Raw genomic sequence first — 144,179 nt, forward strand, 5'->3', positions numbered from 1 at the left:
ACCAGCCTAAGAGCCACGCGTGGGGCTCCAGCGACTTAGATACGTTGCAATGGTGACTCTGTTGAGAGCCTGTGAAGTTGGGTGAAAATTTCGAAAGTTACATGTTTAAAGTACCTAAAAAGTGACTAAGAGAGCACTGAATCCAATCCTTCACCTCTTCCATGACCTTGAGACCTAGTGAAGGTCAGTGACTGGATCACCAAAGTCAAAGGCGAGACTAGAACCCAGATCTCCAATTCTCATCACAGGCTCCTGGGATTTTAGAATTGAGAAGAAACCGGGCAGTACACAGTCCAATCTTCTATTTTTACCGATGAGAGCACTAAGGCTCGGTGGTTGAAAGACAGTTCATTGCTGGCCCTACTTCTCAGGTCCACTGAATTGAACTGACATTCTTTTTTATTAAGTCGTACTTGGGAAGGTGGAGACCAATTATAGGAAAAATAAAGTTCCTAAGAATGGGCCGAGTGCATAAAGGATGTTTTCCCACTTTAATTTTCTTTATAGGGAGAAAAAGGTTCATACTGGTAGCTGTTACTGCAAATGAACACAGGGTGTCACCATGGTCATGCCTTATTCTGAAATTAGTTCAGTCTTCTGGTCTTTGAAAGCCTTCCTACAGACTCTCAAGACTGTTAGCATCTAGTCCTCAAGTCCGGCAAGGAGAGACAAGGGCATTTACTGCTCCGAGAGCTTCATTTTACCAGAAATCAAACTCTAAACTAACATGCAGGCTCTCATTTTGCCTGGAGATGTAGATTTGATGCAAGAGGACTAGCTAGGCAAATGTCCAATGGTTACAAAATGGGAAATGAAATGAGAAATGGGGAACATTCCCAATAACCACATCCAAGAAAAATAATTTTCTGTGTTGCATAGAGGGGCTCAGGTAAGCGAATACCTCCACTGCCAAGGCCCGAGATAGGTGATGTCATTTAAAAAGGGATTCAGAGAGGGGAGAGGGGGTTGTGGAAAAAGCATTCTGTTCATGATTCTTTAATTGTGGGGCCAGTAAGATGTGGGTGCCATTTTGCACAGAAGGCTAAAAGCAGTTCTTTTTTTTTTAATTTAATAAATCTTTATTGTTCAGATTATTACAGTTGTTCCTCTTTTTTACCCCCATAGCTCCCCTCCACCCGGTTCCCACCCCACCCTCTGCCCTTACCTCCCCCACATTGTCCTCATCCATAGGTGTACGATTTTTGTCCAGTCTCTTCCCACACTCCCTACACCCCTTTCCCCTGAGAATTGTCAGTCCACTTCCTTTCTATGCCCCTGTTTCTATTATATTCACCAGTTTATTCTGTTCATTAGATTTTTAATGCACTTGATTTTTAGATTCACTTGTTGATAGATATGTATTTGTTGTTCATAATTTTTATCTTTACCTTTTTCTTTAAAAGCAGTTCTTTAAAAAAAAAAAAAAAATCCCAGGTTTTTAGCAGAGCCCACAAAGCCTGCCTCACTTGGGACGAGATCTTGGATTGTTCTGCTCCCTCCTGTGCTCCAGCCCCACCTGCCTTCCTTAGTGCCTCCAAGCACTCACCCGTCCTCTCCCATCCCCTTCACCTGGCTGCTTTCCTTTCAGCCTTCGGGTTAGGTGTCCCTTCCTCAGAGTTTCGCCCTTTATTCCCCTTTGGTATAAGCTTCCCATTGTTCTCTATCACTGATCCCTGGTTCAGCTGTCATAGAACTCATCACAATTTCCAAGTATACTGGTTTTGTTGATGTACTGACCTACTGTACACTAAATTACCGTATTTTCTGGCATATAAGACGACTGGGCGTATAGAAGATTTTCCTGGGTTAAAAAGTCGTCTTATACGTCGGAAAATACGGTATACACTCACGTAGGGCAGGGTACTATGCACCCAGAACAGTGCCCAGCACATAGTAGGTACTTAATACAGAATTGCCAAATACATGGTACTTGTGAATAAGAAGTGTCTCTGGAGTCTTCATAAACTGTGGGTTCTCCAGTCATTTATGTTAAAAACCGGGGGATAGGTGCCCTAGCTTTGGGGTTCTCTAGCTAAGTAGCCCTGAGGGGGAGCTTCTTAGTAGGCAGCTTTGGGACCGAACCAAATTGAAAATTAACTGACTTTGGGGCCTGTGGAGAGTGCGTGGTTGCCAGGGGCAGAGAGGGAGAACTCAGAACTTGAACTCTTCTACTTTTCTTGAGGAGGACGCTGTCCGAACAAGAGCTTTGATTTGTAGCAGTATAGGAAATATTCGCTCACCCATCCAAGAAAGAGGCTCACAAACTGTAGTATCAAAGGATGGTTGACCTCTATTAAGAGCATACTATGTACCAGGAACCATGTGAAACACTTTGCAGGTATTACGATTGTGGTTAATTCTCACACAGAAAAACTACGAATTGCATAGTAATATTATCTCCACTTAAAAATGAGGAAACTGAGGCACAGAGTCATTACACAATCAGTCCCAGGTTGCAGAGCTAAGCAGTGGCGAGGCCAGGACTAAATTGAAGCCTTGTGGGAGAATCTGAGCACACAGCTACCTCGCTATCAGCATTTCTCTGGGCAGGGCTGGGCTCAGTATCTTGAGCCTGTTCCCTCCGGGATTCTGTGCACACCAAAGTCTGAAGTCCACTGGCTCCAGTGAGAGGGGCCAGAGTTCTCATGGCCTCCTATGGCCTCAGCAGGACTCTCCTCACGATGTTTGAGTTCTCCCATCAATCAGTGGGGCCCTGACTGTGTCCAGGGTAGTGACTCATCAGGCTAGCGCTGGAAGTATGAATGCTGAGTGCAAGACAAGGAACCTGTCAGACTCTTGCTCACAATGTTGAAAGGCTTGGCTAGAATAATACAGCCAAGTGCTTTGGGAATGAAGAGGACAAGAATAAAGGAAAGCTCAAAGTCTGGGTAAAGCATGCTGGTGGCTGAAAGATAACTGTAGTGAAAAGATAATGGACTTCGGAGCCAAGGTCGCCCAAACCTGAATCCCAGCTCTGCATTTTACTGACAAGTTGTTTAACTATTCTGAGTCTCAGTTTCCTCATCTATAACAGAAGAATGGTAACTTACAAGAACATCTGGAGCAATCTCAGTGCTTTCTCAAAGGTGGGAGTGGGGAGAAAACAAGTGTGAAACAAGCGTGGCAGGAGAGGAAACAAGTGACTAGAGAGGAAAAGACGATGGTTTAAGAAAATAGTCAATTGTAATCACTATGCGTGGTGTCAGATATGTACTAGACTTATTGGGGCAATCACTTCGGAAGGTATATAAATATCTAATCACTATGTTGTTTGTACACCTGAAACTAATATAATATTGTATGTCAACTGTAACTGAAAATTTAAAAATTACAAAAATATATACTAAACCACATAATTATAGGGAAAAAGAAAAAGAAAAGAAAGTAGACAAAAGAAAGGAGGATGAGCCTACACAGAAAACTTCTACTGCTACATGAATTCCTGGCAATTTAAAAGATCAGAATGTGTGTTTTAAAGTTAAGATTAGCAGCCAGTATTTATTACCTTAACACTTTTTAGAAAAAAGCCAGCATGTAACAGGGTATTTATGATGGCGTAATGTCATAAGGTCATAAAGTATAAGGCAAAGGATCTGTTCTCCTTCAACAGAAGAAGGGGAAATATTTGCTCACATAAATCTCTCTGTGTAGGCGACTGATTGCTGACATTTCCTCAGATGACAATAAATCTATGTGTGCAGATTACTATGCCATATATATATTCTCTCTCTCTCTCTCTCTCTCTCTCTCTCTCTCTCTCTCTCTCTCTCTCTCTCTCTCTCTCTCTCTCTCGGCCTGGTGCACGGATTTGTGCACATTAAAAGGAAATTAATTGGAAGATGGCCAGCGGGGCGGGACTGGGCGAGAGGGGTCGGACATGCCCTAGAGCCAACCTCCCGCTGCCCCTCCCCGGTCAGCCACACCTGGGGCAATGCCGGGACTGGAAGGGCACCTGCGGAGTGAGGGAGTGAGTGGGGTCGCTCCAGCAGGTGGGGTCCTTCGGCCTGGCCTGCGGGGATCCAGCTGAAACCGGCAGTCCGACAACCCCTGAGGGGTCCTGGAGTGCGAGAGGGCACTCTGCAAAGTTGCAGTCACTCCGCAGCTCCTGTATTGAGCATCTGCCCCCTGGTGGTCAGTGTGTGTCATACCTACTGTCCTGTAGGCTAGTTGGCTGGTTGACCGGTGGCTTAGCTTTTTATATATAGAGATATATTTTTATTGATTTCAGAGAGGGAGAGAGAGATGGAAACATCAATGATGAGAGAGAATCATTGATTGGCTGCCTCCTGCACATCCGGATCAAGCCCACAACCCAGGCATGTGCCCTGACTGGGAATTGAACCAGGTTCACAGGTTGATGCCCAACTGCTGAGCCATGCCAGCCAGGCAATCTCCTTGTTTCTTGAGCTTCGTGTGCAGCTTGCGTTGCTGGAGAATAGCTTGCTGGAGCCATGAAGGAACCATGCCAACCTGCTCAGCTCTCTCCATTGCTTTGAAACAATGCAGGACTTTTAAGAGGCACATTTTAACATGTTTTGGAAAAGGTATTTTGGTCAGTGAGTATACAAGGCGGCTTTTTAAAAATTATTATTCATTCAAATATTTATTGAGCAGCTAAGGAGATACAAAGGTGATTAAAACATGGCCCAAGAACAGTAAAGCATCAAACAGACTGTCAAATTACAGGGGGAAAGTTAGGGAGAAGTGGGGGAGATAAGAGATCAATCAAAGAACTTGTATGCATGCATATAAGCATAACCAACGGATGCAAAACTCTGGGGGGTGAGGGCATATATGGGAGTGGGGAGGGGGGTGGCAATGGTAAGATATGTACACATATAATACCTTAATAAAAAAAATTGGAAAAAAAAAAAAAAACATGGCCCAAGAAATGAGGCAAACACACGGGGAAGTAGAAAACAAAGTATCGGTTCTCTGAATCACAGCGTAAAAAGAAAGTGCTGTAAGCTTTTTTAAAAAGTGAATACAAATTAAAATTTATTACTAGTAGTAATAACAGCAACAATTAGTGAATACTGACTTTTTAATCCTGCCAGTGTCTTTAGGACATGTGGATAAAAAAGAGGTTCTCAGGAGAGCAGCCTCACAGGATGATCTGATCATAAATTCCTAACTGGGCACGTCAGGGTGGGTAGTCACGCCCCAGGCCTATAACTTTTTAGTGGAAGGTTTATATTTGCCTTAAGTAAGCTCTGTCCATTGTTTCTGTGCATCTAGGTTAGCAAACTTCTGAAATGCCTCTTTTTCAGACCCCTCCTCTAAAGCATGACCACCCTTAAGAGAACACAGAATCTTAATCCTATCTCTGCCTTGCTCTCTCCCACCTTCACATAATCATTTTTAGGTTCCTCCCTCATTCCAAATGCTTAAAGAAGCTGTAAACTGTCACATTTATCTACTGAGATAAACACCTCTCCTTCTGTAAGACAATCCCAGCACTCAGCACGGGTCCATGGAGCCACATTACCAGGGCAGGGGTTAGCTCTCAACCCTTCCCCTGCCTCAACTCACTGGAGGGCTAGATGGTTCTGATTGTTCTCCATCGCCCTCCCCACTCCCTGCCCAGATTTTTTATCACTGGTCTTGAGGTTCAGTCCCTTCCCCAACACATACATTTATCAATTGACTCTACACTTATACTCAGCCTATACATGGCCATGGGATTACATGAGGAGTGCAATGGAGAACTACAAAACTAAAGGTGGATGCTTATCAGGAGCACCAAGGCTAATGATTCTCTAGCTGATGTTGAAATTTAAAAAACAACCGAGGAGTTTCATAGAGAACTAACAGTGTTTGATACCAACGTGGCATCCAGCTTCGGACCAAACTGAAGGCCTCTCATGTAGGAAGTTGTCTCTTTCTCCCCAGCTAGAAGTCTGGCCCCCAAACATCACATCTACGTCTTGGGAGATTCATCCGCATCCCCACTGACCATGTTGAGTAGCCACAAGACCTTCCTGGAGTGTGGCGATAGTCTGAGCACTCAGCATTCCAAAGTTCAGTGGACGTAAGGAGTGAGGAAGTGGTAGCAAAAGTCAGACAAAAGTGGGATGCACTTTCGTTTTTTTATTTTATGCTAGGACCATGCTGTTTTGATTACTGTGGCCTGTAATGCAGTTTGATATCAGTGGGATGCACTTTTAAAAGGAATGATGCCAATCCTTGAAAACCAAGACCCAGAGTGGGGAAGGCAAGTCTCCAAACACTGACTGGAGGATCAAGTCAAGGGCCGGTCCTCATATGTGAAAATGTTTTGATTGTTTCAAAGTCTCTCAATCTTTATTTAAAATGGAAAAAATCATTAAATTTATTATTTTTGGTTTAAGTATAGTTTCTGTAAAATATAATATTAGTTATATTAGTTCCAGGTGTACAATATAGTGATTGGGCTTTTGTATAACTTACAATGCGATCAGCCCACCAATTCCAGTAACCACCTGTTATTGTATAAACTTATCACAGTAGGGCAACCATCCCTTTGGTCTCTGTTTCTATGAGTCTGTTTTTATTTTGTTTTGTTTGTTTGATTACACAGCAGTAAAAAAAAAAAAAAAAAAAAGTGAAATCTTGCCATTTGCAACAATATAGATGGACCCAGCGGGTATTATGCTGAGACATAAGTCAGACAGAGAAAGACAAATACTGCATGGTTTCACTTATACATGGAATCTAAAAACCAAAGACTTTCAGTTTTACTCAACACCCATTACACTGACATCTACTGCATTTTTAGTGGTGATTGTAGCTGCCAGACGAACAAGGTGTATCTGCATTCTATTGTCTTTATTTCTTATTGGTACAGCGGTGATAACCATCAGCCCACTTTGCTGACGTGTCTTGTATTTAACAAGACTAACAAAATGAGAAACCCAGGAGTTCCTCCTCCCCGTTCCATTTATCTTTAGTTTAGTTAACATTTAACCAGATTACCATTATGATTGGAAAGAAAGACTTCCTGACAAACCTTCTTTTCTTCCTTTATTGTTTTAAACTCACAGCTTGATCTCTCTTAATTTCTAGAAAATTAACATTTTCTAGAATGGCATCATTTTACTGTTATCATGTGCCTAATTTCTTCTTCTCCCAGTGGACTCCAGGGTGGCCTTTACTGCATGCTCTATATCTTCTGTTACCATGCAACTACGGAGTGATTTGAGAGGTGAAACTCATAAATCAAGTTGACCTATAATACCAGGGCATTGTGTTGTGAGTCAGCACACACACACAAGAATTGCGTGCACCGGCTCAGGGATGACCTAATCCGAAACACGCAACACACTGTGCACCTTGGCTTCTGCCAATTGTGAGAAGTAACATAAATGGAGCCACTTTAAAATCAAAGCTGCCATCCCCCAGGAGCTGCCTTGCACATCTTACTCCTCAAACCTTTGGAATATTAAAACTGGGCAAAGCCACCTTTGGACTGGGCCTAAGCAGCACTGTATCCCAAACAACTGTTAGTTATAACTAGAACTGAACATTAAAGACATTCTTTAGAACGAGCGTCACTATTTAGCTTATCTGCACCTTCTATTTCTTCCTCCTATTCATGTAATTGTTCCCCTTTCCTTTCTCATAACTATTCCTTGCATTCACTTCCTTAACGGGGACACTATTTGGGTTTCTACCTGAATCAGTGCTTCCTGCAAAGCTATTGTTTTGGATCGCAAATAAATGCTTATTGCCTTTCACTTTGGTCTTGTAGTTGTAGGCTAACACTAAGACAGCAGATTTTGAATCTAAAGGCCCTGTCAGGCTTAGGCCAGGGAAGCCCTCTTCACAGTGAAACATCTTGAGTTATAGGGCCTCTGGGGCCTGGATGGGTTTGGCCTCCTTGCTGACCTCATGTAGAGCCTGGAGTTTGAAAGGGAGCAAAGATGAGATAGGGAAGTCAAGTCTCAAAAATTCAAGTTATCCCACTGAGACAGTGAATGTTCCGAATAAACATTGCTGACACCACTGCTGCATTCTGAGCGGGTCTGCCAGGAGTGAGGCTCCGGAGGGAATTGGCTTGAGCCTGGGTCCCTCAATGCCAGGCTCAGCCCTGCCTCTGGTTGCTGTCTGTGCCTGCTTTGGCCTCACTGCCTCTGAGTCTCAGGCTCTGAGCTGTACAATGTTGAAAACATTAACAAAATAAAAAGGCAACCTATAAAATGGGAGAACGTATCTGCAAAACCATGTATTGAATTACAGGTTGTCTTGAAGGCCAGGTAAGATAACCTATGTGAAGTGTCCAGCCTGAGAGCGATTTGGGGTGTGTTTTGAGAATCTGGAGGTAAGAACATTTGGGGGAGAAGCCCAGGATAGCATCCATGGCCTATCTCAGCAAGGTCATGAGGGAAGGCAAGGAATGGCAATAGTTTTTAAGTTAAATTCCCCTCATCCTCTAATCAAATTTTCCCTAACATGAACCACAAAGGGAACTCTGTCCTGCTTTAATCTTTTACTCAATTATCAGAGATTTTACCAGCTTTAAGACTCACCTTTAGTCTTCCCATCTCTTTCCACTAGGCAAGAAACCCTTAAAGGGAAGACTGTAGGTGTTTTCCATAGATCAGTCAGCAAGGTGTGTGCAATAGGGCTGAGCCCTGCTTTGAAATCAGATAGAAAGAGAAGATCCAGGCAACAGGTCCAAGATGGAGAGAAAACGGACGCTGGCCTGAGAATTAGAAGTTTGGAAAGCAGCTCTCCTGAAATCACAGTAACTCTGGACCATCTGTCAGGAGGCAAACTCATTGCATCACCTGGGGTTTAATTGTTAAATAATCCTCTTTCAGAGCCCTCTGGCAGATGCAGGAGTGGAAGCCATCAGGCATGTAGCAACAGAAAGCCTGGATATGGAGGCACTGAGATTTTTGAGGACTTTGAGGTTGGAGGCTGTTGCTGTCTTGCGGGCTTTTAGTGTAAATGATGCCCTAATGTAGGAAAGACCCATTGCCTTCTGGCTCCTGCTCACCTCTTGAACCTCCTCTCTCTTAGCTCCAACCACAGAGGCCTTGTTTGGGGTCTATTGAAAAAGACAGCTAACTCTTTTTTTTTTTTCTGCCCGGCTGCATTGGAGGCGCGCAGGTGAATTGTCACCTGAGGCCGCCAGCGCGGCGCTGGGCGGGGCGAGGGGCGGGGGAGGAGGAAGAGGAGGGGAGGAGGGGTGACTGGGGGAGCGGCAGGGGAGCCGGCGGGGAGGAGGAGTCTGCAAACTTTCAGTTCGAGGGCATTGTGGGAAGCAGCCATGGTCTGAGGCAGATGCCTCACCTGTCAGCCGCGCGGGCTCCTGCACTTGGCTCTCGCCACTCGGCACTCGTCAGGCTGGGGCGGAGGCGGCCGGGTCACCATGGTGAGTGCCCGAGATCGGGGCGGCGCTGACCCGCGAGTGAGCGCTCTGGCTCTTGAGAGGCACCTGCGGAGCCTGTCCCGGCGCGCGCTCCGTGAGGGCGGCTGCCGGGTCCCGCCGGCGTCCCCCGGCCCGTCGGTGCCTGTGGCCCAGCCGCCGGGGCGCCCGGGACACCAGCCCGGGACTCTCGCGGCCACCTGGCGCCGCTGCTTCATTCATTCAACCAACGTTTGCTGAGCGCGTAGGCTCTGCCAGGCGCGGTGCCAGGCGCTGGGGATATCGCGGAGGATCGGTGGAGACCTCGCTCTCCGGGGCTCAAGTTCTAAGAGGGAGGTGTGGCTGGAGGGAGACTTGTAATACACGAGTAACATAAAGAGAGTGAGTGCTCTGTCTTCTCAAACACAAGGAGACGGAGGGGTGGAGAGGCAAGTCTGCAGGGAGGGCGTGCGGGAAAGGCCGCTTGGAGGAGGTGGTGACGTCTGAGGTCCTGGAGGAGCCCTGCCGTGGTGGGAGCAGGCAGAGGAAAGGCCATGGAGAAGAAACCTGGCCACATGAGGTCGGGCCTTATAAGCCAAGTTAAGGAGTTTGGTTTTCACTCCATCTGAGTGGGGGATCCTTGGGAGCATGTTAGCAGGAAAACTGACCTTATCTCTTCTATATATATTTATTTTATTGATTGATTAAGGTATTCCATATGTGTCCTTATCTCCCCTTGCCCCCACCCCCACACCCCAACCCGGCTCATGCCCTCACCCCCCTGGTGTCTGTGTCCATTGGTTAGGCTTATATGCATGCATACAGGTCCTTTGGTTGATCTCTCCCCGGTACCCCCACCCTCCCCTACTTTCCCTCTGAGGAGGTTTGATGGTCTGATCGGTGCTTCTCTGTCTCTGGATCTGTTTTTGTTCATCAGTTTATGTTGTTCATCATATTCATATTTCTAAAAGATCTTTTTGGCGGCTGGTGGAGGTTAGACGTGTATGTGTGTGTGTAGGAGTATCACAGTGAGAACAGGGAGACCAGTTGCAGTGCTGCAGGGGACAGGTGGATGGATGCACTTGGGTGGAAGCGACAGCTTCAGGCACCTCTTGCTCTTGCCTTCTGTCCACGTAGCATTTTGAGAGCGCAGTGGCCTGAGCTGCACCAGACCCACTTCATCAGGTGACCTCACTCCCCAAATCCCGGGAAAAGTGACCTGCAAGCCCCGGGTGCTCTCTGCTCAGGTGGCCCACTGCAGGCAGGTCAGGAGGACATGTGGGTTCAGACAGTTGATGGACGAGGAGAGCAGCGGAGAGCCGAGCTCCTGGACAGGAAGGCCCAGGTGCCAGTTCCTAGGAGGGCTTTGGCTGCACAGACTAGAGCAGTGGTCGGCAAACTCATTAGTCAACAGAGCCAAATAACAACAGTACAACGATTGAAATTTCTTTTGAGAGCCAATTTTTTAAACTTCTTCTAACGCCACTTCTTCAAAATAGACTCGCCCAGGCCGTGGTATTTTGTAGAAGAGCCACACCCAAGGGGCCAAAGAGCCGCGTGTGGCTCGCGAGCCGCGGTTTGCCGACCACGGGAGTAGAGGCATGTGGAGGCACCGTTGCTTGCTTGCTGAGGGTTCCTGGTAAATACAGTGTGATGCAAAAAGGAGGCTGTAAATAATGGAGCAGCTCTCTTGGCTTGCTCAGGTTTCCAAAGGAACAAGGTGACGGTGAGCAGCGCAGCCCGCCTGCATCATTCGCCTGATGGAGGGTGGAATGAGGCCGTGGAGTTCCTGAGCAGCTGAAGACAGCTCCCAGCCCAGGGGCTGCGGCAGGGTCCATGCTCTAGCACCTGCTGTGGAGATTTAATTTTCTTGCTGGTGAAATTTGTGGCCAGTTGATCAGAAATGTGCAAAGTTTCCCTGGTTTTCCACTAGATCTTGCCCAACAGGAAATATTAATGTCTTGGGCACCTGTGACAGGACAAGTGGCATGCACAACCCTTGCATGTATGATCTCCTTGCAACAACCAGATGAGAGGAACTGCTATGCTCTTTGCCTTTTACCTGTTCTAGCAGCGCGTCCTTGGATAAGCATTTGACCTCTCTATGCTAGTTTGCTCATGGAAATAATATTTGTTCTTAATTTGTAAGGCAGGGGTCCTTAGGAGTCCCTAAGACTTTTCAGAGGGCCACAAGGCCTAACTGTTTTCATGATAACACATGATATTATCTGCCCTGTTCATGTTCATTCCCATGTGACTGCACATAGAATTCTATTGAGGAGAATGTAACAGTATGACCTGGGGTAGTGCACCAATTGAATGCAGAAGCAGGAGAGTCCAACTGCCTTCTATTGAGCCAGAAATTATGGAGACTTGCCGAAATGTAACAGTGCCACCCTTCTCACTTTTTTTTTGCTTTGGAAAATATTGTTATTCTTCATAAAAAAGTTATCTCTGTTAGTGTGTAATAGCTTTATTGTTTATTTTAAATGAGCCTGGCAGGGCTGCGGTGGCTCAGTGGTTGAGTATTGACCTATGAACCAGGAGGTCACAGTTTGATTCCTGGTCAAGGCATATGCCGGAATTGCAGGCTCGATCCATGATTGTGCAGGAGGCAGTTGATCAATGATTCTCTCTCATCTTTGATGTTTCTATCTCTCCCTCTCCCTCTCCCTTCCTCTCTGAAATCAATAAAAATATATTTAAAAAAATAAATGAATCAGTGAATTTCTAAACGTTTTCTCCATTTAAATGTATAATATATGGCTACAACCTACATAAACAACAATTTGGGCCCTAGCTGGTTTGGCTCAGTGGATAGAGCCTTGGCCTGCAGACCAAAGGGTCCTGGGGTTGATTCCAGTCAAGGGCACATACCTTGGTTGTAGGCTCCTCTCCAGCCCAGGCCCTGGTCAGAGAGATGTGTTTCTCTTACATTGATGTTCCTCTCTGTCTTTCCCTCTCTCTTCCACTCTCCCTAAAAATCAATGGAAAAATATCCTCGGTTTAGAATTAACAAAACAAAACAACAAAACAAAAAAAACACAACAATTTGGGGGCTGTCTATTTTTAAGAGTGTAAAGGCATCAGAGACAGATTGTGTGGGTTAATGCAGATGAAAATGCATAGAGCAGCTTTGCCTACTATAAGTGCTCAGTGACCATGATGCCTCATCTATTTTTTTCTGTCAAATGGTAGGGAATAATCACTGGTCCTCTCTATTGCCCTGCAACACTAGGTGTTTTTTGCGAGGGCCGTTTTGTAACCCCAGTCTTTGTCCCGCTCCGTTCCTGACTCTTGCCAATTCTTACTCTAGGAAACTGGCCAGTGCTTAGAGCATCCCACCTGGAATGTGCACACAGGAAAAGGTTCTGGATTCCACTGTGCGGGTGACCCAGGTTTCCAGCACAGAGATTTCACACCTCACGCATCTTGGAGCCGTGTTTGTACTTGAATCATACTGTATGAATCAGCTTTGTACTTCTGCACCCTGCCTTTGTTTTAGAAATCTCTACCTTGGAAAACAATGCTACGGTTATTGTATTTCAGGGGCCGGGAGCCCAGTGCACGTAAACATCTTACTGGGAAGAATTTGCTACTGAATGGTTAAAATGTTGATGGAAGGATTTTATCTTTAAACTAGAGGCCCAGTGCACGAAATCGTGCAAGGGGCTCAGCCCTCGATGCCTTAGCCATCCCTCACAGCCCCCGCCTCGTCCGGAAGGTCATCGACAGTCTCTTCTGCTGTTCAGTCTAATTAGCATATTAGCTCTTTATTATATAGGATATATTTTTATTGATTTCAGAGAGGAAGGGAGTGGGAGAGAGAGATAGAAACATCAATGATGAGAGAGAATCATTGATCAGCTGCCTTCTGCACGTCCCACACTGGGAACTGAGCCTGCAACTTGGGCATGTGCCCTGACCAGGAATCGAACCGTGACCTCTTGTGGTGATCACATCATAAGGTATATAAATGCTCCACCACTGAGCCACACCGGCGGGATGATGGAAGGATTTTTTAATTTGTTTCTTTATTTTTCTCCCCCGTATGAAGATAGCAGTGAAGATTTATAGGGTGAATTTTAAAAGGCTTTGGGGACACCGTAAATAAAAATGCAAGCAGACTTTGCTTTATGCAGGCCACGTGCTTCTGAAGAGTTGAAGTGACTTTTAAAACCATGTTGTGAACAAAACAGGGGAATTGCCCATTGAAAGAAACTCAAATGGAAAGCCCTTTTGAAATATGAGTAATCATCTGCTTGTGTTGCAGATTCAGTTCTCATAATGTATGTTATTTATCTAAACTGTGATAGACCGATGTTGAAACGTCAACAATTTCTTGCTGCGATTTTGTCTTCTTTAGAGAGACCTTCCCAAGCTGAACTGTGCCGCCATTTCTTTCCCAGAATTCATGTTAGTTTGAAGCAGCATGAGTGCACCCTTCTTCTAAATCAGATAATTCCGTTTTCCGTGTTCATTGCAGTCTCTTTACATTACGTAGACATAGGAAAGGTGAAAAGGAATTGGGGAGGGGGAGGGAGGAGAACCCCAACTATGCGCCTGTAAATCCTGTCATGTGCCCCCTCCCCACCCAGTATATTAATTTGATTGTCTGTGGCATAAGTGAATTGTAATCAGGATGGAGTCATTTGGGCAGTTTAAATTCCAGTCTGAGGGTGAAGCAGTCTATTGCTGTAATGAGCACTTTCCTCCCCTTGAGGCCCGGTCTGGGCTGCTGGCCAGCGGTTGGTGTGGGGGACGGGGGCTTTGGAATAGGGAGGGAAATGACCCTTTGTGGTGTTCAGTTGTCCCAAGAGGGTTCACCCACTTCCCTTCCCACAGATCTCCCAACAGCACCAGGGAAACTTGTATTTGCCTCTCGCCAGGGCTGTTACTTCTGGGTTCCTATTACTCGTTTTTATGACAAATACTGACAAGAGCTTATGATTTTTATGTGGCGTTTTGCTAGCAGCAGCTGGAAGGGAACGGTCAGCAGACTGCGTGTTTGCCACACTGTATCGTCAATGCTTGTCCCGTTGGGTCCCATGAATTATTTCATTATGGACAGACAGAGGATAATAAAGTTATCCTTTCCCTTCTCACACAAATAAAGTCCCTTTAAGAGTCATGCATTGCTTGACTTCTCTGTGAATCCTTCATTTAAAAACATCATTATAGTTCATTATAGTTGGCATACAATATTATACTAGTTTGAGGTGCACAACATAGAGATTTGACATTTATATACCTTATGATGTGATCACCACAGTAGGTCTAGTAACCATGGGTCCCCATACAAAGTTACGATGTGATTGGCTATATTTCCTATGCTGTACATTGCATCCCCATGGCTTATTTATTTTATAACTGGAAGTTTGTACCTCTTATTCCCCTTCACCTTTTTCACCCACTCCCCACCCTCCTCTTCTCTGGCAAGCACCTAATTTTTCTCTGTATCTATGAGTTTCAAACAAAACAGAACAGAAACAAACTCCTTCCCCTTTTTTGTTGTTACTACATCTTCCCAGAGATCTGAGACCTCTCTGAGGTTACTCCTTCCCTGGGGCCTCTCCTTTGCCCTCACAGAGTCTCTTTTCCTGGTATATCTCAGTCTTCTCTGATGGAATTCTTTGTTTCCCCTGAAGTGTCCTAGTCATGTATTTACCCAGGAGAAACTCCCTAATCACCATTCGAAGCCCCCAGATCCCAGATGTGATAGAATGTAAGCATAAATCAGAGGCAAATGCCCCTCAAATGCTCTGTGTTGTACCAACCTGTCTTGCCAGCATCCTGACTGGGAAAATACTTGTTGCATGGCTGCCAATAGCAGAATACAGTAATTTATACGGCACGTTGTTTATTTAAGTTAAAGATGAAATGCCATTGACCCTTATGAGGAAGGTGGGCTTCAAAAAACTCTCCCATAAAGCCCCAAGCCTGAAAACTTTCCCACAGATAGATCTGGTTGTGAGATAGCTCTCTCTAAATCGTTTTTTTAAAACTGCCTGGGGAGGAATAATACTATCACTCACTAGTTTCTCAGTGCGATGGGGCATAGACCTAAAGTACATTCAGTGAAGAATAAGGGCATTCAGGATTCTATTTTGAATGCCCTTTTTGCAGCTTGTCCAGCAGGACTTTGGGGTGGTAAGAATTTATGGGTATGTGGTGAGGTCCACTGGACACTAAAATACTCCTGGAGCCTTCCTTTCATCTGGGTCTATGAGGAGGAGGAACTGAGGTCATAGTTTGCAAACTGAGGCGCTCATGCCCTTTTTATACTCATCCTTGCAGAGGGGGGCCTCAGAGGATGAACACTACTCATCCAGATGATTTTTAGATGAAAAAATATTATTTTTTTGCATTAAAACGTGAATATATTTGGGTCCAAGATGTAAAATTCACATAAGCATTAAAGATAAAAGCCTAACAAATAGCATGCTTATGGCTAGTTGCTCAAGGCTAACCCTCTACATCTCCCAAGGCTACTTGCCTTTGCTGCTGTTACGACTATTTGGGTAGAAAAATTTAAGAGAGCGTTCTAAGGCAGAGTCAGAAAATTTTTTCTGTCGAGGGCTGGATTGTAAATGTTTTAGGTTTTGTGGGCTCTGTAGTTTCTGTCACTGTTAACTCTTCTACTGTAGAGTGAAAGAAACCAGGGACAAGGTGTGAATGAGTGTGGATACATTTTAATAAAACTTTATTTACCAAAACAAGGGAGGGCCAGAATTGGCCTATAGGCTGTCGTTGGTTGCCCCATGTTCTAAGGCAACTTCCATGTATTCACTCGTAAGTATATTAGACAAATGCATCAGACACACTGGCAGTGTTCCAGGCACGATTGGCTGCGTGACTGGTGGGACCCAGTGCAAAATGAAAATGTAGGGGCCCTTGTTTGGAGTTTACTGAGCATTTTCAGATGATGACAGCAGTAATCTGAAAAAAAAAAAATCATTATAGTTCATTATAGCTGGCATGCAGTATTATACTAGTTTGAGGTACACAACAAGTGTGGTGCCCTTCGAACCCAGGCATCCGGGTGTCCACAGAAACCAGCCCTGCGTCTGGGCCCCAGAGATTGTGCTGGGTAAGCCAGAAGTTTCCTACTCTCCTGGAACCCCCATTCCTGGTGGGAAGTTCTGTAAACTTTCTAAATAATTTTGCATCAAGCACACAGCAAAGGATTATACTAAACAGCTTGGCTAAGTCCTCATCTTTCGGGAAATTGCTGCCATTTCTGAGATGGGCGGTGTGGGGACCTAGTTGAGGCATGTGGATCGGGGAGCAATGCTGGCCTTGTGGGCTAACTCAGGTCCTGACACCTCCAACCCTTCTTGGCCTGAGGAGGGGGTGCCATTGCTCAGCTGGAGCCTTTGCAGGGTCATTTCCTGGACCAGTTCCGATTGAACACAGCGTTCAGGAGCATCTGCCGCATTTAGTTTCAGATGATTGCTTCTGCCACAGGCATGCCTTTCTCCATCTCCCCACACAGCCCCGGGCGCAGGACACCATGGCTTCCCAGCCCCTCTCATGTCTGCTCTGTTCATCCAGGTATGGCGTAACGTGTCAGCTTAGATCCTGCACATTCTTCCCCCATTTGTGTAAAATAAACATACAGATACCCCTATATATAAACTGAAAGCTTCCAGAAGGAATATGCAAGAGACCGCGATTGTCTCTGGAAAGGGCTCTAAGCATCCGGTGTGGCAAGATTTTTATTGTCTGTTCTATTATTAGATGCTTCAGTGTTTTCTATTTTAATGTAATACCTTTTTTAAAATTTATTTTTTATTGTTGACAGTATTAAAGATGTCCCCCAATACCCGCCCCCCCTTTTGACCCTCTCCACCCAGCCCCCCACCATGCCTCACCCCAGGCCTTCACCATCCTGTTTGAGTCCATGGGCTATGCATAGATGCATATAAATTCTTTGATGAATCTCTTCCCACCCACGCCACTTCCCTTCCCCTGAGATCTGTCAGTCTGTTCCATGAATCCATGTCTCTGGACTTATTTATTTTATTTTGTTCCTCAGTTTATTTTACCTTTTAAATGATATAAAAATGACTTCATAAATATGTTGTTTTTATTGCTTCTCCAGCAAAACTCTGTTTTGTTTTTCTCTGTTTTATAACTTCTTAAGCTTGGATGTGTTTGGAATTGGGATGGTAGCAGGAGGAGTCCCCTTAAAACACACACACACACACACACACACACACACATTTCTCTTTCTTTCTCACTAACTTGGGCTTGGGCTCTTGGCTAGAGTTCAGAACTTCTAATTGTATTTTACTTTCATATGAGAACTGAGAATAGCTGGGGAGAAAAATGTGAGCCAACTTACTCACTTCAGTGACTCTGAAACTTTTGGTCACAGGTAAAATAACATTTCTAGTTGCTTCACAGGACTGAACCATTCAAGTACAGATGTGTTTGTCAGGTCATCCGGGGTAGGCCTCTCTACATTTAGTGGACAGCTGAACATTCCAGCAAAAGGGAGAAGTCACATACTAAAAAAGTCGGGAAGGACCCGTCAAATCTGGTATCAGATCCAGATTATCACTGAATTGTTCTGCCCCCAGTTTCAGTGTCTGCTGCTTTTCCTCGTTTTCCGTGAAAAAAGAAAAAAATCGGGTTTCATCCTGCAGCTGAAGCTATAAGAGGACTGAAAAAAAATAATGTGTCTTCAACGAGAAGTGTGAGAATTTCATCAGGTGACAGAACATTCTGTCAGAAGAGGCAACTCTGTTGTGTGACACACGGAGCATTTCACACAGGTTTTCACGAAGCCTTTGCTTGCTCGCATCTAGAAGAAGGTGTGGGACCAGGTGTGATGTGGCAGGGAGTGGGGAGGTGGCGAGGTGGACACCCCTGGCCCTGCGTGTAAGCTGCGCGACTTGGACACGTGGCTCCTTCTCCTAGTCAGGCCCACTTCCTTGGGTTACCTGAGGATTGAATGAGAGAATCCAGTTCAAGCCTTTTGCACGGGGGCCCTGGAATTCATTCCATAATGTTAGCTAGGCTATATTTTAAAGAAATAGGAAAAAGCTAATAAACCACTTAAAAATTGGTTCATAAGACTTACCGTATTTTTCCCCCCTGAGGAATTCATTTGAACAGATAAAATAAAGAAACAAAATGTCATAGACTGCCAATATTGGGGAGGTGGGAGAAGGTAAGGGTTATCCTAAGATCCCATTTTTTCTGAATGTGATTCAAAAAACTCCATGTATGCATAGAACGTTTTTCTTTTATTCCTTAAACAGGCACGTGCCCTCGGTTTCTTTACTAAGGAGTCAATTCCTCAATTCTAAGTGTGCTGTGTATGAATTCTACCTTTCAGAGTCCATTTGGCCTCATGGTTTTAAAACCTTAAGAATTCAGATGATGTAGTCTACATCAGCAAGCTTTGGGAGGCTTGACTCTATACCAAGGCAGGTCAGATTGAACCTGAACTTAGAAAGAGTACATGGGTGTGCCACCTCCCACCTCTTAATATAGTTTGCTCATAGCTGTAGGTATCGTTATCAAGGCATGAAGGCCCTGGCATCTGATTTTTCATGAGTGCTGGATTGGCTGCAGTCGGAAGAAAATGAAAGTTCTTAATAAACATTTCAGTGGTCATTACCATGCAGGGTGCTGAGTTCAGCAAATTTAAGCATATTTAGCCTACTTAAGCACAGCCTCTTGAACAATTTTTCCTGATCACACACACACAAAAATTTACATTGAGATCAAATAAGCATCACTGTGAAATATGAATAGGGTCCCAAGTTATTAATGTTTCATTCAACTTCAAAGTCATATTGAAAATTGCCTGGAACTTTTGCCTCCTTTTCCGGTATCTTTAATTTCCTTGAAAGATTTGAAACAGAACCAAAGGCCAGTCTGCCTCTCAAAAGACTCCAGGAGGAAAATGTAATTAGAGGCATATTTTCTATTAGGCAAAATTAACCAACTAAGAAGTATCCTTGATGTAATCTAAGTTGATTATTCTGTCCAGAGGAAATGATAAATGGAGGAATAGTATGTGAATCACTTTTCAGGTTGTTGTTGTTTTTCCCCACTTGTTAATCCTTATGTTCTTAACTGTGGAGGTTATCAGAAAAGAAAACCCCACAAGCCTGAGGTCTGTTTCCTGATTACAAGACATGGTGCTGTTGGGAAGAAATTTCTCACATGCATAGCAAACCTAGCCAGGTGCGGGGGTGGGTAATTAAACTCTGAAGCGTGTTGTTTGGATTGTAGAATTGCTGCAGGGACTCTGTGGAGGAGGCCTTGGGAGGGCTCTGGAGGGACAGGAGTGAGGCTGAGCCCAGAAGGGCAGGCCGCCCTGCCTTCAGCTTTTCAGAAAAGCGTGTGGGTATGCATGTATGGATATGTGTCTGAGGGGGAAGGATTGATGCGTAGACTATAAAGAAAGGTGATTTTAAGGAAATGTAGGTCCCGGAGAAGAGAGCCTGCTGAGTCTACCACGAGGAGCAGGTCACCCTCTCCTCTTACCCTGCCTTCCTGTCAATCCCATTGAGGGATGATTTCTCCAGAATATTCGGGCAATGGCATTTCTCACAGGTGGACTCGAGGAACTAAAAAGAAAAACTTTTCAAAATTTTAGAGTTACAAAATAAATATTAGTACCATCCTTAAGCATTTGGGGAAATGAGTCAAAAGTAGTTGGAGCATTGTCCAAAGTCAGGAGGAGCCTCCCTCCCCTCCAGCTGAAGCTGCCAGTGTACGTGTGTGTGTGTGTGTGTGTGTGTGTGTGTGTGTGTGTGTATACGTGTGTGTGTGTGTGTGTGTGTGTGTGTGTGTGTATTTTGTCTCTGAGTGGGTTAGTTCCCTTGTGCTTTTCTAAAAAACCATCTGCTACCCTGTATGTCTGTTTGCCCCCGAGCTTTCTTCCTCCAACACTAACGTCTGTTCTGAGAGGGGAAGCTTCTTTGAATAGCAGCATAAGGCAGACGTCACTAGGAAGACAGACGAGCATGGTGCTTGGAAGGACTGCTGGACTGAAAGGTGAGGGGATCCAGGTCCTTCACCCAGTGATGCTCATAGCTGTGACCTTCACAGGGTCACTCAACATCCTAGGACATGCTCTCAGCTGTCACACTAGGAGAGCTTGGGCCTATGATATAATCTTGAAAATTCTTTCTGGCTCTCATACCCTGTTATCAGCAATAAGAAAATCACATGCCTCTTCGATCCTATTATACATTAGTAGCAAAATGAGAAGCAGGGCTGGCCTGGGGCTAAATGGTTGATCTGCGTGTCCTCGTGTTACTGTTGATCAGGAGCTGGGCTCGTCCTAGATGTAGCTTGCAGGTGGGGCTCTTGTGTCCGAAGCTGGCATGAAGGGACAACGGCCACACCAGCAGAGAGCGCATGGAACTATGTATGGAGCCTGGCATTGCTCACCCACCTATTTGTGTGTCTAGGCTCTGACTGGATTGAGTGAAGTTTTGGCTTCAATCAGGTTCAGTGCCGAAGCAGCACAGCATTATAATTTTGCTGTGGGTACACATTTACTAAATGCCTACTGTGCTCTGCGCCCGGAACTGGAGATTATCAAGAGACGCAGAGGAAATAGAAATGCTTATGCTTCTGATCCCACAGGGAGGAAAACTTATATAAATGGAGCAGCTGGTATTCTACCCTCCCTTGTGGGTTTCTTTCACGAATGTTGAAAACAGAAATGTGGTCAAGAAGGGTTAGGGTACATGGGGAGTGTGAATTTTGAGAGAGGTTCTCAAAATATTACTGACTTGGTTTGGTGAGGAGCCTGTTTCACACATGGGGGAGGAAGAAGGGGCTGGGTGGTGAGATGGGTCTGCAAGTGGATTATGTGGCTGCATATGGGACCGGATTTGGAAAACTCTCTCTCTCTCTCTCTCTCTCTCTCTCTCTCTCTCTCTCTCTCTCTCTCTCTCTCTCTCTCTTTCTTCTCTCTCTTTAACACGCACACACAATCCCCATCAATTTAGTTCCTAGAAAAAGGAGTCGTTTTGGTGGAGAATGTTGAATGACAGAGAGGATTGTCTCCCTGCCATTTGTGGGGAGGACAGGCCAAGAAAGTCTGGTATTTTTGTTTTCTGTTCAGAGTCATCATTTCATAGATACGGACTATGAGCATTGTGACAGACCTACTGGCACAAACAGCGAAAATAAAACTCTATTTTGTTGCTTTTTTTCCCCCCAGATAATAGGAGCACATGCATATGTATAGATTGGATTGACTTGAAGTTTCAAAGTGAAATGTACAGTTTTATGTTAATTTTTTATTATATCAGATAAGTTGAACAATCACATCCATATCTCAGAAAAACTTGAACCTATCATTTTTTTACACCTTTCAAATTTTTAATTGAGATGAGCCTACTGATCCTGAGCTTAGAAGCTGGGCCAATATCAAATTGCTGTAAAATGTTCTATTTTTTTTTTTGGAGATGTAATTGACATATAACAATATATTAGTTTCAGGTATACAGCATAATGATTCAATATATGTGTATATATAGTGACATGAGCACCACAGTAAGTCTAGTTAACATTCATGGTTATTTTCTAAGAAAAGTCAGACAATAAATATTTTTTTGTTAAGCAGCTTAATATCATTGCCTATGTTAACGCAAAAAAAAAAAGAAAATTCAAACGTGTAAAGATTTTTTTGGAGTTTATATAAGCCAAACTGTCCACAATTATCTCAACATATTGGGATAATGCTCCAGAGAATGGCAGTTTTTTACCTTGTTTTATACATTACAATCAAAAGAGGAGACATAAGTGGGTTACATGAAATCTACTGGTGATAGATTAGGAAGGTGGGAGAAATCAAAGTGGGGAATCCTCTGGGATTGGATAAAAATTAAAATGATTGATACATATTTCTTTTACTTAGGTGGGTACAGGGGAGTTAGCAGTCAACAATTAAACATAATAATAACAATGGTCTCCATAGAGTGGTGCCTCTTTGAGGGGTCCAGAAAAAGGGAAATTAGACATTTTAATGATATGTTATCGTAGATGCAAAAAGACAATAGGCTCAGTTAAGGTAAAGACTGACCTTTGTCAGGGAAGATGCCTGCTTAGGAGTGACTACTCACCATAAACTGCTTTTAGTTAAATTTAATTTAATTTCAGACCATCTTTTGTGGTTACTTTAGGTCTCTGAGTTTGCAAAACTGCGATGCAGGCCTTCCCTGAGCTATTCAGGTTAAGATATGGTCTTTTTTTCTGTCCACAGCTATTAAAATTCAAACTATTAAACGTATTTAAGAATCAAACATTTTAAAACTTAATGGACCGAATGCAAAAACTTCAACCAAGACTTCTATGTAAAGCATTAGGGAAAAGGCATTTATCCTGTCTCAATTGCAAGACAAGTAATTTTCAATATGAGAAAAAACAACAACCACCTTTCTAAAAGTGACTTTCTTTGAAATCATGGGCTTGTCTGATTAACTGATGTTTATCCATATTTATTAGCAAAATCAATATCAAAAGTGCCTCAAATCATAACTGAAAGTAAATTTTGGAGCAACTAGCTTAGCAAACATTGTGCTGATAAAATTTGCATTGTTGCAATCTCTGCTCCCCATAAGTCAGCAGCAGGGCCAACACATCATTACTTTAAAGACCACACTAAGTCTTTCTAACAAGAGTTACGTTAAGACTTTAAAAAAAAAAACAAACCAACATTTCTAAACCCCATTTTCCTGAGGTCCTTTTTAGCAGTAGTGAATATAATTGTATTTTATCAGTAAGAGTTCAAAGGACAGAATATTTAAGATAACTACCTTTGCATAATAATTATATTTTTAGCAAGTATTTACAACATGAGTGCTCTATGATATACTTCTAATTTACAGTTACAGTTACATTCTGTTCTAGAATCTTGACTATGGAAGCTAAAAATTTTGGACTTTGATCAAAAGTGATAAAAAAAAAAAAGACACAACATTCTTTTGTTGTTGTTGTTGACTGTGAAATAAGATAATCACAGAGTAGGACTTCCTTTTCTTTACAAAGCATCTTTTTTTATTTCCTAATTTTGTTGAGAAATCATTAACCGGAACATCTTGGGGTGGTATTTTTTTGTAGCATCCTCGAAAGATATTTAATTAAATATCAGCATTACTGCCAACTGCCATAAGTGTTTATGGATGCCATAAACACTTAGTTTATTCTGTAGCTACACATTGCTACAATTAGGTTAGATTTCTGAATTTTTAAAATAACAATTTAAAATGTTGGGCATGGAAAGAGGTGAGAAAATAGAGTGTGCTTTTCTTACATGGCCTGTTTCTCTGTGGGGTGATGTAAGAATGGTTATTTCCAGCAAAAGTGACCCCAGACTGTCTGTTCCATTCTCCCTTAAAAAAAAAAAATGAATACTATTTTCCAGATCTAATGAAAGAAGAAACAAATGTTCAAAATTGAAGACATTAAGTTCATCTTCAGCCCTGTCTGCACATGGCTGATTGCTCTGTACTGGGCGTGGTCTGGGACTGGCTCCCTGTGTGACTTCTGTATAGGGAGCTGGGGGCCACCAGGTAGAGAACAGATGCCCTCTTGCCAATGCATGTTTATTTCACTGCCCACCCTTAATCCCATCACATTTTTTACAGTAGAAAAAGGCACTTAAAGGAATCACATAATGAGATTTGCAGGAGGCCAGGTTCCCTATCAAGTATTTAGCCCTGGAGTTACTTTAATGGCAATTAGATTAATATTAAACTATATTTCCATAACTGAAGTTTAAATCCATGACAGTTGAATAATGTCACCTCCAAAGAAGCTGATGATTCTTACAGTTTTCTGGGATATAAAACCTTTTTGGGAATCTGCTAAATTTTCTGGATCTTCTTCTTAAAGCAATGCACATGAATCCAAATTTTGGCATATACTTTCTTGGAAGTCTACTGACATCCCCTTTCCCTACAATATTATCCTAGACTTGAGCATTTCTTGTAAAGCTGTAGAATCCTACCTGAATTCAATACCTATCCTTGCCACCTATAGTTTGCTAACACTGGAAAAGTCTTCTAAATGCCAACAACATAATTTTTTTTTGTCTTCAGTATTGGTACATCACCTAGGTATGTGGAGTAAACAATAAAATGCATGTAAATGTGCTCAGCATGTGCCTGCCATGCAGAAGGTAATTTTTATTGATAGATATAATTGTCATGTGGAATACCATGTTCAGATTAGTTGAGCAGCAGATTTGAGTCTTCCTGGAGGAAAGTCTCCCTGAGAGGTTAGGTGATGATCAGAAGATTTCTTGGGAGAGCTTAGGACCAGAGGTAGAGTTAGTGGGCCAACGATAGTGCCTTTACAGTTTGCTAACTCATTGCTGTTGCATCTACATCTATGTCAGGTAAACAGTTAACAGTACATACTCTTAGAAGGCAGATAAGACACCTTTTTCCCCTAGAGATGTGTTCACAAATTCTTTCAAATTATCTTTTATTTTCAAGGACCCTACACAACCATTTTTGTTAATAGCAATTTCCTCAGACAGGCCACTGTAGGGTAGATCCTGGAGCCATTTTCTGGTTGTCATTGTAGCCATATCATACTGTGACCATGCCCTGGTTATGTTGATTGGACCATGCCTTCTACAGAGGGCTAATGTCACTGCCTATGGGCTTTTTAAATTTCCAAGTTTTAAATTACCTGTAGTTTTTTTATGAACAATCTATAGTATTTTTGACTCTATGTGTCTATTTATCACATATTTAAAAGGCTCAAGTAGTGTAACGAGCAGTCCTGTCTACACTGTATGCATATGAAGACTGCCTTTGATTGGTGGGAAGGACTGATACGTGGATGTTGGGAAGACCTCAGGCTGTAGAGTCAGACAGATCTGTGTTGGAATCCCTCTTGGCCATTTCCTAGCCTTTGAACTCAGTCACTGTCATGGGTGTTCTGGGACATCTTCATGGCCTCATATGAACGTCCACTATCTCTTCCTTGCCGGTGGTTATTATGATCATGATGCTTCTCTTAGCAATATTGTGTCTTCATGACCTGGAACACTGGCTTTGCTCAAAAAGGGCCCTCTGATCTCTGGATTTGTTTTTGACAAGTGACCAGTTGAAGCAGTTTTTTTTCAAATGTGTGGGAATGGAAGGAAATATCACCCGCTATTTTTCATAGATGTTTATCATTGAATATATTACATTGCATTCCTAATTTAACCAGTGAACCTAACTGATGACAAAATTCATTCTGGTAGTTCTATGTGTTCTATGGAATGTGGAGTAATGTATACAGAAGAATGATTTATGTGCTTGGATTATGCTGTGGAATTTAAAGAATTAGTTTTCTTAGGAAACTAGGACCCATTGCCTTAGTTCTTCTTACAAGGTTCACATGTTAGGTTGGTTTTAAACATTACGCATTGTGCATTTTAGGTTGGTTAGTACCACAGTCCACAGGCATCTAAGGTTGGTTTATACACTTAGGAGGGACAATGATTATTATCTGAGAGTTGGGTCAGACCCTAAGCAATCATTACTTGGGTCTGTAAAGAATTAATTAACACAGTCTCTCTGCTTTCCTTGGATTGCATCCAAAATCAACCCTGGATGGTAACTCTCAGAATTGGCTCCTCCAAACTCTTCCTCCCAAAGGAAATGTGTCACAAACACTGAGCCCATGACTAAAACTTACCAAGCAAGAAGAACCAATGGCAGTCCTTAGTTTCATAGTTAAAGATATTCTAATGTTTTCCAGTGAGGTTTATAGAACATTGATATTTACTTTTAGAATCAATAGTATTGTCTTACTAACTCTATCCACCCTAAAACTAAAGTAAAAAACTAAATCTCATTTATTTAAAGTAAAGATTGGGTTTTTGTTATTATCGTCAGCCTGAGACCTCCTGTACAGTCTTGGAATGCTTGCATTTGCTTTGGTCAAAAGACAATCATATTTGAGATCCAGATCTCCTCTTGACTCAGCAGCTTACCAGCCATGCATCTGTGGGCAGTGCCTTTTCCTCTAGAACTGAATTTTCATTAAATCATATCATATCCACAATTCTCTTCAGCTTTAGCATTCTGCAAAGTGTCTTGTCTATTATATTGGTAACTAGAGGCCCAGTGCAGAAAATTTGTGCACGGGGGTGTGTGTCCCTCAGCCCAGCCTGCACCCTCTCCAATCTGGGACCCCTCAAGGGATGTCCGACTGCCCGTTTAGACTTGATCCCAGTAGGGATCCAGGACTGCTGGCTCCCAACGGCTTATCTGCCTGCCTTCCTGATTGCCCCTAACCTCTTCTGCCTGCCAGCCTGATCACCCCCGAACCACTCCCCTGCCAGCCTGATTGATGCCTAACTGCTCCCCTGCCAGCCTGTTTTCCCCTAACTGCCCTCCCCTGCAGGCTTGGTCACACCTAACTGCTCTCCCCTGCAGGCCTGGGCCCCCCGCAACTGCCCTTCCCTGCAGGCCCAGTCACCCCCAACTTCCCTCCTCTGCCAGCCTGGTTGCCCCTAACTGCCCTCCCCTGCAGGCCTGGTCACCCCTAACTGCCCTTTCCTGCAGGCCCAGTCACCCCCAACTTCCCTCCTCTGCCAGCCTGGTTGCCCCTAACTGCCCTCCCCTGCAGGCCTGGTCACCCCTAACTGCCCTTCCCTGCAGGCCTAGTCACCCCCAAATTCCCTCCTCTGCCAGCCTGGTCACCCATAACTGCCTTCCCCTGCAGGCTTAATCGCCCCCAACTGCCCTCCCTTGCAGACCTGGTCCCTCCCAACTGCCCTCCCCTGCTGGCCATTTTGTGGTGGCCATCTTGTGTCCACATGGGGGCAGCCATCTTTGACCACATGGGGGAAGCCATCTTGTGTGTTGGAGTGACGGTCAATTTACATATTACTCTTTTATTAGATAGGATTTCAATGTGCACAAATATTTAAAACATCGCACTCCACTTTAGATCCATATAGCTCTTTTCTAAACCAAAAAACACCCCATGACTGATTTTCAGAGATAGACAGGAAACCCAGGGGACTAGTTAATAGCCCAGACTTGGGAAGAGTCCTGGTCAAAGATGTAAAGGCATCTTGATGTTAGAAGGTGTTCTATTACATCATTCTCAGTATTGTTTAGGGAAGCATTATTGTGAAAAGTTCTGTTAAGCCCTTGGCGCTGATGGGATCAGTTATTAACTCATTTTGGAGTTTTGCAGCTGGTGGACACTGCCGCTGTCCTGCCACTTGAATGGCACCTGGAAAAATCATAAAGACAACATCAAGAGATGGATGATGATAAAGGCTTGGGTTCTCCTTCTGAACCTATTGGTTTAAAAATGAAAACAAGTTTTTCCAGGGAAAAAATAGTGACATGGCTAACCCTAATGGATGGCATTAAGGAAACTCTTAAATTTTGTACTTACCTAAAGTTTCAGGTGTCCTTAGAAACTTGTTTTCTGCTTATTATGCCATAGTAATTCTCCTAATTTAGCTGCATGCTAGACCTACAGCCCAGTCTCCTTGGTTGTCAAAATTATTCCCTTAGATTGTTATATTATTTATTGTCTCTATCTCATTTTCTGGGAGGGGGTAATGTTGAATGCATTGGAAAAACAGATATTTGGTAGTCAGTTGAAAAGTTAAATGTTTAGTACTTGTGGCAATTACGTCATGATTGTTAGTCTTATCAGTAAATGGCTCAGGGAGATTTTCATTGACTATGCTATGATGATGGATCATTGCATTTCTTTTACTATAACATTTATAGAAAAAAAATTCATTGTGCTCTCATGTTGCTTTTAGTGTGTTGTTTTAGACTTATCCACCAAAAATTGACACCAAATATACTTGTATGCTGAGAGTATATCAACAATTCTCAGAAGAGATTAATTTATCTTCTCTTCTGCAAGCAAAGTTCTGCCATTAAAATGTAAGGCAATGATGGATTTAGACATAATTTGACACCATAACATTATTCTAAACATTAATCTTCTCGATTCTCACAGTTCTATTGTAAGTTAACTAAATAATTACATTTTACACATTACATTTTCTTTTTTGTATTATGAAACTGCCATGGAGTAAATGACTGCTTCATCTTCTTCACACAAGAGATGATTTGCCATAGTAATTCATTCACTCATTTGCCATGAATTGAGTGAGGGCCTACTATATGTCAGACAGTGTTCTGGAAGCTTGGGATACATCAATGAACAGAAGGGAAAATCATTGCCCTAGGAAGCATACATTGTAGAATGTGGAATAATGACAATAAGATAAAAAAGTCATAAAACAGTAAGTCATAAATACTGTGAAAAATAATAGAGTGGGTCAGAGGATGAGGAGTGTTGGGGAAGGGTGGTAAAGGTGGTACATGTTATATATGGTGGTCAGGGTAGGCTTTACTGGGAAGTAGATTTGTGAACAGACTTGATGGAGGTGAGGGAGTAAACCATGCAGATATCTGGGGAAGAAAGTGTTGAGTGGAGGGCACAGCTGGTGCAAAGGCCCTGGGGTAGGGTGTGCCAGTGGGGCTGGGATAGGGTGAGTGAGGGGAAGAATAGATGATGATGTCAGAGTTAGGGAGGAGTACTTTTGAGTGGGGCCTTGTAGGTCATGGTAAGGACTTGACTCTTCCTTGGGGAGAAGGTTTTGAGCAGGGAATGACCTGCTCTGACATACGGTAAATCTGGTTGTCTTATTAAGAACAATGCTAACAGAGCAATGGATGAAGTAATTGTTATGGTCTTCCTAATGAGTTCTCCTAAAACTTCACCAACTTGTCAAAAAAATTTTTTAAATATATTTTTATTGATTTCAGAGAGGAAGCGAGAGGGAGAGAGAGATAGAAACATCAATGATGAGATAGAATTATTGATCAGCTGCTTCCTGCATGCCCCCTATTAGTAATGGGGCATGTGCCCTTGACCGAAATCAAACCCGGGACCCTTAAGTCTGCAGGCTGATGATCTATCCACTGGTCCAAACCAGCTAGGGCCAACCTGTCAAAATGTAAGGAAAATGAAATGAAATTTCTAAGGAGACTTATTTGCATTGTTTTCTAGTGCACTAGTCTAGTATGTTCAGGTTGATTTGCCATCATAGTATCAGAATGTAGGAGTCTGTTTAGGTTTAATGAAAAGATGAATCATTTAAAATTAGAAATTCTACCTCTTTCAGCTTTTTGATGTAAAATGACTGAAAAGAGCCCTTCCTTCTTTGGTGTTTATAGTGGCCCATGGGTTGACAAATAATAATAATAATAATAATAATAATAATCCTACCTAATAATAGAGTAATATGCAAATTGACCATACCTTCGCTACACCCACCAGCCACGCCCACCAAGAAACCGTCGCAGGGACGCTGGGGTGCGGCCGAGCCCAAGGCCGGGAAAGCCTCAGGTGGAGGCTTTCCTGGCCTTGGGCACCAGCAGGGAGCCTGCACGGATCACAGGCAACCACTGGGGGTCGGCTCCTGCGATCCGTAGCAGGGAGGCTGGGGTGCAGCCGAGCCCAAGGCCGCCGCCTGGGGCCAAGCCCCGACCCTGAAAGAAGGTAGAAGGCGGTGGCCACAGCCAAGGCCTGGGTCTCCGGTGCCGGCAGAAAACTGGTGCAGGCAGCCAGGAGAATGAAGGTCTATTGCACGAATCTTCGTGCAAACGGGCTGCTAGTAATAATAATAATAATAATAATAATCCCCCCTTCTGTGTAGCATTAGATTAAATTCCTATTACTTAGGAGGGGGCTACACAGGGCAGAGCAGATGCAGTACTTCCAGCCAGGCTCCCGGACCCTCAGGGGTAGTGCTGGCTCCCAGCTGCCAGTGACACCATCAGAGCAAGCTGGGTTCTCAGAATCCTTCCTGTTCAGTCCAGCTGTGTCTCCTCCTGTGTTCTGGGGTCTCACTTTGCCATTGGGAAGAATTTATGTTAACTATTTTTCACTTCTGATTAAGAAAATGCTTACAAATACTGGGCTATTTCTTGAACTAATCCTAATATCAATAAAGCTGCATTTTCTTGGGCGGGGTGCATTGGGATATGGGGAGGGGGTGTTTGCCAGAGTCTCTGTTCCAGTGTCCCTAGTACTGGCTCTGCCTCCAGCTGTCCAGCAAAAGTTCTGAAAAACATTATAACTCAATCATGTATATTAGCTGGGTAGCCAGAAAGCCCAGCTTTTCCCTTCCTGTATTCTCTATTTCCTTAGCAATCTTTACAATTTATAAAATTAGGATAATACATAATTATTATAGAAAATTTGGGGAAAAAAAGCAGAAATGTAAATAAAGAGAAAAATAAAAGTCTCCTGAAACCATGCCTTGAGAGAACCATTGCAGTGTTGTTTGTACTATTACTTTTTTCTTCTAATATTATAAAAAGTGAACATGAGCAATATCTCAAATGACTGGGGCTCAAAAAAGAATGTTTACACTCTTAATCACATACATATAAAGAATTTGCATATATTCCTGCTTTGGCTGGTGTGTTCAGTGGTTAGAGCATAGGCCCAAGCACTGAAGGTCATAGGTACATATCTGGGTTTCTGTTTGCTCCCCACAACCAGTCGATGTCTATTTCTCACCTCTCTCTCTCTCTCTCTCTCTCTCTCTCTCTCTCTCTCTCTCTCGTCTTTCTCTCTCTCTCTCTGTCCCTGTCTCCCCCCTTCCACTCTCTCTGAAAAAATATCCTCAGGTGAGGATTAACACACAAAAAGAATTTACATATATTCTAAATATAAATTCTTAAAGTATAAAGTTACCTTCTAAAAGTAAGAAGAATAAAAGGGAGAATCTAAAATTATATAAAATAGTATATAGCAAAAATGATATAAAGCAGAGCTAAATGACATAAAATAATTTCAAAATAATATAAAAAATATAACTAAAATGATGTAAAAATAATATTTTCTTTATATCAAACACTGAGATGTGGTCATGAATTTCACAAGGCCTGCATTTCACATTTACTGGCGTGACTACCAGGAGGGGTTTGGCAGTATCAATAATGAAAGCTTGTGGTCATTTGCTCAGTTGGAACCTGTCTGGTTTCTTTTTAACTTGGCAGGCATGCTGCTACAGAGTTATGCAGTTTTTCTAATGTTTGTGTTTAAGTCTGTCCTTATTTTTATTTTTCTAGAAGTTGAAAACTTCACATTCTCTCTCTCTCTCTCTCTCTCTCTCTCTCTCTCTCTCTCTCTCTCTCTCTCTGTGTGTGTGTGTGTAATTTGGGAAACCTTTACTTAGTACAGTCCCAACTTTTCTGTAACATTTGTGATTCTCTGTCCTTGAGCAATAAATGTTAGAAATAGAGGTTCCTGGTATACTTAGGCTAGTTAAGGCCCAGAGAGTATTCAAGTTTAACCCCAGAATCATTATTTGCAAAAGCCCTGAAAAAAAATTATAACTAAATTTTACTACTTGGGTAAAATGAATAAAACAGAAGGGAGAGTGTGGGGTGTGAAACCTCAACTCACTGAAACCTCAAAGCAAAACTGTTGCAGATCAGCCTGTGGGAAACCAAAATACATTTTTGCAGAAGTCTAAGAAGTTAGATATAGCTCTGAACCACAATGAGGCATTAGCATATAGTTGTTCATTTGGAGTGGTATTGGATACACATCTGAAGTATCTGATTAATCATTTACCTTGCAGAATACATTCTGAGACTAAATTATTTTGTTTTGGCATCAGAAGTTTAGCACGGTAAAGACTTTCTGCTACAATCCTCAGAAATATCTCTGGAAGTTGTCCATAAATACATATTAAAGAAGTAGCAGTCGCTATTTCCTTCCTAAACCCACGGACACATTTCCAAGGCCCCTATTCCACGCTGGCCTTTCTTTGTTGAGCCATACAGGGGCAGGTTCTTTCTGAAGTTGTTTCTCTCTGAATGTTTTCTCACTGGTTCTTTCCACTTGACTAAAAGTATTTACATACGAGTTTCAAGCACATATAATTTCAGCAGATGGTTTAAGGTGGATTTCAACTAATTAGAACCGGGCTGCTCATTTCATACAGCACTGTTGCGAAGTTAAATCTTTTCTCAAGATTTCGTATTCAAGATGGGCATACCCAGACAATATGCAGATTCACCATTAATATCCTTACTTTCAAAACTCCCCTTCCTCTCATTTGATTCAGGAGATCTTGTTCTTTTTTACTCTCTCATAGTCAGTGACCTGGAAAACTGGAAGACAGAAAATGATGGCCTTGGCAGAGCAGGCATGTCCCCTTGAGTGTGCATTGTGAGGTTAATTAGCTGTTGCACCGCCGCCTTGGCAGCGTGGCTCTGCAGGAGGGTCTGTGATGTGTTTCCAGCCACTGCTGATGGCTGTCCTGTCACGTCGGAGCCATAGGAGGGACCTAAATTTAAGAGTGTGAACCCAGGCATCAATAGGGAGGTTCTCCATGTTTAGCTCTACCTGGCTGTGATCACAACTTATTATTATTATTATTATTATTATTATTATTATTATTATTAAAGGACTGTTGTTCATCCTCTGGGAAAGAGACGCAGTGTAGGGTGGATCACAATTCAATGTTCTACTGAAGTTCGAATAGAGACATCCTTGCATCCCACATTTGTGCTCTTCATTCCACCTTTCACAGGTCAGGGAAATTGTCATTCTCTTTTGGAGCCGATGCTTCCATCTTCCTGGTTCTTCTCTCTTGTAGTTACCTCAGATTTCCCACATGTTCTTCTGGAGTCAGACATGCAGAGGGAGCAAGTGACCTGCCATCCTGGGACTTTTAAAAACACTTCTCTTTGAGAACACACTGTGGCCCTACCCTGGTGCTGGGTGCCATGCTATTAGGGTAAGACCACTTAATTGTTGCAGGAAGTGAAAAGCACTTACATATGGAATCCTGAGCACTAACATTGACAAACACTGAAATTGTGCAATTGGGGCATTATAAACCTTGCTCACTGCATCCAGGTTTCCCTTTCCATTTTGGCTCCTTTTGGATATAAATTTAAAAGGTAACTGGCTGCATTTGATTTTCAGTAAAGCTTTAACTTTTAGAAAGAGGAAGACCTGTAAATGAACTTATCCCCAATGTGAGGATATATCTTGGAGTTCGGGTGAATTGTCTTCACTGAGTACTGATGATTTACAAGAAGAAAAATAAATATTTGCACTTGATTGATAAATGTGTTTGCTCACATTTGATAACACTGCAGTTTAAAGTGCTTTAAACAGGGTTCACGCAGTCAAGAAAAGGGTTGGTCTCAACCAGTACAGAAATTCTGATTGATGGACATGTTCATATTTAACGCAGTTACATAGATGGTAGTAATGGAAAACCATCCTACTGTGGCTCTAGCACATTCTGGTTTATATGCCCAAGCATGTACATGCTTATTTACTGCACTTTCTCTCTCTCTTTTTTTTAATCCTCACCCGAGGATATTTTTCCATTGATTTTAAAGAGAGAGAGAAACACATCAATTCGTTTCCTCTTGCATGTACCCTGACTAGGACCCGGGCTGGGGAGGACCCTACAACTGAGGTATGTGCCCTTGACTGGAATCGAACCCAGGACCTGTTGGTCCGCAGGCCAACACTCTATCCACTGAGTCAAGCCTGCTAGGGTTTTACTGCACTTTCATCACATATTGGTTGTTCAAGAATATTCCTGAACTATAGGTTTAAAGAAAGATAATTTTTTGAGGGGAAGGGGAGAAATGTGGATAGTGGAGTGGAATCAAAACTTCAGGAAAAATGGTCCTTATTGAAACCATTGATGAAACTCTTAATAATTTACTTCACACTGAGGTTGAACACATCTCAAAGTTAATGCAGGAAAAATGCCCCATTAAAATGGTATGCCTTTGCTCATTTGGGATTTGTGAGGTTATTTGTTAAAGTTGCTTAAGAACAACTATGTCTTAAATACAATCCACATATTGCCCAAGAATATAATTTCTAATTATGGCAATTATTTTTTAAAGATAGGATTCATTACTAGGAATAAAAAAGGCAACAGACTATTAATAATTTTACATTACATTCTATGAGAAAGTAGTTTTAGATATCCTTATGTTGAAAAACTGTCAAGTGTTTAAAACAACCTAGCAAATAATCACTATTAATTTTTTTACACTGTTAAAATAACATTAACTGGGACCTTTTATATAAGCATTGCTGATTACAAGGGTCATCATTGGAAAATGGTTCATTATTGGAAAATATTGAGATTCCCCCCAATCTACACAGTATTATATATTTTTCCTGGGATATTTTCAAATGCTCTCTTTTAATTAATTCAGAACTTAAAAAGAATTGACAAGAAACTAGGATGTAACTAACCTTTCTCACCAAGTTGGACAAATTTGCTTTAGGGAGGTAATGGGGAGGGGTAAAATGTTTGACTCTTCTTCATGAGAAGCACTATAGGACCTGGATTCTACACCCAATTTTACTCACGTTCTTTGTGGTCTTAATGAGTCTTTTCTTTTCTTGGTGCCTCAGTGTTCCCATTTAAGAATATGGGATTGGAACCAACAATTTAAGAGTGTTCCTCCAGCTTCACTCTATTCTAAGCCTTTCTTGGAGGACACACTCTACATTTCAGAGGACTCTAAACTTGACCTGATAAAGTATTCAAGCCTGTTGCCACTACCATGACTGCTCCCTTTCCTTTCATTTATCTCCTAGTCCTCCTGGGTTCCTTGGCTCAGAAAATTTGCCACCACACTTGGGCTTTATTCTTGACTCTTTCCTTCTCACACCCACAGCTTACCAAGTCCTATTGGTTCTACTGGAATAGCTTAGAATCCCTCCACTTCTCTCTGTCCTCACTGCTACATGCTGATGAAAGCCCCCTGTGGCCATCACTTACAGGTATCACCCCCTTCTTATGCTTCTTCATTCCCATCACCCTTAGCTGAAAGTCCATACTCCTTGCTATAGCTTATAAGACCATCCTTATATTTGCGCCTGCCATTTCTCCTCACTCTTCCTCTCCAGTCAACCAGCCATATGTACTATTCTCATTTCTTTGAAGACACTGTATCCTTTCTCTCCTGACTTTCTTACCTACAGTTTCCTTGGCCTGATCATTCTTTTTTCTTTAAATACCAATTTTTATTTTATTTTATTATTATTTTTTATATTTTTATTGATTTCATAGGGGAAGGAAGAGGGAAAGAGAGATAGAAACATCAATGATGAGAGAGAATCATTGGTCAGCTTCCTCCTGCACGCCCCCACTGGGGATTGTGCCCTTGACTGGAATTGAACCCAGGACCTTTCAGTTTGCAGGCCTATGCTCCATTCACTGAGCCAAACTGGCCAGAGCTGGCCTGATCATTCTTATTTAATCCTACCCTCTCTTTTCTCTACTCATTTCCATTTGGCTAATCCTCTTGATCTTTCAGGTCTTATCTTGAAAGTTACTTCCTTGATATGTTTAGACAAGGTTATTTAATTTTCCCATAGCTGCTTGTGCTACTTCTGCTTTAACACATCATACTTGGATGTAATTCTACGTTTAATTGTCCTTCTCCCCTCTGCTAGGATGTATGTTCCATGAGGATAGGAACTTGTCTGTCCTGTTCTTGGTGGTATTCTCATCTCTTGGCACAGTGCCTGGTACATGGTAGACATTCAAATACTGGCTAAATGAATACATGAAATAAATAAGGAAAGAAAGGTAAAACTGAATACATTTTCAATAAGAAAGAAAGCCTAGCAGGCAACAATATATCTTCATCCGCTCCTTTCCTGCCATACTTCTCTTTACCTCCCACCCCAGGGACTCTCCTACCAATACAGGGCCTGTTGAAGTTATTTTATAATTTCAAAGGAAGTAATGGCTCTTCTTCTCTATAGCATTATACACCCTTGGTAGAGATATCCAATCCATTCCCTCCCCCTCCTAAGTTCAAGTTCCTCATTGCACTTATTTGTACAAGAAGAAACAAGGGCCCACGTTTGATCTAATTCAACTGCATAGATGACTTCAGATTATTTTTTTACTGCTTAGCAAAAAATTGCCAGTGCAGTAAACTTTGTTTAAAGCTTTTTTCATCCGTCTTGTTGTCACTGCTGTGATATATTTAATAGTAGTGACCCAGACTGATTCAGTGCTAATGTCATCATTACCTTTAGTTGAATATTTCTTCTATCTTAATCTCTATAAGCACAGGCCTTTTGTTCCTTTTTGCTCATTTAAAAATTTGGCACAGAAAATCTTAGTATTGGATAGGGTGGGGAGATCTTCAAGAAATACTCTTTAGCCACTATGGAAAACAGTATGGTGGCTCCTCACAGAATTAAGAATAGAGTCATCATATGATCCAGCAACCCCTCTTCTGGATATCTAGCCGAGTAATTTGAAAACATGTATTCACAAAGATGTATGCACCCCTATGTTCATTGCAGCATTATTCACAGTGGGCAAAACTTGGAGACAACCAAAGGGTCCTTTGCTAGATGATTGGATAAAGATGTCACACACACACACACACACACACACAGACACACACACACACACACACACACACACACACTGGAATACTACTCAGCCATAAGAAAAGATGAAATACTGCCATTTGTGACAACATGGATGGATCCACTGAATAAATCTCATACTAATAAGTCAGATGGAAAAAGTCAAGAACCATATGATTTCACTCACATGTGGGATATAAGATTGAAAGCAGTAAATGAAAAAACAAGAAAAACTAAAACTCAGGCACAGACAGCAGAATGGTGATTACTAGAGGGAAGAGGGGTGGAGGGTTAGTAAAGGATAAAGGGCATCAAATATATGGTGACAGAAGATTTGATTTCAGGCAGTGGACCCACAATGCAATACACAGATGATGTATCACAGAAGTGTGCACTTGAAATTTATATAATCTTATTAACCAATGTCACTCCAATGAATTTAACCAGTTAACTGCCATGATATTTTTAATTTAATTAAAAAAGGTCCGCCACTTGCGTCTATAGACGCTTACGGCAGTTAACTGGTTAAATAAAAAATAATACCTTCTAGTTGTAAAGATGGTTCAATATCATATTGACTTTAAAGGTGGGTGAAGCCAGCCTAGTTGGTGCCCCAGTCTGTCTTTGCTCCTCCTTAAGGAGACAAAGTAGCATAGTCAGTTAAAGAGCGGGCTCTAGAACCAAAGCCCGTATCTGGAACCTTCTAGCTGATTGACCGACCCGGAGCAAGGTACTTAACTGTCTTTGGCTCCAGTTTTCTTATCAATCAAATGGGGGGTAATAGTATTACCTACCTCTTACCCATTTTAATGAAGATTAAATGGGGTGCCTGTAAAGTGGAACACTCTCAACACATGTCAACCATTATATAAGTACGTCTCTGATGTTAGCATAAGACTTGCCTGGTTATAATTATTTGCATACATGGGGAAAAAATGAATAAAAGTGGTAGTTTTAGCTTTGCCAGAAAACAAAAAAGTGGCTTAAGGTGCCAAGTACAAAGAGCCTTGGGCTGGGAGCCAGGAGATCATGTTAAGTCTGCTGCTTGCTCACTACACGACCAAGGGTCCAGCCACCAGCTCTCTGAGTCTGCATGTCCTTATCTTAAGAGGAGGCAGTTTGCACCCAATCAGCTCTGTTGTCCTTTCTAATGTTAGCATTTTATAAGTCCAGGTATGAGGGATTATTTCATTTCATTTTTCAATTTTAAATATATTTTTTATTGATTTCAGAGAGGAAGGGAGAGGGAGAGAGAGATAGAAACATCAATGATGAGAGAGAATCATTGATCAGATGCCTCTTGCACAACTGCCACTGGGAGTCGAGCCAGCAACCCAGGCACGTGCCTTGACTGGGAATCGAATTGTGACTCCTGGTTCATAGATCGATGCTTGACCACTGAGCAACACAGGCCGGTGGATTATTTCATTTTAAATACCTCCCTGTGCTAGACACTGAATAAATATTTGCTAACTTGAGTGGAATCTACTGACTTTATCTCTGGAATGTGGAGGACTTGGTTTTATGATTTTGAATTGTAAACATAGAAAACAATGATGACGATGTTTGCAATTAAAAAAAAAAAAAGACATAAAATTCAGTGCCAGAGACCAGTTGTGCATTAGGGCTGCCGTAATAAAATGCCAGGAACTGAGTGACTTAAACAACAGAAGTTTATCCTTTCACAGGCTGGAAGTCCAACATCAAGGTTTCAGCAGAGCTGAGTCCTTCCCGGGCCTCTGGGAATCTGCCCCATGCTTTTCTCCCAGCTTCTGGGGCATTCCTTGGCTGTGCCCTCATCTTCACAGGGTGTTGTCGATGTGAGCCTATCTGTGTTCAAATTCCCCCTTTTTTATGATACCTGCCATATTGGATTAGGGGCCTAGCCTACTCTAGTTTGACTTCATATTAACCTGTAATGACCAAGGTCACAGTCTGAGATAGAGGGGTGGGGCAGGAGTTGGTTAGGACTTCAACACATAAATTTTAGATGATGCAGTTCACCCCACAATAAGCTGCTGATCCATTTTATCAGTATAACTACCTATCTATCCATCCTTCCTTCCAGTAACCCTGTAGTGCCTACAGGTGGAAGGATAACAGACGATCTTATGCGGAATTTTCTTTTTTTTTTTTTTTTTTTTTTTTTTTAATTTCTTTATTGATTAAGGTGTCACATATTTGTCCTCATCCCCCCATTCCCATCCCACCCCTCTCCCCACGCATGCCCCAATCCCCTGTTGAACTTAACCGTTGGATAGGCTTATATGCATGCATACAGGTCCTTTGGTTGAACTCTCCCCCTCCCCCACCCTCCCCCTACCCTCTTCTATCCTCCCTCTGAGGCCCGATAGTCCGATCGATGCCTCCTTGCTTCTGGTTCTGTTCTTGTTCCTCAGTCTATGTTGTTCATCATTTCCTCTAGATGAACGAGATCATATGTCACTAGATATATACTAATAAGAACTGAATGTGAGACGAGCAATAATATTTATGCTGACAGGCAAATGAATCAATCTGTAGCGAGCTTCCCCCTGGACCAACAGTTCTTTTGAGACCCAATTTCGATGTCCAGTAGTTCCTTATGTGTACATGTCAGCACTGACCCCTCAGCTCTGGATGGTGGACAAATGGTGGTAACGGAGGTCCGACTCCCTCTGGTTTGGTCTCGGCCGAACCCAGGGGCACGGCGTCACCCGGACTAAGGGGCACGTGGCCTCACCCATACCCAAGGGGCGCGTGTTCTCACCCGGGCCTGGGACCCAGCCTCACCCGGATGGATCCAGGGGCGCACGGCCTCACCCGGACCCAGGATCTGGCTTCGCCCGTACCCAGGGACGCTTGGCCTCTCCCAGACCCAGGGCCACTTGGGCTCACCCGGGCCTAGGTGCACGAGGCCTCACCCAGATCCAGGGACACATGGTCTCACCCGGACCCAGGGACGCTTAGCCTCTCCCAGACCCAGGGGCACGTGGCCTCACCCGGGCCTAGGTGCACGAGGCCTCATCAGGATCCAGGGACACATGGTCTCACCCGGACCCAGGGACGCTTGGCCTCTCCCAGACCCAGGGCCACTTGGGCTCACCCGGGCCTAGGTGCACGAGGTCTCACCCGGACCCAGGGATGCTTGGCCTCTCCCAGACCCAGGGCCACTTGGGCTCACCCGGGCCTAGGTGCACAAGGCCTCATCCGGATCCAGGGACGCATGGTCTCACCCGGACCCAGGGACGCTTGGCCACTCCCAGACCCAGGGCCACTTGGGCTCACCCGGGCCTAGGTGCACGAGGCCTCACCCAGATCCAGGGACACATGGTCTCACCCGGACCCAGGGACGCTTAGCCTCTCCCAGACCCAGGGGCACGTGGCCTCACCCGGGCCTAGGTGCACGAGGCCTCACCCGGATCCAGGGACACATGGTCTCACCCGGACCCAGGGACGCTTGGCCTCTCCCAGACCCAGGGCCACTTGGGCTCACCCGGGCCTAGGTGCACGAGGCCTCATCCGGATCCAGGGACACATGGTCTCACCCGGACCCAGGGACGCTTGGCCTCCCCCAGACCCAGGGCCACTTGGGCTCACCCGGGCCTAGGTGCACGAGGCCTCACCCGGATCCTGGGACACATGGTCTCACCCGGACCCAGGGATGCTTGGCCTCTCCCAGACCCAGGGCCACTTGGGCTCACCCGGGCCTAGGTGCACGAGGCCTCACCCAGATCCAGGGACACATGGTCTCACCCGGACCCAGGGACGCTTAGCCTCTCCCAGACCCAGGGGCACGTGGCCTCACCCGGGCCTAGGTGCACGAGGCCTCATCCGGATCCAGGGACGCATGGTCTCACCCGGACCCAGGGACGCTTGGCCTCTCCCAGACCCAGGGCCACTTGGGCTCACCCGGGCCTAGGTGCACGAGGCCTCACCCGGATCCAGGGACGCATGGTCTCACCCGGACCCAGGGACGCTTGGCCTCTCCCCGACCCAGGGCCACTTGGGCTCACCCGGGCCTAGGTGCACGAGGCCTCACCCGGATCCAGGGACACACGGTCTTACCCAGACCCAGGAACGTTTGGCCACTCCCAGACCCAGGGCCACTTGGGCTCACCCGGGCCTAGGTGCACGAGGCCTCACCCAGATCCAGGGACACATGGTCTCACCCGGACCCAGGGACGCGTGGCCTCTCCCAGACCCAGGGCCACTTGGGCTCACCCGGGCCTAGGTGCACGAGGCCTCATCCGGATCCAGGGACGCATGGTCTCACCCGGACCCAGGGGCGCTTGGCCTCCCCCAGACCCAGGGCCACTTGGGCTCACCCGGGCCTAGGTGCACGAGGCCTCACCCAGATCCAGGGACACATGGTCTCACCCGGACCCAGGGGCGCTTGGCCTCCCCCAGACCCAGGGCCACTTGGGCTCACCCGGGCCTAGGTGCACTAGGCCTCACCCAGATCCAGGGACCCATGGTCTCACCCGGACCCAGGGACGCTTAGCCTCTCCCAGACCCAGGGCCACTTGGGCTCACCCGGGCCTAGGTGCACGCGGCCTCACCCGGATCCAGGGACACATGGTCTCGCCTGGACCCAGGGGTGTGTGGGCTCTCCCAGACCCAGGGGCGCTTGGCCTCGCCCGGGCACGGGATCCAGCGTCATCCGGATCCAGGGGCACTTGGCCTCACCCGGACCCGGAGTCCGGCCTCACCTGGACCCAGGGGCATGTGGCCTCACCTAGACCCAGGGACGTGAGGCCTCACTTATACCCAGAGGCGTGTGACCACACCCGAGCCCAGAGGCGTGCAACCCCGCCCGCACCCGGGTCTCAGCGGGGCCCCGTCTTCCCGATCCCAATTCCTGCCGGTCAATCCCCCCTCAGCAATTCCCCTGGCCATCCTTCCAGAGCTCCAGTATGGCTGCTGCAGAACTCGTCGGGCGGCGGCTCGGCGAAGCTCCGGTGCACCCGGTGCATGGCGGTGGGCCAGTCTGGCGTCGCTGCGTCGGCCCTTGGGTCTGCATCGGTGGCTGGTCGCCGAGCATGCGCACCTGGCCGCTTCCGGGGCGTTGAGATTCTTGACGGACTCAGAGGTCAGCAAGCGCGGAGTCTCCCACCCCATGTCTCATAGGGGTTCGTCTGTCCGTGCTTGGCTGCCAGTGGAGCCGTCCCCTCAGCCGGAGACCGCCGGGGGATCTGCGCCGAGCACGTTCCAGGCCGCTGTTGTATCGCCTGAGCCTTAGTTCTTTTGTGTCGCCTGAGCCGTAGTTCTTAAAGTGTGGTCTTTGGGTCACCGGCATCAGCATCATCCCACATACCCCTCTTTTATTCTAGTTGTAGAGCATCTACTCAGCCAGCCCTATGGTGGTCTTGGATGGTGTCTGCTCTGCTCTCTTGTCGTAGTCTCAAAGTTGTTGTGGTAGGCAACAATCAGGCTTCCGCCCTATGCCTCCATCTTGGTCCTCCTTTGTATAGTTAAGTCTTGATTGTTGTTGGTGTCACTGGGGGGGCTCTCTTTGTCTATAAAGGAAGAGTTGCTGTGCAGGAGACACGTTTATGGGCCGGGTCTTGGTGCAGCAAAGCTTTGGCGCTCACTGAATATTCCCGTTGAATGTGTCCCTTATGCACGTGGTTGAAATCTGGTGTCATCTCCCACAGACCACCAGATGCCCTCGTTTCTGGGTCTCCAATGGGGTGTAGATCAGCTACTGCCTTAGGCACTCAGCAAGGATTACAGCAAAAACTGTAGTTTCTTCCTCCTGTCTGAGTGGCCCTGGAGCAGTCCGACTAGAACAGCAGATCATCTGGTCCGCTGCCAGAGGGCAGGCCACCCACATGCATAAGCCGTTGCTTGGGGCGCAGGTGTGCCTGCAAGATTTGCGGGGCAGGTCTTCAAAACGTGCGGGGCGGGTCCCAGGGCGGGGCGGGGTCTCAGGGCGTCCACAGGCCATGGTGCGGCGAGCCAAGATGGCTGTGAGTCTGGTCCTTCTGCCTTCCACGTATCTAAGTCCCCTCGTTCCGCACTCCAGCGCAGCAAACACTGATTGCTGGGCGCACCTCCGCAAGAGTCCCGCCTCTCCCCGCAGGCATCTGGGTCTCCCGGGGTACGCCAGAAGATGGGTTTCAGGGTGATGGAGAGCCAATCTCCCCTAGGTTTGGAACAAAAGCCCCTCTCCCCCGCCACCAGCCAGACCCACGCACCTCCACACCTCATCCCCTCCGATTTCGCTGGGTGCGAGGCAACAGAACAGCCCCTAACCTCCGCCACCATCTTTTTCATACTTGCCAATCTGTACCTCTTAATCCCTTCATTTCAGTCAACTCTACTGAAGTCTAGCGCCGCTGGGAGGTGCACGGAAAGGGCGCCCGGGCCTCCATCCAGTGCGCGGTGCGCGCGTCCCGCGGAACCAGGCGTGCGAGGGCCACGCGGCTGGGACGGGCGCTGGGCGGCCGCCGAGCTCCAGGCACCGCCATTGCCGCGTTCCGGACGTCGCCGCCGTGGCATCCCCCCAATTTATACTTCTTAATCCCTTGAATTCAGTCAACTCTACTGAAGTCTAGCGCCGCAGGGAGGTGCACGGAGAGGGCGCCCGGGCTTCCGTCCGGTGCGCGGTGCGCGCGTCCCGCGGAACCAGGCGCGCGAGGGTCGCGCGGCTGGGACGGGCGCTGGGCGGCCGCTGAGCTCCAGGCACCGCCATCGCCGCGTTCCGGACGTCGCCGCCGCGGCGTCCCCCCAATTTATACTTCTTAATCCCTTGAATTCAGTCAATTCTACTGAAGTCTAGCGCCGCCGGGAGGTGCACGGAGAGGGCGCCCGGGCCTCCGTCCGGTGTGCGGGGCGCGCGGCCCGCGGCACCAGGCGCGCGGGGGCTGCGCGGCGGGGACGGGTGCTGGGAGGCCGCCGGGCTCCGGGCGCCGCCGCTGCGGCGGCGTCCCCAGCGTCCCGGGCCGGGTGGCCTGCGGGGGCGGCGGAGTTGCGAAAGTGAGTGAGTTTCCCAGGGTTTCGCCCGGAATGGGGTTCAGTGCAATCGGAGCCGGTGCTCAGCGCACTCCGGAGCCTTTATCTCCTTCCTGCCAGTGAACTCCGGCCAGGTCATCAGCCGCCCCCTCCTCTCCGGTTCCATCCTCCCCGCAGGCGCGTGTGCTCGTGTCTCCGCCCGTTTCTCCATACCTCAGGTTTTTACGGCTTCCCCGACTGTCCCCGTGGCCTTCTCCTTCCCCCCAGCTGTGGGTATTTCAGTCCGCCAGCTCTCCTGTGGTTCTGGACGATGTCCGTTCTGACCTCTAGTTGTATTTTTGAAATTGTTGTGCCCGGCTGCAGGTTAGGTGTTTAACCTATGCCGCCATCTTGGTTTCTCCCCGGAATTTTCTTTACAAGAGGCTCTTTAATGTTTTACATAAATGGCCACTAGCTAACTCTCACCAGTTAACCTTTTGATTTGTGAATTGTTCATAACTTCCGCTTCCACCTCATTCCTCTTTTTCACCTTACTGTCCCTCTTTTTCTACTCTTCCGAACTCTTCCCTCATCACCCAATTCACCTGATTTTCCTTCTTCACTGAGCATTTCGCTTGTTATAAGCAGATAGTTCTGCCACCAGATGGTGTGCAAGGATTGGCAAAAGAATTGAAATACGTTCGCCAATGTGTCTGCTTTTCAACATCTTATTTCAGGAAAAAGCTTGATATAACAAGCCAGACAGGAGAGTCTGGGATTGTCTAGATTTTAATTATCCCTATAAATGTCCTCTCCCTTTATTGTGGAAACAGAAACCTGAGCTGGAAATTTTGAGGAAAAAAGAAACCTATAAAGTTTGATGAATAAGAGTTACTAGGAAATTCTGATCTCAACATTAGGCTGAGAGGTGGGAGCAATATTCTTGAGCCAGAGGGCCACTTCCTCAAACAGAAACAACAGAAAGGGGAAAGCCATGGAGTGCAATAAAGCTGTAGAATGACGTTTGTGAAATAGGGACTTTGGCTGTCATCTAACTCAGGAGTTTCCAATGAGACCTGAGCCCAAAAACAGCACGCAGACCACCACCACTTACCATTGGCTTTGTTAGCTTGAACATTGTTGTGTTATTATTACTGTTACTAGAGGCCCGGTGCATGAATTTGTGCATGGGTGGGGTCCCTCAGCCTGGCAGGCGATCCGGGCCAATCGGGCCATCTCACCCAGTCCCAATTGGGGTTTATGGGGGCTGGCCAGCCAGGGAGGGGTTCCAGGAGGGCTCCAGGGTGTGTCTGGCCCTCTCACCCAGTCCCGATCACCAGACCCCAGCAGCAAGCTAACCTACCAGTCAGAGAGTCTGCCCCCTGGTGGTCAGTGCATCATAGCGACTGGTGGAGCAGTCAACTGATAGATCCGACACTTAGCATATTACGCTTTTATTATATAGGATTATTGATTCCCAGCATTTAAACAATCCCATTGTTTTACATAACCATCTACATTTCAGGCTTCTTTTTGGGAATAAAAAATTGCAAGACCTGGCCATACTGGCTGATATTTTTCTCTTGGCAACACCGTATTATGGCTGAATTGTGGCTGTTTCTTCAGTTGGAACTTGTGATTTACAGTTTGACTCTGTCTCTTCCAACCCTATTGTATTACACCAAAATTTTACCCTCATTTAAAATGTTACCTGTCTCTGCCTCACCCATGAAAAGTATTTGATATGTGACCTTGCTGTCTCATTTCACAGATACAAAACCCAGAGAGGGAAGCAGACAGCAGGTTCAGTGCCACACCCTCCCTATAACTCCCACTGGGCAACCTGCTTATGAATAGAACCTGGTGGGGGAAGAGAGAGAAAGGTCCCCATGGAGGAGTGATGCAGTTCAAGCAGAGTCCAGAGGGAAGGTGAACAGTAAAAATGAAAACAGTAACTGCTGGCACCCAATTATAGATAAACTAGAGGCCCGGTGCATGAAATTCGTGCACAGGGGTGTGTGTCCCTCAGCCCAGCCTGCACCCTCTCCAATCTGGGACCCCTTGAGGGATGTCCGACTGCCCTTTTAGGCCCAATCTAGGATCGGGCCTAAACAGGCAGTCAGACAGCCCTCTCACAATCCAGGACTGCTGGCTCCCAACTGCTCACCTGCCTGCCTTCCTGATTGCCCCTAACTGCTTCTGCCTGCCAACCTGATCACTCCCTAACCACTCCCCTGCCAGCCTGATTGATGCCTAACTGCTCCCCTGCCAGCCTGATTGCCCCTAACTGCCCTTCCCTGCAGGCCTGGTCACCCCTAACTGCCCTCCCCTGCAGGCCTGGTTCCCCCCACCCCCAACTGTTCTCCCCTGCAGGCCTGGGTCCCCCCCAACTGCCCTTTCCTGCAGGCCTGGTCACCTCCAACTTCCCTCCTCTGCCAGCCTGGTCACCCCTAACTGCCCTCCCCTGCAGGCTTGATTGCTCCCAACTGCTCTCCCTTGCAGGCCTGGTCCCTCCCAACTGCCCTCCCCTGTTGGCCTGATCCCTCCCAACTGCCCTCCCCTGCTGGCCATCTTGTGGTGGCCATCTTGTGTCCACATGGGGGCAGCCACCTTTGACCACATGGGGGAAGCCATCTTGTGTTTTGGAGTGATGGTCAATTTGCATATTACTTTTTTATTAGATAGGAGGATAGAGGCCTGGTGCATATTACTCTTTTATTAGATAGGGTAGCAGCCAGCTGGTTTGCCCTGAAGGGTGTCCTGGATCAGGTTTGGGGTTCCCTTGGGGCGTGGGGCGGCCTGGGTGAGGGGCCTGTGGTGATTGTCAGGCCAGCCATGCCCCCTGGCGACCCAAGCAGAGGCCCTGGTATCTGGGATTTATTTATCTTCTATAATTGAAACTTTGTAGCCTTGGCGGAGGCCAGGGCAGGCCAGGAACTTGGCTTCCTCCATTGCTGGGGAAACCCAAGCCTCCTGATCACTCTGTGGCCACAGCCATTTTTGTTGGGATTTATTTATCTTCTATAATTGAAACATTGTAGTCTTGAGCAGAAGCCTGGGCCAGCCAGGGTGTGCAGGAAGCTTGGCTTCCTCCATTCCCGGGGAAACCCAAGCCTCCTGCTCTCTCCGTGGCTGCAGCCATCTTGGTTGGGTTAATTTGCATACTTGCTCCTGATTTGCTGGTGGGCGTGCCTTGTGGATGTAGTGGAGGTATGGTCGATTTGCATATTACTCTTTTATTAGATAGGATTAGAACCATGCATGTCCATGAATGAAAAATGAGGAACCCTAAAGTAAACACCTTACAGGGAACTTAGAGAGAATGAATAAATACTTGATTAGAAGACCCATTGGTTAGCAGTTAAAAGAAAGAAAGGAACTTCTTCAATGACTTTCCTGCAAGTTTGGGTTGTCTGTAAACTCATTCTTTAAGAATTGGAAAGGTGATTGATGAAGCCAGGTGATTAAGGAGACAATGTAGCAAGTCAGCTAGAAATTGAATCGTTTATTACCCAAAGAAATCAGCAAAATGCCTTTCTGGGTACCTATGAAATGGCTGTCAGGGACTCTTCCTATCAGAACATGGAACCATTTGGTGAAAGGTGATGGAGGAGGAGTGGAGTGATTCACAAGGAGGAAGCAATGTGTTTTTTTTCTTATCCCTATGAAGATAAATGGGAGTATAAATGGGTGGGACAGTCTTCTGGATGATTTATTAATGATAGCAAGCATTTATTTTGAGCTCACTCTGTGTTGGGTACTGCACTAAGAAGTTGACATGCACATTACATCCTTCAGCATTACTGACATCATTACTATTGTCATCCCCATTTTACAGGTGGGGAGACTGAAGTCCAGAAAGATCAGGTAATTTTCCAGGTTTATTTAGCTCATAAACGACAGAGCCAGGATTCAAATGCAAGCTCTCAAACTGCTTGTTAGCACAGTCTTCCCACTTAACCACCAAGTTGCTCCACTGCCCTCCACCCCCAGACCCAGATGTGGCTTGGCCTCATGATGGATGCCTGGCATGCCTTGGACTTAATCTGAAACAGGGATTGAGATACACCATTTTGGCTGGATGGCATGTAAGACATTTGAAATAGCTGAAATTTTAATTTCTGGTAGGTTAACAAGCTTGTTTCAGAGTCACTAAACTTGAGGACTGGCAGATTGTCAATGAACCTTCATGCTAAGAACATATATAAATGACATCAGGGATACTTGTAGTCTGGCAAATCAGATTTCCACTATGGGAATGCTGGTAATGTCTGTAATAGGATAAATCCTTGAAGGCTTAAGCAAATGACCTTCTCCTCTTCTCCCTCACCCTCTTCCTCCTTTCCTCCTCCTCTTCCTGTTCCTCTTCTGCCTCCTCCTCCTTTTTTTTCTTCTCCTCCTCCTCCTTTTAGCCACAACAAGTCACAAAAAAATGCATTTTACACCACTATGCAGTAGAAGTACGTGCAATTGAAACAGAAGTTTCTTGAAACACATATCCTTAATATATGTGATTGTTCTGAAATTAGAGATTGTTTGGAAATTAGAGAAAAATGATTGCTAGGGCTCCCCTATCCAAACACAGCAGCCATGATAATTTTTATCATTCCTTACCTGCTCTCTATGCTTCCGCCCACCTCCATAGTCATGAGGCCAGGAGACTGGCTGTGAACCAGTCTGTCTGGTTACAGAACCACAGGATCTCCTGAGTAGAGAGCAGTTTCCTTGAGGTATAAATTTATTTGTTCAAAGCACTTTGACATTTACGTAGTACTTGGCCTTCAGATAGAATGTTGACTGATTTTTATTGAACTTGCTAATATTTTCATTAAGCATTTTTCCTCATTAAAGAATCACACATGTGAATTTTGGAAAATCCAGGCAAGTACAAAGAAAATAACATTTATAATTCAACTATTCCAAGATAAACATAATGAACAATTCAGTGTATTTCCTTTATATAATTTCTATGCAAGTATAGTTTTACAATGTTGCTATAATATTCTGTGTGCTATTTTATTTATTTATTTTAATGTATGTATTTTTATTGATTTCAGAGAGAAGGAAGAGGGAGAGATAGAAACATCCAATGATGAAAGAGAATCATTGCTTGGCTACCTCCTGCACGCCCCCCACTGGGGATGGAGCCCTCAACTCGGGCATGTGCCCTGACTGGGAATCAAACTGTGACCTCCTGGTTCATAGGTCGACGCTCAACCACTGAGCCACACTGGCCAGGCCTGTGTACTATTTTATATTGTTTTTTATTTAAAGTTAACATTATACCATAAGCATTATCACTTATTAAAATCCTTTAACAAATACCATTTAAATTTCTTTTGTTATTGGCAATTTAGGCAGTTTCAGTTTTATATATTTATTTTGGTGTGTGTTACTATAAAGACCTGCAGTAAACAACTAATGCTCGAATATGTACCTACATATTAAGGCACATCCTTAAGAAATATTTTAAAAGTAGACTTACTGGGTGTACAGGCATGGGCACATTTGGACACGTGACACTGACCGCTGAGTCGCCTTTGGGGAAGGTTGGAATTCTAGAGAAGGCCATTGATTTTAAGATGAGAGGGGGTTAGTTATGCAACATCTACATGTGAGGAGTCTCCAAAGAGAGGGGCCGAGACTGGCAGTGTCAGACTGAGAACCTATGTTCCCGAAGAGGTAGGTGAGAGTTGAAAGCCAGGGCAGGAGATGATATGTTCCCTGACAGAGGAAGAAAATAAACCAGCTGAGGGTGGGTGTGACCCAGTTTGTGCATATAGGTGTCCAGGTGTGGGAGGAGCTGGGAAATCCCACAGAATGGTGTTTGTCTTCTTGGCTTTTTTTTTCTGAGAGTTAGGGAGTGAGGATGGAAATGGGGACGATGAGAGATTTTGGTGGTGACCTGCAATAACCTGTGTAGGAAATAAAAGGGGGTTTTGCTTAGTGAAGAGGTATCCTTTACATGAAGAGGTATCTGGAAAGTTTCTAAGTAACACAGGTGATTCAGCTGAGCTGGACCAGCATAGATTTATGGCTGTACCAATCTGCAAAGTGCCTGCTGTCTCAGTAGAGAAGCAAAGACCAGAGTGGAGGGGCTTGTCTGGGCTGTGTATTTGCAGTGGTGGCAGAAGTTGGAAAAGGGGCAAAGTTGGTAAAGACCCTAGCAATAGGATTGTTTAAGTGAAGTATCATGAGATCTGACCACTAGAGGAAGGGCCTGTCAGGTTGATGGCATTGGAGGAAAGGGACATAGTCTGTGTATTTATATTTGCAGCTCGGATCCTGAAATAAGGAATATTCATGGTGTGACAGTATTAGGACAGGAAAAAGTCCTGGATACCCCTCTTCTTGGAAGCTGGTTGTGGGTCCACTACATGGATTCAGGTCGGGAACAAGGAGATTTTCAAACATTAAGAACCAAAGCTGCTATTGGAAGCGTTCATTGTTTATCTTCAACTGGAAGGAAGATGCTAGTTGGTGGGAGTGCAGATTGGTGCAGCCACTACGAAAAACAGCATGGAGTTTACCCACAAAATTAAAAATGGATCTGCCTTATGACCCAGTGATTTCACTTTTGGGGATTTACCCAAAGATATCCAAAATACTAATTTGAAAAGATATAGGCCTCCCTATGTTCATTGCAGTGTTATTTACAATAGCCAAAATACAGAAGCAACCTAAGTGCCCATCAACAGATGAGTGGATAAAAATGCTGTGGTACATTTATACAATGGAATATTACTCGGCCATAAAAAAGAATGAAATCTTACCATTTGTGACAGCATGAATAGACCTAGAGGGTATTATGCTCAGTCAAATAAGTGAGTCAGAGAAAGACGAATACCATGATTTTATTTATATATGGAATCCAAAGAACAAAATAAATGAACAAACAGAATGGCAACAGACTCATAGATACAGAGAGCAAACTGATGGTTGCCAGAGGGAAAGGGGTTAAGAGGTGTGTGAAAAAGGTGAAGGGATTAAGAAGTACAAATTGGCCGAAACCGGTTTGGCTCAGTGGATAGAGCGTCGGCCTGCGGACTGAAAGGTCCCAGGTTCGATTCCGGTCAAGGGCATGTACAATGGTTGCGGGCACATCCCCAGTAGGGGGTGTGCAGGAGGCAGCTAGTCGATGTTTCTCTCTCATCGATGTTTCTAGCTCTCTATCCCTCTCCCTTCCTCTCTGTAAGAAATAAATAAAATATATTAAAAAAAAAAAAGAAGTACTAATTGATAATTACAGAGTAGTCACAGGGTTGTAGAGTATAGAGAATATGGTCAATAATATTGTAATAACTATGTATGGTGCCAGGTGGGGTACTGGAAATATCTAGGGAACACTATGTAAAATTTATGATTGTCTAACCACAAGGTGTACACCTGAAACCAATACAAAATAAAATGGAGAGAAAAAATAAATTTAAAAAATAGAAGGAAGATGCTAATACTGGCTCAGAGCAGCAGCCCAAATACATTGGTACTGGTCTGCTTTGTGCTCCCTTCAAAGGCTTAATGGCACCTCCCTAGACATGCTTCAGAAATATATGATGAAGAAAGCAGCCAGTTTCTGCTCTAGATCAAGGTGATAATTTTGGACTGTCCTCAGTAAGGTCAACCATTGTTGTAGGGGATACTCTGAGGACAAGGAGCGCTTGGATTAACTTTACATGTTTGGATTTGAGGGATCATGTGGGGCAGAATCAGACCCCTCAAAAGGGCTGCTAACATGTGTTTCCTTCTGGGACAGTGATGGGAGCTGTTGGTGCAACAGGGTGTCCACTTGAGGCCAGAGCATTTTGGTCAAATGTAAGCAGTCAAGCCAGCTCAGTCAACTTCATTGGATTTTCTGGTTATTTCTGGAGTTGGTGTTTGCAGGTATTACCAGTCTCTCCATTACCCCTTTGTTCTCAGCAACATTATTGAAAGGAAATGTCCGGTGGTTGTTTTCTGAAGTCAGATGAAGTTTGTTGAGGATGTCAACTCGAATTTAACTTGGCTCTTTGTAATTATTGAAGAAAACCACCCAATTGCCTTTTTTTCCTGCTCTCAAGCTAATGCTAATCAAAAATGGTATTTTATTAACCTCTTGAAACATCTGCCTTGAAGGACTAAATTGATAAGTTGGATGAAATCAGTTGCTGGAGGTGATGACTCTTGTGAATCACTGGGATTCATTCTGTCGAGTCTCTCGAGCTGTTAAATCTGGGGGAGATGTAACAGACACCAGGTACCAGTGCAGGATCTGAGAGACCCAACTCTTTCAGCACTGTCTTATGCAGTGCAATTACTGAATAAACTTGAACCTATTTGTTGCTTCTTTTGAATTTGGAATGCATTTTTATATTTTGTATGGGCTCATGGATATGTGTGTTATGTCCCTGATTATCCTTTCCCTTTGAATTTGTTGTTAGAATGAAAAAAATGCTCCTTGTTTATTGTTCTCCATTGTTGATCCATGTGTAAAAAGATAGGCACCTGTTCTTGAGTGAAAGTTGCAACATAGAGGAACTAGAAAGTTTTCTACAATTAAACTCAGCAATAGTTATAGCCTCTTGCTGGGACTTGGGCATTGATCTGAGTGCCCCAAATTAAAAGAACATAGAGCCTATGGAGAAATATGGAAGAATTGCAACCATGACGACTTTGGCATCTGAAAACAGGACCAAGAAGGAAAAGACGTGAAACCAGGGTTATTTCTTCTGGAAGGAAAAGATTCAGGCACAACTTAAAGGCTGTCTTCAAATTTGTGAAGTTAGCTGTTATTCCGAGGATAGTGATGTCTTTTTATGCACTCTGTGGATAAAATCAGGGAAAATCCATTTAATTTGAACTGATTTAGATTAAACTGATTTTGAAGAGATTAGATTAAATGGGGAGAAGAAAACTTTCTGTCAGGAAATGCAAAGTGAACATTAAGAAAAAATGTGTGGATTTCATTTCTCTAACAAAAATCTGCTTATTCATGAAACATCAGACGGAATACTCTTATCCATTGGTGATCATCCAAAAAAGGGCTTGTTCTCAAGATTCTAAGGTTTTATTCTATCACCATTCAACTTTGTACTTTTAGAATGCCACTTTTATGATTATTCTAGAGCACGAATTGGTGCACGAATTGGCTGGCGATCAGGGCTGATCGGGGCCATCTAGCCCAGTCCTGATCGGCCAGCCTGCCGGGGCAGGGAGGGACCACAGGATTTGGCTGGCAGCGGAAGGTTGGCTGTGGGAGCACACTGACCACCAGGGGGCAGCTCCTGCATTGAGCGTCTTCCCCCTGGTGGTCAGTGCATGTCATAGCGACTGGCCGGTTGTCCAGGTGTCCAGTCGTAATGGTCACTTAGGTTTTTATATATATAGATAGCCTTAGAAGCAAAAACACCTTTCTTGATATGATTCTTAGAAAATAGTAACTGTGGTGCGTTATTGGGTTACCTATACTTGCTCTGATAGTGAAATGGGTATTTAAGAAAATGCTGTGTCTTAAAATTCCAGACTGAGGGTAATTTTCTTTAAAGATAGTAGGCGTGTAGGGCTCTGTAACTTGCTTTCTCTTTATTTACCATGTCTTGGTCTTCAAGGCCTTGTTAAAACATATGTTTCCTTTCTAAGGCAGAGATAGTTTATTAAGAAGACCTCAAATTCTATAGGTTGGGGGTAGGGAAAGTGCTGAGGAAAGCCTGGTTTCTTTTGGCCCTCAGACATTGCCACCTATTGAGTTTGTATGACTTAGGCCATGATGTTCAGAGCCAAACCTTTTCAATAAAAGGAGTTAAATATTGTATTTGTAAAAAGTTTTAAAAATTAATTATTTTAGTTCTCAGAATACAGGGTGTCCCCCCAAAAATGTATACACTATTAAAATCTGATAGCTCAGTTGATATTTCTTTCTTTTCGGATTTAACCTATTGGAATTAGTAATTATTCAAAGTGTATATACATTTTTTGGGACACCCTGTATTGAATACTGGAAATTTGCTAAGAGAGTACATTTCAGTGCTTTCATCACACACGCAAAAATGGTAACTATGTGAGTTGATACCTTAATTAGCTTGACTGTAGTAATCACTTTGCTATGCACATGTATTAATCATGATGTACACCTTAAGTATGTACAACTTTTATTAAAAATGACAGTATATGGCCCAGTCAGTGTAGCTCAGCGGTTGAACATCGACTCAGGAATCAAGAGGCCACCAGTTCGATTCCTGGTCAGGGCATATGCCTGGGTTGTGGGCTTGATCCCCTTGTGGGGGTCATGCAGGAGGCAGCCAATCAATGATGTTTCTCTCTCATTAATGTTTCTATATCTCTCTATCCCTCTCCCTTCCTCTCTGTCTAAAAAATCAATTAAAAAACATTTTTAATGACAAAATATGGTCCCCTTCTCACTTTCCCCTCTTGCTTCATCCTCATTTCTTTCCCTTACTTCTCTCCTTTATTTCTCTATTATTGTGTGTCTATAGTAGTGATATGGAACTAGGATATAACTTTTAAAGTAAACTCTTCCACTGTTCTTAACATTTTCTTTTTACTTGTGAAGGACGAATTTAATGTGTTCTTAAAAGAATTATGTACTTCCTTGACATATATTTCTCCCTATCCTGCATTTGTGACTCATAAGAGGAATTTTAAAAAGAACTTATCTTTCCCCTATAATATAAATAAACTTGGTGGTGTCCACATTTCTTTGTTTCTCTGATGGGCTAAAGATAATTTCAGAGAGGGGATTGTTTTCAGGCTGGGAAGTCTTTTTTCATCGGTTCAGAATTATAATCCTTTGTACACCTGGCCACTGAACATTAGTGTCTACATAGAATGATTTGGTTGACCAGGTTCTGTTTTTTTCTCTGTCCCCCCTTTGTTATAGATACATTTCATATTGCTCTTCAGTCGACAAGGGAAATTACGGCTGCAGAAATGGTACACAACTCTCCCTGACAAGGAAAGGAAGAAGATCACCCGGGAGATTGTTCAGATTGTGCTCTCTCGTGGTCAGAGGATGAGCAGTTTTATTGACTGGAAGGAGCTAAAACTTGTTTATAAAAGGTGTGAGTAACTTTATGAGAACTGAATTTATTTCTTGTTACTGATTTGGTTTGTTTAATCTGGAGCATTTTAGGTTGCAACACCAATTTCATCATTTACTGAAATCTTTAAAGACTGGAGCCCAAATAACTATACCCATAGACTAACTAGGAAAGAACTCTCATTTATTGAAAGGCCTTTGATGTGCCAGGATGGAGTCTAGATACTTAATCTACAGGTTGATAATGCACTCTGGCATCCTTATGAGTACCTACTGTATTCCCACTGTCCTAGTGGCTGTGGATACACTAGTGAACAGGACACAGGACATTCCTGCTCTCATGGCACTTACTCATTTGTTAAGTAAACAAATTTTTTTTCATTTAGTAATAAGTACTATGGGGAAAATGCAGATTAGTGTGCTGCAGAAATGAAAAACTCTCTTTATTGTTATTATTACTCATATTTGCAGATGAAGAAACTAATGCCACAGAGAGTTTATATAATTAGTCCCCATTCACAGTAACTGAGTGGTAATTGGCAGAGCCAGAATTCAAATTCAGATCTTTCTGGCTTTAAATCCTATCTATTCTCTCTTTATTGTACCTGCTTGCATGGAAAGATCATACTGGGAAGAAACCTAAATTTATAGATGAGAAAACTGAGACCCCAAGAGATAGAGTAATTTTGCCCATTAAGACCTAGATAACTGGTACCCAAGCCAGGATCAGAACACAGAAAACATGACCCTGCATCCAGCATCTTCATGCAACTTCCAGAAGGAAAACACGTTAGAAAAACTCTTGCAAGGAGTTTTTATAAGGAGTGTTTGAAGGAGAAAGACAGAGTGACCTCTACAGACTACATTTAATGTATTAAATGACTAGAAAGTGGGATCCAAGGTCAACATTTTTAGTATTTGCTGACAAGAAGTTTGCCTGTATTCTCCACCTGCTAGTTTTCTAAAACATTGGGTTCAATTGTATTTTAAATCATTATATAAAGAACTAGAGGCCCGGTGCATGGATTCATGCACTGGTGGGAAGCATGGCCTGTGGGGATCGGCCCGCTGTGGGAGCGCCGCTCATCCCGGTCAGCCAACCGGCTGTGGACCCGCCCTCTGAGCGGCTGCTCCCACTGTGGGAGCACACGGACCACCAAGGGGCAGCTCCTGTGTTGAGTGTCTGCCCCATGGTGGTCAGTGGGTGTCATAGCGACTGGTCGACCAGTCATTCTGGTCGTTCTGCCATTTGGCTGCTGAGCTTTTATATATATAGATAGGCTTCAGTGGTTCTCTCGACTGATATTACAGGTACTGGGTGTACAACAGTGAATAAGGCAGACTCTGTGCCTGCCTTTGGGAAACCACTGATACGGTGGGGGAGAAAGGCCATGAAATGGACAATGAAGAAACCTGATGCTCTGAAGGTGGAGGCACAGGGATGCATAACAGGGGTGTCCAATCCAGTCAGAGAGGATAGACATTTCTTGGCAGAAATGACATCCAAGCTCAGAGCAACAGGACAAGTAAGAGCCATACGAATGGGGTAGGGAAGTATTTTGGGTAGAAGATACACACAGAAGAAATCCATAGAAGAAACACACAGGACTATGATTTTGAGATATGGAATGTGATGAATAATGATTTCATTCTTGGATGGGAAGCAGGAGGTAACTGCATCTTCATTGGGGAAAATCTACCTTCAGGTAGTTTTTTTGTGTTTTTTTTCAGGTCGTTTAATGGGTCATCATATTTACTTTTTTTTCTTTTCAAGGTATGCTAGCTTATACTTTTGCTGTGCAGTAGAAAGTCAGGACAATGAGCTCTTGACACTAGAGATTGTGCATCGTTATGTGGAGTTGCTGGACAAGTACTTTGGAAATGTAAGTTGTTCTGGTCTAGTAGAATCAGTAGGTCTCCATCTCAGCTCTTATTTCAGTCTGTCTTCCATCACATTCCTTCTCTCTCTCAAGTGTAAAATATGAATTGCATTTGTACCAAGGATCAGAGCACAAGGCTTTCCCCACTTTCTGTAATTCTTAAATGACAGATTTCAAGGCAAATGGTGTCCCTGTCTTCAGACCACAATGCTTGAGACCTTTTTTAATGCACTAGAGTGCAATTGTGAAAAATTCCTTCTTTGTCATGGACTGTCATCTCTCTTCTAGTTTATTCTTTTAGCCCCTCTCTGGCTTCTTCTACTAAGTTACACGTTCTTTAATATTATTTATGCATGAGAATAAAAACAACAAAAATAATACCCTTTCCTTTTACGTTGCTGTTTTCTCTCCTTGCCCCCCAGTAATGTCTTACAGGAGGTGGCCCAACCCGCTGAACTCATTCACTCAGCAGCAGCTCACAGCTTGGGTTCCACCTCTGCGGCTCCAAGGAAATCAGTTACCACCCGCCTCTCCCTAGTGGCCGACACCAGTGACTCTTCTTAAATCTTTACTTGCTTAATCTCCTGCAGCACTGGACCCTGGCTCACCACAATTCTTTCTTTAAATTTGCTCCTTTTTATTTTGCCAGGACACTGAATTCTGCTAATGGCCCCTCCTGGCTTCTTCCCCTGAGCTCCCTCCCTCCTCCTGCTCCCTAAATGCCCTGCTGCTCTTCCTACTCTAGTGTGTCTACCTGATTTTCTCTCCTGGAAACCTGTTACCAGGCGACTGTTCCTCACTTTGCTGAAGATGCTCTTCGCTGGGCTTCTCAATAATCTTAGTCTTCAATGCAACAAGAACCAAACTCACCTTCTGTTCTGTCTTGTGATTGAATTTATTGTGTCTCAGGATCCTTTCAGCTTTCTTCAACCTTTGCTACAATCTGCCTCTGTCTATTAAAACTAGGCTAAAATTCCTCTCCTTCGTTCCTGTCACTAGTCTAGGTTATTTTTGGATCATATTTTTGCTTCTCTTTGAAGCCTCATCTCTGGCCCTCACCTGGCCTATTGGTTACCATCTTCCTTACAAACCATAGATACAGGGTGACATTCCTCCTCAGTCACGCTCCATCTAAAATTCAAACTTCTTAGCCTGCTATTGAAGCTTTCTAAACCTTGGTCCCAGGCCACTTCTCCCACTCTCTCACTTTTCTCTCTTTACATCCTGACACACCCAGTGCTCCAGCCACATGGGCCAGCGCGGTACTATCCTTCACTCACACGGGATTTGCTTGGCCATTGAACTGCTAGTCTCTCATGATCATGACCTAGGACTGACTTTGTTTTTTCAACACTTGTAACCAGCTCTGGACCATATTTTAGCAACCGTTCCAGAAACAATTAAAGTAGTTCACACTCCAAGTAAATAAACATTGGATTTGGAAAATGATTTCTTGCTCACTGAAGATTTTTATTTTGTGTTATTAGGAGCACTTACTTCCACAAGAGTTTTCTGTATTCCATTTAATGGAATGGGCAGCATTTACAGTATTGGTTGGGTTTTTATCAGATTTGTTGCAACTTTTTTTATAGGCTGAGTACTTGAAAGGTCTCTGAAAGAATTTTCCTGCTGTCTCTCCTTCTCTCCCTATTCTCCCCCCCTTTTTTCTTTGTGAATTATGATAAGACCGAAGTGTTGCTTCAGGGACATCAGGTTGTTGGTCTGTATAGCGGTAATGAGACAGCTAGATCACTCTTCTTTCTCCTGGTCCCCTAAGATTTTTTTTTTTCATTTTTGAAAGAGAGATTTGCAAAAACATAATAGCATATTTTTATATTTGAGATTATTTGATGTTATGCTTTCTGTCATTCAGATGAATTCTGACATTTTGGTACTTCCTTTTCAAATAACCTCCAGGCTCTGCCTTTTGCAAAGGCCTGTAGGAGTTCCACAGGATTCGCCTTGTCCCCCTCATTTCTGCACTCTGGTCTGACCTGTTGTGTTTTTCTGGATTAATCCAGCTATGACAATGTGAACTGGGGCTGAATGTTGATCTGGATCTTATCTGGATCAAATTGAGGGTACTTCACAACACGTGGCTTTCTCAAGAGAATTAGACTCCCCTTCACTAACCCGAGGCTCATTTAAAGTACAGGGAGAGTTAGAATGAATTCCTGTTTCTCTAACATCAATCTTTCATCCTGTTTGGGCAGACCTTTAGGAGGATCCAAAATTTAATTCACTAAAAAATTCAATGAATCTTTCATTAAGCTAAGAGCAGCTAAGAGCAGTTCAAGGCTATTTGCCCAGTAGGTGTTCAATCCTTATTAATTAACAGTGATGAGCAAAGCATACTGATTCTCATTGACATCTCTCAGGAACATTGCCTTTGGTTCACTTTCTCTCTTGTGTTATTACTGAAGGTTTCCTTGAATTCTGTCCTTCTGTTATCTAAGAGAAAACTTTGTACTGAGCTCCTCTTATATATAGCACTGGAAAAATATTACCTTCTGATGACAGATAAATCAAAATCTCTGGCTACTGATTTAAGTTATGTATTTTTTTAGCACTTTTCAATTCCAAGGAGATTTACAAGGATTAACCAGTTAATCTTTCGATTTGCAGTAAGTAGCATTAACCCCAGTTTATAGAGGCTATAAATGCTCCGGGTCTCATGGTAGATAAGGGTCTGCTCCGGGATTTCCAGACCTGCCTATTTCCCCATCTTAGACTTTTGGCCAGTTTTCTCTGATGTCCTCAGAAGGTGTGGCTATTGCTGTCTTGGAGCGCTTGGATCTCCATGGAGGGGATTTTCTTATAGGAAGAGGTTAATAGAAATATTTACTTTGCTAACCCCATAGGGCTATTGTGAGGATCAAAGGAACAGTGCAGTTAACAATACTTTCTAAATTGTCCATTGCTATTTAGCTATACCTTGCATTAGGGTTATTTTATATATAGTTTTATACATTTATTATATATTACTTGCTATTTTTTGTATTTACTTTAGAAGATAGTTCAGTAAGGGAAGGTCCTTCTTAGATTCTATGCAAAAGGATTTAGTTATTGAAATACCAGAAATATTCTTGCTACATCACATATTCTGCTCTAAGAGAAGACCCTTACTCCAAATTATAGTAAAGCATAAGGCTTGAAGATCAAATATAAAGTGTACTGTGGCAGGGTGGTTAAGGTGGAATTAGAAGTATCTGAAAGAAAGAAAAAAAGGAAGTATTTGAGTAATCAGGCAGTAGCTGAAGAACCTGCATTTAGACTAAGGTTCCCCTGAAATGTTTTCTCTTCTTACTCTGTGATACATAGCCCTTGGGGTTAGACTCAAGAAATAGCCACAAAGCAGAATTTTGGAGTTGCTGTATATGAAATAGCTGCTCATGGGTAATGTTCTCTATCATTCCAATAGAACTTGTGCATCCATTTCCCTTATGACCTAGAGATAGTAACTGTATATCCAAGTTGTGTGTGCATGTGCATGCCTAGTGTGTCTGTGTTTTGTGTGTATTTGGCTTTGCACACCACTTCACGTTACCCCTATCCCTTGAACTGAGGTGCAGTCAATTAATTGCCCCATGGCTGCTGGGGAGCCCTACAGGCATGGGAGGGGCAGCTGCTCTGAGAGTGGGGTGTGAGAAGTTCTCAGAGAACTTGCATTAGTTTCAGGTTCACTTTGCAGAGTTATGGCTCCTGGTTTCTCCTAATGAAGTCCCTGCCTGTCTTGGATTCCTGGTCTACGCCTGCCTTGAACTCTGAGGTTCCTCAGCTCTTGCTACTGTAACTCCCGATTTCCTGCTTCTTCCAACTTCTGGTAACTGCTTACTTCTCCTATTTTCTTTCATGTGCATGGTGTCTGATCTGCTGTGCTTTCTCTTTATCTAGATTGCTTAAAATTGAAAAGTGCTGCATATTTTTACCTATCCTTCTAGACATAAACTTTTAAAAATAAAATGGAATTACATTATGCACATTATTTTGCAACTTTCTTTTTCCTCTTACAACGTTCTTTTTCCTCTTGCCTGATATGTCCCAAGCACTCTATACTTCTTTTTAAAAAAATTCATTTATTTTCCAGTTACAGTTGACATACACTATGATAGTAGTTTCAGGTGTACAACATAGTGATTAGGCATTTATATCCCTTATGAGGTCATCCCCCCGATAAGTCTAGTACCTATGTGAAATACTTCTTAAACAAATGTAGGTGGATGGGGGCAGGCGAGATAAACCATTCAAGGAGCTTGAAAAGGAATCATCAGAGATGGAGGAAGAGGACAGGTCTTAAATGGGATTTCTACAGTCAGGGAGCAGGAGAGAGGAAATTTTCAGGGACGAGATTGGTGAAGAGCTTCCAAAGCTCCAGTCTGCTGAGAGGTAGGGGTCAGGGAGGACTGAAATCTTGCCATTCGCAGACCTTCAGGAGGCTGTGGGAATGGAGAGTTAGGTGTCAGTGAGTTGAAGGAAATAGCAAGGAGAGTGCCTGAGTGGCTGTTGGGTTAAATAATTAGAAATGAGCTTTATTTGGATATTGGGAGTAGTCTTACAACTGCTTCACTTGACCAAATCTATCAGACTGTTCTGGTCTGTGGCAGTGTCATTGGTTCGCCACATGTCCAGCATCATTAGCATCACCTGGGACCCTGTTAGAAGTTCAAACTCTCAGGCTTAGCCCGGCACACTGAACTAGAAACTCCAGCAGTGATGTTTTCACGTGGCTTCTGGGTGATTTAGACATATTCTGAAGGTTGAGAGCCACTGGCCTGTGACATAATTTTGAGAAAAATCAGCACAATTGAGGTCTGAAGTGTGACCCTCTGAGGGTCCTAAAGCTAGGAGCCCAGACTCACGAGTAGAGAGCAGGAGAATGGAAGCACTGCCCGCGAGCCTGAAATGTAGTGGGGCTCAGCTTTCATCTGTGCAGATCGAAATATGAGCTGGACGGCCTCATTCCTCCACTGAGTCTCAAATCTTTTGTTGTGACATTAAACATTACCTAAGGACATGCTCTGCTTTAATGGAATGTGATTTTACTACTTTTATTAAAGGCCTACAATTCACTAGTTCGATTTTTCTGTCCTTCACATGCTATCTGATATTTTTATCTTTGGTATGCCACATGGGTGTTACTTGAAAAGCTCGAGACACTGGTATATGTTTCCCTTGATATCACTGCAGGTTTATAAAAATATTTGTTGTTGTTTTTTGTCCTACCAGGTCTGTGAACTGGATATTATCTTTAATTTTGAAAAGGCTTATTTTATCCTGGATGAATTTATAATAGGTGGAGAAATTCAGGAAACGTCCAAGAAATCTGCTGTCAAAGCCATTGAAGATTCTGATATGTTACAGGAGGTCAGTACTCAGTTTCTCATGCAATGGGAAAAGATGATGATGATGATTATAATGGTGGTGGTGGTGATGGTGATGATGGCAGTGATGTTGATGGTGGTGGTAGTGGCAGTGGTGGTGATGATGGTAGTGGTGGTGGTGGTAGTTATGGTGGTGGTTATGATGGTGATGGTGGTAGTGATGGTAGTAGTGGTTGTGGTAGTGGTAGTGGTTGTGGTGGTGGTAGTGATGGTGGTAGTGATGGTAGTAGTGGTTGTGGTGGTGGTAGTGGTGGTAATTCAATATTAGCCAACACTTATTAAGTGCTTACTCTGTGTTGAGTACAGTTTCCAAGCAACTTACATGTATTAATTTATTTAATTATCGCAGCAACTCTAAGAGGTAGGTAGTATTGTTACCCTCATTTGAAAGATGAGTAAACTGGGGCACAGAGAGGTTAAGTGACCTGCTGAACGTCACACAGCTACTAAGTGTGGAATAGACATTTGAATCTAGGCACTTGGGCTCCAGAGTCTTCGCTCTTCATGTTGGAGCTTTTCAGTGAGGATACCTCCCTATCAAAAAGCTATCAAACACTTGGTGATATTCCTTATAAGAATAATTTTATGAGGGGTATAAAAACTTTCATTAAAGTATCTGTGCTGCCCCAGAAAGGAGAATAGCAGCACATCGTTATTTCACTTGCCAGGGCTATTAGAGCTTTATTCTTGAAGAGGGCATTTATCATTTTAATTAAAATTTCTTACACCTCCTCAGGAGGCTGTGTGTGGGCTCCGATTTGCATAAATTAATTGGGAATACTGAGACTTGCTTGCCAAGGTATAAAAGGGCCCTGAAGCATCCATTTGTTTGTGCTCCTGACTCTGTGATGCTCATGTAAAGTAGTGTGGGGCTTTGCTTTTAGATGTAGTCCAGATTGGGATAAAGCAACTTACCTCCATGAGTCCCTTCAGTTTTCCCAGGAACACTGTGAAAAATAGCACATCACCCCACTGGCCTTTGACCTCGTAAATGAGATAATCCAACCCTGCTCTGCTGCTTCTGGGTACTTCTTCCCACAGCATCCCTGGGTCTTGCCATCTTTCTATTTTCATAACAGCAGGTCAAGAGATTCCAGAATGTTACAAAGTACTAGTATCTTTGAAAAATTGGCATTAAAGCCATTCTTCCTACTGTTTTAAAGGAATAAACTGATTAAGTTAATAAAACAACGTGAGGAATGATTTCCCAGCAACTGTGTTTGCACGTCTTTGAGCTGATTACTTGTTCCTGCCCATCTAGGGCACCAGTCCTTGAATACTGAGAAAGACGTCTGTTTGAGTTTGCCTGTGCCAGGTAGGAGGCCGATGTATTTATTGCTAGAGGTGTTCTCACCTCAAAAAATGCACATAAACTTTCTGCTGTTTACTTGACTCTCTCCAAATGCTATGGAAAGGGAATTTTACAAGATACTTGAGAAATCAGTGGTTTGGAAATTCCACAGAACAACCTTTCTTTCACTATGCCAGGAGGTTGTTTATAATTCTATCCCTGGGCTCTTACTGTGGAGTCTCCCTGTAGGAGAAACAGACTTGCCTGGCCAGTGTGGCTCAGTGGAGGTCAGGGTTTGATTCCGTCAGGGCTCATGCCTGGGTTGTGGGCTCGATCTCCAGTAGGGGGTGTGCAGGAGGCAGCTGATCAGTGATTCTCTCTCATCATGGATATTTCTCTCTCCTCCTCTCCCTTCCTTTCTCTGAAATCAATAAAAATATATATATATTTTTTAAATATAGGAGAAACAGACTTTAAACAGGGTCTTTGGGCACTTAGGTAATTAAAATTTCTTGAATTGGTGCCAAGACACACCTAGGGTGTTTTGAACACCCCTGTTCCCCCACCCCCTAGGAAAATGTTTTAAAGAGATTGCAGTGTATCTAGTATTTCTAGTTCCATTTAAATCTGGAAGCAAGTATTTCAAGAGAGAGCCCTTTCACAATTTTAAACACGAATTGGTAGTTCATGTCCCCTGTGATTGAGTGGAAGGTCCTGATGAGTAGGTCTCGGGGGGCCCTGTGTCCCCATAGTGAGCTGGCAGTGCCACGACTGCCCTATAAATCTCGTTGATTTAACAGCACCTGCCAAATCGAAACAGCATTATCGGTATTCTGATTCAGGCTAAGTCAATGAACATTTGGGGAGCTGGTTAAAAAATTGACTTTGTATATCTGGTTTGCTTTGTAAGTTCAGAGAAGTTTAAATGAATTCACACAAGTAATATAATCACATAAAGAAAAAAAAAATTACTGCTTTCTTTTTTTTTCTTCTGTCCTTGGGACCTAAACACACATATTTGTAGTTACTAAAGGTTAAGGGAATAACCTTAAGATTAAAGTAATAACAATGCTTTCACTTTAACCCAATTGAAAACCTGCATGTAGCCCCTGGGACTTTCTCTGGACCCCTTAAGAAAAGGCTGTCTCCCCATATATACAGTCTTAAATCTCCAAATGCTGAAAGCTTATTCTGAGTATACTAGGGCAAGATGTTGATAATGTGCAAGTGAATGAACAGTTGAATTGGTCGGGGATGGCTTTAGGCAGTATCTTATTTTGAAGGTAACAACTAAGAATTGCGGATGACAGGTGCAAAGTGATTAGAAGGAAAAAGAAACCCGGAAAGAAGATAGTGATCTTGAATTGTTAGAGGTTGCAGTTCCTGAGATTACCAATGCGGGACAAACAGATGTTTTGACCACAGAATAAGAAAGCAAGTTTAGAAGGGAGTCTGTTCCTACAAGCTCGAGACAATACCAACCTCATGCATTATTGGTTCATGTAACTTGAGTAGCAGCATGGCTCAGGAAGGGCAGCCACGCAGTCTTAGCAGACTGAATTCCCCAGTGCCTGTAAGTAGGGGCCAATGAATTGTGGAGTCAGCAAGGTGACAACTCCAGGGTATCTTAACTGCAAAGAAGAAGTAGCCAGACAATAAATACATTATAGAAGGTGTCAGGCACTTAATGACTGGAAACCATACGCTCCTGCTCTGGATTTTGCGATAGTTGTCATCTTTTAAAAATAAGCCAGTCAGTGAAAGAAAAATATCACATGATCTCACTCATTTGTGGAATATAAAGAACATTATAACCTGATGAACAAAAGTAAATACAGAGGCAAAGAAGCATCAAACAGACTGTCAAACTACAGGGGGAAGGCTGGGGAGGGTTAGTGGGGGGAGGTAAGAGATCAACCTAAGGACTTGTATGCATGCATATAAGCATAACTAATGAATGCAAGACACTGGGGGGGGGTGAGGGCATGTGCCGGGGGGGGGGGGGGCGGGGGGGGAGGGGAGGCTGGGGGAAAGTCAATGGGGAAAAATAGGAAACGTACTACTATTTGTAATACTTTAAACAATAAAATAAAATTTAAAAAAATTTGCAATCTCCTGTCATTATTCCCCCCGCCCCCCATTTTCAAAAACTTTATGCTCAATTTTGTATTTGTAGTAGCTTTGCATTCCTTTTTAAGTGGTGCCACAAAACAAGCATGGGCCCCTGGCCAATGCGACACCCTTGCTAACTGTGAAGACATGGGCAGCATCTGTAAAAGGAGGTAGAGGGCAGAGGTCTTGGGGTGTCAGCTCTTATTGGTCAATGTTCATCTTTAAGGTGTAACAGCCTGAGACCACAGAGTTTTCAGCAGAGGAACACTGGCGTTCTAAATAGAGCTGGTGAAAACCAGTTAGAACACACCTAATTTGTAACCCTAGTGTCCTCTGAAAAATCTGGCCTGGCCTTGGCCTTCATCTGTTTGGCCCATGCTGGTTGATTGTCTTCCTGGCAGGGGCAAGTGAACCACGTGTCCTGGGGTTCAGGCTTAAGAATGCGTTGAGCGTCACAGATTGAGCTGTCAAAGGCAGGGTGTTACCTAAGTCTCCCCTCTTGATCTATCTTGTTGATTTAACCCAGACCCCACTGTGTTGCACACACAGATGTTATAGGAAAGAGTGCAAGAGAAAAGTCCATCCATCGTGCATGGTAAGGGCTTGCATCATCACTGTAATTTGGAACTCTGCCTGTCATTGTGAAACCACTCAAACATTTAAAAAGTCTGGACAAAAATCATGGCCTTGTGGCATGTCACAAACCTGGTAAATGTTGAGGAAGATGAAGAAACATAATTGTATACTTTGGAGGAAAGCCTCCTCAAGATACAAGGCAGGAAATCTTAAGACTTATGGTTGTTTATTTGTTATATCTTGGCAATAAGTGTAAGGAAGATGTTCTGTACAATATCTGTAACGCTAAATATATTCCACAAATAGAATTTGATTTCTCTCATACATGTGCCTGGCATAGTCCTCATGATCATTTTAGCAGGCGCACTCCTCTGAAGTCAGCAGTGATATCTTGCAGCTGGTGCTTTAGCGTTGCTCTTGCCGGACATTCATTCTGTGATCCAGCTTAGTTTCTCCTCAGTTGATCTTTAGTGAGTTCAAGCCCTATGGGTGCATATACAAATAGTACTCCAACTTCGAACCATCCTTCTTGATCAGAATGCAGAGATTTAAGTCCACACGAACTTTTCAACACTACCTTTCAGTAATGGCAAAGGAATATGGAAAAGATTTCACAGTCTGCTAAAGGATGTGGCTTAAGGGAAGCTGTTCTAACTCGCTGTTCTCTTGCAGACCCTGGAAGAGTACATGAACAAGCCGACGTTTTGACTGTGCACCTTCTTGAAGTCTCTGAGTGCTGCATGCTCTGGCCTTACAAAGAAGCAACGCCCCGCCTCCAGTCATTGGACAGAGCCTCCAGCACCATGCCAAAAATAACTTAAAAGGGATTTTTTGTTAACTAGCAAAATTTAAAGTTGTTTAACATATTTATCATTATTACACTGCCTGTATTATACTGTATATGACTACTTATTGTAGCTCTGGATGTTCACACAACAGCCTCATGACTCAGTAGACTGAACATTTGTTTGCAATGTGTTAACTCCATGTAATTTTTCTAAGCTAATTTAAATACATTTATTGTGGTACTTTTTTTTGCTCCATTTGGTCCTCTACTGACAGGCTGAGAACTGTATTGTAATAATCCGTGCTTTAGCATGTAAAGTAGCAATACTTTTTCTAAAGATTTAGCTTTTAAAACTGTCTGATTGGTAATTCAAAATTATGTTAATGGTTCAGAGTTCATATGTAATGCTAGACATTTTTTTAAAAAATATATATGATTTTATTGATTTTAGAGAGAGAAGAAGGGAGAGGGGAGAGAGAGTGAGAAACATGGATTGACTGCCTCCTGCACGGCCCCCATAGGGGATCGAGTCCCCAACCTGGACATTGAGCCTCCAACTGGGGCAGGTGATGTGACTGGGAATAAAAATGGCAACCTTTTGGAGCACGGGACAATGCCCAACAAACTGAGCCATACCGGCCAGGGCAGTGCTGGACATTTTAAATACACTTGATAATAATGAAATTTCAGCCCAGATACAATGTATCTGCTTTTAATGTCCTGAACTTATTTATTTTTCAGGGTTGGAATGAAGGAAAAGAACCAAAGATAGTATAAGAACCAAAGATAGTTGTGTTTTTGAGGCCTTGGAAGCTGCTCTCTTGGCTGAGGTTTTAATTTCACCTTTTAATTTAATATAAGGGATAGTATAATGAGGTCATGTTTTCTACAAACTCTATATATTGATTAAGGTTTTTAGACATCTGGAGATACAGTGTCTATGACTTACTTCCCTTATTATAAAAATAGTATAATAGAGGAAAATAACAATAGTAATAATTGTTATTATTATTACTATTTTAATGATCTTTATGTTACAAAGCACTCTTAGTTGCTGGAGAGATTTTGTTTTAACTATGTTTTAAGGTATTTTTAAGATATTTGAAGACTTACTGTTTATTAGGCTTACTTAAAGCATTTGATACAGGGTGGGAAAAGTACGTTTACCGTTGTTCATATGGAAAGTGATATAATTATCTATAATAATAAAAGCATAATATGTTAATTAGACCTGACGGCCAAACAGCAGGACGACCTTCCAGGCGAAGCCGGGGCTACCACAGCCGAGGCAGCCACCTGGGTTGCAAGGGCCAAGCCCCTCTAGTTAATAAATGATAATAAAGTAATAAACTCTGTTTCTCATATTCACAACTGTAACTCCTACTTTTGCCCCACCCTGTATTGTTGCTGTATGGTAGATGCCTTTTCTCCTCTTTTCTTTCCTCACCCCCGAAGAAAATATTTGCTGCTGACCATCATTATTGTGAATATGTCACATTCATGCTTTCTGGAATGAAAGTTCTATATAACCAGGTAGTGAATGTGATCAGACCTTGTATGGAAATAGCTTGCAATGCTTTTATCCTAGTGCCCACTTCTGATGTCTTACCTGTGCATTTTCAATGTTAGTGCTGAGGTCTGATATCATTCACACTGCAGTGGGTAGGGAGTGCTTTTTCTAAGAGTGTGCCTGCTATTGGATCCTCTAGATCCCATAGGGTAGACCTTTAGAGACCATGAGGGAAAAATGTTCTCATTGAGTAATCTTGGCAGAGATGTTTAGGAAAGAATGGCAAGACAGCAGTACAGAAGCAAAAATGGACCAGTTCCTCAATATAACTATCATTAAATGGAAATAACTCAGATTAGCGTATGAAGTAATTATTGGGCTTTCAATATCTAACATTTCCTCAGTTAATCATGTAATTACAATGATGGCATCAGATTGAAGTTTATAATTTCTGATCACTTTGTTTACCTAAGTTCTTCAGTTTGTGATTTTGCTTTCATTGTTATTATATGGTGGAATCCTATTTTTTTAAAACAGTTTTGTAAAGATGGACTTTGAACCTCATTTTTAAATACATGGACAAAGTAGGGCCACTGCCCAGAATTTCTGTTTCATATTAAAATACAGATTAGAGACTACCTAGCTATAGATGGGGCTCCTTAGGCTTTATGTCAGCATCACACATAGAAAATGAACATAACAATATGGCACGCTGGGGTAAATTTGAGGGATTTTGGAGACATCTTACATGAGCCTTGGTGAAAATAATCCTTATGTTTTCTTTGTAATGTATAATTATAATAAAACTACCAAGTGAAAAAATATATAATAAATATTAAATTTTATAAAACTTCCAAATAAAATGTGTTTTTTTTTTATTTTTTTATTTTAAGTGAGGAACATGAATGTGCTTTCAGGAATAAATTTTTAAAAAATCAGATTTCATGCTTGATATGGAAATTCCTGGTCAAGTCCCTTTAATAGGACCTCTTCATTTTCTTGGTGCTTATCATCAAGGAGAAACTCCACAAGTAGGTGACAGCAAATGAGGGAAGAGTATTTACTGCTTTGTTCCTGTTGACTTCTTTCTTACCATTACCTACATTTTGATAATCTAATCTCTTTACCCATAGTTAATAAAGCAGATCATTCTTTAAAACTAGTAACCCCTTTTATTTCATTAACTTATGTAAGGTTAAAATTTATTGAGATAAGCAAATTAACTTTTAATTTATTCAAACTATTGTTTTTTCTATACCAAATTTCCTGAAATAATGCTAAAGCTTTTCTTCAAACATACATAGATGTTCTTCTGAACCTATAATTCTTCTTTAGAATTCACATGATAATTCCCATGAAACATCACTGGTGAACTGTGTTTAACTTTACTTTTTGGGAAATGTTAATACATTTTTTTCACATAGTTCCCACAATTTTGGATTAAATTCAATCAGATGCTCTGAAATGTAAGTAAAGCAAGCCAATGACTACCAATAACTTGCAAAAGGAGGGTCATTAAAATTTTTTTCAATTTTTATTGAAATCTTAACCAACTTGAAAAACTCTATCCATAGACAATGTACTTTGGTATTAATCTATTTTGTCAAGTAAAGCAAAAAACAGGACTGTAACAGTAGGGCTGTATTAGATTCACCTTTTGGTAGTACTACTGTTATCAGTGCAAGTGGAATTCTTGGGGTGCCGTGAGGGAAAGAATTTCCTGAGGCCCCCACAGAAGAATGGGGTTTTGTGGAAAGCTTTATTGATGTTGTAATATTAAGGGGACTTCCAAGGTCCCATCTCTGTCCATCTCGCCATGGACAAAGTCCAAACTTGTCTTGTCTTCAGTAGGGCCAGAATGAAGGCCATTGCCCAGAATTTCTGTTCCATATGAGAATACAGTCCAGTCCAGTCCAGCATCCTGTGTGTGGAGTCAGCATGGCCATGGGTAATGTGGCTAATAAGGCCACATGGCCATGGAGAGAGAACCGGCGCGTACATGGGTGAGTATGGGTCATGGAGCAAGAGAGAGCAAGAGCAAACAAGAGGAACGAGAGCATGAAAACTCATTTGTCTGGGGATTTTAACCAGGAAATTTCTTCAAACTAACCAATTAACTCAAGATTTTGCATGCTTTTGATGGGGTCCACCCCCTAGCCAACCCATTGTTCCCTAGGCTAAACAGACAGGCAAGCACCTTCCCTGTGTCACCCGGACTTCACCCATCTCCCCCTTTGTTCAATCCCTCCCCACAGTGGTCTGCAGGGAATGGACCCATGGTTCCTTAAGGAGTGTGCAGCTGTGCTTCCTGGTGAAGCTGCCCAGATGACCATGCTTATGTCTGGTCTCTCCTTTGCTCTCTTTCCTTTATTAATATTAACTAGCTAATTTCAAGGAAACATTATTTTATGTAGAATTTAGGTCTACAGATGAACTTTTTATTTTTGTTAAATTCTTTGTGAGTAAACTCAGATATTCACTAAATCTCAAGGTTTCCACCTTGCATTTGTGCTATCAGTACTAACTTATGTAGTGTTTCCATCATAACTTAATCATTTCAAAGTGTTAATTTACTATTTTGTCAACTAGCTTGTTTTGCTACTTTACAGAATAGATAAGGTTTTAAAGATTTCTCCTTAGGCTAGTTCCTAACCAGAATAGATTAATCAGAAATGATACACTTATGATTTAATTGTTCCCTAGATTAGAATTATCTTCATGTTGTTGACATGACCCCTATCTGTTTATTAATAATATTATTCAAAAGTGGCGCCTTTTCTCTTTCCTTTGGAAATGTTGAGAGTGTCCATGGAGGCTGGTAAAATGAGCAACTGCAATTGTGTGACTTATGGGGCCTTTGCTTTGTTAGCAGGACCTCAGAAGCTACATCTACGAGGTTTATGACCTATACCCGACCTTGTTGTATAACTTATAAGAGAATTTTGATTCATATTTTATACTTGCAGTTGTTTGAAATGTTCATTAATCCTGTGCGTAAAATGGATGTTTAGTAAAAAGATGTCAGCATAATTTACAGGATAATATTTTGAAGTAAATAAAACATTTAGGCTGGAGGAAAGAAAGAATTATGAGAACACTTGGTTCCAAATATGAGATAACCCTCATACTGTTTCAATGGTGTCTTAAAGTTTAAGAAAAATATTTTTTTGGAGGGGAAGAAATCTTTTGAATTTTTGAAGCCTCCAGTTTTAATAAAATGTTTCTAATGGTGGTAAAATATCTGTAAAATTTAGGATTACATAAATGTGAAGAATAAAGAACTAATGTGGTTGTAGAAAGGGGTTTGTGGTTAGAAATTGTTTCAAAAATAATTTGGGTCATTTGAAATTTTTAGGATGTTACAAAAATAAATTTAAAAATTAAGTATAGTGAAGAATAACTTTGAAAATAATACAGTCAAAATTTGAAAGTATTAAAATACATATTTTATTACTAAAATAAACTTTTAAAAAGTCAAACTATAAGTATTAATTTCACTTATGTAGAATTAAATAACTTTGGGGAATCTAATGAACTGGTTAAATTATATTTTTCTGTTTTTATAAATAAGTATCTTTTAAATTCTAGAAACAAATTTTTATAATATTTTATCAAGAGTTTGACTTTGGCTAATTGTAACATTAAAGGCTAAACTGAAATGGTGGGTGGATGAATAAATAAATCAAGGCACATAAATTTTTAAAAAGTGAATAAAATTAATTATGTTCTACTTGCAATACCTAACCTCATCCTATCTAATAAAAGAGTAATATGCAAATTGACCATCACTCCAAGGCACAAGATGGCCACCTCCTTGTGGTCAAAGATGGCTGCACCCATGTGGACACAAGATGGCCACCACAAGATGGCCTGCAGGGGAGGGCAGTTGTGGCCAGTTAGGGGTGAGCAGGCCAGCAGAGGAGGGCAATTGGGGGTGACCAGGCAGGCAGAGGAGGACAGTTGGGGGTGACCAGGCCAGCAGAGGAGGGCAGTTGGGGATGACCAGGCCAGCAGAGGACAGTTGAGGGAGACCAGGCCAGCAAGGGAGGTGAGGTGGGGGGGAACCCAGGCCTGCAGGGGAGGGCAGTTGTGGGGGGACCAGACCTGCAGGGGAGGGCAGTTGTGGGTGATCAGGCAAGCAGGGAGGGCAATTAGGGGTGACCGGGCTGGCAGAGGAGGGCAGTTGGGGGAGACCAGGTCAGAAGGGTTGTGGCAGTTGGGGGAGGGACCAGGACTGCAGGGGAGGGCAGTTGGGGGCAACCAAACTAGTAGGGGAGGGCAGTTATGGGTGACTAGGCCAGCAGGGGAGGGCAGTTAGGGCAATCGGGCCGTCTGGGGAGCAGTTAGGCGTCAATCAGGCTGGCAGGGGAGGGGGTGATCAGGCTGGCAGGCAGAAGCGGTTAGGAGCAATCAGGCAGAGGCAGGCGAGCGGCTGGGAGCCAGCAGTCCTAGATTGTGGGAGGGATGTCCAACTGCCCTGTGGGATTGGGCCTAAACGGGCGGTTGGACATTCCTCAAGGGGTCCCAGATTGGAGAGGCTGCAGGCTGGGCTGAGGGACACACACACCCGGTGCATGAATTTCGTGCACCAGGCCTCTAGTATGATATAATAGTAATAGTTGTAAAGAAAATTATTTGTACATACTTTCTTTATTAGTTGAAAACTTTAAGATATAAAAGAATAGAGCAAGTTAATATGAAAGAAAATTTAAATCTTATGCATACTATAAAGAATGTCAAGAATGATGAATCATAAAGCAAAAATCAGAATAACTCATTATTTTAGGAAGTGTTACATTTGTAGATATTTTTATTCCAAGTCCTCTTTGCTCTGTGCATTCTATATTCAAAATATTATGAGATAAAATAATCAATACATTTAGGTACTTTTCTAAGGCAGCCATCCAAATACTATTCAAATATAAATTGAACTCATGAACTTTTGAGTCGATGGGAAATAGTGGCTTAATTTTCTTTTTCTAAATATATATGATTTTTAGCCATTAGTCTCTCAGAGCAAGCAAGTGGGCCATAACTTGCTGTTTGGGATATTCTGAGCCAAAAGACTAAATATCATATTTATATTTAGAGCATCAAAGTGAACTAGGAATTGGGGGCCTTCATGCTGGTCCTGGATGTCCCACCAACAAGGCTCATGAACTTGCTCTTTGGAATGAATGGAATGTCAAAGTCAGATGGGAACATGGAAGTGAGCTAGTCTGAACCACTTCTTAAACACGAGAGGGAAGAATAATCAGCACATTAACATTTATGCTTTGATCGGGTCCCAGTGCTAACCATTTGTTTAATTAAACCTTGTCTTGATCAAAGTGTTCCCTCATGAAAGTATTTGATGAGCCTGTATACTGGTATAAAATACAAGCCGAATGACATTCAAGCCTGTTTTTCACCCTTTTAAATGATCAAGTGAAGTACATTGAGTGCACTTTAAATGAAGGGTACCATTTAGGAGGAGAAAGAAGTGCTACTCCTGGAATGTAGATAAAGGGTGAATTACCAAGTCTGTGTTTAATTTTGGAGGTGGAATTTCTTACAAGTTTCATATTTTCCAGTGTTGAATAAAAGGGACTGATAATCTTGGGGGGAAAAAATCATTGATTCTGTGACTATTTTCTGCATTTGGCTAAGGCTTACCATTTTGACCTTGTTTGAATCTACCTATGAACTAGCACCTTCACATTTGAGCCAGGGAGCCAGTGCTGAATGAAAAATGAGGCAAATACCAGCTGTTTATTTATCCAATCATTTGCTGTTTCCTCCAGGGCATAGAGCTAGACTTCATTTCCCAGACTCGTTTGAAGTTTGGTTTCTCTATGGTGGAATTATGGCCAGTGGAGTGTGGGTTGAAATAACATATGCCCATCAGCAGGCCTGACTCAGACATCCTCCCACATATCACCCTCCATTCTTTCTCTTTTCCTGTTTGCAGCTGAAGGAAAATACTCCAGGATCCAGAAAAGGCAGAGCCATGAGATGGCAGAAACCTAAAAAAGGTCATCAAGAAAGCCAACCAAGTAGGAATAGCCACAGTGGATTTAAATGTGTGTCAGAAATAAGCTTATGTTGTGTTAAGCCACTGAATTCCTGGGGTTGTTTGTTACAGCAGTGAACCTGCCCTAATACATGAAACAATTATGGGCTACTATCAACAGGATCCAGATGCATGTAATGAAGTTTATTTTCAGAGAATGAAAAAAATATAGCATCTTCTAGAGTTAATACAAGCAACTAATATCAGTGTCAGACACACAGTAAAATATCAATAGATATTTGTTGAATGTAAGCTGGATAATGAAAGACTAAATTCAACATGGTAATTAATTGGCTGCAGGTGCTCCTATGACATCAGTAATGTGATCAAAATTAAAACTGAGTACCATAAAGATATGTGTTGTTTCTTGTGAAAAAAGAAACTAGAAAACAAGTGGGTTGGGACATTTCCAGGCCAGCCTGAATTTAATATATTTATGTGAGTGACACTAAGATTTTATGTCAAAGCCATTCATCTGGGTGGCAACTAATATTGTTGGTAGAGACATTTGAGGAGATATGTCATTTTCTCTGATTAAAATGTGTACAGGAAAGTGTTAACTCATCAGGTCTGGTTGCTCAAACCCTGCATATTCCAAATAAAATCTGCCTCCAGTGCTGACTGCCTCTAGGGAGATAAACTCTAAGCCCTTGGAATGATTTGCCAGATAAGAGTGTTTCTGCATGCCTGAGGGCTTGGGCCAGGCTGTACAATTATTATCCTAACAATGTGATTTATGGTTTTTGCTCTGGGTCGGGGGCTGGAGACTGAGTAGCTGAGGTCAGTCACATGAACCCCACATGCCTACATGACTAACCCCCTGCCCCCCAAAATCCCCTGGATACCAAGGCTTGACGAGCTTCCCTGACTGGCAGCACTTTGTATGCATTGCACTTGGCTGCTGAGAGAATTCAGCATATCCCTGTGCTTCCTGGACCTGTCCCATGTGCCTTCTCCCTTTGCTTATTCTGTTCCATATCCTTTTACTGAAATAAACAATACTTATAACTATAGCAGCTTCTGAGCCCTGTGAATCCTAATGAATCATCAAGCCTGAAGGTGGTCTTAGGGACCCCCTCCCTCCATTCAGATGCTATGATCAGTTGTATGGTATGTGAAAAACAATAATTACGGAGATTAGGAAAGGGAGAATCTGGGAAGGTGTTTTGGGGGTGAAGTGCAATGGGTTCTTTGAGAAAGTTGGGTCTTTCCACTTTATTAGGATTGTGTGGTTAGAGCCAGAACTGACATGGCTGGGGGCAGAAAGCCTTGCTTCTTCTGATACAAAAGGGAAGGGGGTGAAGTAAACAAAGAATAAATATATATAACTGGCAACTTTGCAGATTTGGGGCTCTAACTTTGCTCAGGGCAGCTTGCCCATCAGCCTTGCTAGGTTGGTCCCTCTGGGCAGCAGGAAAGGTAGACCTGCATGGAAGCAAGTGGAGAGGTGGCCTTTGTTAACCTTGCTGGCTGTCCCCCCTCTAAGACCAGGAGAATCTCTTTACATATCCCATTTGATGAAACTCTTGCAGTCGGCACTTAGAATCTCTGAGTTGATTAATAAGGTGGGTTTTGGACCTGGAATTTCAGGGTTCATATCCTGAGGCTGCTACTTGCCTGAGGTGACTTTGGGCAGGTAACTTCTGTCTGCCTCAGTTTCCTCATCTGTATCTGGACAGGGTCTGGAACTTAATACGTGCTCAATAAATGCCAGCTGCTGGTGTTGCTTTCTATTCTGGGTCCATCGATAAGCAGCAGAAGAGCTATCCTAACTGTATTGTTGGGAAGAAGAGTTATGTTGCCAAAAATAGCTTCATGGAGCTAAAACAAAGAAAAAGGATGGAACTGGGTCAGCATTTTATAAGTGGACGACAGAAATTGCACTTAAATACCATTTCTTACCTTTCTATTCAAGGAAGAGGATTTCTTTATAGCTAATAGGTTGGGGTGTGTCCCCTGGAGGTTTTTCCTCTCCCCCTTCCTAACTCCCCTTGCACTCCTCTCCTGACTCCTGCCAGGGCTGGGATGAGCTGGCTAGGACGAATTTCTTGCTTCACTGGGCAAAGCAAGCGTGAGGCTAATATCTCCCCTGAGGCCAAGAGGGCAAATCTGACAAAATAGAAACTTTAATCGTGGGCAAACGCTAGTTTTAAAATAGTTTCTTCCTTTGACATATTCAGGATAATCCCCAAATAATAAAGCTTATTGTCACACAGATTTGAAAGGCCATGGGCAGGTCATGTTCCCCAGAAACTTAATGTCTTCAGTGCACTGAGGGGCCTTATATGACACAATGATGTTGCCCCTCCACAGTGCAGAAATAAAAAAAGAAGTATGAATGAGGCATTGCATTTTTCTGGGGTAATGGGTTCTATTTCTAACCTCAACCATTTTAGCAAGATTGATATGTTTTTAAAAAATGAATAAGGATTCTTAGCAAAATTTCTTTGTCTGTAACAAAAATTCAAATTATATTTAACAAAAAAACGAAAGCTAAAAAATAACACCCAATATTGGATGACACAGGTAAACAGCATACCTTTTGTTAGTGGGTATAAATGACATTACAGTGCTCATAGCCTTTGACCCAGGAATTCTGAGACTGGCCCATGGGCCGAGTCCAACCTGTGGCTTGTTTTTGTATGGCCCTCAAGGTAAGGAAGGTCTGTACAGTTTTAAAGGGTTTGTTACAAGAGGAAAAGGAAGAGGAGGAGGAGGTGAGGAGGGCAGAGGAAGAGCACAGGAAGGGGGAGGAACGAAAGGAAGAGACACACTGCTCTCTCTACAAAGCCTAAACTTTTACTATCTGACCCCTTCCACAAGTTTGCCTACTCTTGATCTTATCTAAGAATAATCCAAAACATGAAAAGTCTACTTGAATAAGGACGATCTTCACAGTAGTTTTCTAGTAGTTCAAAAGATTGGGAACAATCTAAGTGCCCAGGATAGAAGAGTGGTTAGGTAACTATTTAGTAACTCATAGAAAAGGATATTTTACCACCAGTCAAAGGATGGCTAGTGAGGGTCATGGGTCTATGACCATGAGTTTTGCCCACCTTATGGACACTTTACTGACTACCATGGCTCACAGACATTTTCTTACTTTTTAGTGTTCAATGCAGCTGCTGGATAAGGTGCACATTTAAAAATTTGATGATATTCTGCCTTAAACATGAAGATACAGTAAGGCACGTTACATATATCTCCCTACATGGGACTTTTGTCATCCTATATAATAAAAGGCTAATATGCAAATAGACCGAATGGCGGAACAACTGGTCTCTATGACGTGCACTGACCACCAGGGGGCAGACGCTCAATGCAGGAACTGCCACCTGGAGGTAAGTGCACTCCCACAGGGGAAGCACCACTCAGCCAGAAGCCAGGCTCACAGCTAAGCTGGTGAGCACAGCGGCACTGGCAGGAGCCTCTCCCACCTCCACGGCTGTGCTAAGGATGTCCGACTGCCCATGGGGAGCGGGCCTAAGCCATCATTCAGACAACCCCCAAGGGCTCCCGGACTGTGAAAGGGTGCAGGCCAGGCTGAGGAACCCCCTTGAGTGCATGAATTTTGTGCACCGGGCCTCTAGTAATTTCTATAAAAGTCAGGCTTCAGAACCATGACCAGGAATATAAACTGGGTCACATTTTGTTTTATTGAAGAACATCAGATATAGTTTACACTGTTTGCCCTTTTCAGAGAAAGATACAAGGTCTATTGGTTCAGTCTTTCCAGTAAACAATTTGAGAAAAATCTCCCAACCCAGACTTTGTGCAGTGATTTCTCAGTGACTGAGCAAAGCACAGTGAGTCCAGATCAGATCTCTCCCCTGTTACTATAAACCCTGTCGTCATCTCAAGGTGCTCATATGATAATATCTAAGCTCCTTGGTGTGGAACCAGGTCTCGTCATGGTCTCTCCAGCCTCACTGATCACAGGACCCTTCATTCAACTGTGCCGCCATCACATGACCCACTCTTGCTTTCTTCTGCATGTTCAGAACTTACAACTTATATGTCACCTTCTCAGAGAGCCCTTTGATGATAGTTCCAGAGAAGCAGAATGTCAAGTTCATTCCCATAATCCTGTTTTATTTTCTTTATAACACATTATTTGAAATTATCCTATTGGTTTGTTTGGTTGTTAGCCTCTTTATTCACCTGGGTGTGCATGTCTTTATGTATTTTCCCTCCCCTTTTTCTTCCTCACTAGGATGAATGATTTTTGAGGGCAGGGACCCAAATCTCCTTTTTCCATCATGTAGCAAAGACACCTTCTCTTCTTCAGGACCCAAAGGTCACCCTCCCAGACCTTCTCAGGTAGAGCAGCACATCTCCTCCTCTGTTCTGACAACACAGCTTTTATGTAGCTTCAATGGTCAAGACATGTATCAAATCCCCCACTAGCTTGCGAAGAGCCTGGGGAGGCAAGGACTGGTCTCTCTGAATCCACAGCTCACAGTCTGGCTTTTAGTAAGGGCAGATTTTTGTTGCCTGAGTGAACAAATGAATAACTCCAAAGTAGTTTCTCAATGAATACTTCTTATGTTGAGTTGACTCAAGTCTATAATTTCTCAATTCCTTTTCCTTAAAGAGAAAGAAACAAAAACACACACATTGCTATATCTATTACCTGAAAATTATGCTATATTTATTAACTTAATATTAATTTTACTCAAGTTTAAAAATATGTGAGTTTATGGAGAGGAGTAGTTTGACTCATATTTGGTTTAGCCTTTTTCTTTCTTATTTCTGTCTTAACTTGATACACAAACAAAAACTCTAGAAATCGTGAATGCATAGTACTTCTGGCTGTTATTTTGCTGCTATTCACCCTTTCCCTCATTAAAGTTATTTACAGTGCCATGGAAAATGGAGTTCTTGAAATCGCTTCAAAAAGTTCATTTCATGTTTCCATTGGATGAGTTTGTATTCAGGCAAGACACCTCACATACAAAGAAACAGAAGTTAATCAGAGTCAGCTGCACAATGGTTGTCATAAAATAAGGTTAAGGTAGACGTTGTTCACAGGCTCAGGGTTTAAGATACAGGGAAGATGGCTCACTCATTCATTACTTTGTTCATTCATCCATGTGCCCATTCATACATCTTTATTTAATAATACCTCCATTGAATAAAAAAAAAAACTTGGAGTGAATTATCCTCATGGACAAGCATCAGTGAGTTTTAAATAGAGCAACTAGCTTGAGATGGGTGAGGTTCACAGGGGGCTCAATTTCAGATGGGAGCTGATCTCAAAGAAACAACCACATTTAAGGCTGTGGAGTTGGACCCAGGTTTAGATCACAGCTCTACCATTTATTCTCTGTGGGACCTTGGGTTTTGCCCAACATCTCAATTTTCATCGGTAAAATTGGGTGGTGGTTGGGGGGGAATCCCCCTTTTTTTGTTGTGGGAATTAAGTAAAGTTAAAACTTGTAAGAGGTTGGTTCAATGCCTGGCAATTAGAAAATGTTTAATAAATGTCAGCTAAACCCAGTTATAAGTACTTGAATGAGTAGAATTGAGCTATTGTGGTGACAGTCAGCCATTCTTCTGAAACATCCATACCACAGTCAGAAAATAAGTTGATTTGGAACTCACTAAATAGTAGCTCTAATAATAACAAGAAAATAATAGCAACTAGCATCTATTGAGCACTCACTGTGCACTATGCTAACCATTTCAATAGATTATGTCATCTATGTTCCCCAGCCAGTAGTAACTAATGAGGATGAAATTTTAATTTCAACTACTCTAGTTATCCATTCTCATAGTCTTACATTAGAAAAGTGGCAAGTGTGCACAGGTATGAATAATTCATTAGTCCATTAGTTACTCATGTCTACAATTCTTTCGGGTTCTTCTACTTAGAAAACAATGGCATAGATGACATTTTCACATCATGATCTTGGACCTTTTCCAGAAACTGGACTTTAGACTCCAAAGCAGCACAGCCTCATTTTTACCATTTGCCCTTTGGAATAGGAACTGACTTCAGCATTGCCCTCAGATAGCAATCTCACTGTCAAGTGATCTAATTACTGATTAGGTCTTATTTCCACTCATTTAATGAGGCTTCAGTCAAAGAAAGAGATGGAGGAAGAGGAAGAGGAGAAACAAGAGGAGGAGGGAAGGAAGGAAAGAAGGAAGGAAGGAAGGAAGGAAGGAAGGAAGGAAGGAAGGAAGGAAGGAAGGAAGGAAGGAAGGAAGGAAGGTAACAAACACCAAAAGCCCCAAACACTGCTTTGAATATGTTCTGCCCTGTAAGTCAAAGGTGGGGGTGCTTTTCAACCTTAAATAAGGATATAGTTAATAAAATTTCCCTTCCTCCTTCCTGATTTATCCAGATAAAACGATATAAGCCAATACAAGAGGGACAGTTTCAAATGGGTGCTTGATGGAAAACATGAGATAAACTTTTGGCTATGGCTCTTATAAATTGCCTGGAGCTCTTGATGCTATATTTAGTCTCCTGAATTCAAGTCCACATCATAAATACAATAACCTAAAGGAGCCTGATGTAACTGATATACAAGCTACTGAATGTCCTTGAGGGGTATAAGTCACATATCAACAACAGCTATTCTTGTTTTTCTGCGTCATTCCCTCTTCAGGGAAAATTTTAAATCATCTGTGGGTAGGGAGTTCAGCCCACTAAAAGTAAAATCTGTAATTTTCATAAAATAGATTCTGTGCAACTAAAGTAAAAGAGCATAGGAATCTCATTCTTCTTTTTGAGTATTTTTCTCTCTATTTTTTCCCCTTAATATAATAACCAAAGTCATTCATCCCAGAATAGACTCACTATATGCTTAATATATACTCATATCTTCAGAAAATATTCAGCAATCATTTCCATGTACCACATCTTTATGCTAAACGCTAGGGATAAAACAATGACCAACACAGAGCCCCTGGTCTCCAGGAACTTATAGTCTAGAGAGGAATACTGATAAGTAGGCAAGCAGTATGAAAGTGCTAAGACAGGGAAGTACTAGAGAGACCGGAAGTACCAAGCCTGAGAATATCTCTATTGAGTGGGGGTAAGCAGGTATCAGAGAAGGATTCCTAAGGTTTACATAAGAATAATTTACTATCAATCATTTATTTAAAAAAATATCTGTAAAAGAATTCTCATAGACCCTGGAAATATAGTAACGAGTAAGACAAAAATCCCTGCCTCCCGGTAATTTATTGAGAGAGACTGACAATAAATAAGTAAGTAGAAAATAAGTATTCACTACCATTTTAAGTAGTGATAACTGTGAAAAGAAACCAATGAAAGTAAAGAAATTGAAATAAACTATTCCTAAAGAAATAGAAGTAGATCTTCCTATTACACCTTAATCAAATTCAAATGTTTTACCGTCATCTACTTGAATCTGGCTCCTGCCAATGTCTTTATCTTCAGGTTGCTCTCCCAGTTGTCTGTTTTACTGTGGCCAAGTTGGCATTCACTCCTGGTTTGTGAGTGAGCCAAGCCAACATCAGCAGAATCACCTAACTAAGCCCCTAGACACAAGGGCAGCACAAGCTCAGAGTTGTATTCACAGAGGTTTTGTGATTGTTTACTATAGGCATCAATTGGCAATAAAGAGCCTATTGGCTGGCTTCCTTTACTCATTTATTTTTGTATGCCTCCTATTCAAAAGGGTGGTTTCTGACTGTTTCATCTCTTTCTAGTTATTTATTTATTTTTATGATTTATAATTTTTCTAGTATCAATTACTGTGTCAGTTAGGGCCCAGCCACAAAACAGCTCTTAGCCATTTGAGCAGAGAGCACTTATTATAAAGAATTGTGTAGACAGTATGGTGGGTTGAAAAAGTTGAAAGGGAATCCTGATGTATCACAGAGGTGGTGACTGCAGTTACCACTTTAAGGAGCAAAGAAAAGAGATTAAAGTAATTAGAACCTAGAATCTCAGAGGGGGAATCCCCCAGAGCCAGGCCTGGGACTCTGAGGAGTTTCAGAACTTGGAGGAGGACCCTGCAGTTATTGACATTCAGACCTCTGCAGAGGAAGAACGAGAGAAAGAACAGTAGAAACTATGTTGGACAAATTGTGGGGCTAGGAACCGAAGGTTCATTCAAGGCTGTAGGCACATCACTTTATACTTACTGTGTTGGGAAATTTATTTGACTTGGTTTATTTCAGTAATGGGGTAAGGAAGTAACGTAGAAGATAACACTCAAGAAAATTTAGGATAAATTTCATGCAGGTATCTCTCACTTTTATTATTTCACTTTAAAACCAGTGTTAACACAGATGAAATGCCTACCAAACACAAATAGAAATTCAATGGAAATACAATGGCTGATTCCTGGAGCTGAAACCCCATAACCCTTGAGCCCAGCACATGATGAGAAGTGCAGAGAATGTCTGAACCAGACAGAACTTAATTCAAATCTCGTAATGTCACGAGTTGTGACATTACTCAAGTTATTTAATTTCTCTATACTTCAGCTTTTTCATAATTAGGATTATTACCACCATCAGGCATGGAATATTATAGAGTTAAAATCAAAGTGCCATCATGCCTCCTACACCTATCAATGTTTCATTTTAGCCTTTCTCCTCCCCTAAAGCTCTGTATTATGATAATTGAGCATCGCCTGACTATTTATAATTTCTACCGATTATTTATGATGCTTCCCTTTTCCTCCAACAGATGCATATAGTTTGGATCAGTTTGGGGTGAACTCATGGGATGGTCTCATTTTCTGACATACACCCATTTTGGGGAAATTCCAGATTGAATATTAGAAGGGTTAGAGGCTGTCAGACAGATGTCTTCCATGAGGACAATAGAGTCTCAACGAGAGTGATAATAAAACCATCCAGCACAGAAATAACCCCCTAATGACAAGGGGGAAGGTGGGGAGCTTTGCAAATAAGATGAACATACACAATTCAGAAGATGCACATTTGCATAAACTTTAGAAAAGGGAGTTGGAGAATAAGTGTTTGTCATGGTGATTTTTGGCATTTCCCAAAGAATTGGGATTCCAACTCCATATGACAAAAATTGTACTCTTCTGCAAAAATGAAGGGCCTTTCACCAGATTTCCAAAGCCTATTGAAAATATCTCTATTTTTACTCTTATCCAATATTTATCAGGCATCTACTTCTCATTCTAGTGTGTTTTCCTTAGCAGACTTGCATGTTAGGGAGGACATGCCCTCTGCTAGTATCATGGTTCATAGGCCAGGTCCTTCTCTCATTATAATTTACAAATTAATAATTGGTTTTCTGTTATCAGCTGGTCCTGTGTAAATTTGGGTGAAATGTTATACTGAGGCCTACCCTGGGGCATCAAACTAATGAGGGCTAGTTTTCTATATCAACAACACATATGTGAATATTCAGAAAGTCCTTCTAATCCAAAATTATCTTTCCCAGCTATCTGCTATAATATCTGAAATGCTACTATTTGGTTTATGCCATTGGACTGTGGTTCCTGAAGTCACCATCATGTAAATTCAATTCAACCTCACAAACTCTTATTGGGTTGATCTTTAAAAGCATTGTGATAGGTGCTCTGAGTAAAAGAACAAAAAAATTAAGATGATGATAAAGTAATTTTACTCCTCTTAAGAGCCACAAAACAAATGGTAAGATACAATGAAAACTTAATATATCAAAAAATACTCAAAGGAATAATAAAAGTCTCTTATATAATAAAAATTCCAAGAGCTAAGTGATCAGTGGGTGCTAAAGCGACCAGATATATGACTTAAATTGGGATTTCAGAGGAAGACCAAGTAACCCATTAGTAGTCATCGATGATTTAGGATTAATCTGCTAATTAGATATCTAGTTTCCTTGGGAAGAAGAGAAGGAATTAGAATGGAACTGATGCATTGCCCAGGGCACTAAACAAAAAGAGAAGTAGCCTAGGCAGGAGGCCCCAGGACAAATACCTTGGAGGCTGAACTCTGACATAACCCAGGAGTTTCCAAGGGCACATTTGTTTCACTATTTGCACAGAGATGTCAGAATTTTGTTGAATTGTGACATTGAGTTACTTGGTGCACTTGAACCTCTGAATAAGTATGAGAGTGAGTGGGGGAATGGCTGGTGCATAACCTGATAAAGTCCTTAGAAATTATGAAGTAAAAGGCAAACTGGAAACAGTCACTATTAAGATGTTGTAAACAAATTATTATGCACGGCATGTTTTTGTCCCCTGCCCCCCCAAATTCATATGTTGATACCCTAACCCTATGCGATGATATTTGTAGGTAGAGGGTTTGGAAGGTAATTAGTGTTAAATGAAGTTATGATGGGAGAGTCACACTCAAGATAGATTTCTGGACTCTTATTTAATCATTTAATTAATGAAATTAGTTTCATTATAAGAAGACAAAGAAACCAGAGCCCCCTCTTTCTCTGCACCTTGTTGCGGAAGCAGCAAGAAGTCCGCCATCTGCAAACCCAGAAGAGGGCCCTTATCAGACACCAAATCTGCCGGCACCTGTATCTTGGACTTCCCAGCCTCCAGAACTGGGAGAAATAAATGTTTGTTGTTTAAGCCATCCAGTCTATGGTATTTGTTACAGCAGCCAGAACTGAGACACAAATCAATACAAAACACACTGTGAAAGGAATTTCATTCCTTCAGCATTTTCCAAAGGAGAATTCACAACAGAGATTTGGTATTGCTTGACAGGAAGAGAGAAACTCGTTTCTAGTTTTCTAGTCAACTTGACTATGAAATTTTAGTTTTCACAGTTTAAACTTTCTTTGGGTTGAAATCATCATTACCAGTCAGGGGAGGAGGAAGCTGTTATGACCCACGAGGGACTCAGGAGGGCATCTGGGTCATTCTACCCAGGCATTGCCATTCTCTTCCTGCTGCTCTGAGAGGAAGGAGGCTTTGACGTCAGGTGTGGATGAGTCATCTTTCCTCTCAGGGCCTCTGGCTGAAATTTGCAAGCTACCTTTGCAGTTGCTATTCTGTTACTCATTCATTTAAAAAAAAAAAAAAAGCATATTGCAAAAGCTAAAGGGAAATGTTTGGATGAACAAGTGATTACATTTCTATTTTTGTAGCAGAGAACTTGCTTGCTTGCTCACAAAAGCAGCCTCATCCGGTACCAGGGACCCTGAGGGCTCTCAGTAAACTCTTGTTGATTGACAAAAGGATCTGCTGGATCCTTGTAAATCTTGGTGTTGAAGCTGAACGTTCAGATATGGTTATGTGGTTGGTATACAGAAGTTTGTGCTTACTTGTTCCTCTGTGGTGTGGGATGTCAACTCAGATTCTTTGGATTTACATAAAGAAGTTAGGAACATCGCTGGCCCCACTACCATGAACATTCTGAAAGGAAAATAAATAAGGCCCTTTCTGGAGCTTTATCTGCTTGGGCACAAGTGGGATTCAATGGAAGGAAAGTTGAATAAGGATCTAAGAATTGTTCTTTGTGTTGCTCCAGGAAGCCATAAACAAGTTTTCAACCCATTTGACAATCTTCTAGGAAAAAACAAATCCTTACTTGCCAGAAATGTAGAGGAACCATCAAGAATGAAGGAAAAGAGGATGTTAGGTCTAGATTCCTCCAGCCTGAGGCAGGATATATCATTGTTTTTCTTTCTTTTTTTTTTAATATTTTTTTATTGAGGTATTATATGTGTACATATCTTACCATTACCCCCCCCCACACCCCACACCCACACATGCCCTCCCCCCCCAGAGTTTTGCGTCCATTGTTTATGCTTATATGCATGCATACAAGTCCTTCGTTTGATTTCATAACTCCCCCACCTAGGGATGGTGATGTCTAGAAACTATGGCCTAAACCTCTTTTCTTTCCCCTTTTAGTGAACTCCATGACTTTATATACCATCTATGACGCTTATATTTTACCTCTAGCCCTAAGCTCCAACTACATGCGTGCAACTTTGTACTTTATACTTTCACATGAAGGTCAAATAAGAAGTCAAACTTCACGTGCAAATTGGAACTCAAGACTTTTCCTCAAAACTTGCTCCTCCTTAGTCTCCCTTAGGAGGGACCAGCATTTGTAGTTATCTAAGACAAAACATCTAGGAGTCATCCTTGATTCCTCTGTTCTCATTCCCTCCATCCAGGTCATTAGCAAGACTTTACATTTCTCTTTCTATTCCCTTCTCTCCATGTCCAATGTCAATACCCTAGTACAGTGGTTGGCAAACCGTGGCTCGCGAGACACATGCGGCTCTTTGGCCCCTTGAGTGTGGCTCTTCCACAAAATACCACGGCCTGGGCGAGTCTATTTTGAAGAAGTGGTGTTAGAAGAAGTTTAAGTTTAAAAAATTTGGCTCTCAAAAGAAATTCCATTCGTTGTACTGTTGATATTTGGCTCTGTTGACTAATGAGTTTGCCGACCACTGCCCTAGTATAAACCATGATCATTTTTTTCTCAGTTGTCAGCAGTAACTCTGAACTGGTCTTCTTTCTTTAACTCTTGACTTCTGTAATCTAGTCTCCCATATGAAAGTTAATATTCTACAAATGTTAATCAGATCTTTTTCACTTCAGTTCTTGCTATAAAATATACACTGGCTTCCCATTGTCTTTAGAATGACATTGAAACCTACTATGGTGGCAGCAGGTCTTACATGGTCTGGTTTATCTCTTTATACTCTCCCTCCATGTTCTGGTCTCTCTCAATGTCCCCCATACACTAGTCTGGTCCTACCTTAAAGACCTTTGCTTTTTCTATTTCCTTTGCTGGAAATTCTTTCCTACCTTTTCATACTGCTGTTTCTTTTCCATCTTTTAGATCTCCATTCTAAGGACCCTTGCTCAAAAATCTATTTCTGAATACTTTTTCTAACTCACTGTTTCCTGCCACAACCCAACCCCAATGCATTCCATCACTCAGTTTAACTCCCTTGTAAAATTAATCACAAATGGCAATTGTGCAGCTTACTTATTTACATTTTTATTGAATTCACACCATCTTCCTGCCTATATCCAAGTAGGCTGGAAGCACCACATGAACAAGAACCTTGTGTGCCTTTAAAGAGGTAGTTTGGAGCAGTGGTTAGGCTCTCATACTCAAGATAGATTTCTTGGCTTCAAAGCCCAGCTTTGCCACTTATTAGACATATGCCCCTAGAAAATTGTTTGACCTCCTATACTCATTGGTAAAATGAAGGCAGTAAAAGAACCTGATGCATAAAATTGCTATTAAGAGATCACTATCCATATGACATCCATGGCACAATGGTACACACTCAGCAAGTCTTAGCTGTCACTATTGTTAACCACATATCTGTTTAACACACATTTGCTGAATGACCGATAGATACATTAATTGTATGTATTCAAGGAAGGCTTCTGCTATCTCACAGAACAGATCTAGAATATATATTGAAAGGGGTCCCTGCCTGGTTGCTGAAGAGTTGAGTCCTTAGTAACTGTTCAGAAGCTGGCTGAGAGAGCTGCAGGTGAGGAGACAGGTGGGGCATAGCATGTTGAAAAGGAAAATGGTAGCAATAGAAGCCCAAGTTCATTTAGTACTTATTCTGTGTGAAGTTCTGTGAGCCATTTTTTCTATTCCCCTCTTAAAGTCACTGATGCATTACTCTGAAGTTATATTATGAAGTACTTTTTACGGTTCCTTGTTACACCAACAAGCTATGTACAATGTTCTCCATTGCCCCAATAATCTTCTCATCATATACCCCCATGCCTAGTTATCACTTACCCGTCTTCAACTCTTAACCACAATGCCATTTCCTTGAGAAGCTTCATCTGACCTTGGTGGAACATTCCAGGAGTTCCTGTATGATGTGTTCATCATGCCAACTACGTTTCTTGTCTTGTATATACCATAGCTTACATTAATTTACATGTTTATTTTAGTCTGTTCTCCTGACTAGATTCTATACTTTGTGGGGCCAGGTTTCGGTCTTGTTTTTCTCACCAATGTATCCCCAGAGCCCAAAACACTGCTCCCCAATGGTTGGCACACAGGAAATACTTACTGAATAAATAAGTGGGCATTAATACTTTAGCAGAATGAATCTGTCCCCAAACCTAACTATTCCTCTTCTTTGAAGATTGAAAAATGAAAAGGCCATTTTTATTTGAATTGACTTTTTGTGCTTATCAACTTCCATGCTTCTTCCTTTCTTCCCAACTGAATTTAACCCCAGATAATGATGAAAACACAATTTGTATTAAGCTCTAGAAGAGAAGTTACAGAAAGAAGAAAAATGAAGAGAGATAGCAATGGGAACTAGAAGATAAAGTCAGAATATTTTCTAGAATTTAAACTTATTCTATTGACAGTTTTTAATAAAAATCATAAATAATATTTTTCTCTTTGAAAGTAAACAGACACAGTCTCATCTGATTCTTGTACAGAGTTATCTGTACATTCACTACAACTCCACTGAAAGTTTGATTTTTTTTCTTTTAAATTTTAAATGGCGGTAAAAACTAATTCTACTGATAGCATCAAACTTATAAATGAAAAAAAAATAGTTCTGGTCTGATTAACATTATTTCTTAAAAGTCAGCCTCAACAAAACCCAAGAAAATTCAAGAGAAAAGAATCACAAAATAATAAATTTTAATCATCACTTGATGTCAAGGTAATTCTTATCAAAATAAGAATGACTTTAATTCATTATGAACCACACACATGGTTTGCAACTTTTGATTATTCATGCCAATGATTTCCATTAGGGCTTATTATGAAACTAGCTGGAAGGCTGATGAAATTCAGAGAGAGAAAAAACACACAACAGATTCACAATGATGAAAGTATCAGCAGAGATGTCAAAAATGAGGGAAATACCAAAATAAGCTATTGTTTTCCCACTCAATTGATGGTTTATGAAAAGAGAAATGCTTCTGGGGGGAGAGAGAAGAAGGAAACATGACAAGTTTGAATTCAAAAATAATTTGTAAGATATTTATCAAGTCCAATTGTGAAAAGACCTATTTCACATGCAAAAATCCAATTTCTTATCTGGAATTTGAATTCTTCCTAGCTGCTAGCAAATAAATATTTTAGTCAGGGATAGAATTTTTCAGAAGGGCATATGAAAGGTATATTTACCATTTGTATTGGATGTGAGAACAAGAAACTGAAATTACATTATTGATGAAGTAACTGAAGACCTTTATAACGAAGCTCTAGAACTTGGAGATGCTAATTCACACAGCCATGTTAACCCTCGAGGGAAACTCTGAAGGGCAAAGGAAAGAAAATAGCATAAAAGTTGGGGTTGAGGATTGAAAAGGTCACTCCAACTAGAAGTCAAGGATTACTTTTCTGCCATAGCATCATAATGAAGTGACTGAAAAAAATCTGGAATTTCAAGCAATCTATCCACTGAAACATGTTTAATGTATGTTTTATTTTGCAGACTCTTTGTGTACTTATTTCTACATAATGGACTTTTAAAAATTGACACATAAATCATAATAAACTATATTAAAATGCACTATGTCCTTTTCTACATCTATTCTTTACTCTGTGTTCTTCCCACTGATTGGAGAACACCTCTGCCATACTCTGAAACTCCTACTTTTTATTCAAAACTAAGCTCTGAGGGCAACTCATTTGGGATTTTTTCCATGAGCACCCCCACCAAGGCTAGGTCAGGTACTCGGCTCTTTCGCACAACGTTAGAACCTTCCCAATAAATCTGGTCATTGATTACATTACAGATTCATTTTTTCACAAGTTTATAGGCAGGTTTTCATAGTGGTTATGACAGGGCTCTGATATCAGAGTTCTAGAACTAAAATCCTGGTTCAACTATTTCTAATTGTGTGGTCTTGGGCAATTTCTGAACTCTGACTCCATTTCTTTATTGGCAATATGGAGAATTTTAATAGCACTAACCTCCTAATAAGAACAGGTGTCATGATAACACAAGGTAATACCCTTAGTAAATTGTTCCCCACTTATTGAGCACTCTCTACATATTAGCTATCATTCTTAGTAGTAGTAATAGTGTGTCTCATGCTGGAGTCTTTGTTTTTTCTTAAGTCTGATTGACATTGGAAACCCCAAACCAATAAGTACAAGAACTTTCTAATATGTTTAGAGTTCTGTGAACTTAGAGATAAGTACACAGAAAGAAGGAAGTCAAGATATGTATAATGATATAGGGGAGAAGGCAGTGAACTCAATGTGTGATACAACTTCAAAAATAGGTTAGAACTTATAAAGAAAGTGCTTTATAAATCTTATTTTAATAGTGGAGAGATCAGTCTGGCCAGAAGAGACATTTGAATCAACCCTGGAATAATATAGATTAGAACTTTACAAAAAGAGCTATTTTGAGTTATCTTTCAAGGTGACTTTGAATTAGATTATATTGAGATCTATTTTAAAGGACTAAAACTTTAAAAATGTATTATTTTATTTTATAAACGAAATTATAGACATTATATAGTACATGAATTTTATGTTTCAACAACAAAAAACATAAGGTAATTCACCTCTTCTGATGAATTCTCTTTCTCCCTATGCCAAGCATTTATGAAATAAAATGGTTAGATGGGATAATAGCTAAGGCAGATTACAGTCTTTTAAGATTGCCTCTACTTCTGACATTCTGACACTTTAAGAAATTCTGTTTTCCCAATTCTAAGGTAGAGAAGGAATAGTAATATAGCAACATCCTTTTTAGTGAGCTTTCCTCAATGGAAGGTCATTTAGAGTTTAATGGGATTAATTTGGCTGACACGTTCCATTTTAAAAGGAATCTCAGTTCCTGTGCCAACCGGCATGGATTTTGACGGGCAAAAGGCTCAGATCCTGCCAATTTCACCCGTTGTACAACCCCTCAAGCCCATGACTCTGGCTGAGAGCCGCTCTGCTGGCAGACACTGGTTGCTGAGATGATGAACAGACAGTTGGACAACATGTTCCTGGGCTCCTATGGAGCAAAGCCTGCTTGTCCTCCAGGCGACTCCAGCCCTGTCTCTAGGAGCCTCTTCCCAATCTGTGCTAAAGGGCAATCAGATTAGAGGGGACCTGTGTCCCTCTACCTCAGGCTTCATGCACAATTGAAGATGCATTTTGTACTAAGAAGGCTCATTCCAAAAAGGCAATGCCAAAAACTTCCTTTCAGGGAATTATCATTTGCAGCTCCGTATATTCCCCTCTCCCTGTTCGACCTTTCCCTTTCTGTATCTTCGGAATCTCCAAGGAGTGGCTTTCAGTTTGTGGTACCAGCATTTTTCAACAGCAACTGCTCTTTTATCTTTCTCCAATGCGGGCAGGGCCATTTCTTTTAAACTCTAGTTGCTTTAAAATGTTTTATTTTATTTTACATTTCTTCCTATGGATACGGATGGCATTGGTGACTGAGGGCAGAAAAGTTATAAATTATTAGGACAAATCCAGCAGAAGCTGAACCCACTGGGATTCCAAATAGATTTTCCCTTCACACAAATACCACCAATTAGCTAGATAGATTCCATTTTTATCTTTCTTCCAAAGCTGTGGGTGAAGGAGATCATACCAGAATAGACAGACATCGATTGATGAAACACATTTCTGTGACCACTATATTTTTGCACATTGAACTTAATTGATTTGAGAAGACTTGCCCTGGAGGAAACGCATGGTGATGCCATCAAACTATCTCATGGCCTTAGAATCTGGCCCTGAAAGGCAGTATCTGTACTGATGAAGATTTATGCTTTGGACTCAAACAGACTTGGCTTCAGCCTAAGACCCACTTCTTACTGTACATATATGTGGTAACTGGGCAAGTTACTTGATATTTTTTTATATAGTCTTCCCCTCCCTATGCTAGGATAATAATAATGACTGTATTATTATAGAACTATAGTAAGATTAGGTGAATTAATTTAAATGAGCTGTAGTAAGATTAGATGAATTAACTTAAATACTTACTAAACACCAGCTAACATGAAGGCTTGCACAGTATTTTCTTTACCTCTGTATTCTTTAACCCTGAATCGAGGATTCTTGGCCTCAAGTGAAGTATTTTATAGCCTGAATTATACTGGAGGTAGAGGTATGGAAAAGAAAAGGTTAGTTTACAGAGACTTAGCAATAAAAAAATAGGACAAGATCAATCCTTTTATGAGAGATAAGAGTGAAACCAAGAATAAATATTATATTTGGAACTTCAGAAACAAAGAAGATGGTGATACAAAGGAATGAGAAGTTAGGAAAGAAAAATGTTTTGAGGCAGAAGATGAAAAGTTTAATTGCTGCTATATAGGAGTTGAGACATTGATAGAGTATCCAGGACAAATGTCCAGCAGGAAAATGCAAGAATTGGGAAAATAATTTTGTTGAATGTTTTTAGAAATTATGAAAAGATTCTCAATATAGTATGATTCTGATAACTTTATTTTAGATATTTTTTCTCAATATTTTTCATAGTACGATTACCTTCTTCTGTTCACCAGCATTTGAATGCATTTTTAATTTAATTTTTAAATACAATTTTCTTTTTGGAGGAACTTTACATTATAATTTGTGTGTGTGTGTGTATGAAGAGGGAGTAGATTCTATTTTATTAAAAATAATTTTACCATTATCTGAAAATATCTTGCTCTTTATTCTAATTTAAATGTCCGCAGAGTTAATGAATAAAGTATACTTCCTAGAACCTAGGGGTTCTAACTACACAGGAATGTGTTCATTACTTATTGCTTCATTAATTAGCAAATCAGAAATCTCTCAGAATAAAACTCCATTAGGAAAGTGTCTCCTTTTTAAAAAAGAGGTTCTGAGAATAATCCTATTAGGCTAGAAGCTTGCTAAGCTTATCAACTCTGGACACATTTCTTTACTAAGGGGAGAAAAAGATCCAGCTAGAATGAATGTGACAAGTAAATGCTGATAGAAAAAAAATTTAACCCCAGAAAATAAAAATCATATTATATCCAAATGTCAGTTTCATGCCAGAATAAATTTGGTGACCTTTTACGATCTAAGCTTGATAACATTTAGACACGAAGTGAAAAACTCAGTCTATCTTCAAATGTTAGGGTCAATGTAATTCTTTAAATAGGCATATGTATTTTTAAAAATTAAGAGAAAAAAATAGTCTTTTGCATATTTACACACATATCAATTCTAATGCTCTTTATTATTTCCTGAAGATTTATGTTTCTACCCCCTTCAGCCTAAAGAACCTCCTGAAGTCCAGGTCTGAAGGTTATGAACTTTTAGCTTTGTCTTATCCAAACATGCCTTTGTTTGATCTTGAATTTTGAAGGGTAGTTTTGCTGAAGATTAAACTACACATCCACTATTTTAAAATTATTTTAGCACTTTAAAGATATTGTTCTGATGAGAAGTCAGTGATTCTTGTTCCTTTGCGTGCAATGTGTTATTTTTCTTTGTCTACTCTTAAGTTTTTCCCTTTGGTTTTTAACCGGTTGACTATGTTAATTTATTACTTTAACCAAATTTGGAAAAAATGTAGCCATTATTTTTAAAAAATTGTTTTTCTACCCCATACTTTCTCTGCTCTCATTCTGGGACCCCTATTACACATAGCATAGACCTTTCAGTATTGTCCTACACATCTCTGAAGCTCTGTTCCTTTTTTTATTTTCAATCTTTTCTATTCTTTAGATTAAATCATTTCTATTGATCTATTTTCAAGTTGGCTGATCTCTTTTTTGTCTTCTCCACTCTGATCCACTAAACCCATCCAGTATCATTTTAATTTCAGATATAGCATTTTCTAGGTATAAAAGTTATATTTGATTCCTTTTACAGTTTGTTTTTCTGATAATATAGCCTAATTTTAACATACTATTATAATAATGACAATAGCTGCTTTAAAATCCTAGTCAGATAATGTCAACATCTGGGTCATCTCTGGATTGGTCTCTAGATTGTCTTTACTCTGGAAAATGGGCCATGTTTTCCTGTTTATTTTTATGTTGAGCAATCTTGTATTGCATTTTGGACATTGTGAAGAATGTTATAGAAACTCTTAATTCTATTATGGTTCTTTGAACAATATTGATTTAAAAAAAAAATCAGGCTGGTAATTTGGTTAAAGTGAAATTTAGAAAACTTTGTCTCTCCAGCAGTAGGTGGCATGCAGCTCAAATTTCAATGCAGTTCTTTTATCCTTGAGACTGCCTTCTATCTAAAGCTATAAAAATTGGAATTGTACCCATTGCCACTCTCTTTTTACAAATATTGACTCCACTCCATTTTTCACCCTCAAATACCTTCAGTTGGTTGCTTTTTATACCTGTTCTGAGTTTGTAGTTGTTATTTACTAGAGGGTTGGTCTGATAGGAGCCACTCAAGCACCCTGGGAGGTGAACTACATAAATCTTTCCCCACTGCCCAGAAAATAGAATGGCTGTTTGCACTAAATTCATTGTCTTGAGCATTCACTTGGTTTGCTCTCATCTACTGTTCTTTTTTCCTTTCCTCATCGTCTTCCTGAAAAATTGACAGTGGACTTTTATAAGTGAAGATTAAAGTGCTTGAGCAGATGACAAAAAACTGTCTCCTCTTAGTCCTAGTTCTGTTCACATTATTAAAGTGCAGGGAACTTGCCTATACTACAACTGGGCAGGTGGTTTCTCAAGAGAAAGAACAGCCTGGCTGGTGTGGTTCAGTGGTTCAGTGTCGACCTAAGAACCAGGAGGTCACTGTTGGATTCCCAGCAAGAGCACATGCCCAGGTTGCAGGCTTGATCCTGGTGGGGAGTGTGCAGGAGGCAACCAATCAATGATCCTCTCTTATCATCGATGTTTCTATCTCTCTCTCCCTCTTTCTTCCTCTCTGAAATCAATAAAAATATTTTTAAAGAGAAAGAACAGTAAGTATATTATATAAATAGAAATAAAATGCAGCGTGAGTCTGAATTGCAGAGATTATTTTAAATCTGCTGCTTTTCTACATAATGGGAAGGCTAATATTAACTCTTTGACTAGAAAACCACAGGTACTGAGTATAAGAAGATGAATTTATAAGAATTCTTAAATTAAATATAGTACATTAATCATTATTATCTTGTAGAGTATTTCATAAAATTTGTTGAGATGAACATGTACCTTAACATATTTCCTGGATAAAGGGCTATCTGATTTGAAAAATTTGAAAATAACTATGGGAAATAGAAATATGGTTTATTACCTCCCATAAGTTACAGACTTACCAAGACTGGGAGTGCAATAAAATCCTCTTCGCATTGGTTAACTGTGCTGACCATGATTAGTGTTTTCTTGGATGATTCAGAAAGTACACTGAGATCTTTCCTTGCCTTGCTTTCTCTTTCTACTATCTCTGTCTAGGTAATTTCATTATTTTTCATAGCTTTAACTGCCATCTATGAGCTGCTGAGTCCCAAATTTATCTTTTTGCTATCTTTTGATAGTCAAAACCTCTTCTCTGAATACATTCATTAGCCGATCTGGCAGCTTTTCTTTGATGTTTCACAGACATTTCAAAATTAACATTTCAATCCCCAAATATATTTCTACCTAGTAGTTCTCATTTCAATAAGTGGCATCACTATTTACTCATGCTAAAAAGTTTGGAGTCATCATTGATTCTTCTCTTAAATTCAGTCCATTAGTGAGTCCTGCTTGTTGTTTCTGCTCAAAAATGTATATTGAGCCCATTGACTAGTCCAAGGTTTACTATCAGTTAAATGTGAAAATTAAAATAAAATGTTTATCATGTTATTTTCTGAGAAATTAAAATCCTATGGATTATTTTCATGCCTAAAATGTATTGTTTCATGTTTTTAATTTCCTCATTATTACCTGATTAATGAAGAGTAGAAAATGTAAGAGTCCCTGTGATAAATAGATCAGGATTTGGTCAGAAAACTTTGGCTACAGGCCATATCTTATCTGCCTCATGTTTTTGTAAATAAAGTTTTATTGGAACACAAGCAAAGTCAATTCTTTTAAATATGCTATGTGGTTGCTTTTGTGTTACAATAACAGAGTTGCATAGTTGTGACAGAGGCTGGGTGACCCACTGGATCTAAGATATTTACTATCTGACCTCTTATGGAAAAGGCCTGATTTAAATAAATGCTGGAATACTTTAAAGATAGTGACTTTTTAGTTTTAAAATTAGTGAATATTTGGGAAATTATCTCTTTTTTTTTCTACACAAGTGCAGGTTACACTTCTTAGGGAGTGTCAAGGCATGAAAATCATGAATGAAAACTAAAAATATCAAGCATCTAATATTCTATCGAAGTAATTTGTATATCCTGCCAACACCTTAAAATGATGATAATCAATCAGACATTTTAAATAAATGTGAATATAATCAATGTTTGATGTTGTATATTGAAGAAGCCAAGAAAACAAATAATAAGACAAGATTAATAACAAAATGGCTGTAAGTAAATCCTTATCTATCAATCATTTTAAATATAAATGGATTATTTATCCAACAAAAAAACATAGAATGGCTAAATATAGTAGAAAACAAGACAAAACACAATAATGATATACTGTTTACAAGAGACTCACTTCATCTATAAGGAGACACAGGTTGAAAGTAAAGTTATAGAAAAACCTATTACATGTAAATAGAAACCAGAAGAGAGTAGGGATAGCTATACTTATATAAGAAAAATATACTTTAAGTCAAAATTGTAACAAAAGACAGAGAAGGTCATTTTATAATGCTAAGAGAGTCAATTTATCAATAGAATATAGAAATTATAAATATACTAGTGGCCCAGTGCATGAAATTTGTGCACTGGCGGGGGGAGGGGAGGTTGTCCCTCAGCCCGGCCTGCAACCTCTTCAATCTGGGACCCCTCAGGGGATGTCTGACTGCTGGTTTAGGCCCAATGCCTGCCAGCCTGATTGTCCCCTAACCGCGCCCCTGCCAGCCCAAACGCTCCCAACTGCCCTCCCCTGCTGGCCCCATCTCTCACAATTGCCCTCCCATGCACTGACCCGCCTCCTCCGCCAGGACCGGCCTCCTCCATGTCATGCGGAGTCGCAGGACCCCCAGGACTCATTGTGTGGAGCGGCCGCCAGGCCCCACCTCTGCTGTGTGTGTGGCCATCTTGTGGTGGCCATCTTATAGAGGCCATCAGGGCCACCTAGGCTTTTATTAGTATAGATATGCACCCAACATCAGAATACCCAAATATATTAGGCAAATACTAACAGACCTGGAGGGAAAAATAAACATCTATGCAATAATATTAAGGATTTTAATACCCCACTGTCAACAATGAATAGATCATCTACACAGAAAATCAATAAGTAAACACTGGTCTCAAACTACATTTTACACCAATGGGACTTAGCAAATATTACAGAACATTTCATCCAAACAGTAGCAGAATACACATTCTTCTTGGTGCACATGGAACATTCTCCAGAATACATTATATGTTAGGTCACAAAACAAGTCTTAGCACATTTAAGAAGATTAATATATCAAGTATCTTTTCTGATCACAATGGTATGAAACTAGAAATCAATAAACAGGAGGAAAATTGGAAAATTCACAAAAATATGGAACTAAAAAACACATTGTTGAACAGTCAAAGAAAAATATCAAAGTTAAATTAGAAAGTATTTTGAAAAAAAAAAAAAAAAAAGGAAAACAACATACCAAAACTTGAGGGGCAAAAAAAGCATTTCTAAGAGGGGAGGTTTTAGTGATAAATGCTTACATTAAGAAAAAATAAAGCTCTCAAATAAACAAACTAAGTTTACACCTAGCGGAATTGGAATAAAAAGAACAGATAAGCTCAAAGTTAACAGAAGAAAAGAAATAATAGAGATCAGAGTTGAAATAAATGAAGTAGAGACTAGAAAAAAACAATAGAAAAGATCAGCAAAACTAAAAGCTATCTTCTTGAAAAAAATTAACAAAGTTGACAATCTGTAGCTAGACTGACTAAAAGCAAAGAGGGAAGACTCAAATAAATAATATCACAATTAAATAAATAATATCACAATTCCTCAACTTGTACACTTTAAATATATACAATTTTATTTGTTAATTATACCTCAATAACACTGGAAAAATACGTTATCTTCAAAAAGTTTGGATGAATATAAGAGAACCAAATGCAACAGAAATTTAAAACCATGTTTTCCTCTAACATGAAAAATTAGATATTTTGTATTTCATTGGATAAATTAGTCAACATTTGCTAAACCTTGAGGGTGTATATTTTATAATGTGGCTGCTATCTAGTTGCCATGATTGGCTTTCTGAAATAGTTAATTTAGCTTCTTTTTAATACATATGAATTTATATTCCCCACAGGGAGAGAGCATACATTATTTTATTGCATTTATGAATTTCATGTAATAATAAGTTCTATGACTAAAGTAGATATTTACTTGGGAAAAATAATCAAAATTTATTGGATTTTGAGAGTAAAACTTTTTATAAGGTTGATTCAAAATTATGGGATTAAGAAATGTATTTTATCTTGGAAAATAAATGTATTAGCAATAAAAGTAGTATTTAGTAAGTTTACTTCTCGACTTTCAAACTGTATGTCAGATTGGCTTAGTGTGATGCTAAAACTCAAACAGCTAAATCACTGTCTTATGACACATTTCCTCTAGTTAGTCACTGAGTCATAACTCATCTTTTTTCATCTCATCTACGCAAGTGGTTTCAAGATAAACACTAAAGTACTTTATGTTCTTTTCGACTAGGTGTGGAAGTATCTAAGCACATCCTCATTTTCCTTGATGGGCAGCAACATGAGGTATCATTAAACACTGTCTAGAATAGCTCAGGCTCCTCCTCTTCATTTTCCTATCTTGCAAATGTTTTCTCCTTTAAACTCTCTCTAGCCTTCATGGCACCCTTTATTTTTAAAAAAAATATATATTTTTATTGATTGCAGAGCAGAAGGGAGAGAGAGAGAGAGATAGAAATATCAATGATGACAAAGAATCATTGATCAGCTGCCTCCTGCACACCCCCCTACTGGGGATCGAGCCTACAACCCAGGCATGTGCCCTTGACTGGAATCAAACCCAGGACCCTTCAGTGTGCAGGCTGACGCTCTATCACTGAGCCAAACTGACTAGGGCCACCCTTTCTGCCTCTAACACAACTCAAGTAAACTAACCTTGTTGATTGGAACTGATTTGAAATTTGCCCATTAATATCCATGAATGACAACCAGAAGCATTGCTAGGGCAAGATCAGATAAACAGTCTCCTTGAGCACATTCTGCAAATGTGACTCCTTTTCAACAACATTTGTATAAAGAATAATATGTTGCCTAAAGTTAACAACGCTGTATTCTGCACTTAAATATTATTAAGAGGGTAGATCTCACAGTCAGTGTTTGTATTTCATGCACAAAAATAATAACAAAGGAAAAAACAAAGGAGCAAAAGGAAACTTTTGGAGGCGATGGATATGTTTGTTATCTTGATTGTGGTGATAGTTTCATGGGTATATGCACATGTTCTAACTCATCAAATTGAATACATTAAATATATGCAGTTTCTTGCCTATGAAATATACCTCAATAAAGCTGTTAAAAAAGAGTGATGTGCTAACAAGGATAGTTATGCTGAAAACATGTTAGAAAAAGCAAGACTGAAATAGGGAAAAGGTACTTATGGGGATGGGGAGAGGATATACCCTATATAATAAAGAGGTAATATGCAAATTGACCGTCATGCCCTCGCACAAGATGGCCACCCCCATGTGGTCACAAGATGGCCTTCACAAGATGGCTGGCTGGGGAGGGCAGTTGTGGGTGATCAGGCCAGCAGGGGAGGGCAGTTGGGGGTGACCAGGCCTGCAGGGGAGGGCAGTTGGGAGCGACCAGGCCTGCAGGGGAGGGCAGTTGGGAGCGACCAGGCCTGCAGGGGAGGGCAGTTGGGGGTGACCGGGCCTGCAGGGGAGGGTAGTTGGAGGGAACTGGGCCTGCAGGGGAGGGAGAGCAGTTGGGGGGGATCAGGCCTGCAGGGGAGGGCAGTTAGGGGTGACCAGGAAGACAGGGGAAGGCAGTTGGAGGCAACCAGGCCTGCAAGGGAGGGAAGTGGGGGGGGGGGGGGACCAGGTTGGCAGGGGAGGGAAGTTGGGGGCAATCGGGCTGGCAGGGGAGTGGTTAGGGGGTGATCAGTCTGGTAGGCAGAAGCAGTTAGGGGCAATCAGGCAGGCAGGCAGGCGAGTGGTTGGGAGCCAACAGTCTTGGATTATAAGAGGGATGTCTGACTGCCTTGTGGGATCAGGCCTAAACCATCAGTCAGACATCCCCCAGGGGTCCCAGATTGGAGAGGGTGCAGGCTGGGCTGAAGGACACCGCCCCCCCCAGTGCACGAATTTTTGTGCACTGGGCCTCAAGTATATATATGTTGCCCCACCAAGCAAGGACACAGATCTCCTGCCCCTCACCTCTACCCAGTCCTGAGTATTGGTCCCCTTGAAGTTAGAATTGTTGCGCCTTACATGACAAGGTGAGTGCCAAAGGTAATAGGTGATCTACTGCCTGAAACTGAGAACAGTGTGAATGTGGACTCTCAAGTGTGGGTGGTAAAACTGTTCTTGGCCTTCCTCTCAGAACTGACCTTGGAGGCTGCTGTGTCAGAGAATTACTCTCCTGGCCTGCAGGCCCAGGTGGATGTTGTGCCATACACCTTGACAGACAAATTCTATCATCTTGTTCTAGATATATATATTTTGCCTTTCTAAAATGCACTGTTTTTTTCCTTTTCAAAGCTTAGTAAAACCAGTCTCTCAGCTTCTCCAAGGTTATTCTAACATTAATGAGAAAAAAAGTTTGTTTATTTTGAAACCCAGAAGCCAGATCACAGTGTTCCCTAGACTGAGTCATAAAAAGGAAGCTAAGCGCATTACCTGGTCCTTAATGAAAAGCATGGATATGAGATCTCCCTGAAGTTCATGTGATTCACAAGAAATAAATGAAAAGGACAGCCTTATGGAACAGTATCAATTGATCTTTCCTTCTCCTGGTAATTACAAGGCTTCAATTTCATTTGGATTCAGCATGTTTAATGAAGGAAGATCAGTTTCTATGGAGAATCATTTCACTTCAATAGTCACAAAACACCTTTTAGCTATGGAAGTCATACTTTTCATTTAGTAATTTTAAAAAACATGTTACAGTCTCAAAAGTATTCAGGGCCTCAAAGTGCTGGTGAGATTGACATCTACGATGGATGCTCACCCTTATTTTAGAGATTGGAAGCCTAAGAAAAAGAAATGTTGGAAAACAGGCTAGGGATGACAAAGATGGCCAGCAAACTAGCAGAAGTGAGGGGGGCATGGAACAGATCCTCACAGCCCTCAGGAAGAACCAATCCTGCAAACCCTTCATCTTGGACTCCCAACTTACAAACAGTGAGACAAATTTCTGCTGTTTAAGCCATCCAGTTATGGTACTTTGCTATGGCCAGCAAACTAATATACATGATATTGTTTTGACAGACAACGATTAGGAAAAAGGTGCATGCATCTGGTAGAGGAAACAGCATGAACAAAGACACAGAGGTAAGGCATGTTGTGGTAGCAGAGGTGTGAGGTAGTTATAACCCAGAGTCAGTGTGTATACATGGGGGAAGGTAAAGAGTGGCTTTAAAAATATATATATTTTGCCAGAAAGGTATGCTTGGGAAGATTGTGAAGGATCTGCAATTCCTCATTATGGGTTATAGACCTTTTCTTTGGGTATTGAGGAGCTATTGAAGGTTTCGAGTGGGGGAAGGTGAGATATTTAGAGAGATCTAAATTATTTTTATCTACAGGAGACACATTTGGAGGAAAACATTGGAGGGAATGCTCATGTAACCCAGTGTAAGGAAACGGAAAAAGTCGGTTTAGCCTATAAATGCTGGAGCCTTTTTTCTGCACAATTCTATCTCCTACTCACATGCTGCTGCCCTACTCCTCACCTTTAGCAAATGTCACTGTGCTGCTTTGCAGGAGGTGTTTTCTAACAGACCCACTGTCCCTTGATTGTACCAGAAATTGATTACACAGACTTTTCAGACTCCTAGCTTCCTGAATGTAGTTGGCAGATGTACAAAACAATTGCCCACCACTGGAGTTTAGAAGGAGAGGAATTGTTGGATAGACTAAAAGGGACATTTTTATTTGTGGTACACCTCATTTCCCCCCCAGGCCCCCAATTTAGAAAAACAGGGTAATGATACAGTAGACTTGACCTCATGTGTTTGTTGTGAAAACTCAATGAGAAGATGCATGTAATGTGCTTAGAGATTGCTAAAAGAAATGTTAGGTATGATTATTACTGGTAGGACTGAAGGAGCTGGGATTCAAATCCCTGTTTTTTTTACTCTGAATTCTGTCTTCTTTCCACCCCCGTGCTTGGCTTTCCTATGTGATGTTGATCTCTTATAATTATAAGCTTTATCTTTCCCTCTTAGTGGTTTCTTATCATTACTTTTGTTTCTCCTGACACATGTTCCAGCAGCGTCTTTCCATACAAACTCCTCATTGACAAGACTCTAGGGGTTATCCAAGACCTCAGAGAGGAGGGGCTGGGAGCTGCCAGTGCCATAGGTGAACAGGGGGCAGTGGGCTGCTGGTGTTGCCCGCAGTCACAGCACTGGTGGATCTCAGCTGAACAGACTTGCTCTCCAAGGAGATGGAGGAGGGTGGGGTGGGGAAGGGAAGGGTGGAGAAGTGGCAAAGTCTTGCACGCAGTCAGGAGACTGCACATTAGTGCAGACAAAGGCTTTCTCTTCTAATGTCTCAAGATCTCATTCCTATGAGTGCTAGTAACTAATTACAGCAGGAAAATAAAAACAACTGGGCATCTGGTTAAACATGAAACTGAACATCTGGCAAGAAGTGTATTCTGCCAGGGGCTTTTCATGTTTGCCTCTGCAGGAATATTTATACATGGATCTGCTCTCGGCATCCTGGCAGATGATCCATTGCTTGAAGAATCTGATCTCCATGGTGACCACAGTTTATAGGGAAAGCTGTACCTGGTAAATAACTACTTTATTTAGAAGCAAAACATTCTACCATCAACTGACCAGGAGAGCTAGGTTATGCAGCAGTAACAAAGATTCCCAAAATATTAGTGGCTATGGCAGCACAGCTTTATTTATCACTCTTACTTGGGAAAAAAAAAATCCAGCAAGTTTATAGCTCCTCTCTCCTTCATTAACATCTTTTTTACTATTATTATTATTGAGTATCTACAATATGGCAATCATGAGACTGGTGCTTTGCATAACATACCTGCTTTAATCTCACATAACTCCATGAGGTTGTTGTTAATTCTCTCCTCTTTGCAGGTATGAAACTGATACACAAGCTCAGTGAAGAGTAAGTGGTACACTGGGTTTTGGATTCAAATTTTTCTAATGTTTAACCTGTTAATTTCAACTGCTACTTTTAAAAAACATAATCCTTAAGTTTTAATTTTTAAATGTAAATTCAGTAATGTTATCTTTCCAATATTCCTAGGGGAAAGGAAGATTCAGGTATTATTATACTAGATTGGCAAACCAAGGCATGAACGATCATGTACTTTATCTATCCTGACTAATACATTTAGTGACAGAGTTAGAATCACCCTGTCTGGCTTATGAAAATGTAGGTTCCAGTTGTACTCCTCTGCTCCCCAGACATCCCAGAATGGGATGATTCCCATACTGGTGGTAAAATACCCAGGTCTTCAACTCTCCCAGGACTATTGGCATATGGTTAGTGAAAGTTGAAAACTGTTGGGGAGGACACAGTTGAAACTCTGCAACCTTGCTACTGCTTTTGCCCAGAGAGGGGGCCTGAACTTGAAGGTTGACTTTTAGAACAGATTAAATTCCAACCTTAGCATAAGCTATGCAAGAATATATTGTCAATGTCTACAGTATATTCAAATCTAGAAATCTGAGAAGGTAATTGGTAATTAATGAGTAATACCAATCTTTGTGATATTATCATAGATTCCACAATACCTGTTTACTTCTGTCATTCAATTTTATATGTCATTTGAAATTGAGATGGAAATGGTGTGTTTATAAGTGAAAAGAATTGTTCAATTAGTTGGGGTAGGAGACTTAACAAAATATCGAATTGGCAATTCAAAGGCAAAAATGTCTGCTGGATTATTTAAATCTCTCCTATGTCAAATATGGCTGATTCAGCATTGTGGCAAGATTGCTTAAACGTAAAGATTACATACTTTGATTTTTGTTTGCTGCAATGTCATTGGAGGTGGCAGATTAGTTTACCAAAAGTTGATTTGATGGTCATTTTTACTTCCTAAGTCAGTGTTTCTAAATTGACTTTCCATCAATTGTTGAGAGCTGGGGCACTTTAAAACATGCTGATTCCCTGGGGCCCCCTGTGAGTCTGTATTTTATTTATTTATTTTTTTTAAAATATATTTTATTGATTTTTTACAGAGAGGAAGAGAGAGGGATAGAGAGTTAGAAACATCGATGAGAGAGTAACATCGATCAGCTGCCTCTTGCACACCCCCTACTGGGGATGTGCCCGCAACCTAGGTACATGCCCTTGACCGGAATCGAACCTGGGAACCTTGAGACCGCAGGCCGACACTCTATCCACTGAGCCAAACCGGTTTCGGCGTGAGTCTGTATTTTAATCTACTACTTTTTTATGCAAGAAAATTTGCCTTCATCCCCAGGCTAGCCTCTACCTATAAATTAATGACTCCCCAGATGTTGACCCTTTTAGGTCTTGGAATATTTGCCTGTAGGTTAGCCAGATTCTTTCTAGTTTCACACTAACTCTCCATCAGAGCAAAGGTCCCACCTATTCATTCATTTATTTATTTAACACTAGAGGCCCAGTGCACAAAATTCGTGCATGGGGGGGTGGTGTATGTGTACCTCAGTCCAGCCTGCACCCTCTCCAATCTGGGACCCCTCGAGAGATGTTAGACTGCCCATTTAGGCCCGATCCCATCAGGCAGTCAGACATCCCTCTCACAATCTAGGACTGCTGGCTCCCAACCGCTCGCCTATCTGCCTTCCTGATTGCCCCTAACTGCTTCTGCCTGCCAGCCTGATCACCCCCTAACCACTCCCCTGCCAACCTGATCGACGCTTAACTGCTCCCCTGCTGGCCCGATTGCTCCTAATTGCCCTCCCCTGCTGGCCCAGTCACCCCTAACTGCCCTCCCCTGCTGGCCTGGTCACCCCTAACTGCCCTCCCCTGCTGGCCTGGTCACTCCTAACTGCCCTCCCTTGCCAGCCTGGTCGCCCCTAATTGTCCTCCCCTGCAGGCCTGGTACCCCCAACTGCCCTCCCCTGCAGGCCTATTTGCCCCCAACTGCCCTCCCCTGCAGGCCTGGCTCCTCCCAACTGCCCTCCCATGCATGCCTGGGTTCCCCACAACTGCTCTCACCTGCAGGCCTGGTTACCCCTAACTGCCCTCCCTTTCAGGCCTGGTCCCTCCCAACTGCCCTCCCCTGCTTGCCTGATCACCCACAATTGCCCTACCTGCTGGCCATCTTGTGGTGGCCATCTTGTGTCCACATTGGGGCAGCCATCTTGTGTGTTGGAGTGATGGTCAATTTGCATATTACCCTTTTATTATATAGGATTCCTAAAACTCTAATTTTGCTTTTCTAGTAGCAGTAACCCATTATGGCCTAACATGCACAACCCAGCAGTTCCTCTGAATTTAATCAAGATCATACATTTCTGTTCACAACACACGAAATAGGTTAAAGAAGGAAAACTTTGGGAGATGGTAGATGAAACTTTTATCCAAATGATAGTTAATGGAGTGGGACTTCAGAGGAGTGGCCATAATTTGTCCAGCAATTTGGCCTTGTCCTTTTAATTAAGACTTATTAGCAAAATCACTGCTTTCTGCCTTTTTGATATTTTCTCATATAGGGAGATGAATCATACATAATTCATCAGGGGAAATAAAAAACTGTTCACACCCATAACTTCCCTGATTCTTTCAAGGATAGTGGAGGGGACCCTTCAATTACTGGTTTAGTATTTTAGAATCACAGTAAGTCACTTCCTCAGACCTGACTCGATTTACATGACTTAATTTTCTTAAAAACTCTACAACACCAAAATAATTAAATGATTGTTAAAACTTCTTATATTGACAACCTAGAGATTACATATATAAGTAATATGATATATAATCAAATAGAAAATTTTAATATAAAATAACACTGTATGTAGTTATAGATGCCTAGATATATTATTGTTTTCTGATATTATGAAAGGTATCTAACACCAAGGTTAGCTCATAGAGCAATGGTTCTTTGTTTCTGAAATAGTTTATCCTGGGCAACAACATTTTCCCACTCTTTTTCATTGCTATCACTTAGCAGAACAGTTAAGCTACAAGCTAAATATGTTTTGATGGTCTCAGTGAGATACACAACTAATCGTTATGACACGGTGATAATGAAAAATGTTCTATAGTGACAAGGAAATGTGGTGGCTTGGGAACTATTTCTTCCTCTGGAGGGGATCTGGCAGATGTCTAGCTCTTTTGACCAAGGAAGTCCTCTGTGGCATGGCCCCATCATATATGTAGATATTTAAAAACCCTGTTTTTATAAAAAATGGAGACTCTGTTTTCATAATAATGAGAATAAAAATAACATAAAAACAAGAATAACATTTACTATGTGTTTATTATATTCAGGCACTGTGTTAAGACAACATATTTTGTATCACTAATCACAATGCCTTTAAGAGAAAACTGAGCCTCGGGGAGATTGAGCAACTTAACATTCAAGTGAGCAAAGGTCAAGAGAAAAGCCAGCCTGCTTCAATCAAAAAGCATGTTGCTGCCCAGTTGGCATGGCTCAGTGGTTGAGCGTTGACCTATGAACCTGGAGGTCACAGTTTGATTCCCAGTCAAGGGCACATGCCCGGGGTTGTGGGCTCAATCCCCAGTGTGGGGCATGCAGGAGGCAGCTGACCAATGATTCTCTCTCATCATTGATGTTTCTATCTCTCTTTCCCTCTCCCTTCCTCTATGATTTCAGAGAGGAAGGGAGAGGGAAAGAGAGATAGAAACATCAATGATGTTAATAGGCAACAGTTTTTTAATATATGTATATTATATATATATGTTATATGTAAATATACATATATTAAAAAATATGTAGCTTCTCTAGTGTGCCCTAATATCTGCTTATACTTCTATTTAAGAAAAAAATATGCAAGTTATCCATTTTGTACAAAAATGGTAAATAAAGTCAGTATATAGGGAAAAATCACTGATAATCTTACCCAAGATTATTATTATTCCCTTTCTACATTGAGAAGCCCGAGGCTTAGTGATTGAGTCCCTAGACTGACATTTGGACTACATTTCTGTCAGTTTTTAGCTATGACAATTTTTAAACTTTGGGAGCCTTTGCTTTCTCATCTGGAAGATGAGACAAACAAACCCCATCGGGCTGTAGTAAACTCTAAATGAGGAAACACCTGTAAAATACTTAGCATAGTGACTGCCATTTGGGAAACATATGTGTTTGTGATTACAACTGGTATAATTATCATTGCTATTAAATAAGACATTTTATGTATGTATAAGTATATACATGCCCACACACTCAGAACATTATCTTGTGGCCCAAGGGAACAAGCAAATAAACCATAATGTGGCCAAAAATGTCAGGTAAGTCAACTTAATTAGATATGTAGCCTACCAGGTTGTTGGTTTAGCTGGGACGCTTTGAAGTGGACAGCTAAACCTTGCCTTTTAGTAATATGCAGAGGCAGGACCCTGTAGGTGCTTATCAAATAGCAAGCTCCGAAAACTATAGTTATTTGCTAGTAAATATTAGGTATCCAGAAAAAAAACACAAAAAAAGCCTCCTCTTGTATTGTTTTTCTTAGGAAGCTCTGAACCGTTGCCTATTAACAATCAGATCTGAAAACTCCACTCTGACATGACTGAATGGCTGATTGGTCATTTGAAATGATGGTTTTGGGATTAATTAGAAATTAAAGCAGCTGGCTGTGCTGTCTTTAAACCTCCTCCCCTGATAATTAAAATGTGATCTGTAATCCCAGGTGACTGAGTCTGGTTTGTTTGTTTTGGTCATAGATGCTACCTCCGGGGAAGTTTTTCTTCAATGCCAATTATTACTTACACAAAGTTTTTACTTTTACATTATAGCCATTTAACAAGAGAAAGGAAATGAACTGCAACACTCCTGTTTTGTGGATAAAATAAATTATCTTTAAAACTATGAAGAATTGTTTGGGCTCTTTAGGAAAAAACTAGGTAATATACACACTTCTCTAAATGTCTAGAGTTTTTAGAGAAAATAAAAATAAGAAACTTTTTTGAAAACATCTATATATATAAAAGGCTAATATGCTAAGTGTCCATCCAGGCAATGACATCACGTAGCAATGCCCAGCTTCCTCTCCCTAGTGACGACTAGCCTCCTTGCAGTTTCTTCAGCCCAGGAACATGACTTGCTTTATAGCCAGGTGGAAACATTTCACACTGTAACCAAATCTCTGTGAAGCATTTTCCCATGCCTCATTTCATTTGTTCCTCACAGAAGTCCTGGAGTAAGTAGGTAGGAGACTCAGTGGAATCCTATTTTCTTTTCATTAGTTGGAAAATGGAGATTTAGAAAGTTTAGAAACTTGACCTGACTGAAAAGAAGTAAGAAATGATGGACATTGAAAATGACTTCAGGCCGCGGGCCGCGCGCCCCGCACACCGGACGGAGGCCCGGGCGCCCTCTCCGTGCACCTCCCGGCGGCGCTAGACTTCAGTAGAGTTGACTGAATTCAAGGGATTAAGAAGTACAAATCGGGGGGACGCCGCGGCGGCGACGTCCGGAACGCGGCGATGGCGGTGCCTGGAGCTCGGCGGCCGCCCAGCGCCCGTCCCAGCCGCGCGGCCCTCGCGCGCCTGGTTCCGCGGGACGCGCGCACCGCGCACCGGACGGAGGCCCGGGCGCCCTTTCCGTGCATCTCCCGGCGGCGCTAGACTTCAGTAGAGTTGACTGAAATGAAGGGATTAAGAAGTACAAATTGGGAAGTTTGAAAAAGATGGCGGCGGAGGTTAAAGGCTGTTCTGTTGCCTCGCACCCAGCGAAATCGGAGGGGATGAGGTGTGGAGACAAAGAGAGCCCCCCCAGTGACACCAACAACAAACAAGACTTAACTATACAAAGGAGGACCAAGATGGAGGCATAGGGCGGAAGCCTGATTGTTGCCTACCACAACAACTTTGAGACTACGACAAGAGAGCAGAGCAGACACCATCCAAGACCACCATAGGGCTGGCTGAGTAGATGCTCTACAACTAGAATAAAAGAGGGGTATGTGGGATGATGCTGATGCCGGTGACCCAAAGACCACACTTTAAGAACTACGGCTCAGGCGACACAAAAGAACTATGGCTCAGGCGATACAACAGCGGCCTGGAACGTGCTCGGCGCAGTTCCCCCGGCGGTCTCCGGCTGAGGGGACGGCTCCACTGGCAGCCAAGCACGGACAGACGAGCCCCTGTGAGACATGGGGTGGGAGACTCCGCGCTTGCTGACCTCCGAGTCCGTCAAGAATCTCAACGCCCCGGAAGCGGCCAGGTGCGCATGCTCGGCGACCGGCCACCGATGCAGACCCAAGGGCCGACGCAGCGACGCCAGACCGGCCCACCGCCATGCACCGGTTGCACCGGAGCTTCGCCGAACCGCCGCCCGACGAGTTCTGCAGCAGCCATACTGGAGCTCTGGAAGGATGGCCAGGGGAATTGCTGAGGGGGGATTGACCGGCAGGAATTGGGATCGGGAAGACGGGGCCCCGCTGAGACCCGGGTGCGGGCGGGGTTGCGCGCCTCTGGGCTCGGGTGTGGTCACACGCCTCTGGGTATAAGTGAGGCCTCACGTCACTGGGTCTAGGTGAGGCCACATGCCCCTGGGTCCAGGTGAGGCCGGACTCCGGGTCCGGGTGAGGCCAAGTGCCCCTGGACCCGGATGACGCTGGATCCCGTGCCCGGGCGAGGCCAAGTGCCCCTGGGTCTGGGAGAGGCCAAGCGTCCCTGGGTCCGGGTGAGACCATGTGTCCCAGGATCCGGGTGAGGCCTCGTGCACCTAGGCCCGGGTGAGCCCAAGTGGCCCTGGGTCTGGGAGAGGCCAAGCGTCCCTGGGTCCGGGTGAGACCATGTGTCCCTGGATCCGGGTGAGGCCGCGTGCACCTAGGCCCGGGTGAGCCCAAGTGGCCCTGGGTCTGGGAGAGGCCAAGCGTCCCTGGGTCCGGGTGAGACCATGCGTCCCTGGATCCGGATGAGGCCTCGTGCACCTAGGCCCGGGTGAGCCCAAGTGGCCCTGGGTCTGGGAGAGGCCAAGCGTCCCTGGGTCCGGGTGAGACCATGCGTCCGTGGATCCGGATGAGGCCTCGTGCACCTAGGCCCGGGTGAGCCCAAGTGGCCCTGGGTCTGGGAGAGGCCAAGCGTCCCTGGGTCCGGGTGAGACCATGTGTCCCAGGATCCGGGTGAGGCCTCGTGCACCTAGGCCCGGGTGAGCCCAAGTGGCCCTGGGTCTGGGAGAGGCCAAGCGTCCCTGGGTCCGGGTGAGACCATGTGTCCCTGGATCCGGGTGAGGCCTCGTGCACCTAGGCCCGGGTGAGCCCAAGTGGCCCTGGGTCTGGGAGAGGCCAAGCGTCCCTGGGTCCGGGTGAGACCATGTGTCCCAGGATCCGGGTGAGGCCTCGTGCACCTAGGCCCGGGTGAGCCCAAGTGGCCCTGGGTCTGGGAGAGGCCAAGCGTCCCTGGGTCCGGGTGAGACCATGTGTCCCTGGATCCGGGTGAGGCCTCGTGCACCTAGGCCCGGGTGAGCCCAAGTGGCCCTGGGTCTGGGAGAGGCCAAGCGTCCCTCGGTCCGGGTGAGACCATGTGTCCCTGGATCCGGGTGAGGCCTCATGCACCTAGGCCCGGGTGAGGCCACGTGCCCCTGGGACTGGGAGAGGCTAAGCGTCACTGGGTCCGGGTGAGACCATGTGTCCCTGGATCCGGGTGAGGCCTCGTGCACCTAGGCCCGGGTGAGCCCAAGTGGCCCTGGGTCTGGGAGTGGCCAAACGTTCCTGGGTCTGGGTGAGACCATGTGTCCCTGGATCCGGGTGAGGCCTCGTGCACCTAGGCCCGGGTGAGGCCACGTGCCCCTGGGTCTGGGAGAGGCCAACCGTCCCTGGGTCCGGGTGAGACCATGCGTCCCTGGATCCGGATGAGGCCTCGTGCACCTAGGCCCGGGTGAGCCCAAGTGGCCCTGGGTCTGGGAGAGGCCAAGCGTCCCTGGGTCCGGGAGAGACCATGTGTCCCTGGATCCAGGTGAGGCCTTGTGCAACTAAGCCCGGGTGAGGCCACGTGCCCCTGGGTCTGGGAGAGGCCAAGCGTCCCTGGGTACGGGTGAAGCCAGATCCTGGGTCCGGGTGAGGCCGTGCGCCCCTGGATCCATCCGGGTGAGGCTGGGTCCCAGGCCCGGGTGAGACCACGCGCCCCTTGGGTATGGGTGAGGCCACATGCCCCTTAGTCCGGGTGACGCCGTGCCCCTGGGTTCGGCCGAGACCAAACCAGAGGGAGTCGGACCTCCATTACCACCATATGTCCACCATCCAGAGCTGAGGGGTCAGTGCTGACATGTACACATAAGGAACTACTGGACATCGAAATTGGGTCTCAAAAGAACTGTTGGTCCAGGGGGAAGCTCGCTACAGATTGATTCATTTGCCTGTCAGCATAACTATTATTGCTCGTCTCACATTCAGTTCTTATTAGTATATATCTAGTGACATATGATCTCGCTCATCTAGGGGAAATGATGAACAACATAGACTGAGGAACAAGAACAGAACCAGAAGCAAGGAGGCATCGATCGGACTATCGGGCCTCAGAGGGAGGATAGGGGAGGGGAGGGGGAGGGTGGGGGGAGGGGGAGAGTTCAACCAAAGGACCTGTATGCATGCATATAAGCCTATCCAACGGTTAAGTTCAACAGGGTATTGGGGCATGCGTGGGGAGAGGGGTGGGATGGGAATGGGGGGATGAGGACAAATATGTGACACCTTAATCAATAAAGAAATTTAAAAAAAAAAAAAAGAAAAGAAAATGACTTCAGGTTTTCTTACTGTGCAGAATATAGTCAAACACTGCTGCAGTTAAATATTTTACCCTTTGTTCTCCCTGCGTGATCTACAATGATAATCTGCTTCATGTTGATATTTACTGCTGTGTTGCTGACAATTACTTGAAAGGTAAGTTGGGGTACTTCACTGGGCTGGAAAAAGTTTAGCTAAATCAGAAAACAGGTCTAATTAAGCAAGTTTATTTTATATCTATAAAAGGCTAAGTTGACTTGTGCATGCTTGACACATATAAAGCTCTCGCTGGCGCCAATTGCACACCTGTGTTTCCATCTGTCATTATTGATCGTGAATTTGGTTGACACTTCTATTATAGAGAAAGGGCAAATAGTGATATTGAAATATTTCTTCTAATTAATTTCCTTTCAATGCACAAATTTGTGTACCGGGACACTAGTAAACTATATTAGTCAGAGTTCTCTAGGGAAACAACCCACAGGATGTGTGTGTGTGTGTGTGTGTGTGTGTGTGTGTGTGTGTGTCTTTAAGAAATTGGGTTAGGTAATGGAGAGGCTGGCAAGCACAAAATCTGGCAGGCTGGTGACCCAGGGAGGAGTTGATGTTGCAGGTAAAATCTTAAGGCAACCTGCTGGCAGAATTACTTCTTCCTCGGGGAAGTCAGTCTTTTTCTTAAGGCCTTCAACTGACTGGGTGAGGCTCAACCACATTGTGGGGATTAATCTGCTTTACTTAAAGTCCTCATCTAAAAACTACCTTCACAGTAGACATCTAGACTGCTGTTTGACCAAATATCCGGGTACCATGGGCTAGCCAAGTTGACCCATAAAATTAACATCACAATGGCTAATTTCAGGGAAATAAAAGGAGTGGTGGAAATATCTAAGTACTAGAATTATAGAGAATGTTGACAGCCACACCATAGGAGCTGCCTGGTGGAAATGGCTGCACTTGGTCATGACATGGGTTGTGCAAGGACAGAAAACAGTGTTTTGTTGTTGCTGTTGTGATAGTTATTATTTTTGTCTTGTTACAATCACCTTTAAACCCATTTTTCATTCAATATTTTTACAGCTTTATTTATATACTAGAGGCCTGGTGCACAAATTCATGCATGGGTGGGGTCCCTCTTGGTGGCCTGCAGGGATTGGACCAAAACCCACAGTCCAATGCCACCTGCAGCTCCTACCTGCCACTCCCACTCATTCCGGCCCCACTGTGCCTGCCATGGGCTTGCACCCAATCAGTCCCAATTAGGAGAGGCTTGCACTGCCGCAGCAGTACTCGCCTGTGGGATTGGGCTGAAACCAGTTCTCTGACATCCCCGAGGGGTCCTGATTGTAGGAGGGCACAGGCCAGGCTGAGGGACCCCATTGGTGCATGATTGGGCTGCAGGAGGGCTCCAGGGTGTGTCTGGCCCATCTCATTCAGTCCCGATCGATTGGCTGGACCCCAGCAGCAAGCTAGCCTACTGGTCAGAGCATCTGCCTCCTGGTGGTCAGTGCACATCATAGTGAGCAGCCTTACATATCATTAGTATATTACACTTTGATTGGTTGTTCAGTTGTTCTGCCTTTCGGTCTATTTGCATATTACCCTTTTATTATATAGGACTAGAGGCCCACTGCACAAAATTCATGCACGGGTTGGGGGTTCCCTCAGCCCAGTCTGAACCCTCTCCAATCTGGGACCCCTCGGGGGATGTCCAACTGCCAGTTTAGGCCCGATCTCGCAGTGGAATCAGGTCTAAACTGGCAGTAGGACATCCCTCTTGCAGTCTGGGACCACTGGCTCCTAACCGCTCTCCTGCCTGCCTGCCTGATTACCCCTAACCACTCTGCCTGCCTGATGCCCTTAACTGCTCCCCTGCCTGCCTGATTGTCCCTAACCTTTCTGCCTGCCTGATCGCCCCTAACTGCTCTCCCCTGCCAGCCTGGTTGCCCCTAACTGCTCTCCCCTGCTGGCCTGGTCACCCCTAATACCTCTACCTTGGCCCCCGCCACCATGGCTTTGTCTGGAAGGATGTTCTGAAGGATGTCCGGAAGATGTCTGGTCTAATTAGCATATTACCCTTTTATTAGTATAGACTAGTGGCCTGGTGCATGGGTTCATGCACATTGAAAGGAAATTAATTACTGCACCTCAGCAGTAAACCAGATTTGGGGCCAACAGTGCCCCAACAACAACAAAACCCATGGCCGAAGGTGAAATTGTGTGACCCCGCGAGGAATCAGGATCCCTCCTCTCTGGTTCCAGGGTGCATCACCTGAGAAGCGCTGCTGCCAAGTCACTGCAGTTCAGCAGCTCCTGCATTGAGCATCTGCTCCCTGGTGGTCAGTGCATGTCATATGTTCTGGCCGGTCAAACAGTTGGATGGTCACCTAGCCTTTTATATCTATACTAATAAAAGCCTAGGTGGCCCTCACAAGATGACCGCCCCCATGTTGTCACAAGATGGACACCCCCATGCTGTCACAAGATGGCCACCCCCACGTTGTCACAAAATGGCCACCCCCATGTCATCACAAGATGGCCCCCACAAGATGGCTGCCCCCACATTGTCACAAGATGTCCGCCACAAGATGGCCAGCAGGGGAGGGCAGTTGGGGGCAATCAGACCGACAGGAGAGCAGTTAAGCATCAATCAGGCCGGCAGGGGAGCAGTTAAGGGGCCATCAGGCTGGCAGGCAGAAGTGGTTAGGGGCAATCAGGCAGGCAGGCAGGTGAGCAGTTAGGAGCCAGCAGTCCTGGATTGTGAGAGGGATGTCTGACTACCAGTTTAGGCCCAGCAGTGGGACATCCCCCAAGGGGTCCCAGATTGGAGAGGGTGCAGGCTGGGCTGAGGGACACTCCTCCAGTGCATGAATTTCATGCACCAGGCCTCTAGTTTATATATATATATAAAAGCCTAAGTGCACTGACCCAGGGGCCAGACGCTCAACGCAGAAGCTGCCCCCTGGTGGTCAGTGTGCTCCCACAGAGGAAGCGCTGCTCAGCCAGAAGCCTCTCCTGCCTCCACAGCAGCACTACCAGGCAGTGGTGGCAGGCGCAGCGGGGCAGAGATGAGTGGGAGCAGCGCGGTGCCCGGCCCTGGCTTGGGCTCCTCCCTGGCCACCTGCCGCTTTGCGCACTGCTACATCCCTCGGGGGATGTCAGACTGCTGGTTTCAGCCCAATCTCCAAAACCAGCAGTCTGACATCCCCCAAGGGGTCCTGGATTGCAAAAGGGTGCAGGCCAGGCTGAGGGGCCCCACTGGTGCACAAATCTTTGCACCAGGCCTCTACTACATAGATAAAACTGCATATATTTAATGTATACCATTTGATTAGTTTGAACAAATGCATACACCCATGAAACCATCACCACATCATGGTAATAAACATATCTATCACCTTTGAAAGTTTTCCCATGCCCACCCATTTTTTGTGTGTGATAAAAACACTTCACATGAGATCAACCTCGTTAATAATTTATTGTAAGTGTGCAATACACAATGGTTAACTATAGACACTATGTTTTACAGCAGATCTCTAGAACTTATTCATCTTGCATAACTGGAACTTTATATCCATTTTCCCCTACTCACACCCAGCCCCTAGCAACCACTGCTCTACTCTCTGCTTGTATGGGTTGACTACTTTAGATTCCTCACATAAGTGAAAGCAGGCAACATTTATTCTTCTGTGACTGGCTTATTTTGCTCAGCATAATGTCCTTCAAGTTCATCCCTGCTGTTGCAAATGATAGGATTTACTTCTTTTTAAAAAGCTGAATAATATTCCATTGTATATATATATACCACATTTTCTTTACTCATTCATCCACTGATGAACACGTAGGTTGTTTCTATTCATTATTCATCTTTGTTATAATGAATAATCCTGCAATGAACATGAGGATGAGACAGCTCTTCAAGATCTTGTTGATAATTCTTTGTGGATATATATCCAGAAGTGGGATTGCTGAATCATATGGCAATTCTATTTTTAATTTTTTGAGGAGCCTTAATTCCATTAGTAGCTGCACCATTCTAAATTACCACTAATGCTGTACAAATGTTACAATTTTTCCACATCCTCAACAAAACTTGTTATCTTTTTTTATTTTTTTATAATAGCCATTCTAACAGGTGTGAGATGATATCTCATTGTGGTTTTGAGGTGATATTTCCCTGATGATTAGTGATGTCGAGTATCTTTTTATATATCACTAGAGGCCCGGTGCACGAAATTCTTGCATGGGGGGTGGGGTGGGGTGTGTTTATCCCTCAGCCCAGCCTGCACCCTCTCCAATCTGGGACCCCTTGAGGGATGTCCGACTGCCCATTTAGGTCCAATCCCCTAAACAGGCAGTCGGACATCCCTCTCACAATCCAGGACTGTTGGCTCCCAACCGCTCACCTGCCTGCCTTCCTGATTGCCCCTAACCACTTCTGCCTGGCAGCCTGATCACCCCCTAACCACTCCCCTGCCAGCCTGATCGATGCCTAACTGCTCCTCTGCTGGCCCAATTGCCCCTAACTGCCCTCCCCTGCCGGCTTGGTCACCCCTAACTGCCCTCCCCTGCCAGTCTGGTTGCCCCTAACTGTCCTCCCCTGCAGGCATGGTCACCCTCAACTGCCCTCCCCTGCAGGCCTGGTACCCCCCACCTGCCCTCCCCTGCAGGCCTGGTAACCCCTAACTGCCCTCCCCTGCTGGCCTGGTTGTCCCCAACTGCCCTAATCTGCAGGCCTGGTCCAACCCCCCCAACTGTCCTCCCTTGCAAGCCTGGTCACTCCCAACTGCCCTCCCCTTCAGGCCTGGTTGCCCCTAACTGCCCTCCTCTGCCAGCCCGGTCACCCCTAACTGCCCTCCCCTGCAGGCCCAATCACCCCTAACTGTCCTCCCTTGCAGTCCTGGTCCCTCCCAACTGCCCTCCCCTGCTGGCCATCTGTGGTGGCCATCTTGTCTTCACATTGGGGCGGCCATTTGACCATTTGGGGGCGGCCATCTTGTGTGTTGGAGTGATGGTCAATTTGCATATTACCTCTTTATTATATAGGATTTGTATGTCTTCTTTGGAGAAATGTCTATTCAGGTACTTTGCCCACTTTAAGATTAGGTTATTAAGCTTTTTTCCCCCTACTATTGAGTTGTAGGAGTTGCTTGTATGTTTTGGGTATTAACCACTTATCAGATATATAGTTTGCAAATACTTTCTCCCATTTTGTGGGTTTCCTTTGTATTTTGTTAAAAGTCCCCTTTGCTTTGCAGAGCTTTAATTTTGATGTAGTCCCACTTGTCCATTTTTGCTTTTGTTGCCTGTGCTTTTGGGATTATACCCAACAAGTAATGGCCAAGGTTAACATCAAGGAGCATTTCCTCTATGGTTTCTTTCCTAGGAATTACTGTTTCAGGTCTTACGTCTAAATTTTTAACCCATTTTGAGTTCATTTTTGTATATGATGTGAGATAAGAGTCCAAAGGCTTCTGGATCCATCTGGATAACTAGTTTTCCCAACACCATTTGTTGAAAAGATGTTCCTGGGAGAAACCAAGATGGCGGCATAGGTTAAACACCTAACCTGCAGCCGGGCACAACAATTTCAAAAATACAACTAGAGGTCAGAACGGACATCGTCCAGAACCACAGGAAAGTCGATGGACTGAAATGCCCACAGCTGGGGAGAAGGAGAAGGCCACGGGGACAGTCGGGGAAGCCGTAAAAGCCTGAGGTATGGAGAAACGGGCGGAGACATGAGCACACGCGCCTGCGGGGAGGATGGAACCGGAGAGGAAGGGGCGGCTGATGACCTGGCCGGCGTTCACTGGCAGGAAGGAGATAAAGGCTCCGGAGTGCGCTGAGCGCTGGCTCCGATTGCACTGAACCCCATTCCGGGCGAAACCCTGGGAAACTCACTCACTTTCGCAACTCCGCTGCCCCCGCAGGCCGCCCGGCCCGGGACGCTGGGGACGCCACTGCAGCGGCGGCGCCCGGAGCCCGGCGGCCTCCCAGCACCCGTCCCCGCCGCGCAGCCCCCGCGCGCCTGGTGCCGCGGGCCGCGCGCCCCGCACACCGGACGGAGGCCCGGGCGCCCTCTCCGTGCACTTCCCGGCGGCGCTAGACTTCAGTAGAGTTGACTGAATTCAAGGGATTAAGAAGTATAAATTGGGGGGACGCCGCGGCGGCGACGTCCGGAACACAGCGATGGCGGTGCCTGGAGCTCGGCGGCCACCCAGCGCCCGTCCCAGCCGCGCAGCCCTCGTGCGCCTGGTTCCGCGAGACGCGCGCACCGCGCGCACCGGACGGAGGCCCGGGAGCCTTTTCCATGCACCTCCCGGCAGCGCTAGACTTCAGTAGAGTTGACTGAAATGAAGGGATTAAGAAGTACAAATCGGGAAGTTTGAAAAAGATGGCGGCGGAGGTTAAAGGCTGTTCTGTTGCCTCGCACCCAGCGAAATCGGAGGGGATGAGGTGTGGAGGTGCGTGGGTCTGGCTGGTGGCGGGGGAAAGGGGCTTTTGTTCCAAACCTAAGGGAGATTAGCTCTCCATCACCCTGAAACCCATCTTCTGGCGAACCCCGGGAGACCCAGATGCCTGCGGGGAGAGGCGGGACTCTTGCAGAGGTGCGCCCAGCAATCAGTGTTTGCTGCGCTGGAGTGCGGAACGAAGGGACTTAGATACGTGGAAGGCAGAAGGACCAGACTCACAGCCATCGCGGCTCGCCGCACCATGGCCTGTTGGCACCCTGAGACCCCGCCCCGCCCTGGGACCCGCCCCGCACGTTTTGAAGACCTGCCCCGCAAGTCTTGCAGGCACACCTGCGCCCCAAGCAACGGCTTATGCATGTGGGTGGACTGCCCTCTGGCAGCGGACCAGATGATCTGCTGTTCTAGTCGGACTGCTCCAGGGCCACTCAGACAGGAGGAAGAAACTACAGTTTTTGCTGTAATCCTTGCTGAGTGCCTAAGGCAGTAGCTGATCTACACCCCATTGGAGACCCAGAAACGAGGGCATCTAGTGGTCTGTGGGAGATGACACCAGATTTCAACCACGTGCATAAGGGACACATTCAACGGGAATATTCAGTGAGCGCCAAAGCTTTGCTGCACCAAGACCCGGCCCATAAACGTGTCTCCTGCACAGCAACTCTTCCTTTATAGACAAAGAGAGCCCCCCCAGTGACACCAACAACAATCAAGACTTAACTATACAAAGGAGGACCAAGATGGAGGCATAGGGCGGAAGCCTGATTGTTGCCTACCACAACAACTTTGAGACTACGACAAGAGAGCAGTGCAGACACCATCCAAGACCACCATAGGGCTGGCTGAGTAGATGCTCTACAACTAGAATAAAAGAGGGGTATGTGGGATGATGCTGATGCCGGTGACCCAAAGACCACACTTTAAGAACTACAGCTCAGACGACACAAAAGAACTATGGCTCAGGCGATACAACAGCGGCCTGGAACGTGCTCGGCGCAGTTCCCCCGGCGGTCTCCGGCTGAGGGGACGGCTCCACTGGCAGCCAAGCACGGACAGACGAGCCCCTATGAGACATGGGGTGGGAGACTCCGCGCTTGCTGACCTCTGAGTCCGTCAAGAATCTCAACGCCCCGGAAGCGGCCAGGTGCGCATGCTCGGCAACCGGCCACCGATGCAGACCCAAGGGCCGACGCAGCAACGCCAGACTGGCCCACCGCCATGCACCGGGTGCACTGGAGCTTCGCCGAGCCGCCGCCCGACGAGTTCTGCAGCAGCCATACTGGAGCTCTGGAAGGATGGCCAGGGGAATTGCTGAGGGGGGATTGACCGGGAGGAATTGGGATCGGGAAGACGGGGCCCCGCTGAGACCCGGGTGCGGGCGGGGTTGCGCGCCTCTGGGCTCGGGTGTGGTCACACGCCTCTGGGTATAAGTGAGGCCTCATGTCCCTGGGTCTAGGTGAGGCCACATGCCCCTGGGTCCAGGTGAGGCCGGACTCCGGGTCCGGGTGAGGCCAAGTGCCCCTGGACCCGGATGACGCTGGATCCCGTGCCCGGGCGAGGCCAAGCGCCCCTGGGTCTGGGAGAGCCCACACACCCCTGGGTCCAGGCGAGACCATATGTCCCTGGATCCGGGTGAGGCCGCGTGCACCTAGGCACGGGTGAGCCCAAGTGGCCCTGGGTCTGGGAGAGGCCAAGCGTCCCTGGGTCCGGGTGAGACCATGTGTCCCTGGATCCGGGTGAGGCCTCGTGCACCTAGGCCCGGGTGAGGCCACGTGCCCCTGGGTCTGGGAGAGGCCAAACGTCCCTGGGTCCGGGCGAGACCATGCGTCCCTGGATCCGGATGAGGCCTCGTGCACCTAGGCCCAGGTGAGCCCAAGTGGCCCTGGGTCTGGGAATGGCCAAGCGTCCCTGGGTCCGGGTGAGACCATGCGTCCCTGGATCCGGGTGAGGCCTAGTGCACCTAGGCCCGGGTGAGCCCAAGTGGCCCTGGGTCGGGGAGAGGCCAAGCGTCCCTGGGTCCGGGTGAGACCATGCGTCCCTGGATCCGGATGAGGCCTCGTGCACCTAGGCCCGGGTGAGCCCAAGTGGCCCTGGGTCTGGGAGAGGCCAAGCGTCCCTGGGTCAGGGTGAGACCATGCATCCCAGGATCTGGGTGAGGCCTCGTGCACCTAGGCCCGGGTGAGCCCAAGTGGCCCTGGGTCGGGGAGAGGCCAAGTGTCCCTGGGTCCGGGTGAGACCATGTGTCCCTGGATCTGGGTGAGGCCTCGTGCACCTAGGCCCGGGTGAGCCCAAGCGGCCCTGGGTCGGGGAGAGGCCAAGCGTCCCTGGGTCCGGGTGAGACCATGTGTCCCTGGATCCGGGTGAGGCCTCGTGCACCTAGGCCCGGGTGAGCCCAAGTGGCCCTGGGTCTGGGAGAGGCCAAGCGTCCCTGGGTCCGGGTGAGACCATGTGTCCCTGGATCCGGGTGAGGCCTCGTGCACCTAGGCCCGGGTGAGCCCAAGTGGCCCTGGGTCTGGGAGAGGCCAAGCATCCCTGGATCCGGGTGAGACTATGTGTCCCTGGATCCGGGTGAGGCCTCGTGCACCTAGGCCCGGGTGAGCCCAAGTGGCCCTGGGTCTGGGAGAGGCCAAGCATCCCTGGGTCTGGGTGAGACCATGTGTCCCTGGATCCGGGTGAGGCCTCGTGCACCTAGGCCCGGGTGAGCCCAAGTGGCCCTGGGTCTGGGAGAGGCCAAGCATCCCTGGGTCCGGGTGAGACCATGCGTCCCTGGATCCGGGTAAGGCCTCGTGCACCTAGGCCCGGGTGAGCCCAAGTGGCCCTGGGTCTGGGAGAGGCCAAGCGTCCCTGGGTCCGGGTGAGACCATGCGTCCCTGGATCCGGGTGAGGCCTCGTGCACCTAGGCCCGGGTGAGCCCAAGTGGCCCTGGGTCTGGGAGTGGCCAAACGTTCCTGGGTCCGGGTGAGACCATATGTCCCTGGATCCGGGTGAGGCCTCGTGCACCTAGGCCCGGGTGAGCCCAAGTGGCCCTGGGTCGGGGAGAGGCCAAGCGTCCCTGGGTCCGGGTGAGACCATGTGTCCCTGGATCCGGGTGAGGCCTCGTGCACCTAGGCCCGGGTGAGCCCAAGTGGCCCTGGGTCTGGGAGAGGCCAAGCATCCCTGGATCCGGGTGAGACCATGTGTCCCTGGATCCGGGTGAGGCCTCGTGCACCTAGGCCCGGGTGAGCCCAAGTGGCCCTGGGTCTGGGAGAGGCCAAGCATCCCTGGGTCCGGGTGAGACCATGTGTCCCTGGATCCGGGTGAGGCCTCGTGCACCTAGGCCCGGGTGAGCCCAAGTGGCCCTGGGTCTGGGAGAGGCCAAGCATCCCTGGGTCCGGGTGAGACCATGTGTCCCTGGATCCGGGTGAGGCCTCGTGCACCTAGGCCCGGGTGAGCCCAAGTGGCCCTGGGTCTGGGAGAGGCCAAGCGTCCCTGGGTCCGGGCGAGACCATGCGTCCCTGGATCCGGGTGAGGCCTCGTGCACCTAGGCCCGGGTGAGCCCAAGTGGCCCTGGGTCTGGGTGTGGCCAAACGTTCCTGGGTCTGGGTGAGACCATATGTCCCTGGATCCGGGTGAGGCCTCGTGCACCTAGGCCCGGGTGAGCCCAAGTGGCCCTGGGTCAGGGGAGAGGCCAAGCGTCCCTGGGTCCGGGTGAGACCATGTGTCCCTGGATCCGGGTGAGGCCTCGTGCACCTAGGCCCGGGTGAGCCCAAGTGGCCCTGGGTCTGGGAGAGGCCAAGCGTCCCTGGATCCGGGTGAGACCATGTGTCCCTGGATCCGGGTGAGGCCTCGTGCACCTAGGCCCGGGTGAGCCCAAGTGGCCCTGGGTCTGGGAGAGGCCAAGCATCCCTGGGTCCGGGTGAGACCATGTGTCCCTGGATCCGGGTAAGGCCTCGTGCACCTAGGCCCGGGTGAGGCCACGTGCCCCTGGGTCTGGGAGAGGCCAAGCGTCCCTGGGTCCGGGCGAGACCATGCGTCCCTGGATCTAGATGAGGCCTCGTGCACCTAGGCCCGGGTGAGCCCAAGTGGCCCTGGGTCTGGGAGAGGCCAAACGTTCCTGGGTCTGGGTGAGACCATGTGTCCCTGGATCCGGGTGAGGCCTCGTGAACCTAGGCCCGGGTGAGGCCACGTGCCCCTGGGTCTGGGAGAGGCCAAGCGTCCCTGGGTCCGGGAGAGACCATGTGTCCCTGGATCCAGGTGAGGCCTTGTGCAACTAAGCCCGGGTGAGGCCACTTGCCCCTGGGTCTGGGAGAGGCCAAGCGTCCCTGGGTACGGGTGAAGCCAGATCCTGGGTCCGGGTGAGGCCGTGCGCCCCTGGATCCATCCGGGTGAGGCTGGGTCCCAGGCCCGGGTGAGACCACGCGCCCCTTGGGTATGGGTGAGGCCACGTGCCCCTTAGTCCGGGTGACGCCGTGCCCCTGGGTTCGGCCGAGACCAAACCAGAGGGAGTCGGACCTCCATTACCACCATTTGTCCACCATCCAGAGCTGAGGGGTCAGTGCTGACATGTACACATAAGGAACTACTGGACATCGAAATTGGGTCTCTAAAGAACTGTTGGTCCAGGGGGAAGCTCGCTACAGATTGATTCATTTGCCTGTCAGCATAAATATTATTGCTCGTCTCACATTCAGTTCTTATTAGTATATATCTAGTGACATTTGATCTCGTTCATCTAGAGGAAATGATGAACAACATAGACTGAGGAACAAGAACAGAACCAGAAGTAAGGAGGCATCAATCGGACTATCGGGCCTCAGAGGGAGGATAGGGGAAGGTAGGGGGAGGGTGGGGGGAGGGGGAGAGTTCAACCAAAGGACCTGTATGCATGCATATAAGCCTATCCAACGGTTAAGTTCAACAGGGGATTGGGGCCTGCGTGGGGAGAGGGGTGGGATGGGAATGGGGGGATGAGGACAAATATGTGACACCTTAATCAATAAAGAAACTTAAAAAAAAAAAAAAAAAAAAAAAAAAAAAGAAAAGATGTTCCTTCCCCACTGTGTATCCTTGGCACCCTCATTGAAGATTAGTTGACTGTTTATGTGTGGGTTTATTTCTGGGCTCTCTATTCTGTTCTGTTCTATTTGTCTATGTCCATTTTTATGCCAGGACCATACAGTTTTAATTACTCCAAAGATTCAGTGCAATCCCTATCAAAATACCAATGAATTTTTTTTTACAGAAACAGGAAAAGCAATCCTAAAATTTATATGGAACCACAAAAATCCCCCAATAGTCAAACCAATCTGGAGAAAGAAAAAAGTGTGTTGAGTGGGTGTGGGTTGAGCACTGAAACCAAAGCTCCGAAGAAAGCTGGGATGGGCACAGTCCTAACGAAAGGAAATGTTGAAAAAGAATAAGCACCTATTGACTCTGCAAGGCAACAAGGAAGCTTTTCTCAGGTACACATCAGGGTGGGTGAAAAATTAAGTCTCTGTTGGGAAATAAAAACTGTGATCTCATAGGTTTGGAGTCTGAATTCTAATTATTTTTGTGTTGAGGAAATTCCAGGATAAAAATTAACATAAAAATAGATGTGGAGCAGAGATTCTACTGGGACATGTGGTAAAAATAAGATTAAAATGTCTCTAGAGAAACATTTCAATAACTGATACAAGAGAAGAAAAACAAGTGTCACTTAAAGTAAGGTCAAGTAAAAAATTAGAAACCACATAAAAACACTCAATTTTTAAAAATCAGATGACAAAAAGGAGTTGGAAAGACTATGAAATAGGAAACATATTTAAAATGATTTAAAGCATGATAAAACATTCAAAATGAATGTGGAAATATAACAATACATTAAAAAATAGGTTTTAAAAAGATCCCAAAATAAGGAAAATACATACAGATATTAAAATGAAAAGCTCAGTGGGCAGTTTACATGGCACAGTAGGCACAGCTAAAGAAAATTTAATGAGTTAGATTCAGAGCTGAGAAAATTTACCAATAAAAATAATAACAACAATAAAAATGCTAACATTGATGGACCATATACTATGTGTTAGTCATATAACTGCTTTAATATGTTACTTTCTCTGATCTTCTGATTTTTTCTATGAGAAAAGCAGTACCAAATCCAGGTGAGATAGCAGATATAATAGTTCTAGCTTAATTTAGAAATAAATAAATATAAATTTGGAATGTACTATGATCCTAAAGGTACAATTATAGTCTACAAGTAATAGCAAAAACCATATCTTAGAAAAGCTCTATATTTGGACTACCTAATCTTATGTATTTCATCTTTAGTATCAAAAGGAAGAAAGGACTGTGTAGAGAAGAAATCCTAAATAATTTAAAGACAAAATTAAACGTTAGAATTCCAATCGAGTGACGAATCCAGGTTTTGTTACTTTTACTCCCTTTATAACTTTAGGTAGGTTAAATAATCTATTTTTCTCTTGATTCCTCATCTATGAAATGGAAATAATAATAGGAACTTATATGTTCAGCTTCTGGGGCATTTGTGTTGTCCCTTAGTCAATTAAAAAAAATAACCTTTTTTATTTTATTATAATTTTAGATTATAGAAAGCTTGCAAAGATTATACAGGAAATTCCTGCACATCATTTACACAGCTTTTCTAATGATGTAACATCTAATGTAACATCTCACATAACCAAGAAATTAAAATTGGTACCTTACTGTCAACTAAAACCTTGCCTTTATTTGAATCCCACCTATTTTCCCACTAATATATTTTTCCTGTGTCAGAATTGAATCTAGTCTAAGTCACTACATTGTATATAGTCATCACATTTCTTTAAATCTCCTTCAATCTCGTTTTTAATTTAATTACAGAACACAGTTGCTAAAATGCTTAAGAAATTTCCCAAAATTATGTTTTTTCTGCTTACTGTTGCTAAATATATCCTCCTATGAAGCATATTCAAAATATTTTTATAAGGTAAAGTGTGAGCATAGTTATTCCTCATATTTTTGTTAAAATGCATTAAAAATACATTATCCATCTAATCATGATAATCTGCTTTGGTCATGACAAATGTATTCTTATCACATTTTTTTATGCTATTGCTAATATGGAGGTAAACAAAGCCATCCTGGTCAGGGGGAAGTTTGTGTTTGGGTTAATAACAAGTATTAATAATAATAATAATAATAATAATAATAATAATAAATAGCTCACCAGAGGTACCAGGCATTGTTCTGAGAAGCACCTTTCCATATATCACATCATTCAATACTCTCAATAAGTCCATAAGTTAGATACTACTATTCTCTCATAAGAAAATCAAATCCAACAGAAATTAAGTAGTTTGCCCAAAGTTACAAAGCCGGTAAGTGACAGAGTTTCTGAGTGTGTGTTGCAAGTACTAAAGTTTTTCAGAAGTCAAACAGAAGAGAGGAAATGTTGGAAGAAGTATTGGGAAGAAGGTGGAAATCAGATGCATGGGAAAACCAGCAAGTCTTTACATCCTCCAAAGTCTCTTCAGGCTTGAGTGTTCATTTTTTATCTTATTTTTGTCATTGTAAAGAAACTCTGAAGACTTGACCGTTTTGTAGACAGGGACTTTTCACTTTGGATGAACTGAGTAAGCCTGATAGGGTCATGTGGTAGTCTGCAATCTCTTTCAACATACTGTATCCGTTAGTATGTCTCCAGCTGCTAGAAATAGAAACCTTCAGCTGCCATTGATGTAAGCACTTAAAAGAAAATTTATTGTCTCACAGAACAAAGAATCCAAGGTAGGCCTCTCCAGGGTTTGTTAAATGAGGAGCTTGGTTATATCATTGAAGACCCAGGTCCTTTTCATTGCATGGCTGGTGGAAATTAGGCTCTTCCATGGAATCATGAGGAAAGCATTCCAAGGACCCACGTTTGGGAGATTGTGGTGTGGCAAGATTTATTTGGGAAGGCTGCCCCTGGGTTTCCAATGTCCCATCTCCCTCTGACTGGCCATGGAAAAAGTCAAACTATGTCTTCAACAAGGCTAAAACAAAGGCCAGTGTTCAGAGTTTCTGTTTCTTATTAAAGCTTATGGAGTCGCTTATTAAAGCTTATGGAGTCGCTTATTAAAGCTTATGGAGTCACTGTGGCCTGCTGCATGCCCCAGTTGGCTGCTAGACCTGCATGGTTGCATGTGCCCTGGCAAGCGGAAGTGCAAATGTTGGGCCAGTGCATCACTAGCTGGGCAAGAGAGAGCTTCTTCATTAAGCTGGGTTTTTATCATCTTGAGCTTGGGAAGAAGCAGGAGTTTTTGCAAAATAATCAATCAACTTCCCAAGATTATGGCCTCTGATAGGTCCACCCCTGACCAATAATCCCTTTTCCAGATTAGACTGAAAGTCCTCTATGGTCAAGCACTTCCCCCTGTGCCATTTTGGCTTCTATTGTGCCTGTACTTACTTCCCCTGTTCCCCAAGACAATCCAGTACTGGAGGGCAGGCAGTGCTCCTGGAGAGATTTCCTGTTCCTCCAAGAGGAATAAACCTCCTCGGGGGCAGTCCCCTGGAGTGTGTGGATGAGTCTGTAGCTTCCTGGTGAAGCAAACAGGCTCATTGTCCATTCCCTTTGCCTACTTCCCTTTAGTAATAACTAGCTAACTATGGTAACAATTGGTCTATTCCACCACCTTCAGAATGGCAGCCTGCCCTCGGGCTCACCCACCTCAGGGCTGAAGGATGGCTGCACAGTTCCATGGCTACATCAGATTCTGACAGACAACTTGTAATAAAAGAAGAGGTATTGCCTTGTTCGTATGCCCACCCTTAAAGTAATCACTGACAAAGGAAACAGGATTATCATAAAAGGCTAAATTTGATTCAGATTCACCCTGGGATTGAGTCTTCAGCCATCATCTTTGAACCTATTATATGGAAGAGGGTGTGCACTCAGCAAGAAAGAATTAGATGACAGATGCTGGAGGGGTAGCCAATGTTTCTACAAGTACTGTATATTGATTTGAGTGAAATTATTGTATGTTTTCCTTTTATTAAAAAAAGAGTTATGATCTCCTTTGAGTATTCCCTGTTAACAGCTCTGCACTTTTCAAATTTATTCTTCTTAATTATTTTTTTTCTGATGCATTTACCTGTTAGTTTGAATGTATTTAAAAAATATCATTCTGACCATAAATGAAGAATTGTGGTAAAAGTAATCAATAGTTTTGGATGAAACCAACATTATTTTTATTTTGGGAAAATTTTCAAGTAATTCTGATGTAGTCTAATTGTGATTTGTAACTTTTAAATGACATAAATAAACATGTCCAAGCTACTGTAATAAAAATATATAATGATCTTGAAATATTTTTAATATTCAGGAGCGTAAAAATAAAACTTTTTATTTCTTGTAAAATTATCATGAGTGATGAAGAAATATCTGCATTCCAGACTGAAAACCCCTATTCTCTAAGAATTACAGGTGGAAGGGTCAAGTCTATTTTTATATTCGTTGTCAACTAAAGTTTCTTCCAATTGTCTAATTCTTAATTTTTATTTATACTTATACTTAAAAAACTTTAACATATATTCCCTTTGTTGTGCATTGAGAGTGTTGAATGAATTTAACATTAGTGATTTTTTTTCTTTGTCTTGATCAAAGATAGAGCAGCAATTAAGTGCTGTTTCAAACCCTTGGAAACAGATTAGGAGCATTTTAGCAATTAGTATTACAAGCTCTCTTACGTTTGAGACCCCCTGCAGCAAAGAGTTAATGTTTAAACTATTAAATTGCAGTGGTGGTTAATAAAGCAGTTTTAAGACTCTTTCTCATTTCATAACCACATCAGATTTTTCTGTTGTGGTTTTTCAATTATTCCAGCTACTTTTAAAGAATTGGATTTCTAACTTCACTGCAATTTCAGGTGAGTGTTTCAGCATGTTAACTCGGTTTTTGCAATTATGCTATAAGCTACCTTTGGATACTGTCACATCTTCAAATTAAAAGGTTAGAAGCAGAAACCCTAAATTTCCTTTGTATCTTCAGAAAACCAAATTCCCCTGGCTTCTTTTGTGACCCTTCTGTAAACCATGAGGAAAATATGGACTCTCTAATTTCATTCACTTCTTGTAATAAATGTTGTATTCTTGATACAAATGGCCACCATAATGCACAAACAGTGGTTGGCCTCATACTGTGTGAGAAGCAGTATGACATGCATGTATTGAGAATGCAAACATTTCTAGGGCAAGTCTTGGCTTTTAAGGAGCTCCCAATCAATTGGGGAAGATAGCCACCCAAACTAACAATACAAGTGAAATTAATAGAGGAACCAAAGACTTAGGTATATGCCCTTAGCCTGGAAGGGGAGTGTCAGGCAAAGTTTGTGTTGGAGGAGGTCACTGAGAGGACATGACTGCCTGTTGACTGGAGCTGGCTGAGCAATTGGAGGCTTCTCCCAGCCCCACCCCCATCTTTGGAATGTACACTCTGCACACAATTCCCACACTAGGAACCATTTCAAGATGTAGCCTTGAGAGAGTAAGGTGCTGTCATGACTAAATCCCATTAAGGCCTCTATATAAACTTTTAAGATTCTGGTGGGTGAGTGTGGAGATCTACATGTCTTGTGGCTGCCCAGACCAAGCTTCCTGTGTAAGTTCCTTTGCCTATCACACCTGCCACCTACCAACCTGGAGTGGTCTGTCTCTTTCTTCTGTCTCTCCTTGCCCTCCCCGTGTGTGTGTGTGTGTGTGTGTGTGTGTGTGTGTGTGTGTGTGTGTGAGGGGGTGGATGTTGGGGGTGGAGGGTGCAATTTGAATTCAACTGGGGAACTCTCAAGGTGGAAACCAATTTGCTAAGGAAATAGATCTGAGTTAAGTCTTGAAGAAAATGGAAGAGTTTGTTTGCCAAGTTAAAGGAGACCAAGGGCAAACAAACCCTAACTAAAAACATTGTACCTGGTAACACATTGGAAAGACAGTGGCACAGAAGGCATTGAGGATATTGGCTGATCCTGCTTGAGGCATGAACCCTGCAGACTTAAGTGGAAAGGGAAGGAAATGAAGACAGGATAAGGCTGATTTAGAAAAATGTAGAGGGCTCTTAGCCTGGAAATCAGAAAGAAATTTTTAAAAATGTTTTAGGAATAGTTGAGTGAGAGATATGGAGAAACTGGAGAGAGGAGAAAAACTGAACTTATTCCAATTCTTTGGAGTTTTCTTAATATTGTCATCTTGAGGATCTGTTTCTTTTTATTTCAGTAACTATGAGCATTTCTACAAAGGCATTAATATACAGTCCTGACAGCTGAAGTGAAAAAGGCTAGAGTACTTTGTTACCTTGCATATGTTTTGGAAATAAAGAGAAAAAAAAAGGTATACTTCAATGAACAATTTCAATACAGAGCTGCAAATTGTATCTTTTTCTACACAGGCTCCATGCCAATGGAAGAAGATCATAATTAGGAAGCACACTGTTGTTCACTTTTACACATTTAATAGCCCAAGCTTGATTCATAGATGCTACAAAACAGAGCAGTTACAGTAAAGCAGAGCATTTTTGTGTTGGACATATTTACTTTTAATGGAAATATTTGTGCTGTGGCATACATAGTGTAACTGCCTGGCTGTTCCTGCTAGCCCCATTTCTTTCACTGATGCCATTTTCATAATATGTTATTCTTCTGGGAATAGTGCCCAATGTTTTATTCATACTTTATGTGAAACAAAAAGAGCTGAGTTCAGAGGACAGTTGGGTTGTGTTTTTGACGAGGGCCCTGTAACTCTTACCTTGTGACACATAGCAAGCATTTCCCTGTAACCACTGCTATTTGGCTGCCTATTCTAATTGGCACTTCTCCCACCCTATTTTTCCTCCAGATTTTGATCTGATTTGTAAGATGGATAAATAGTATAAGTAATTTTCCTTAGACAAAATTATTCACTTCACTCTTTGGATAGCCTTGAAGACTGAGTAACATCATGAGGACATGTTGGCTTTCTTCCTTTTTAGTCACCTTTCACTTTTTATTTACAGAAGATTCATGCCTTATTGTCCAAAACTGTCCACTGTGGCAATCTACCCAATGTCCTCACCTGTCCCATTGCCCTTCAAGAATTCAGTGATTTATCAATAAAGGAGCCCAGTATTCCTGTTAAGCTACTTCTGATGAAAAATTTCTGAGTCATTCTCCTTGGGGGTGTGACCATTTACTTAGTAAGAGAATGTATGGAGATAGAAATAAAATAATCAACAATCTATAATAATAAAAGAGTAATATGCTAATTAGATCAGGCGTCCTTCTGGACATCCTTCCGGACGACCTTCTGGACAAAGCCAGGGCGGCGAGGGAAGCCCGGGTCTCAGTTGCCTGCTGGTGACCAGAGGGAAGCCCGGGTCCTGGGTGCCAGACAGAAGCTGGTGCTGGCAGCGGGGGGAAGGAAGGCCTACTCTTGCAAGAAATTTGTGCATCGGGCCTCTAGTTGAAAATAAAGCAGTATAATGAGTGTTTGGTCTAGGGAGATATTTTAGTTCTCATTGATCTCACAAGGTAGGTGAACACAGACATGGTTTTAATTTACTGTATGTACAGTCTAATTCTATGTAAAAGCTGATGTCATTTAAATTTTAAAAAGTTTCTTTTTTTCTTTTTGTTATTTAGAAACTATATCAGTCGGGATAGGCTAAGCTATGCTACAGTAACAAATAATCCCAAATATCATAGTTTTATTTCTCATTCAATTTCCATTGAGTAGGAAGTCTCTGTTAATCATAGTCACTCAGTGACCTTGGCTGAGAGAAACACTACATCAACACCATGTACTACCAGTATTACCTGAGCTGGGGGAGAGAAGGAGGAACATCATGGCCTGGCTTTTTTAGAAGTCTCATGTACATGTTTAACTTCAAAGGAGATAAAGGAATTCAATTCTCTATGGGCTTGAAAAGCAAAGAGCAAGAAATATTTATCAAACAGGACTAATAATTTCCATAAAAGAAATGCATACTCACTGAAGAAAATTTAAGAAAAACAAAAAAACACACAAAATAGGTAAGAACAAATTATTTTACTCTGCTCAGGCTGCAATAACAAAATACCACAGACTGGGTGGCTTAAACTACAAAAAATTATTTTATTTTCTCACAATTCTGGAGTCTGGGAAGTCCAAGATCAAGGTGATTTGATTCCGTTCCTGGTAAAAACTCTCCTCCTGGCTTGCAGATGGCCACCTTCTTGCTATGTCCTCACTGCGATTATAAAGGCAGTATTTATTAAAATACATTTCATTTTCAAGGTTGAGCTATCAGCTGTTAAAGTGTGTATAAATTTTTTGAGACACCCTATATATCCCCATGCCCTGATCATGCCATGCAGCCAAAGACAGGCTCTCCAGAGCTAGGGAAGCAGATTGGTATAGAGGCTCCCACCTTAGAATTCTTTGGCTCAGGTGCGGGCTCCATCAGCCACTATCTATAGAGCCCAGGATTTGTTACCAGCCTTTCTCAGCCTCAGTTTTCTCAACTGTGTAAAGGGGCTGATATTAATATTTACCATAAAGGGTAGTTGTGAGAACTGAGTGAGACAATCAAATAAAGGGTTTATTTTAATATAGTACCTAGCATATGTTAAGAGCTCAAGAAATATTAGTTGTGAATCGGGCTTATATTTGAAATGTTTTAGTGGTAGGGCATGAATAGAGAACAATCTAAATTGTCACTGCCTGAAGATGTTATACCTTTACGTAACTAGAAGGTGGGCAGGCCAAGGGGTACTGGGTGTGTGGGAGACTTGAGACAGGGAAATATTTCAATATTTTAATAACTTTCATGACCATACTTCTGAGAAGCAGGCCTGGTTGTTATTCTGATGATTATTCTGTAGAAGGGTATTATTCTAGAGGCATGAATTTGCTTATCACATTAAATAACTTATTTATGCTGATGACTCACAGATTTACATCTCTACCTCTCTTCTGCTCTACTGCTTACTTGACATCTCTGCTTGGATGTCTTCAGGCATAGCAGACTTAACATTTCCAAAGCAGACTTCTTGATCCACCCTCCCCCTTCCTACCTCCCCCCGCCCCCCCGAGGACGTTCTGCTCCTCTCCTCGTCTTTTCTACCTTAATTAATGGTGCCAGGGATTTGGTGTGTCTTGGATGTCATGATTTATCCACATATAAGAGGCTCAGTAAGAGAATAAATGGATGTGTGCTGCCTCACCATGAGTACAGCACTCACAGATGAGCATGGGTTTGGGGGCTGTTTTCAGAGTGAATCGAGTGCAGTGGAGCCAGACATTGATACACATTCTAAGAAAGAGCATTTGTAATGGTCAAGATCCTTTCCGAAGGGTTTCTATCCTTCTAATTTGTAGTTTACTGTCTTTCATGTACCTTTTAGCCATTCTAGAGATTCTCTTTCGAGTAGCAGAAAATGAAAATCTGGGACATTAAGGCATCCTCTCCAATAGGCAATAATGTGGAGCAGTTGCTTCTTGACATTTGAAAAATAACCTTTTTACCAGTGGTTGTCTTTCTTCATAGGGCAAATGAGGTGTTTTAGATTGAGTGTACTAAAATAGTACATTCTATTCATTGTCAATCTGCTAAAATATCTAATATAGATAAAATGTCACCCGAGTAAGTTGTAGCTATTAAAATTTTCATTTCTCTAGTTCCACAAATTAATGGAAACAAATCAAATGTCAGTCAGCTTCAGATACCTTATTCCACCCCAGTCAAACTCTCAGGTTAAACTGCAGAGACAAATAGTGCTTGGTGACATGGTAAATTGTGATGATTTTAGGGTTTTCTCCCTCATTCTTACTTCAACAACAAAGTAAATTTATAGTTTCTTCCTATGTGTCAGGAAAGAAAAAAAATTGTGAAGTTAAGGTGGAATAGTCAATTCCTTAATGCTAAATTTCAAGTCTAGGTTATTAAAAGTCTCTGGAATTAAAGTATTGGACAGGATAATTTATTAATCCTGTATAAATAGTTCTCTTTTCTTTGCATAAATCTAACTGTAGTGACTTTTGGTGATTAATGCTAAGTTGGCTTCTCTCACATTTAGGCTATTTGGTACCAGCACATAGACATCCTAATTGCCCATGACCAGCAGCATTACAGATAGTCATATACTTTCAGTTAAGAATCACAGAAGCAATGGAAATGCATTCCCTGCAATATTGTTCCCTATGTAATTTTAGACATAATTTTCATCTTGGTGGAGGTACCCTTCTAGAAAAGAACATAGTAATTAAACAAATAATTAAAACTGTAACTTGAATGCTATGGACCAGTTGTCCAGAGGGCGAAGGAGCATGACCTGTTTACTCGGGCTCAGAGTTTCTTTCTGTTATAATCTTTTTAAAAAATCTTTTTTCTTTCGCTCAGCTACTGACACTGATTAATCACTATTTACCTAATGTGTACTGCATGCCTAATCTTGGGCTGGCTGGGAATTGTGAATGCCCTGCCCGACCTTTGATGATAGATAAAAGAGAAACAAAGTCCATCAACACCCAACGATGCTTCCACCAGAGGAAAAGACAAACACTTGGGACATGATGATGTAATGACTAATTAGGGAAGAGAACTCCATCAATTCCATGTGTTATTGGCAGCTGAGAAAGGGAGGGACTACTGTGTACTGATGTGATGAGAGTTGTGGGAGAGGTACAGCATGAGCCAGGCAAAGAAAGATGAGATACATGTGCAGCAGAAAGGAGCAGAAAAGGGCTTTCCTGTTGTCTCCACTAATTGAGAGATTGCAAATCAAAGTCAGGGAGAATACAAAGATATTTGCAGTTGTGAAATGTACCTGGGGAGTGACACCAGGTCTCCACTGTATTGCTATGTCCAAAATCAACAAAAGCACACACACTACAGGGGAAAGGCTGTCTCTGAGGAGCAGCAAATCTATTTTGGATTTGCTTTGAGGGCAGAGACTCAAGTTGTTGAAGGAAATGGTTTCGGGGCCTTTTTCAAACCCACTGCAAGTCAAATTGTTAGAGAGTGTTGAACTGCTGCTATCATTATTCTGATTAACAATTCAAAACATGATTTTGAATTATTCAGGTTGTTTAAATAAGTTATCAGCATGAACAAAAGTGATGTGAAACTGTTGCAATTAGAAAAGCTTACTTAAAGCTTGTAGACAAATATCCTTAATTAAGTATTATTGCCTATTGGAGATGGAGTTTCCAGAACCAAAGAGTAATTGTGAAAAAAGGAAGTCCAAAAGGGCCAAAAAAAAAAAAAAAAAAGGGTGGGGAAGGGCACGTTAGTGTAAGCTCATGTTTTAGAATCCTTAAGGAGGCATTACGTAGGAGTCTTAACAGGTTTATGACTGCCTCAGGAGAGTCTAGTTATATTGTTAAAAAAAACGCACGAAATTTAGAATATGATACATTCACCCTTCAGTTACTTGCTGGAAGACTGACAAGAATGGAATGGTGATGCTGATATATAGATAATCAAAAGTAGCATAAAAAGTGTTCATCTAGAGGCAAAACAAAACAAAACAAAACAAAACAAAAAACTAAACAGGCGAAGGATGGGTAGGACTTGAATCTTAAGCTAGCCCAAAAGTGAGACATTTGAACACCTAGAGAAATCAGGAAGATCCCTGGTTATATTTCATCTGTTGTTCCTACAATTCCTCTGGGAACCATTTATTCTTAAATCCTCAAAAGTGAGGAAGAGGTTTAAGATAGATGGGAGACTACTCCTTTAATAAACATGTTCCAAAAAAATCTATAATGTGCTACTGGGATAGAATCCAAAGCTCCAAAGCCAAATGTCACCTATTTCTTGTCTCTTGGAGAGCTCCTTCCCTGTTAGAATCTTTCTACACTCTCAAGGCCCAAGTTAAGCTCCTGTAGCCTTTCTCATTATTATTGGCTGGCTCTTCCTTTGAATTCTAAATCACATTCTAAACCTCCAAATGTCTCAACTGTGTCGTGGGCTAAAATTTGTTACTTTTTCTGAGTGCTCCAGATTTGACATCTGCAGAAAGTTGATAAAGCATGCACTCCAAATGTACCTGGTAATGCAATAAAATGATAAATTAATAAGAAAAGGATACCTAACAGAAATCTCACATATAAGGAGATAATATCTTATTACTAAAAAAAAAAAACACCCTAAAGTCAAGAGGAAGTCATAAAGGAAATGAAGACATATCAAGCTTAAATTATAATGAAAGCATTAATGTCAAAATTTGTCAGGCACATCTACAGAAGAACTTTGAGGGAAATATATAGCTTTAAATATATTTATCAGGAGACATCAAAGATTAAAAAATAAATGAGCTAAGCCTATGACATGGGAAAAGAGCAGCAGAGCAAATAAACAAAAAAGAAAAAGAAGCAATGAAAATAAATTAGATGTCAATGTAATGGGGATAAAGAATAAGAGAGAAGATTAACAAACTCAAAACTGGTTTTTAAAAGTATTAATTCAAGAGAAACATTTGGCAAGAAGAATTTTAAAAAAAAAGAAGGGAAAATGGGAAGAAAGATAAAATGCAGAAGGGGAAGCAACCACAAATACAACTGAGATTTAAAAATAATCAAAGACTCTTATGATAACTGCATCTAATTTATTTGGTAAACTAGATGGAATAAATATATTTCTAAAAAAAACACTAGTGTGAAAATTGATATAACAGGAAATAGAGAAATTAGTGCATCAATAAGTATTAAAGGAACCCCTGCTATGCACCCACCTATTTGTGTCCCCAACCCAAGCGCAGAAGGCTTCACGGGATCTCCACCAAACTATCAAGAGCACCAGATTCCCAGATTATGTAATTTCTTCTAGAAGATAATAAGACAAGAGCAACTCAGCCTATTTTATAAGACTTGTATGATCTTGATTCCAATGCCATGTAAGGAAAAATATAAAACACAGAATTATTTTTGAATAAAATATAACCTAACCAACTAATATTATATTTTAGAACATTATGACCAAGTTATTTCTCAAAGAATGTAAAGATGATGCAACATACAGAAATCTAACAATGAAATGACCTATAGTAATTGACCTACAGTAATAAGCTAAGGAATAAAAATCTAATGATTATTGCAATCCATGTACATAAAGCATTTATAAGATTTAAGATTAATTTGTGATAAAAGCTCTTCACAAACTAGGAATAAAAAAGAATTTCCTTAACTTGATTAAAGCTTTATTTAAAAGAACTTATGGCAAATATTATATTTAATAGAGAAACTATAATAATTACATGTAAGATCAGTAAAAAAAAACCAAAGATCCCTTATTTGTAAGGGATATAAATGACTAATCATTATGTTGTACATCTGAAACTAATATAATATTGTATGTCAAAAATTAATTAATTAATCAAATTTTAAAAATAGACAAAGATCCTTTATCAGCACTTTTGTTATCAGAGTCCTAGAGATAAAAGTGATATAAAGATTTAGAAAAAGAAATAAAAACTGCTGTTATTTGCAGGTGATATAATCACTAATCTAAAACAATCAAACAACATCAACAGTCAAACTTTTGAACTGACAGAAAGATTAAGTATGTTAGAAGATATGAGATTAAACTTCAAAGAGCAATACAGTTTTTCTATATCAAAACTGTAAACTTACTAGTAAAAAATGTAGACTACTTTGTTTTACAGAGATAAGAAAAAAAAACACACACCTTGACTACCTTAGGATAAAAAAATGATAAATTTAATGACATCTAAATTAAAGATTTCTGTTGAACAAAGGATACTACAAAGTTAATAGAGGGCAGAATGGGATAAGATAGTGGTAATGAAGAAAACTGATGATAAATTAATAACCAGGCTCTATAAGACAGCAACCATAAGAGAAAAATAGGCAAAAAGATATAGTTTAACAAGAAGAGGAAATCCAAAAGACCATCGAGCATACAGAGGGTCACTCAAACTCAATAATGCAAATTTAATTAATGAAATATCACTTTACACATATGAGTTTGGCAAAAGTGGGAGACTAGAAAATGCCAAAGGCTTAGCCAGGATGGGAATGCAAGGATAGAGGAGCTCTCAGGAGCCTGTGGAGAGCACTCTGGCCCTAGGAAAGATAAGAATGTGCACAGACGTAAGGGGCAGGCACAGGGCTGTCTTCTGCAACATTGTCTGCATTGATAGAGAGTCGGTATTCATCACAGAGTCAGTGGCCAGGTAATGGGTGGGCATTCATACTGTTCAGATTAGATGAACACCTAGTAACTGAACCATAGAGGTACAGTGGTAAGTGGGGAGGGGGGCAGTGCATAAAATGGAAGGGGACATCTAACACAATACAGTTTACATAAATTAAAAAAACACACACATAGAACAACAAAGTCCATTTTGCAAGCGCACAAACAAGCAAAAAAGATACATATTAAACACATTCGTATGCTTGCCTAAGGGGAGGTGGCTAGGAGTTGGGGAATGGCAATGGAGAATGGGAATACAGGGGAATTTTTTAAAACTTGCCTTCTGGGAGAAGCAAGCTACTTAATTGGGTTTGGAGGAAGGATCATTTGATGCGAAGCGCTCGGGTTGTCAATTAAGAAACAGGCAAAGTGTTTGGATGCGTCACCTCCCCGGGCTCATCATCTCCGGCTGGAAATAGAAGCGGAGCTCTGAGCCTGCCTCCCACAGATGGGGTCAGAGGTGCTGGCTGCTGGGCTTCTAATTGGACATGCTGTGCCAGAGAACAGAGCTGGCTTTGAGCACGACGCACAGGATGTCCGTTTAGCCTCCGTGACGCATTTTAAACAGCAAGCGAGAAGCAACAGTGGCACTCTTGCATCCTGTGACTAAGCCCTAGCAGTTGGCTATCAGTGCTATTATTTCAGTTTCACCTATGTTAACCGTCACTCGGATTGTCTTCCTAAATGCCCTTGGGCATCAATGAATGTATTTTCAGAAACACTCTGCAATGTCCTAAGGGTGTGCTGAGAACACAGATGGCTTCTTTCAGATAAATATAAAAAAACAAGCTTCTATTACAGTCAACAATACTGTATTAGATACTTCTAAGTTGCTAAGAGACTAGATCTTAAACGTTCTCATCACACACACACACACACACACACACACGAAAGAAACGATAACTGTGTGACATGATAGAGGTGTTAGTTATGCTATGGTGATAATTATATTGCAATATATAAATGTATCAATCAACATGTCATACATCTCAATCACAGTATTATATGTCAAGTATATCACAAAAAAATAAAATTATTTCTTAATCCCTTGAATGTATTCTCACTGGGTTGTATACCTAAAACTAATATTATATTGTAGATCAACTATAATTGAAAAATGTAAAAATTATTAAAATACAGATAAATAAGTAAATAAACAAACAAATACACATGCACAATACAAAGTAAATTCTTGACCACTTACGACTTTCTGGTTAGCAAGGTGGAGCCTCCATTTCCTGCCCTCTCACTGATGTGTAGTTTTTGCATCACCATATTGCTTAGGTGGTAAAGACCCGCAGGTGAAGTAAGTGGCCTGTGGAGGCTCACTCGGGGTGGGGCGTACAAGTCTCATACAATACTGCTGTTCACCAGTCAGTTTGACTGTCTCTCCAAGCCCCAGACCCTCTCAACAAGCCATTGATGCCTTTAGTCTACATACCAGTGACCCGGACCTAAGTGGAATTGGGCTTATCTCTTCAGCTGATGGGTTCTGGAGATGGTACTACTGTGATTCACCTGGCATCCTGTCCACCTTAGAGGAGCTCTGGGTACCTACCTAGATTTAGGTGTCCAGGCTGTTTCCATGCTTGGCTGTGTCAACCTGGTCATTATGGCAGGTTTCTGCCTCACTCTTCCTGTGTAATTCTCTTAGAACTTCTCATGGGATTGGGAATATTTGGGTTTTTTTTAGGGTATCGCTTAAGAGCTAGGGTACTGTGACAACAAAAGTAAGCGCAGACAGATATGCAACATTCTCTTAGGGAGCTTACAGTCCAGTGGGGGAGATATAAAACAGTCTGTTATAGGAATGATCAAGGGAAGTCCGATCACAATAAATGTGTTAGAGTATGCTGGGGTTTTTTTGAAGCAGTTTTGGTACAAAATCAACAGATGTGGAAAAGATTGTCATGAAGGAAGAACTCCCTCCCCAAGTTTCATTGAGATATAATTGACATACAGCAGTGTATAAGTTTGTCTAAAGCATAATAATTTGACTTTAAATGTCATGAATTTATTACCACAGTAAGTTTAGTTAACATTCATCATCTCATATAGATATAAAAAAAGAAGAAAAAATATTTTTATAAGTATAAGAAGTTTGTACTCACAGATGCCTATAAACAGGAAACAACACATGCCATGCAGGGCCACATGGGGAAGCACCAGGGTCAGCCAGGAGGCAGAGAAGCGAAAGAACACAGCATGGGTCAGAGCCTCTATTGGGATTTTGGTCAGAAGGTGTTCTGAGTAAGTTTAGGATTGGATAGCTTGGATAATTTTGGCAGCCTCTGCATGGTAGGTCCCTAATTATCCACTACCTGGTCCTGGAGTGATTTAATAGTGCAGGGAGAATAATGACTTAATGTGTAAGAGTTTGATAAAGGAGATAGTGCGACAGTGGGCTCTGGATTGGTTGTGTTTTTTTGTTGTTGTTTTGTTTTTTAAATATCAAAGTCATGCTTGCAAAGGGAATCTTTTATTATCTCTTATGAATTAGCTATCCCTGGGAGGGCAGTCTCTCCAGGACCAAGGTTTCAAATGCCACAGCATTAAGACTACAGAAAACGAAGGCCATATAGTAAGGAATTGGGTTCTCTGAGAATTTATAAGAATGGAACCTGCTATACTCTGGGGTGTCAGGGATGGCATTCTTTAGGACATGTTGAGTGAAGGGAAGGCTACAGACTGAATGGCAGTTCATTTGTATGGACTAGAAGCCATGTCCCACATTTAGGAGATGGCATGCACAAAGGTCCTGGGGTGATAGAGAGCGCTGAGTGATTGAGGAACAGAGAGGGAAGACTAGAGTGGAAGAAGGTGAAGTTTGGGAGACAAGTGGAGGCAGGATCTACAAGAATTGGTGAGCAGTGTTAAGGGTTGGGATGTCAATTTGAGAGCAATGGCTAGCCATTGGGGAATCTTAAGTAGGGGGTGATTAAGAGCCCACACCCCACTTGCTTGGTTGGTCTCTTGCATCTGACCTGGGAATGAGCAAAGACGCCTCTGGGTAAGTGGGTCCTGTTGCTATCCCTCTGGCTATTAGGGTTAGCATCAATGCTGCTACATTCCTGTTTTGGAGTATTACCACTCTCCTCTATCTCATCCAGCAGATGGACCTTCCTCAGACAGACAGCTGCCCAACCAGGTCTGCATCTGCCTCTCATTAGATGCCTTTGCAGTATAGCCTGAATAGTCCCTCAACTCCCATCCAACAGCTCTGGTCCTCCTCTCTTAGTCCATGTAGCTGCGGTCCCACGAAGGAAGGGACATTCTAGTGAGGTTTACTTTAGTCAAATGTGCAACATGTTGAATGACTTCATGAAAAGTGGCTCCTCTGCCAGAAAGCACTCTCTCTTCCAGAGACACTCAAGCTAATAAATGAGAGATTGGTATTCAGGGGAGCAGAGAGCTGAAATCAGGCTGCACTTTTCTCATTAAAAAGTGCATGAATAAGTCAGCAAGGCTTTAACGCAATTAGATGCAAAACCTAATTTGTAGCAATTAGGTGTAAGGCAAATAGCTCCATGTGTCCGCTTGCGAAGTTGCAGGAGGGGAAGTCCCACAGCGGTCTGGAGATGCATTTCTCATTCTTGGAGTCGTGTGTTTAAAACACAGGAGGAACTTGATCTTCTGCATCTGGTTCCCTTGCCTTCCCAACCTGATTTGTTTTATTTAACTCTTCTCTGGGTACGTCTAGATTACTTGTTTTGGTCTCACCTTTGAAGAACAACAAGGAGTTGACAATAGTAGGAGGTAGCCAGGCAGTGGACAAGAGCACCTTGAAGGAGCCTGGGGGTGGGGGTGGGGGCTGGGGAGAAGGAGGATGACAAGAGGGGCAGATTACAGCCTCCCTTTTGCAATTTAAGTAGCAGGGGGAGCAGCAGTGCTCCCCCTTCCCCGCAATGGTTGTGTTTCCTGGCCTGGAGGAAGCTGGGAGAGGTTGGAAGTACAGCTGTGTGCAGCCTGCTGGCATGCTTCTGACTCTGCTGGTTTAAATATTAACTCAGGAAGTTTAAACCTGACTCCTGCCGTGTAAGGAACACAGAACTTGGAGACAGGCGACCTGCTTTTGGATCTCTGTTCAGCCACATTCCAACTGCATGAGTTTGGGTAAAAAAAAAACCACACAACAACACAAAACACACACACACACACGCACACACACAACCCTCAGACTTCCACTCTCTTTATCTGTAGAATAAGATTGATTTAAATAACTTCATTTGCAGGGGAGGAGGTTGGAGTGAGTTTCTTTCTGCAGAGAGCTACTTTCTCACGATGTGAGAAGGGTCTCTAAGCTGATGCCCACCCTCAGCTTCATCTGGAAGCCTCTAACATCTGGGGCTACCTCAAAGTCTGAACTTCCCTTGGTTAAAGACTCTATCTTGAAGGATTAAACGTTCTCATTAAAATGCAAATATATTCTCCACACAGCTGCCCCACTAGTTTTCCTTGTGTTGTCATTTATTTCCTTTCTCTACTGAGACAAGGTGGCAATACTGAAGCCCCAACCCCTTCACTTGGCATCCAAAGGGATTTGTATCAAGACTCTAGCCTTGTTCGGCACTATTCAGCAGGTGGTGCAGGTGTGGGGGCATGGTTAGCCAGCAGGCAGTGTGGGGGTGTGGTTACAAGGTGGGCTGTGTAGGGCTAGTTAGGAGGCCAATCCCTTGGGGTTGTCTCTGCTCTTCTCTTTAGTAAGTAAATGAACTTGGGAAAGTTATAGGTTCTTTTGTGCCTTCAGTTTTCTTCTATGTAAAGTGGGCATAATAATAAGATTATCTCATAAAATTATTATAAAGATTAAGTGTTATCATTTATGTACAACACTTAACCCTGTGCTTGGAACAAGGTAAACATTTAATACATGTTACCTGTTGGAGTTAGGCAAACCAAATTCAGTTTTCTGCTGCAGATTTATTTCTTCCCCTCTGCACCTTGCTCATTCCTTTCCCTCAGTAGAGCATATCCTTACCTCACCTTTATTCTACATGCAATCTTTCTTCAAGGCCCTGTTCAAATGCCACCACACCCATGGAAGTTTTCATGAACTTTTGGGAAAATGAATTACTCCTCTTTCCTCTTGGCCCTTTCCTCGAACCTCCCTTGGGAATATATTTTATTCTGTCTTATCTAACAATGATTTATGCGTGTGCCTCTTTCACCCACTGCCATGCATCTACCTAAACCTCCAGCCCCTAGCCTATGGGCTCTCAGAGGGCAGGGAAGACAGCTCACTCCTCCCAAATAATTCAGTCAGCTCAATAAACATTTGATGAATGAGCAAATGACTGAATAAATGCATGAGCAGAAGGTTACTCAAATGGTGTTTGCTGTCATTATTACAGACTGGTTCTATCAGAGAGCAGGACTTCATGGAAGGCTAAGGTTTGAGGTTTACAATGCAGCCGTGGAGGGATAGGCCTGTGTGGGGTCAAAGGATGTGTAGAACCCCCAACAAGTACTATTCCCATAATTTCTAAAAATAACCTCTATGGTCTTGATTTGAGTTGATGGTGACAAGTAATTACAGGAGAGATGATGAATAGACAAACAGAATGACGTACATCTGAATGTAGTGAAGCCTATACCCATCTTGCTGAATTTTGCACCTTTACTTAAAACCTGCTGAGTAATGGTGGTTCTTGAAGGAGGCACTCACTTCTATCAAAGACTTATGGGGTAGGGTGGGAGGCTGAAGGAGAACACACTCTCCATGTAGCCTGTGTAAGACCCAGTTATACAAAACTGGTTCCAGCAATCCCCAATTAGATTTAGATTTGCTCAGTGGAGATTTCACTTATATAAAAGATCATCATCAATTTCTCAAGTTTAAATTTATTTCACCTCACTAATCACATTTCCAAGTGGGATAAAATAGCAAGGCTGTGAGGGTGAAACCTGTAAGCTCAATAGTGATTAGTTTGAATCATGTAAAACTGTCTATATTAAACCATTTTTTATCTAAAAATGGTAATTTCATATGGTTCAACATGTAATATTCCTTACCTAATAGGTCAGTTGTAAAGGTATAGTAATTGTCAAGTACAAGGCAAGTAGTAAACTTAATAAACATTAGCTGTTATAATTATACTGCACCCCTCATTTTCCTATGGTACCCTTTCTCACCCAAGAATTCCTAAAAAGTGTTTATCTCAGTGTCTGTCCTATTGGGGCCTTTGATAAAAAGCTATGAGATTCTAATTCCAAGACTCAAAGACCAGAATATT

The 144,179-nt window shown here is 43.0% G+C and overlaps 1 protein-coding gene across 1 annotated transcript; it reads left to right on the top strand.

Annotated features, from left to right (window-relative positions):
• Positions 1 to 9,252: 9,252 nt before the first annotated feature.
• On the top strand, positions 9,253 to 69,054 carry AP1S3 (adaptor related protein complex 1 subunit sigma 3). Its single transcript, XM_028150876.2, has 5 exons — positions 9,253 to 9,358; positions 54,549 to 54,727; positions 56,482 to 56,590; positions 61,814 to 61,951; positions 66,620 to 69,054. The coding sequence occupies exons 1-5, from the start codon at positions 9,356 to 9,358 to the stop codon at positions 66,653 to 66,655; spliced, it is 465 nt and encodes a 154-aa protein (XP_028006677.1). The 5' UTR covers positions 9,253 to 9,355; the 3' UTR covers positions 66,656 to 69,054.
• The last annotated feature ends 75,125 nt before the right edge of the window (positions 69,055 to 144,179 follow it).

This window comes from Eptesicus fuscus, chromosome 11, assembly GCF_027574615.1.
Source record: "Eptesicus fuscus isolate TK198812 chromosome 11, DD_ASM_mEF_20220401, whole genome shotgun sequence".
In the NCBI taxonomy this organism is placed as follows: Eukaryota; Metazoa; Chordata; class Mammalia; order Chiroptera; family Vespertilionidae; genus Eptesicus; species Eptesicus fuscus.

What these genes read in the sequence shown, in the direction of transcription:
- AP1S3 (XM_028150876.2), top strand. An exon ending in TGGACAAGTACTTTGGAAAT is followed by an intron (nt 56,591 to 61,813) that starts GTAAGTTGTTCT and finishes TTGTCCTACCAG; the next exon opens with GTCTGTGAACTGGATATTAT. An exon ending in ATTCTGATATGTTACAGGAG is followed by an intron (nt 61,952 to 66,619) that starts GTCAGTACTCAG and finishes GTTCTCTTGCAG; the next exon opens with ACCCTGGAAGAGTACATGAA.